The 144,179-nt window shown below is 42.7% G+C and overlaps 4 protein-coding genes and 1 pseudogene across 5 annotated transcripts; 2 read left to right on the top strand and 3 right to left on the bottom strand.

Annotated features, from left to right (window-relative positions):
* Positions 1-26,522: 26,522 nt before the first annotated feature.
* Positions 26,523-29,720, bottom strand: LOC135508744 (hyaluronidase-like). Its single transcript, XM_064928974.1, has 3 exons — positions 28,791-29,720; positions 28,039-28,128; positions 26,523-26,981 (listed from the first exon to the last, which is right to left on the bottom strand). Exons 1-3 carry the CDS (start codon positions 29,718-29,720, stop codon positions 26,523-26,525), a joined length of 1,479 nt encoding a protein of 492 aa, XP_064785046.1.
* Positions 29,721-55,537: 25,817 nt separating this feature from the next.
* On the top strand, positions 55,538-83,019 carry LOC135509566 (actin nucleation-promoting factor WASL-like). 2 transcript variants are annotated; one of them, XM_064930327.1, is made up of 11 exons: positions 55,538-56,130; positions 61,120-61,254; positions 61,372-61,458; positions 61,555-61,651; positions 67,687-67,710; positions 70,667-70,868; positions 71,230-71,272; positions 79,858-80,011; positions 80,772-81,322; positions 81,397-81,505; positions 81,784-83,019. In XM_064930327.1, the coding sequence occupies exons 1-11, from the start codon at positions 56,026-56,028 to the stop codon at positions 81,840-81,842; spliced, it is 1,566 nt and encodes a 521-aa protein (XP_064786399.1). In that variant the 5' UTR covers positions 55,538-56,025; the 3' UTR covers positions 81,843-83,019. The 2 variants fall into 2 exon arrangements, with proteins under 2 accessions (XP_064786399.1, XP_064786400.1); XM_064930328.1 differs by lacking the exon at positions 67,687-67,710.
* Positions 83,020-89,736: 6,717 nt separating this feature from the next.
* On the bottom strand, positions 89,737-106,379 carry LOC135508858 (leiomodin-2-like). The gene is made up of 3 exons (XM_064929061.1): positions 105,954-106,379; positions 103,799-105,151; positions 89,737-89,823 (listed from the first exon to the last, which is right to left on the bottom strand). Exons 1-3 carry the CDS (start codon positions 106,227-106,229, stop codon positions 89,737-89,739), a joined length of 1,716 nt encoding a protein of 571 aa, XP_064785133.1. The 5' UTR covers positions 106,230-106,379.
* Positions 106,380-112,096: 5,717 nt separating this feature from the next.
* Positions 112,097-126,387, bottom strand: LOC135508857 (ankyrin repeat and SOCS box protein 15-like; annotated as a pseudogene).
* A 6,107-nt stretch (positions 126,388-132,494) lies between these two features.
* Positions 132,495-140,892, top strand: iqub (IQ motif and ubiquitin domain containing). Its single transcript, XM_064929060.1, has 12 exons — positions 132,495-132,840; positions 132,980-133,114; positions 133,191-133,358; positions 133,506-133,681; positions 134,105-134,260; positions 134,339-134,549; positions 135,178-135,353; positions 135,512-135,682; positions 135,851-136,027; positions 139,578-139,826; positions 139,928-140,113; positions 140,325-140,892. Exons 1-12 carry the CDS (start codon positions 132,495-132,497, stop codon positions 140,538-140,540), a joined length of 2,367 nt encoding a protein of 788 aa, XP_064785132.1. The 3' UTR covers positions 140,541-140,892.
* Positions 140,893-144,179: the final 3,287 nt, after the last annotated feature.

Genomic DNA, 144,179 nt, shown 5'->3' with positions numbered 1-144,179 from the left:
AGAGTGTTCAAAGCTGTCACCAAGGCAAAGGGTAGCTACTTTGAAGAATCTAAAATATATTTAGATTTGTTTAACACTTTTTGGTTACTACATGATTCCATATGTGTTATTTCATAGTTTTGATGTCTTCACTATTATTCTACAATGTAGAAAAACACTTGAATGAGTAGGCATGTCCAAATGTTTGACTGCTACTGTATATGGGTATCATATATTTTACTAGTAAAATAGCAAACCTGCAGCAGCCCTCTCTTAGTCTTAGTTGTGGCTGATTAGCTAGCTACTGTAGCTTGTTAGCTACATACAATTTAATCAGACACTAGCCAGTTCATTTCAGCTCTTAGCTAATACCAATCACAAATGTTCTTCCAATTGTCAATATGAGCACTTTATTTTGCACAGTTATTAAAGACAACATTAACATAAAAAAGACATGCGAACAGCTAAATCAAGTAGGCGAGCAAACTAGCTAGCTAGCTACCTTGCCTTATTTTTGGCAAACTGTCTACTTGGCTTGTTATCAATAGGGTATTTCACAGGCTCATTTCACAGGGGGGGGAGGGCAATGCTTTTGTTAGTCAGTCTCACTTAGATACCATATTAAAAACGGCAAAAATTTCTCCCACCCTATGGCTGGATGTGTAGAATTGCAGGAACTTAGCTGTAAAACAGCACATTTTCCTCTCCATCCCATTTAGCAAAATGTCCCTAAAGTTTGAAAAATAACATTTATTCATTCAAAGATGGCATAAAAATTAACTCTACAACGTTAAAAAATTATCTCCACTGTGCGGTGGGGGATGGATGTAGGTACATTAGCCACTGTGGCCCCTCATGATTTTAAGTTTGGCATTGATGTCTTAAAAAATAATCCCTGGCATTTAATCTGGATAAAAATTCCCTATATTAGGTCAGTTAGAATCACCACTATTTTAAGAATGTGAAATTTCAGAATAACAGTAGAGAGAATGATTTATTTCAGCTTTTATTTCTTTCATCACATTTCCAGTGGGTCAGAAGTTTACATTTGGTAGCATTGCCTTTAAATTGTTTAACTTGGGTCAAACATTTCAGGTAGCCTTCCACAAGCAATTTTGGCCCATTCTTCTTCACAGAGCTGGTGTCAGGAAGAATTTGAAGGTTTGTAGGCCACCTTGCTCTCACACACTTTTTCAGTTCTGCCCACAAATGTTCTGTGGGATTAAGGTCAGGGCTTTGTGATGGCCACTCCAATACATTGATTTTTTTTGTCCTTAAGCCATTTTGCCACAAATTTGAACGTATGTTTGGAATCATTGTCCATTTGGAAGACCCATTTGCGACCAAGCTTTAACTTCCTGACTGATGTCTTGAGATGTTGCTTCAATATATACACATAATTTCCCTACCTCATGATGCCATCTATTTTGTGAAGTGCACCAGTCCATCCTGCAGCAAAGCACCCCCTCAACATGATTTTGCCACCCCGTGCTTCATGGTTGGGACGGTGTTCTTCGGCTTGCAAGCCTTCCCCTTTTTCCTCCAAGCATAATGATAGTCATTATGGCCAAAGAGTTATATTTTTCTTTCACCAGACCAGAGGACATTTCTCCAAAAAGTACGATCTTTGTCCCCATGTGCAGTTGCAAACCATAGTCTGGCTTTTTTATGGTTATATCGTAATAGGACTAATTTTACTGTGTATATAGATACTGTTATACCTGTTTCCTCCAGCATCTTCATAAGGTCCATTTGCTGTTGTTCTGGGATTGATTTGCACTTTTCGCACCAAAGTATGTTCATCTCTAGGAGACAGAACACGTCTCCTTCCTGAGCGGTATGTTGGCTGCGTGGTCCCATGGTGTTTATACCTGCATGCTATTGCTTGTACAGATGAACGTGGTACCTTCAGGCGTTTGAAAATTGCTCCCAAGGATTAACCAGACTTTGGGAGGTCTACAATTAATTTGAGGTCTTGGCTGATTTCTTTCGATTTTCCCATGATGTCAAGCATTGAAGCACCTCCAATTTACTCAAATTATGTCAATTAGCCTATCAGAGGCTTCTAAAGCCATTACATAATTTTCAGGAATTTTCCAAGCTGTTTAAAGGCACAGTTAACTTAGTGTATTTCTGACCCACTGGAATTGTGATACAGTGAATTATAAGTGAAATAATCTGTGTGTAAACAATTATTTGAAAAATTCCTTGTGTCATGCACAAGGTAGATGTCCTAACCAACTTGCCAAAACTATAGTTTGTTAACATTTTCATTTGTCGAGTGGTTGAAAAACTAGTTTTAATGAAACCTAAGTGTAGGTAAACTTCCACTTCAACTGTATGTAGGGTAGTAACATCATGAGCTACTACTGTACATGTTTTAACAAAAGATTTCACTATGCAAGTAACCATTTCGGGTGCGTTTGTAAATTCAGTCTGGCCGTCTCTCCGATTTCAGAGTGTCTCAGTGTGCCAGAGCGCAGAATAACTGATGAATTTACAAATGCTCAACACCCCATTAATATGGCCGGTGTCAGTAAACATCTGCAAAAAAATGTCATTCAATTGTTGCCAGAGCACAGTTACAGTCATTAACGCTCTGGATAACATAACAGCCTAACCAGATTTGCTAGGGCGAGTAAAATGGTAAGAGTGGGGTGTTCTCTCATTTGTGTCTGGAAGTAGATAGCAAGTTAGCTTGGGTGTTTGACTGCTGTTGTTATTACAGAAGACTTGGATCAACCCTTAAAGAGATGGGTGGGGCTAAATCTTAAGAGGGTTTGAATTTTTATTTTTTATTTGATGCTGAATGGGTGTAGACAAAGAAGGGCTCTCTGGTAGTAGTACTAAAACATTCAAAGGCCCTTTTCTCAAAAGTGAGTTTACAAGTTTATCAACTTTCAAAGCAGAATTACTTTCCCATTGATCCTCAACTGTAGTGTAGGATATTTTTTTAAATTACTTTTATCCAATGCAAAAAACACAATTTCAAATTATGGTACATGAGACTGATTTGAGCCGGTCAGTCACAATTTGGAATGCAGGTCCATGGTACACATCTTAACTTAGTTTGAGAAAAGCTAATGGATTGATCAAAAGATTGAGTTAAAGAGTTGACAAATCAACAATCTGATTTTATGTGTCAATTTAAACCACTGTAAATCCATTCCATAGTGGCCTATCAACATGAAACTTGTCATCACTATCATGGATGTCCCTGAGATGAACCCTACTGAACTTGGTATTGATATCTCAAAAAACAAGGAAACTATTAACAATTACTTCTTTGCATATGTAAAGCTAATGCTCAAAATCCTTTGCAATCATCTTCTCACTATGTCAGATTCACTCCAGATTGTATATTTAGACCCATTACATCAGTATTTAATGGTTTTAGAAATGGTTTTAGAAGTTGCTGCATTCAAATATGTCCGCACCGTACATACAGATGCAGGTTAGCACATATGCTAAAGCTAAAAATACTTAAACTTCTTCTCATGAACCATAAGTCAAATTGACTCCTGATATAGTATATAGAATACATTAATTAGCCTCTAATAAATTTGAGAATGATTGGCTGCTGCATTCAAAGTCGGCCCCGGTACACCACTAGATGGCACCATAAAACACCAGGGCTATAAGAACTGAACAGATAGAACCGATTGGGCTGTGTAATTTGGTATGTAACCCTTATGTATATGTCCAGCAGGATAACCTGCTGCATTCAAAGATAACCAACCTACAGCTCTAGACTCAACTTTACTTGTGGCATTGAGAGAGAAACATGGTAAGGCTTTCACTGATTGCAAATAAAGGAAGATACAGTGCATTCGGAAAGTATTCAGACCCGTTTTTTTCCACATTTTATTACGTTGCAGCCGTATTCTAAAATGGATTAAATCTGGAGTCATGTGGGACCATCGAAAAAGATGGCAGCACTTTAAAGCACTCCTAATATCCACATGGAAATACTGAAATTTAACAGCATACACTTTCATTTTTGTCTTAATATATTCATTTGAAGTACAGTTTAATATAGCAATAATTTACATTTTGAAACATTCTAAAGTGGCGTTATCGGAATGTTTGGTTGACGCTAAAAACGTCTTCCATCCTAACATGCCGTATTCACAGAAGGCCACATCGACGAGCAAACAAACACGTTAACCCAGAGAAATCGCTAAATCTGAAGAATCTATTTGAGCAAATGGGAAAGATTAACACGATTTTGTTGGATGTTGCATCCGATGTCTCCACGATAACAACAACAACTACCGAGCGAAAGGAAAAGGTTGATGCGACACAAGACAGGATGGACGGGGCAGAGGGACGGATTTCGACATTGGAAGATGCCGTCTCCAGTCTGGAGAAGGGTCATGTGAATAATGAAAAAAAGCTGGACATATTGTGGAATCGTGTTGAGGAACTTTAGAACAGAAGTGGGAAAGATACGGTGGGATTGGTTAATCTGAAAGAAGGGAGTGAATTTGAAATTGAACGAACCCATCGCAGTTTAACCAGAACTGACGGGAATTGGCCCCCGAGAATTGTTCTCATCTGCTTCCTAAGCTCTACAGCCCGGGACAAGGTACTTAGAAAAGGGTGGCGTTGAGCTGTCTTTTATCCTGGACTTGTCCAACGAACTGGCAATGAAGAGGAAGAAGTTTGCAACGGCGAAAAACAACGACACAAGAAGAACTTCAGGCAGACACTGGCATTCCCAGCGACCCTGCTCTCTACTTGGAAGGGAAAGTAAATAATTGTCAAGTACAACCTGGAGGTAGAGCGATTCTTGCTAGAACAAGGTAGATGAAGAAGACGAGACAATGAAAAAATACAAGTTGAATTGTATGCCGTTTACTATACAAATGAAGGCAGCCTATGTGTTTGCGGGACTCTGGGGAGTGTTGCTAATTTAGCCTTCCAAGCTCTGCCTCACAGACCATTAGGAATTTTGATTTGAGACTGCAGGTTGTCTTCTGCAGCATCAAAGACAGTTCTGTGATGATTGACTCATTGAGAAACAAAGTTATGTTCCTATTTGATTTGTTTTGTTTTAGGATTGGTTTTCTACATTTAATTACACTGTTTTATTGTAGAGCTGGAGCATATATTGTGAAATGTTATATAATGATGTTCATTAGAGTTGTCACGTGTGTTAAATGGGACACTTCGCGCTCATAGGCTATAACTACTCCGCACAAATATGGCTAATGGTTATGTAAAAATAGTCTCTTGGAACATAAGTGGTTGTGGTAACCAAGTGAAGAGGAAAAAGATTTGGACATATTTAAAATCAAAACAGGTGGATATTGTTTTCATACAGGAATCACCATTAACAGATACAGAGGCACTGAAATTTAGAGGAGGCTGGGTTGCAGAGGTTTGTCATAGCTTATTTAATTCCAAACAAAATGGGTGATTATTTTGATAAGCAAAATACTTAATTTTGTAATGTTGAAGCAACACTCTGATGAGTTTGGCAGGATTATCTGCATTGATGTTCTTATAAATGGGATTAAGGTACTGTTATGCAACATAAATGCTCCCAGCAAGGAGGACCCTGATTTATTTTCATGAGTTCAACGTTACACTGGAAAATATGGAGGGGCAGATCATCCTTCCTGGAGACTTTAACCAAGTGATGGACAATATTATTGATAGTAGTCAATTTACAGGCAACTCCATCCCAAATGATATACTTCCAATACATATGCTAGCAGAAGATATAGTATGGCATATGGAGATGAATCCATCGTAATGATAGAGAATTTGCTTTTTTTCTCCCACTGTCATTAGAGAGTGAGAGAATAATGTGATTGATTGCAGGATTGGGCCCATTGCCCTCACAGATCAGGCTATATTAGAGTTATATGTTGATATAAACTCTGATAATGTGAGGAAGGGTAGATTTAGGCTCAACACCATGCTATTACAAGATCAGATATTTAGCCAATCACTAGCAGATGATCCTTTTTTAGATCAAATGTGGTTCAACCGAAAAGATTTCCACAGAATGGGAAACCTCTAAAGCATATATTTGAGGGGAAATAATGTCCAAACAGTAGAAACAGAGATATGTGTCTTGGAAAGGGATTTGGCAAGACATTTCACAGATAGCACATTTCAAACTGCCTGCAAATTGAAATTTCAGTTGCACGAAATGTATAACAAAAATGCAGAATATGCACTGTTGAGAATCAGTTTTTATGAGGGAGGTGAGAAGACAGGCAGGCTACTCGCAAGACAGTGAAAAATGTGGAAGAGTTCTAAAGTAATTCCAGCAATTTAAGAAGAGCAATAAGATGGCGACCTCATCCAAAGAGATAAAGTGTGTTTCAATGTTTTTATGAAGATGTATAAACATCCTCCTGTTCAGTGGCCCCATAGATATGAATACTTTTTTTTGTCTGGTATAGTATTACCTAGATTGTCAGATAGCCAGGCAGAGGACCTGGACTGGACTATTACAGAAGAGGAGGTTAGAGCAGCCATTGTATCTATGAAAGCAGGGAAATCACCTGGTCTGGATGGCATTCCTGTATTGATAGTGGTTTACCAGGAGGCATTTAAAAATGGCTCCTTTCTGGACAACTTTAATGAGGCTTTGATATCAATCATTCCTAAAAAGGATAGAGATAGTACATAACCTGGGAATATTAGAGCTATCAGCTTCTTTAGTGTGGATTGTAAGATTCTTACTAAGACCCTTGCGATACGCTTCGAGTAGGCACTACCTAATATCATGCAAACTGACCAAGTAGGATTTATTAAGAACAGCACCTCAACTGATAATATGAGGAGACTCTTACATCTCATGTACAAATTACCTCGACTAACCTGCACCCCCGCAAATTAACTTGGTACCGGTATAACCCTGTATATAGCCTCGCTATTGCTATTTTATTGGGTTACTTTTTATTACATTTTTTCCTTTAGTTTATTTAGTAAATATTTTCTTAACTCTATTTCTTGAACTGCATTGTTGGTTAAGGGCTTCTAAGTAAGCATTTCACGGTAAGGTGAAATGTTGTATTCAGCGCATGTGACAAATAAAGTTTGATTGGATTTTATTTGTAATCTATGCCAAATGTTCTTCAACAAAGTACTGAGTAAAGGGTCTGAATACTTATGTAAATGTGATATTTCAGTTACTATTATTATTTTTCCCGTTTTTTGCTTTGTCATTATGGGTATTGTCTGTAGATTGATGAGGGAAAAAGTGATTTAATACAAGGCTGGAACATAACAAAATGTGAAAAAGACAAGAGGACTGAATACTTTATGAATGCACTGTAGTTCCTACATGATAGAGTGCTACAAGATCGGAATGTTTGGTTTCGTATCAAACTCTCCGTTCATGCTACCGAGGGACCACCCCAGACCCCACCTTCCTCCATCTTATCCACCCCAATTTCCCAGTGCCCCAGCTCACAGACGTCCTTTGCATGCAGTCGGTTTGGAGACAAGCGTCTCCCCAACTAGCGAGAGTCTGGGGGTGGGTGGTGGTTATGAGCATTTCAGAGAAAACCACATTCCCACAGTCAGAGGGGTGGGATGATTATTTTGGCCTGGGGTTGAAATACTCGCTCCAGACTCTAGATTTACTATACCACCACCTTGGATGAAAGGCTGTTTCTTGACATTAGAGCCAATAGCTCACTCTTTCACTCTCCAACTTCCTCTCTCTGTGTCTCTGGTTCCAAAATGTACATGTCCATTGAGCACGCTATTTGAATTGAATTATCATATTTGTGTGAACATGTGGCATGCATTATGATTATGTCCAAGGTTTTACTGTAATGGAATTGGGCTCAAGATACCTTGTCTATCTAATACTATAAAAGGAAAAGGGGCATCTCTCGCAGTGTCTTGGTGTCCAACTAGTTATAGTTAGCATCCTGTATCCGGATACATTACTCCAGTAAATCCTATGTTACCTTTCAACGTACAGCTGGCTGAGGAAAGGTTATGTCGACACTCTAATCAATTGAGTGAATTTCCCAACCAATATGTCACAATAACAGATTCCCTTTCACCTGTCAGGGCCAAGCCTTAAGGAAATATCCAACATGTTGAGGCTGGGAAACAGTGCTCTGAGTGAGGACACCAAGACCCATCCAGATTCCAGGAGACATTTATCATCAACACTGGATGAGGACCCATATACCACAGAGGCTTGGTCAAGGACCAGTACTGAACACAGAACCCAGCACTAACCCAGGTTTTGATTTCTCTCTCTCTCTCTCTCTCTCTCTCTCTCTCTCTCACTCACACTCACACTCACACTCACACTCACACTCACACTCACACTCACACACACTCACACACACTCACTCACACACACACACACACACACACACACACACACACAGCAATTCCATCCACATTTTTTGTAATCTTCCAAATGATCAGAATGTTTCTATTAAAGGAATAAACATTCTTCACAAGGCTCCAAAGACGTATTTGCTACACTAAACATTATTTTGAATGTTGTTTGCATATTAGTGGGTGTTGTCCTGCACCCTGAATTACTATCCTAGGCCTTCACATCATACAGATGGTTTTGAATAGTCTGTAATGCCCAGAAAAAGCCAACAAGAAAATTTGGCAAACTGGTCGGGGTCGCTTCAAATCAGCTGTTTGTATCTGTAAAGTGGTATTTCATCTGCTATTAGAAACTTTGATGACCTCAACCCAATGACAATTCACTCCCGTAAAACTATGAATCACCTGTTTATAATTTAGTTTCTTCTTTCCTTCATTCACAGCTATTGTGAAGAGCACCTGATTGTTTTTTTAACAGGCTTTGTAAATGCATTAAAAAAAATCACCTTTATTTAACCAGGTAGGCCAGTTGAGAACAAGTTCTTATTAAGGCAGGTATTCCCAAACTGGGGGGTACGTGCAATGCCGTCAGGGGGTATGCCAAATAAAAATGGGTACACTTATGGAAATGAGTCACAAACTTAGTGTATTTAATTCTCTGTCCGAAACACACACACACACACACACACATGCTCAGGTGTAGCAGACATGGATGTATGAAACTTACTCCTCAGCATGAAATGTCCCAACTTGTGCCAGTGAATAGCTAGCTTATGGCGTGTGGCGTGTGCGACTGGTAAGACTCTTCAGGAGGGTGGTCTTTTGTGCTGGCATGGCAGAGGTCCTGAGTTCACGCCAGGTATAGGCTGAATCGGGAGGAAGTGGTGCTCACTAAGCAAGCAGCGCGATGTCCTTAAACTTTACATACACATGCTATTCCTTTGAATTCCCCCAAGAATATTGGGTCATATGGTCTTCATGCCCTTTGTGTTGACATTTCTTTCCTGTCTTCCCCCCTGTGGGTCTGTCTTTGCTTGTATTGGATGTGACGTTCATACTCCACCAAAAGTCAAAGAGGAATTCCATAATCTACAGATCCTGTAGCCTTTTCCTGTTACGGGATCTGTCTGCAGCCAAAACACAGCTGCTAGGTGTGTCCTGTCAGCATTAAAGTTGATGTTAAGATGCTTGAGACAGACCGCTTCTAGGTTTATTTTACCTCTACTGGAAGGGAAGTGTTAAATCTGGGAGTTATGGGTTAGGATTTGATCTTAAGACAACAGAGGTGTGCCTGCTTATATTACGCACCCAATCCGAACATTGTAAGTAGATGTAGATTTTCAATGTCAAGGTTAGGGAACATTATGGTTATGTAGTTAGGATGACTTGATTGATTCTAGTATTTTCTAAATATCATCTAAAAGTTTAACAATGACGATATAAGTTAATGCAATTCATGTTGGTTCACCTTTACTAAGGGGTACAGCAGTTTGTAAAGATCAACTTGCCATATTTGTTTTAAAGGATGGCTGTGGTATTGATGTTGTGGTTCCGTGACGCTCAGTTGGTGGAGCATGGCACTTGCAACGCCAGGGTTGTGGGTTTGATTTCCATGGGGGACCAGTACGAAAAGGCATGCATTCACTAATGTTAGTCACTCTGGATAAGAGCGTCTGCTAAGTGACTAGTGACCTTCAACAAGGGGACCATTGTTGTTGTCCTCAAATGAAACTGTTATATTTTCTATTTTTGTCAGTTCCTTTCAGCCAATTTGTATCTTTAATATATAACAGGCAAACAAGTTCCCTACCTTTTCCCTTTTCTACTTGCCTCCTCCATTTTTGGGGTAGTGCTGGTTGTAAATTTGGATTGAGCAGATATTCCCATATATTTACGATAACTGCATATGTGACATAACTCCTCCATTTCTATTCATAATATCATTAACAAATATAATACCATTACAAACAATCCATGAAGAATGTTTTTTTTTATTAATCAGTATATTTGAGTTTAACCATAACATTTGTTGTAATATTTGTTATATATTTTCTGGAGGATAAAACTGAAGCATTTATTTGGGCTGCAATTTCTGAGGCTGGTATCTCTAACGGACTTATCCTCTGCAGAAGAGGTAACTCTGGGTCTCTTTTCCTGTGGCGGTTCTCATGAGAACCAGTTTCGTCACAGCGTTTCATGGTTTTTGCAACTGCACTTGAAGAGACGTTCAAAGTTCTTGAAATGTTCCTTCATGTCTTAAAGTAATGATGGACTGTCATTTCTCTTTGCTTATTTGAGCTGTTCTTGCCATAATATGGACTTGGTCTATTACCAAATCTTCGATATATCACCCCTAACTTGTCACAAACACATTAAGAAGGAAAGGAATTCCACAAATTAACTTTGAACCAGGTACACCTGTCAATTTAAATGCATTCCAGGTGACTACCTCATGAAGCTGGTTGAGAAAATCCCAAGAATGTGCAAAGCTGTCATCAAGGCGAAGGGTGGCTACTTTGAAAAATCTCAAATGAAATATATTTTGATTGGTTTAACACCTTTTTGGTTACTACATGATTACATATGTGTTATTTAATAGTTTTGATGTATTCACTATTATTCTACATTGTAGAAAATAGTAAAAATAAAGAAAACCCCTTGAATGAGTAGGTGTGTCGAAACGTTTGACTGGTACTGTATATAGTTATGTCCTTAAGCTGTTCTTGTCTATTAATGTTCTGTATTATGTCATGTTTCATGTTTTTTGTTGAGCTATCAATGAGTCAATTAATCATATTGTTTATGAAGTCATTTTTACATCAACACCACAGCAGAACTGTCCACCCCAGACCCTGACCATAGCCTCAACATCACAGCAGGACAGACAAATGAAGAACATCAAGCCCAGGGGATCCCACCCCCTCTGAGCACCCACCTGTCAGCCACCCTGATAGCCCTCCTGACAACCCACCCACAACCACTGAGGACATACACAAGCCACAGATTGTACTCCTTGTGGACTCAAACGAGAAATATATACAAACTTTTTCCCAAACACACAGTCTCTAAACGTTGGTGTCCAAACACCCAGCGCGCCCTAGACCTTCTGTCTGAGGACCAACTAGGGTCACCCAGCCACATAACAATACACACAGGCACAAACGACCTGAGAACACAGCAGGAAGGGGTGGCCACAACACTCAAGCGAGTGATTGAAAAATCTTCTTCTACTTACCCCAATGCACAAGTGGTTATCTCCACCCTGCTACCATGAAAATGCTTACACACTGCTATCATACTGTGCCTCACGTAACTGTGCCTCAAAACCAAATGTTTACCTGGCCCCTACTCCACCCTGGACTTGAACAGCCTTTACGACCATGTCCACCTATACAAGGCAGCAGTGCCCATCTTCGCCCGTTCCCTAAAGGACATCACCTTCAACCGCAGCCCCAACACCTAACACAGGAGCATCAGCTCAACAGACACCCCGCCCAGACCAGTGAGACACTCTCCCAGACCTGAAGGAAGGCCTAAAAAGCAGGAACCTGGACTTCACCAAATAAATCAGAAATACAGACATTATCATTCTTCAAGAAACATGGTATAGAGCAGATGGACCCACTAGTTGCCCTATAGGTTACAGAAAGCTGGTAGTCCCATCCACCAAACTACCAGGTATGAAACAGGGAAGGGACCTAGGGGGTGTGCTAATTTGGTATACGTACCTTCTAACTCACTCTATTCAAATTATCAAATCAGGAACATTTTACATTTGGCTAGAAATTCAAAAGGAAATCATCTCAACAGAGATAAAGACAGCTTCTCCATCCTGGAGTGAGAAATCAACAGTTTCCAGGCCCAGGGACATGTACTAGTCTGTGGCAACCTAAATGCCAGAACTGGACAAGAACCTGACTCTTAGCAAACAGGGGGACAAAGATCTACTTGGAGGTGACAGCATTCCCTCCCCCATATTTATTTTTTTAACGAGGCAATTCAGTTAAGAACAAATTCTTATTTTCAATGATGGCCTAGGAACAGTGGGTTAACTGCCTGTTCAGGGTCAGAACGACAGACCACGTATTCTCCCTGCACACCCTAATTGACAAACAAACCGAAACAAAGGCAAAGTCTTCTCATGCTTTGTTGACTTCAAAACATATTTTGACTCAATTTGGCATGAGGGTTTGCTATACAAATTGGTGGAAAGTGGTGTTGGGGGAAAAACACAACATTATAAAATGTACACAAACATTGGCAAAAAAACACAATTCTTTCCACAGCGCCGTGGGGTGAGACAGGGATGCAGCTTAAGCCCCACCCTCTTCAACATACAGTATATATCAAGAATTGGCGAGGGCACTGGAACAGTCTGCAGCACCAAGCTTCACCCTACTAGAATCTGAAGTCATATGTCTACTGTTTGCTGTTGATCTGGTGCTGTAGACTGTTCTGTTTTAAACACCAAATTGAGACTGCATGCAGAATTCTGCAAAAACATCCTCTGTGTACAACACCAAATAATGCATGCAGAGCAGAATTAGGTCGATACCCGCTAATTATCAAAATCCAAAAAGAGACGTTAAATTCTACAACCACCTAAATAAAAGGAAGCGATTCCAAAACCTTCCATAACAAAGCCATCACCTACAGAGAGATGAACCTGGAGAAGAGTCCCCTAAGCAAGCAGGTCCTGGGGCTCTGTTCACAAACACAAACAGACCCTACAGAGCCCCAGGACAGCAACACAAAACAAAAAGATAATTACTTGCTTGACACATTGAAAAAAATGCAAAAAACCCCAGAGCAAACTAGAATGATATTTGGCACTAAACAGAGAGTACATAGTGGCAGAACACCTGACCACTGTGACTGGCCCAAGTTTAAGGAAAGCTTTGACTATGTACAGACAGACTCAGTGAGCCTTACTATTGAGAAACCCGAGAGACCTGGCTCTCAAGAGAAGGTAGGCTATGCGCACACTACCCACAAAATGAGGTGGAAACTGAGCTGCACTTCCTAACTTGTCAAATGTATGACCATAGACACCCATATCTCTCTCAGATAACACAGATAACTCAGATCCATGAAGTATTCAAAAACAAACCCAATTTGATAAACTCCCATATCTATTGGGTGAAATACCACAGTGTGCCATCACAGCAGCAATATTTGTGATCTGTGCCACAAGAAAAGGACAACCAGTGAAGAACAAACACCATTGTAAATACAACCCATATTTATGTTTATTTATTTTCCCTTTTGTACTTTAACAATTTGCACATAATATGACATTTGAAATGTCTTTATTCTTTTGGAACTTTTGTGAGTGTAATGTTTACTGTTAATTTGTATTGTTTATTATCTACTTCACTTGCTTTGGCAACACTAGCAAATGTTTCCCATGCCAATAAAGCCCTTCGATTGAATTGAAAGAGAGCGATTCGAAAACAGCAGGTCCGGGACAAGGTATCACGTCCGGTGAACAGGTCTGGGTTCCATACCTGTAGCACGACCACGTGGACGAGGGACAGACAGGAGTCATCAGGCCTGGTACCCGGGGTCAGGTCGAGAGAGAGAGAATTAGAGGGAGCATACTTAAATTCACACAGGACACCAGATAAAACAGGATAATTACACCAGATATAACAGACTGTCCCTAGTCCCCTGGCACACAGATTATTACAGCATTGTCACGATCCTCATATGGAATGGACCAACGTGCAGCGTCGTGAGGGTACATTCTTCTTGATTTGCAAATGTCGCCAACAAAACAATAATACAACAAAAACGACCGTGAAGCTCCGTAAGGCTATATATGCACAAACAAAGACAACTACCCACAACTACCAAAAGGAAGAAAGGCTGCCTAAGTATGATTCCCAATCAGAGACAACGATAGACAGCTGTCCCTGATTGAGAACCATACCCGGGCAAACATAGAAACAAACAACATAGAATGCCCACCCCAAATCACACCCTGACCTAACCAAATAGAGAAATAAAATGACTCTTTAAGGTCAGGGCGTGACAAGCATAGATGCTGGAGGCTGAGACGGGGGGGGGGGGTATCGCCTCGTCCGACGATACCCCCAGACAGGGCCAACCAGGCAGGATATAACCCTACCCACTTTTCCAAAGCACAGCCCCCACACCACGAGAGGGATATCAACAGACTACCAACTTACTACCTTGAGACATGGCTGGGTATAGCCCACAAAGATCTCCTCCACCACACAGGGACCGAGGGGGCGCAAAACCGGACAGGAAGATACGTCAATGACCCAACCCACTCAAGTGACGCACCCCTCCTAGGGATGGAGGACCACTAGTAAGCCAGTGACTCCCATAATAGGGTCAGAGGCATAGAACCCCATTGGAGAGAGGGTAGCCGGCCAGACAGCGAAAGCAAGGGCGGTTAATGGGGATCCTAATCAAATGCCAAATACCAAGCTTTGGTTGATTTCAAATGGAATCTACAAGTTAATAATAAATAAAGTATGTTGGATTCACGTCTCCATCTCAACCAAAAACAAGTTAAAGGATAGGATTCAATCAAATCAAACTGAATTTAAAGTTCATTTGAAGTTTGATTTGATCCCATTTTTTTATTTAGATTTTAGGTTGAAATGGAGATGTGAATCCATCATATCAATTAATAATTTGAAGACAGTCTGGAATTAAAGCCAGAATCAGAGGCACTTGTGGAGCTGTCCTCTTCAAATGTTGATATTTGGTTGCGTTGACAACCAAACACAATTCAATATCACTTTTGCAATATGGTAAATGGCCTTATAACTTGTCAACAAATCATATGTTGGATTCACATCTCCATCTCAAACAAAAATACAAGTTAATGAATAGGATTAAGCCAGTGGCTCATGGAACTATTCAAGCAGTAGATACATCTCCTTTTGATGTTGATATTTGTCTGCATTTTTTTTTACCTTTATTTAACCAGGCAAGTCAGTTAAGAACACATTCTTATTTTCAATGACGGCCTGGGAACAGTGGGTTAACTGCCTGTTCAGGGGCAGAACGACAGATTTGTACCTTGTCAGCTTGGGGATTTGAGCTTGCAACCTTCCGGTTGCTAGTCCAACACTCTAACCACTAGGCTACCCTGCCGCCCCCCCATTGTCAATCAAACACAATTCAATACTATTGTTTTAACAGTAAATAGCCTAATGTTAAGTCTCTTACAAACAAATGTAACAGTATTTGTTCAACCTTAAAATGAGTAACATCCATGGCCCCATATAAAGTTACTGTAACAATAAATCTATTCTTATTTAATCATAGAAAGCACGCATGTTCAGGGTCGCTGGCCTGTGGAATTCTTCACAATTGCTATAATAATCTGAACATAATCAAAAACAGCATTGATCACTTGCACCATGTACTGTAATCAGTGGCGACCCGTCATTCAGGGCAGAGCCCCACCTGTTTTGAGCCCCACCTGTTTAGCTAAAACAAAAAAGACTTCCGTTCAAAAGTTTGTGGTCACTTAGAAATTACCTTGTTCTGGAAAGAAAAGCATTTTTTTGTCCATTAAAATGAAATAAAATAGATCAGAAATACAGTGTAGACATTGCTAATGTTGTAAATGACTATTGTAGCTGGAAATTGAAGATTTTTTATGGAATATCTACATAGGCGTATAGAGGCCCATTCTCAGCAACCATTGATAAATTAATTAAAAGACTAATTGATCATTAGAAAACCCTTTTGCAATTATGTTAGCACAGCTGAAAATTGCTGTGCTGATTAAAGAATAAAATAAATAAAACTGTCCTTCAGTCTTGCGGAGTATCAGCTTGTGTGGGTTCGATTACAGGCTCAAAATGGCCAGAAACAAAGACTTTCTTCTGAAACTCGTCAATCTATTCTTGTTCTGAGAAATGAAGGCTATTGAATGTGAGAAATTGCCAACAAACTGAAAATCTCGGACAACACTGTGTACTATTCCCTTCACAGAACAGTGCAAACTGGCTCTAACCAGAATAGAAAGGAGTGGGAGGCTCTGGTGCACAACTGAGCAAGAGGACAAGTACATTAGAGTGTCTAGTTTGAGAAACAGACGCCTCACAAGTCCTCAACTGGCAGCTTCATTAGTACGAGCAAAACACCAGTCTCAATGTCAACAGTGAAGAGACGAAGCCGGGATGCTGGCCTTCTAGGCAGAGTTGCAAAGAAAAAGCCATATCTCAGACTGGCCAATAAAAAGAAAAGATTAAGATGGGCAAAAGAACACAGACACTGGATAGAGGAACTCTGCCTAAAAGGCCAGGATCCCAGGGTCTCCTCTCAACTGTTGACATTGAGACTGTCAATCCAGCATGACTCCTGCCATGTTGAAAATACCTGGAAACTCAGAACTGGGAAATCTCAGACTTCAGTGACATAAACATAACTGGGAACTCAGCACTGCATGGTGCTGAACATAAATCTCTGCTGTTGTGACAGCCTTATGTAGGCCCTAACAGTTTGTGGGCACCGTTTGTCACCGTTACAGTGTTTGTTGTGTAGTGGCTTTGCTGCCATGCATCTAATAATTTGGGGAGATCTTGCCCTACCAAGATTTACATGAAAGAAATTGAATGAAATCAAATTATATTTGTTACATGCACCGAAAACAACAGGTTTAAAGACCTTACAGTGAAATGCTTACTTACAAGCCCTTAACCAACAATGCAGTTCAGAAAAATATGTGTTTAAGTGTTTGAGCCAATCAGTTGTGTTGTGACAAGGTAGGGGTGGTATACAGAAGATAGTCCTATTTGGTAAAAGACCAAGTCCATATTATGGTTAAGGCAACAACAGCTCAAATAAGCAAAGAGAAACGACAGTCCATTACTTTAAGACATGAAGGTCAGTCAATCTGGAACATTTCAAGAACTTTAAATGTTTCTTCAAGTGCATTTGCTCCTTGCAGACTGGCGGCTCTGATGGCGCTGGGCAGACGGGTAGCTCAGGCGGCGCTGAGCAGACTGGAGACTCCGGCAGCATTGGAGAGGGGGATAGCTCTGGCAGCGGTGGATGGAGGAGCTCTGGCGCCTCTGGACTGAGGGACGGAAGCTCTGGCAGCGCCGGACAGGCGGGAACACCTGTAGGGAGGAGACAGAGAGACAGCCTGGTGCGTGGGGGTGCCACAGGACCCACCAGGCTGGGGGAGACCTCCAGGAGGCTTGGTGTTAGGAGGAGGCACCTGAAGGACCGGGCTGTGAGGGAAGCACTGGAGCGCAGCCTTGGCACGACTTCCCCAGGCTGGATAACTACTCCAGCCCGGACCCTCCAGAGTGCAGACACAGGTTGAACCGGGCTGTGGGTAAGCACGGGAGATCTAGTGCCTACGACGCGCACCTCTCCCTTAGGCCCCACTCCCACATTTGCCCGGCACAAGCGGAGCGCAGGCATAGGACTCACTGCACCCTCCCAGCGTCCCGGAGCACGCAGAGCCGGCGCAGGATACCCTGGACCAAAACTGTGTACCGGCGACCAGACACGCAGAGTAGGCAACATACGCCCGAGCTCGATGCCCACACTCGCATGACACTTTCGGGGGGCAGCCCTATAGCACACCGGGCTATGGGCACGTACTGGCGACACAGTGCGCTTAACCGCATAACACAGTGCCTGACCAGTAATGCGCAGTAAGCACGAGGAGTGAGCTCAGGTCTGCTACCTGGCTTAGCCCCACACCTCATGCACCCCCCCCCCAAACAAATAACATTTTTGGGGCTGCCTCTCGTACCTGTCGCGCTGCCTCCAGCTCTGCTTTGGGGCAGCGATATTCCCCAGCCTGTGCCCAGGGTCCCTCTCCGTTCAATATCTCCTCCCATGTCCAGGAGTCCTGTGATGCTGGCCGCTGTTGTTGCTGCTGCTGTCGTCGCTGTCTTTTACCACGCCGCTTGGTCCTTGGTTGGTGGGTGTTTCTACTGGTGATGTACGTAATAGGGAATTGATCAAAAATGTACAATCAAAGGGAAAACCATTCACACAATGAATGCTCAAGAATTGGCGGGAGACAGCTAAGGACATTCTGAAGAGCTGAATACATGTATTCTGGAGAGAGACATATTGTAAGGGATTTCCTCCTCTTCTTCCGAAGAGGAGAGGCGAGAAGGATCGGAGGACCAATATGCGGCGTGGTAAGTGTCCATGGTTCTTTTAATATGAAATAGTACACATGAACAACTGAATACAAAAAAAACAATAAACGTGGAATGAACGAAACCCAAAACAGTACCGTGTGGTGAAAAACACAGACACGGAAACAAACACCCACAAACAAACAGTGAAACCCAAGCTACCTAAGTATGATTCTCAATCAGAGACAACTAATGACACCTGCCTCTGATTGAGAACCATACTAGGCCGAACATGCAAATCCCCAAATCATAGAAAAACAAACATAGACTACCCACCCCAACACACGCCCTGACCATACTAAATAAATACAAAACAAAGGAAATAAAGGTCAGAATGTGACACATTTCATCGCCACACACCCCTCCCCTTGTTCTTGTTGCAACATTTTCAACTATATTCAAGGGAAGTTGTCTTGACACACTTTTTTTTTCACTGACCACTGTAACTCAATCAACTAGGCCTATTGCCACACATGCGGCCAAAATGTTAGGCTTCCCAAATAGGCACAGGCCTACACACTTGTGATTTGAATCAATACACAGCTATATATTTTTTATGAAACTAATGATCCTCTGTGGCTAAGTCATGCTTTCTTGTGAAGTATTTTTAATGATTTTATTAAAAAAGGAGAAATTATATAATTTTGTCAAACATCAATTTACTTTAGGGGAAGCAAGCATACAAACAGTGCCAACTTCCTTTCCAATTCGCAAGGGAACCAAACAGCACCCCTCTGTCTTACAATATGTATCTGATCCTGTCTGGCCAGAAATAGTTTGACATGCCATTCTGTTTTTGTATAGACAGCATCAGATGCATGGTCTACACATACTTAGACAGAGGAGCGCTGTTTCGCTCAATCGGATGCTTTATCTGAGATTGTCGGTGTGCTTTTTGGTCAAATAAATGATACATATTTCAATATTTTATTTTGATGGGCAAGCAGTGTACGGTAGGGCGGGCCCATAACGTCAGCCCTGAAGGTTTGATTAGATAAACTAGCAAGTCTGTTTGTTTGGTTACCACCGCAACTACTGTCACTATCTAGTAAACTTGCTAGCTACTTTAGTGGATGTTAAACACATTTCGACAGGCAAATGAACACATTTCTTTATAGCCATGGTGTAAAAGGGATAATCAAGCTCTATATGTTTTCTGGAAAATAACGCAACTCCATAGTCCACATCATTCATTAATTTCCATAGAAAGCATAGCCCTTGTTGATTATCCCTTACTTATACAACGGGTGGTTCTAATCCTGAGTGCTGCAAGAACTGGCAAATCTGGTCCAGTCCATGAGGTGGAAATGCACTGCAGTACTTAATGCAGCTAGTGGCCACTCCAGATACTGACGGTTACTTTTGATTTTGATCCCCCCTTTGTTCAGGGACACATTATTCCATTACTGTTAGTCACATGTCTGTGGAACTTGTTCAGTTTATGTCTCAGTTGTTGAATCTTGTTTTGTTCATACAAATATTTACACTTTAAGTTTGCTGAAAAAAATAAAAGCAGTTGAGAGTGAGAGGACGTTTCTTTTTTTGCTGAGTTCATTTAGCAGATTTTATTGCGCGTGTAACAAAATGCTTGTGTTCCTAGGTCCAACAATTTCAGTAATATCTAACAATTCACAACAATACACCCAAATCTAAAGTAAAAGAGTGGAGTTAAAAATATATAAATATTAGGACGAGCAATGTCGGAGTGGCATTGACTAGGATAGAATACAGTTTAAAGTACATGTGAAGTGAGTAAAGCAGTATGTAAACATTATTCAAGTGACCAGTGATTCCATGTCTAAGGTGATGGGTTAAGTAACCGGGCAGTAGCTGCAAGTGATGGCCTTGAGATAGAAGCTGTTTTTGATGCACCTGTACTGACCTCGCCTTCTGGATGGTAGCGGGGTGAACAGGCCGTGGCTCGGGTGGTTGATGTCCTTGATGATCTTTTCGGCTTTCCTGTGCTGTAGGTGTCCTGCAGGGCAGGCAGTGTGTCACCAGTGACGCGTTAAGGCACCACCCTTTGGAGAGCCCTGCGGTTGTGGACAGTGCAGTTGCCATACCAGGCGGTGATACAGCCCAACAGGATGCTCTCGATTGTGCATCTATAAATGTTTGTGAGGGTCTTAGGGGCCAAGCCAAATTTCTTCAGCCTCCTGAGGTTGAAGAGATGCTGTTGTGCCTTTTTCACCACACCGTCTGTGTGGGTGGACCATTTCAGATCTTCGGTGATGTGTACGCTGAGGAACTTGAAGCTTTTCACCTTTTCCATTGCTGTCCCGTCGATGTGGATAGGGGTGTGCTCTCTCTGCTGTTTCCTGAAGTCCACGATTAGCTCCTTCATTTTGTTGTCGTTGAGGGAGAGGTTATTTTCCTGGCACCACCCTCCCAGGGCCCTCACCTCCTCCCTGTAGGCTGTCTTGTCATTGTTGGTAATCAGGCCTACAACTGTTGTGTCGTCTGCAAACTTGATGATGAGTGAACAGGTGAACAGGGAGTACAGGAGGGGGCTGAGCATGCACTCTTGTGGGGCCTCTGTGTTGAGGCTCAGCCAAGTGGCGATGTTGTTTCCTCCCTTCACCACCTGGGGGTGGCCCGTCTGGAAATCCAGCACCCAGTTGCACAGGGTGGGGTTCAGACCCAGGGCCCCGAGCTTAATGATGAGCTTGGAGAGTAATATCGTGTTGAAGGCTGAGCTATAGTCAATGAACATCATTCTTACATAGGTATTACTCTTGTCCAGATGGGATAGGGCAGTGACATGTATCAGCTGGTATAATTGTAATGGATATATACAAAGCAATGTCAATTGAAAAAAAGGTCAAACAAAACGAAATGCAGCTAATTTGCAGTTTTTCCAGCTTCAGTTTGAGGTGATTGTGTTAGATGTGATGTTGCCTAGCACCTCTGAACAAAAGTGTCCTCACGAGCAAGCACATTTTCTATGCCAGGCGAAATTACACCTCATTGCCTCATTGTTATGGATGCATCCAAATAAATGTCACTAGAAAATAGCTTAAACAAATGCAAATGCTGCTACTGTTGTTATTCTGACTCTACTGTTTGATGTGACTGTAAGTTAGCTGTAGTTGGCTAGCTAGCAAGCTAGCAACCAGTATGACAACGGAACATTTACAACAAACAACTTGGTCCCATCCATAGATACAAAACAAAAAGACTGAACGACTGGGTCTCGTCTCTGGCAACCGAACCGATAGAACGAACGACTCGCCGGCTTGGGTAGCGACCATAGATTTGTGTCAGGACTATATCTTGTGGAATGATGAAATAGTATGAATAAATTCATCACAATAAAGTTCTTAATGACAATATTTCAATCATTATTTGACTATGTTGGTAAACCATTATATAAAAGTATAAAAGTATAAAAGTCATAATGCCCTCGAAGCTGGTGTTTGGAGGATATATTGGCACGGTTTGCCGGATCCCGACTTCATCTCGGGCCTAACATCACTTATAGTGCTGCAGTGAATTAGATTTTCTTCACAGTAGAAACAGAACGGGCAGGACATAAGAGTCCAGTAGTCTAACTCACCTGAGTTAGAATACCTCATGATAAACTGTAGACCATACTATTTACAGAGAGAGTTTTCGTCTGTATTTTTCATAGCTGTCTATTTACCACCCCAAGCTGATGCTGGCACTAAGACCGCACTCAACAAGCTGTATAGGGCAATAAGCAAACATTGAGGAGCGCCCACATTGACCTTACATACATACACCAAGCATAAGCCATGGATTACAGGCAACAACCGCCCTGGGCTAAAGGCTAGATCTGCCACTTTCAAGGAGCAGGACACTAATCTGGATGCTTTTAAGAAATCCCGCCACGCCCTACGACGAACCATCAAACAGGCAAAGCGGCAATACAGGACTAAGATCGAATCTTACTACTGATGCTTGTCGGATGTGGCAGGGCTGAACCATGCGTGAGCGCACCATCTGTTCCGAACATGCCCCAATTCACATTGACGGGGCTGTAGAAGAGTGGGTCGAGATCTTCAAGTTCCTCGGTGTCCACATCACTAAGGACTTGTCATGGTCCAAACACACAGACAAAGTAGTAAAGAGGGCACAGCAATGCTTCTTCCCCAGCAAGAGGCTGAAAAGATTTGGCGTTGCCCTCAAAAAGTTCTACAGTTGCATCATTGAGAGCATCTTGACTGGCTGCATCACTGTTTGGTATGGCAACTGCTCGGCATCTGACCGTAAGGTGCTACAGAGGGTAGTGCGTACGGCCCAGTACATCACTGGGGCCAAACTCCCTGCCATCAAGGACATCTATTCCAGGCGGTGTCAGAGGAATGCCTTAAAAATTGTCAAAGACTCCAGCCACCCAAGTCATGGACTGTTTTCTCTGTTACCGCACTGCAAGTTTTACCAGAATGCCAAGTCTGGGACCAAAAGGCACCTTCAAGCCATAAGACTTGTGAACAGCTAATCAAATGGCTACCCAGACTATTTGCGTTGCCCCCCCTCCCTCTTATACGTTGCTGCTACTCCCTGTTATTATCTATGCATAGTCACTTTAATAACTCTACCTCCATGTATGTATTACCTCAATTAACTTGAGGTAATAGCCCCTCTATTGTTATTTACTGCTGCTCTTTAATTATTTGTTATTTTCTTAAAACTTCAATGTTGGTTAAGGGCTTGTAAGTAAGCATTTCACTGTTGTATTCAAATAAAATGTGATTTGATTTGATTTGATTAGTGTGTATATTAATGGTGACATGTGCAACACCACCCCCCCCCCCCTCCATATTTTATTAAAATAATTCAAATAAGCCAACTAGACTTTGCTTTTAAGTATTAGTTTCTAAGGAATTTCTAAATATAACTGATTACACGGATTTTAACACACGTGTGTCACACCCTAATCTGTTTCACCTGTCTTTGTGTTGTCTCCACCCCCTCCAGGTGTCGCCCATCTTCCCCATTATCCCCTGTGCATTTATGTCTGTGTTATCTGTTGTCAGTTCATCTTGTCTCATCAAGCCTACCAGCGTGTTTTTCGTACTCCTGTGTTCTTGAGCTCCTGTTTTCTAGTTATCCCGGTTTTGGTCATTCTGCCTGCCCTGACCCTGAACCTGCCTGTCGTTCTGTACCTTTTGACACTGCGCTAGATTACTGACCTCTGCCTGACCTGACCCTTAGTCCGCCTGCCACTCTGTACCTTACAGACTCTGCCTTGGATTTACCGACCTCTGCCTGCCCTTGACCTGTCCCCTGTTTTATAATAAACGTCTGTTATTCATACTGTCTGCATCAGGGTCTTATTCTGAGTTGTGACAACTTGTGTGAAACACTATGCCATAATCTTCTACCGGGGTAACTGGCACCTCCGGGAGCAGTTTCCCCGGGACCTTAAAACAATCGCCCCTTTTCTAAAAACAACATATCATTAAATAACTAAAAATGTGTGGACTGTTTATTTCCCCTTATACTTTATTCACCTAAACATGACCTTCATCCACAATTTTTATTTTATCCAAAGTTGCTTTTTTGTGTCAGCAATTAGACATTGTTCTTAGGGGGGCAAGTTACCCCCTAGTACCCTAATGGCTGGGGCCATTTATTTTTATTTTTTGTCATTTACCAAATTGCATTTTAAATTTCCCCTTTTTTTTAAACATAAAACATAAAATACTGCCAAATGAATTCAGAAAGAAATATATATATATTGTGATATTATATTTTGTCAATGTCGCCCAGCCCTAGTTATAACTATATTTGGACAATACCCTAATTAGAGAGCATCATGTAAACATATTGAAATGCCATTTTTAGACTAAGTTTCGAAGTTTGGAATAATAATATGGCACATCAATATTGGCAGAGCATTGCAGTGACGTTTTCAGAGCCACTTCCATTATCATTGAAGTATATTCTTAGAACATCATTGGACATCATGTCATAACGTTACAGAATAACTTCATAAGACTCTCGCAAAATGATTTAGTGTAGAGGTGAATAAACTGTAAGCTATACAAGCAAAGAGAGTCGCACACTCCATATGTATAACCTCCCAGTCATTTAATGTTTCGCCATCACTGTGCCTTCTTCACACTATAACTTCATGACAGTCTAGTGGGAATGTTCCCTTCATTTTGTTTTAGGTATTTAGGATGACTTCTCCATTAACAGTCGCACTATGTGTCATTTAGTTTTTTGACCAAATGTGTATTTTATTTGTCATTCTTCCATTGGGGGGGGGGGGGGGGGTTACAGGTGCAATATTTAAATGTTTATGATTTCATACTCCGTTCATATTTTGTCAATTCATTATTTTACCTAACCTATGGGCTGCCATTCAAAAGAAGAAGAAACATTTTAAAGAAAAAAACATTACAAAAGGTACATAACTACAAAGTATTGATAGTTTTGATAATATTTTAGAGTTTAAGTAATAATACATTCTGTATATACAGGAAAAGAAAACAAAATAAATTATGGCCAATTTCATAGTAAAACATTTCCTTGGTATTAAATACAGTCTGTGAACAAATGTAAAATATATACATTGATGGTTCGGATTATGGGATTCTAAGGTTATGTTTTTCCATATTCTTTTCCAGTTAAAGGGTTATTCAAATTCACTTAGATCTGTAGACCATAATTTTGTATTGGCTAACTCTGAATATGAGCTTTCCAAAAGTTGTTTATATACGAAAGAGATTTGTCCTTTTGGTAGCCCAGATCATTTATATATAAATCCCATCATTGGATGGTTTGGAAGTTGGGTTTCCCGAGATACTCCATAGGCCAGCATAGCTGACCAAAGTTGTAAATATAGAAAGAAAGAGATGCTTGGAAATGTGTATTTCAAATCTTGGACTGTTCTCAAACCATTTTTTATTTATTTTACCTTTATTTTACTAGGCAAGTCAAGAACAAATTCTTATTTTCAATGACGGCCTAGGAACAGTGGGTTAACTGCCTGTTCAGGGGCAGAATGACAGATTTTGTACCTTGTCAGCTCGGGGATTTGAATTTGCAACCATTCGGTTACTAGTCCAATGCTCTAACCACTAGGCTACACTGCCACCCCATTATGTGCCAAATAGAAATTGTATGAGCAACAATAGGACCAAAACGTAGTTTACATTGTTTAAGGGAAATATCAGTAAACCAATTTAGGATGGGACGAAATGTCAGTGCCTGGAAATACAATTAAAAGTTTGATACGTATCGTCCTCCTACGTCTTTCCCTCTTTGTAAATTTGTAAAGGTTTTATTTTTATCCAGGATTGCTTACCTTTCCATATACATTTTGAAACCACAATATGCATTTTATCCCAATAGCCAGAAGGGGGAGACATGGGAAGCATTGACCTACAGATATTCAGTCGTGGCAATATATTCATTTTGACAATAGATATTCTGCCAGTGAAAGCAATTGGGATGTTAATCTATCTACTGGGGTCAGATTGAATTGATTTCAAAACTCTGTTAAAGTTCCTGGCAATTGTTTTATGACAGGCAGGAAATATATCTACTTCCAAATATTTAAAATTCGAATGATTGGGGCAGATTTTTCAGAACCTATTCAATTGAATCCAGACATAATTGCTGAAGTTTGTTTGGGGATGTTTTTGGAACATCATGTCTTAATGTCACACTATAACTTTATGAGACCATTGTAGGAATATTCCCTGCTTGTTGTTTTGAATAACATTTCCATCAAAAACAGCAGAACGCTCCGGTAATGTTTCCACACAACCACTATTTCATCCACATTTTGTAGCGCCAGTAAGTTCTGAGAACATTAACGCAATGTTGTGTTATTATATTCCCTGGCAACCTAATGTGAACCTTAGGGGAATGTTCTGTGGTAGTTTATGCAGATGTTGTGCACAACAATTTAGTGAATGTTAGGAGCACATTCCAATTATATTTCATTTGAAACATTTCTCATAAAAAAATATTTGGTGATTAAAAATGTTTGTGGGATGTTATCATCCTAATGTTAGCTGGAACTTAATAAGAATGTTATTTAATGTCCTGGGAATGTTCCCAGTTTGCTGGGTAGTCCTCTCTCTACAGTATCAAGCACTTGATGATGAGGCAGAGACCAAGGAACATGATGACACACAGACAGGAGAAGTGAAGTGACAGGATGACCAGTATGTCCCCTAGCAGGCTGTTGTCCCTAGGTCGGGGCATGGGAGGGAGCGGTGGCATCTGGGGCATCTCGCAGTAGACCCCCGTCCAGCCTTGGTAGCACTGGCAGGTAAACTTGTGCTTCATGTCCAGGATGTCGTGGTTGTTAAGATGGCCGCTCACGTGGAAGCGGGGTCCCCGGGGGCCCAGGTTGCGGCGGATGTGGAAGAAGCGGGGGTTGAGGTGAAGGTAGGCTCCTGAGTCGAGGCTCTTCCTCACACACTTGCCGTTCTTCTTGCACAGGGCTTTGCTGCACAGCTTGGCGGCTGAGGTGACGTTGATGACATAGTGGCCTAACGGGCCATCAATATACTTCTTCACGGTCAGGCAGTTTCTCTGGAGGTGCACATAGACAGGCAGAGGTACAAACACAATGTGACGCACAGCATAAATACACAGCATAAGTATAGGTGTCTGTGAAAGTATAGCTAAAAATAGGCCTGCAGTTCACTGGGAATAATAGTTACGTTGAATGAACCTTCCTTATGTCACCCTTATGTTCATTTACTTCATGCACTATCCTTTGACTTGCTTCTCTTTTTTTCTTTCCATTTGATTTCCTCTAAAACTGGAATGGAGGGAATCAAGTCTTGAAATGGTCAATCTAATACACAGGATGAGCTTGGTAAAAACATATTGGGTCAATTGCAACCAACATGCAGAACTTAATGTGCAGCTGCAGGTTAGCGCTGGATTTCCTAAAATGCTACTAATGAGAGATTACGTGTTAAAACAAACTTGCTTGCAACCGAAAACCGACAAGAATAAACCAGCAGATCAGTTCATCTCCCATTGTTACTGGGTCAAACAAGTTAGATACCAGACATCTTCATCTAGGTTCTCACTCCTGGCCCCAATGAAATAGCAACCAATCACCGGCTGACTAAATTTTATGACCGCCATAGCCCTAATCAGGAACATTGAAAATAGCACAGCTTGTAATTAATCCAAAATAATTATTGTAAGAATTTAGACCCAGTGAATTGTAAGAAACTCTAGTGAAGTATGGTTCAATTCAGTACAGCACAGTACAGTACAGTAGAATATAGTTCAGTACAGTACGGTACAGTACAGAGTACCATACTGTACTGTACTCCACTGTACTGAACTATACTCTACTTTCCTGTACTGTACTGTACTGTACTTTACTCTACTTAAGTGTGCAGTAGAGTACAGTAAAGTACAATACAGTACAGTACATTATAGACTTCTATGTTTGGATCACATTACAATATCAATTGTGATTTGACATAACTTGATAAGACTATCATTTTATGAACATGATTAGTTGAAATCACGTGTTTCCAGGCAAAAAAAGGTGTTGGTCCTCAGATCCGGGATTAATAAATAAAAACAATCATATTTCACATAGTTTTCTGTGTTATTTCTTTACCTGAGTTCGAGCATATTCTGAGGAGCCCCAAAGTACCACTCCTGACGCCCCTAGAGCTGCACTCTCTCCAATAGTGTGCACCAGGTCACTCTAGGAGAGACATAATAAAAGATGTAACACTGCAAACAGTCTCCCCTTCAGGTCAAAGTGAGGTGAATACTTGACCTGCTCCAGTGATCAATGTTGACTGGTACATGTTTTACACCCTGAAACTCAAAATAGAGATCATGGCCCAATCCAGAAAAAGCCCTATATCACCTCACTATAGGTACTTTAATACACCTGAAAGGTTCAAATACTGTAGGTAAGCAATATCCACCCAGCCAATCAGAGGGCTAGGTAGAAATGCTTAAACTATCCAGTTATTTCAGATCTACTCAAGTGCCTATAGGGGTTAAGGGCTAGGGGATGTTTCTGGATGGAGCCCATGTATTGTAAATACATTAAAGGTCATGTGAGATTTCATAGCTGAGACTTAGCAATCCACTCATCACTCTGTGACAGTTCCAGAAGCGATTAATAGTTTTTTATCCACCTGAACATGGCAGGAGACAAGACAAGTGACTTAACAGAGGTTAGGTAGTTTATCACAATGACTGAAAGGCAATACAAACCTTGCACAAATTATAAAAAGCGCTAACTTGTGTTAAAAAGCGCTAAAAATGTGTTGGAATATTTAGCACTGTTCTAACACTATTATTTTCACTCTTGAACCAACAGCAACATCACCAGTTATAAGTAATCCTTCTCACCTCTGAGAGGACCGTGAAGGTGTAGGCATAGAAGGGTCTAGAGTAGACAAACACAGGCAGGGTGAAGTCGGTGCGTGCGATGGAGGCAATCCTCATGGCCTCTTTGACGCGGTAGTGGACAAACTTGACGGTGTTGGCCGAGGACTTGAGTTCGTAGTCTAGGTACACGGAGGGGTAGAGAGCTGTGCTCTCCCTCCAAAGCCACATCAGATGGTCATTACGGACATGCTCCACGTTGGGGCATTCACCTGTGTAGCGATGCGGATGCGTCTTGTAGCCATAGTTGTAGCAGTCGGGGAACAAGTAGAAGCCCCAGAGGCCGTCAGGTCGTCGACTTTCAGCCAACAGTAGAGTATTGTTCATAAAGGCCTGTCCGGCCCTCTCAAAGGCCTCCTTGGCCTCATTCTCCAACTTGCTCTCAGGCCAATCTGGATGGAGCTTCCGGATCTGCTCCTTGGACTTGTTGCGGTAGATGTCCTTCGAGCCCCAGTTGCGCACCCACTGGGGCCTCCAGTTCTCCCAGTCAATGACACCCAGGCCTCGGAAGTCCTTGTGAGGGATGAGCTTGTCGATGTCGGCCCTGGCCTTGCTCAGGTGCTTGGACAGGCTCTGGTTCTGGGGCAGGCCCCCGTTAATGGGGTTCCCAGAGCTGGCGTAGTAAGGATAATAGCCCAGGTGGCTATGGTAGAAGATGGTGACATTGGGCCCGCTAAGGGTCTCGTTGAGGTTGGCCACGATGTCAAAGACGCTGAGGTCCAGGTCCACCTTGAAGCGAAGGCGGCAGGACTCAGTGGGGGCGTTCCACACTACGATGAAGGGCCGATGAGGGATAAGAGGAGCCTGGGCCTGCTTCATCTGCTCACCACCGGCCCCTTCTCTGACCCCAATCCACAACATTACCACCAGCAGACAGCGGCGAATCAGCGCCATCGCCCTAGACTCTTAGTCGTCCTATCCCAACATGAAAAGGAAAAAGAACAGGATAGAAATCACCACATTGTTTTGCGGGAAAAAAGTAAACACATCATGGGCTTCAGTAGGCAGGGATAATCAAGGCTGGAAAGGACATGTGAGTGAGGGTCAATGAGCTGCACTGCTCTAGATTGCACACACTGTACAATGGTCCTCTATTCTTCTCAGAGAAAGGTGCCATTTGACTGAATGTGCTCCTGTCAAGATCTATCAAGTCTGCCGGGCTTATTTTGTCATATTGCCCTAACAAAGACGTTTTGAATTGGCCTTCGTTAATGTGACCACGATGAAGATATTTACATATCAGAGTGGGCCTTAATTAGAACCGTTGCGTTTGTTGTTTTGACAATGATTCCCATCCATCACCAGGCATGCACACAAACACAGACAGACACAGACACGCACAAACACACACACACACACACACGCTCACTCTTTTCAGGATAACTTTTTCCAGGTTCTTGTGTAAGATGCCCCCACACCTAATTGCAATTAGTGCCTTTATCCGAGTCCAGGGAGAGAAACCATGACCCCACTCTCAGAATACAAGGCCCCTGACGTTGTCTTCAATAGAGACATGGAAAATCGGCCGTAATTTTCATCCACCCCTGATGGGATTGCGATTGCTTCATTTATTTAATAATTCCTTCACTTCTAGGAGAGCATCCTTGTCTGTATACTGTATATGCAATAGGTACATTGTATGGTGTAATGATAATAATCAAGATAGATTTCAGTATCTTTTTGACCAATATCTGATTCTGGGAAGTTTTCTAACCTGTTTAACACAGAAAAAACAATATGGTTGTTTTTGTTTTTGTCGTTCGTATTATGCGGGGCCAACAACTGTGCATTCCGTATAATTCCTGAATATAACATTTACAGTGCCTTGCGAAAGGATTCAGCCCCCTTGAACTTTGCAACCTTTTGCCACATTTCAGGCTTCAAACATAAAGATATAAAACTGTATTTTTTTGTGAAGAATCAACAACAAGTGGAACACAATCATAAAGTGGAACGACATTTATTGGATATTTCAAACTTTTTTAACAAATCAAAAACTGAAAAATTGGCCGTGCAAAATTATTCAGCCCGCTTAAGTTAATACTTTGTAGCGCCACCTTTTGCTGCGATTACAGCTGTAAGTCGCTTGGGGTATGTCTCTATCAGTTTTGCACATCGAGAGACTGAATTTTTTTCCCATTCCTCCTTGCAAAACAGCTCGAGCTCAGTGAGGTTGGATGGAGAGCATTTGTGACAGCAGTTTTCAGTTCTTTCCACAGATTCTCGATTGGATTCAGGTCTGGACTTTGACTTGGCCATTCTAACACCTGGATATGTTTATTTTTGAACCATTCCATTGTAGATTTTGCTTTATGTTTTGGACCATTGTCTTGTTGGAAGACAAATCTCAGTCCCAGTCTCGGGTCTTTTGCAGACTCCATCAGTTTTTCTTCCAGAATGGTCCTGTATTTGGCTCCATCCATCTTCCCATCAATTTTAACCATCTTCCCTGTCCCTGTCCCTGTCCCATTTTGGTTTCATCTGACCAGAGCACCTTCTTCCACATGTTTGGTGTGTCTCCCAGGTGGCTTGTGGCAAACTTTAAACGACACTTTTTATGGATATCTTTAAGAAATGGCTTTCTTCTTGCCACTCTTCCATAAAGGCCAGATTTGTGCAATATACGACTGATTGTTGTCCTATGGACAGTCTCCCACCTCAGCTGTAGATCTCTGCAGTTCATCCAGAGTGATCATGGGCCTCTTGGCTGCATCTCTGATCAGTCTTCTCCTTGTATGAGCTGAAAGTTTAGAGGGACGGCCAGGTCTTGGTAGATTTGCAGTGGTCTGATACTCCTTCCATTTCAAAATTATCGCTTGCACAGTGCTCCTTGGGATGTTTAAAGCTTGGGAAATATTTTTGTATCCAAATCCGGCTTTAAACTTCTTCACAACAGTATCTCGGACCTGCCTGGTGTGTTCCTTGTTCTTCATGATGCTCTCTGCGCTTTTAACGGACCTCTGAGACTATCACAGTGCAGGTGCATTTATACGGAGACTTGATTACACACAGGTGGATTGTATTTATCATCATTAGTCATTTAGGGCAACATTGGATCATTCAGAGATCCTCACTGAACTTCTGGAGAGAGTTTGCTGCACTGAAAGTAAAGGGGCTGAATAATTTTGCACGCCCAATTTTTCAGTTTTTGATTTGTTAAAAAAGTTTGAAATATCCAATAAATGTCGTTCCACTTCATGATTGTGTCCCACTTGTTGTTGATTCTTCAAAAAAAAATACAGTTTTATATCTTTATATTTGAAGCCTGAAATATGGCAAAAGGTCGCAAAGTTCAAGGGGGCCGAATACTTTCGCAAGGCACTGTACATTTGTAGTTATAACTGAAGAGGAAAAGACTTGGTTGCGAGTCCTGTGCTATGCTTTGTCAGTCAAACTGTACCGTAATCCTTGCCCAAGACAAACAGTCCGTGGTGAAGTCTCTCAGGCTTTCCTCGAACCATAAATAGTCCCAGTGCCTCCAGGAACACCACTCGCCCTGGCCACTAAAAAGACCCCCCCCAAAAAAAAAAAAAAAAAAACAATGTCTGAGCTTAAACAGACAAAAGACTCTGCATTTGATGTCATGTTTTTCCTCAAAAAGACACAACTGAACTCAAACCGGAGCCAAGTCTCCTGACTGGGCTGATTGACTCCAGATGAACGTACCAGCGGTGTACTTTAAGAATGGAAGCTAACCCTTCTCTCAAACCTTCAATGAGCTGACAAGTAAATTATCCTAATCACTCAATCAGTCAATGTACAAACGTTATATTATAATAGATCCTTTCTTACTGTGATTACTTAGTAATACTGACAGTTGTGCCTTGTGTCATCGCTTGCTTTCAGTTCTTAGAACTGTTCATAGAACTTTCATACTTTGACATATGAACTGTCATTTTGCTAACCATGCATTGTAATTCATCAAGCATTTTATTTTCCTTCCCATAAAATGCTGGGAGCAGCTAAAATGAAATAAGTCCCTTGCCGATAGTTTGTGGTAGGAAAAATAAATATATCTTTGGCATTATCATCGCCATGTATGTGCAATTGGCATAAATATGTTGGTCATCAATATACACTGAGTGTACAAAACATTAGGAACACCTTTCCATGATATAGACTGACCAGGTGAACCCAGGTGAAAGCTATAATCCCTTATTTATGTCACTTGTTAAATCCACTTCAATCAGTGTAGATCAGTGGTTCCAAACTTTTATAGTCCCGTAACCCTTCAAACATTCAACTGCCAGCTGTGTATCCCCTCTAGCACCAGGGCCAGCACACTCTCAAATGTTGCGGAGAGTCCCTGTAATCCTAGATTCAGATCATTCAGGCGAGAAAAAGCATCACCCAGATAGGCCAGTGTCAATATTTTAACCAGCGCACTTCTGTATGTTGTAAAAGCGTTACATGGTCGCTGCCCATTTCATTGCATAGTGCAGAAAATACACGAGAGTTCAGGGGCCTTTCTTTATTAACAAAGTTAACCATTTTCACTGTAGTGTCCAAAACATCTTTCAAGCTGTCAGGCATTCCTTTGGCAGCAAGAGCCTCTTGGTGGATGCTGTGGTGTACCCAAGTGGTGTCGGGAGCAACTGCTTGCACGTGCGTTACCACTCCATGATGTCTCAATGTCATGGCTTTTGCACCATCAGGACAGATACCAACACATCTTGACCACCAAAGTCCATTTGATGTCACAAAGCTGTCCAGTCCTTAAAAAAAATCCTCTCCTGTTTTTCATAATAGAAGAATCAGACCAAGAATGGACCCAGCGGCTCCGGACCCTTTTCACTCCGCCGTCGAGATCCAGGGAGCGATGCTAGGCAGACACGAGGAGGAATTGTCTGCTGCTCAACATGCCGTTGAGACCCTGGCCGTCCAAGTCTCCGACCTCACAAGACGGGTTCACCAACTCCACCTCGATCCACCGCCCACTTCCAGGGTTTCCGAGTCTCCGGAGCCCAGGATCAACAACCCGCCGTGTTACTCTGGGGAGCCCACTGAGTGCCGCTCATTCCTCACTCAGTGTGATGTGGTGTTCTCTCTCCAGCCCAACACCTACTCCAGGAGCGCAGCCCGCATCGCCTACGTCATTTCTCTCCTTACCGGACGGGCGCGTGAGTGGGGCACGGCAGTCTGGGAGGCGAGGGCTGAGTGTATTAACCAGTATCAGGACTTTAAGGAGGAGATGATACGGGTTTTTGACCGTTCTGTTTTTGGCGAGGAGGCTTCCAGGGCCCTGTCTTCCCTATGTCAGGGGAATAGATCCATAACGGATTATTCTATTGAGTTTCGCACTCTCGCTGCCTCTAGTGACTGGAACGAGCCGGCTTTGCTCGCTCGTTTTCTGGAGGGTCTCCACGTTGAGGTTAAGGATGAGATCCTCTCCCGGGAGGTTCCTTCCAGTCTGGACTCCTTAATAGCTCTCGCTATTCGCATAGAGCGACGGTTTGATCTTCGTCGCCGAGCTCGTGGAAAGGAGCTCACGTTCTCCGTTGCTCCCCTCCCACATCACTGCCACCTGCCGCATCACTGCCACCCTCCCCGCCGGCTCGGATGCTGAGCCTATGCAGCTGGGGGGTATTCGCATCTCGGCCAAGGAGAGGGAACGGAGAATCACCAATCGCCTCTGTCTCTACTGCGGCTCCGCTGGTCATTTTGTCACCTCATGTCCAGTAAAAGGCCAGAGCTCATCAGTAAGAGGAGGGCTACTGGTGAGCGCAACTACTCAGGCCTCTCCTTCTGGATCACGCACTACCTTTCCGGTCCATCTCCGCTGGCCCGGTTCATCTGCTTCCTGCAGTGCCTTGATAGACTCTGGGGCGGAGGGCTGTTTTATGGACGAGACCTGGGCTCGGGAACATGACATTCCTCTCAGACAGTTAGGGAGCCCAGGGCCTTGTTCGCTTTAGATGGTAGTTCTCTCCCCAAGATTCAGCGTGAGACGCTGCCTTTAACCCTCACTGTCTCTGGTAATCATAGCGAAACCATTTCTTTTTTAATTTTTCGTTCACCTTTTACACCTGTTGTTTTGGGTCATCCCTGGCTAGTGCGCCATAACCCTTCTATTAATTGGTCTAGTAATACTATCCTATCCTGGAATGTTTCTTGTCATGTAACCTGTTTAATGTCTGCTATCCCTCCTGTTTCCTCTGTCTCTTCTTCACAGGAGGAGCCTGGCGATTTGACAGGGGTGCCGGAGGAGTATCACGATCTGCGCACGGTGTTCAGTCGTTCCAAGGCCACTTCTCCCCTCCACACCGGTCGTATGACTGTAGTATTGATCTCCTTCCGGGAACTACTCCCCCGGGGTAGATTATACTCTCTGTCGGCTCCCGAACGTAAGGCTCTTGAGGATTATTTGTCGGTTTCGCTCGACGCCGGTACCATAGTCTCCTCCTCCTCCCCCCGCCGGCGCGGGGTTCTTTTTTGTTCAGAAGAAGGACGGGTCCCTGCGCCCATGCGTGGATTATCGAGGGCTGAATGACATAACAGTTAAGAATCGTTATCCGCTTCCTCTTATGTCTTCAGCCTTCGAGATCCTGCAGGGAGCCAAGTTTTTCACCAAATTGGACCTTCGTAACGCCTACCATCTCGTGCGCATCAGGGAGGGGGACGAGTGGAAGACGGCGTTTAACACTCCGTTAGGGCACTTTGAATACCGGGTTCTTCCTTTCGGCCTCGTTAACGCTCCAGCTGTCTTTCAGGCACTAGTTAACGACGTCCTGAGAGACATGCTGAACATTTTTGTTTTCGTTTACATGGATGATATCCTGATTTTTTCACCGTCTCTCTCGATTCATGTTCAGCACGTGCGACGCGTCCCTCCAGCGCCTTTTGGAGAACTGTCTTTATGTGAAGGCTGAGAAGTGCACTTTTCATGCCGCCTCTGTCCCTTTTCTCGGTTCCGTTATTTCCGCTGAGGGCATTAAGATGGATCCCGCTAAGGTCCAGGCTGTCATTGATTGGCCCGTTCCTAAGTCACGCGTCGAGCTGCAGCGCTTTCTGGGCTTCGCTAATTTCTACCGTCGTTTCATCCGTAATTTCGGTCAGGTGGCAGCTCCTCTCACAGCCCTTACTTCTGTTAAGACGTGCTTTAAGTGGTCCGTTTCCGCCCAGGGAGCTTTTGATCTTCTTAAGAATCGTTTTACATCCGCACCTATTCTTGTTACACCTGACATCTCTAGTCAGTTTGTTGTTGAGGTTGACGCGTCAGAGGTGGGCGTGGGAGCCATTCTTTCTCAGCGCTCTCTCTCTGACGGCAAGGTCCATCCTTGCGCGTTTTTCTCTCATCGCTTATCGCCGTCAGAACGTAACTATGATGTTGGTAATCGCGAACTGCTCGCCATCCGCTTAGCCCTAGGCGAATGGCGACAGTGGTTGGAGGGGCGACTGTTCCTTTTGTCGTTTGGACTGACCATAGGAACCTTGAGTACATCCGTTCAGCCAAACGACTTAATGCGCGTCAGGCTCGTTGGGCTCTGTTTTTCGCTCGTTTGAGTTTGTTATTTCTTATCGTCCGGGCTCAAAAAACACCAAGCCTGATGCTTTATCTCGTCTCTTCAGTTCTTCTGAGGTCTCCACCGACCCCGATGGGATTCTCCCTGAGGGGCGTGTTGTCGGGTTGACTGTCTGGGGAATTGAGAGGCAGGTAAAGCAAGCACTCGCTCACACTCAGTCGCCGCGAGCTTGTCCTAGGAACCTTCTGTTCGTTCCGTTCCTACTCGTCCGGCCGTTCTTCAGTGGGCCCACTCTGCCAAGTTAGCCGGCCACCCCGGCCTTCGGGGTACGCTCGCTTCCATTCGCCAGCGTTTCTGGTGGCCCACTCGGGAACGTGACGCGCGTCGATTTGTCGCCGCTTGTTCGGTCTGCGCGCAGACTAAATCTGGGAACTCTCCTCCTGCCGGCCGTCTCAGACCGCTTCCCATTCCCTCTCGACCGTGGTCTCACATCGCTTTAGATTTTATCACCGGACTGCCTTCATCAGCGGGGAAGACAGTTATTCTTACGGTTGTCGATAGATTCTCTAAGGCGGCTCATTTCATTCCTCTCGATAAGCTCCCTTCTGCTAAGGAGACGGCTCAGATCATTATCGAGAATGTTTTCCGAATTCATGGCCTTCCGTCTGACGTCGTTTCCGACAGAGGCCCGCAGTTCACGTCTCAATTTTGGAGGAGTTTTGCCGTTTGATTGGGGCTTCCGTCAGTCTCTCGTCCGGCTTTCATCCCCAGTCTAACGGTCAAGCCGAACGGGCCAATCAGACTGTTGGTCGCATTTTTACGCAGTCTTTCTTTTCGTAACCCTGCGTCTTGGTCAGAACAGCTCCCCTGGGCAGAGTACGCCCACAACTCGCTTCCTCGTCTGCTACCGGTCTATCCCCTTTTCAGTGTAGCCTCGGGTACCAGCCTCCGCTGTTCTCATCTCAGCTCGCCGAGTCCTGCGTCCCTCCGCTCAGGCTTTTGTCCAGCGTTGCGGCGCACCTGGAAGGGGGTCAGGTCGGCACTTTGCCGTAATAGGGCGCAGACTGTGAGGGCCGCTAATAAGCGTAGGACCAAGAGTCCTAGATATTGTTGCGGTCAGAGAGTATGGCTCTCCACTCTGAACCTTCCCCTTAAGACAGCTTCTCGCAAGTTGGCCCCGCGGTTCATTGGTCCGTTCCGTATTTCCCAGGTCATTAATCCTGTCGCAGTGCGACTTCTTCTCCCGCGCTATCTTCGTCGCGTTCACCCGGTCTTCCATGTCTCCTGTGTTAAGCCCGTTCTTCGCGCCCCGCTCGTCCCTCCCCCCCATCCTTGTCGAGGGCGCACCCATCTACAGGGTTCGTAAGATTTTGGACATGCGCCCTCGGGGCCGTGGTCATCAGTACCTAGTGGATTGGGAGGGGTACGGTCCTGAGGAGAGGAGTTGGGTTCCCTCTCGGGACGTGCTGGACCGTTCGCTGATCGATGATTTCCTCCGTTGCCGCCAGGTTTCTCCTCGAGTGCGCCAGGAGGCGCTCGGTGAGTGGGGGTACTGTCATGTCTTATGTCTGTTCCTGTCCTTTCTCTTCATTCTCTCTCTCTGCTGGTCTTTTTAGGTTACCTTCTCTGTCTCTCATTCCTCAGCTGTTCTACATCTGCCCTAACTAGCTCATTCTCTCTTTCCCCACCTGTTCTCTCTTCCCCTCTGATTAGGTCTCTATTTCTTTCTCTGTTCCTGCTACTTTCAGTGTCTGATTCTTGTTTGTGTTTTTTGATGCCAGAAGCAAGCTGTCGTCTCGTTTGCTTCCACCTTGTCCTGTCCTGTCGGAGTCTGCATGCATGGCAGGTGCAACCTGCATTATACTACGTTCTTTTGTTCCATTGACTACGTTGGAAGAGGATTTATGCCATTCCTGTTTTTTATTAAAGAACTCTGTTTTCTGTTAAAACCGCGTTTGGGTCTTCACTCAAGTTCATAATACCTGGTTTCCAGTGATTTGCAAAAGAGGATGTCTTCCTTAATTGACTCTCCATAAACGTAACGGACATATACCAGTAGCTGTGCCAGGCCCGCCATGTCTGTGGACTCATCCAGCTGTGACGCATAGAATTCATTGGCTTGTATGCGAAGCAGTAATGATTCAAAACATCTCCTGCCATGTCACTGATGCATCGTGAAACAGTGTTGATGAAGAAATTGTCTGTATAGTTGTTTTTTACCTTTTCCCCCAGCATTGTCTCAGCCATATCCGCAGCAGCAGGAAGAATTAAGTCCTCCACAATAGCATGGGGCTTGCCTGTCCAAGCCAAACGGTAGCTCACCATATAAGACGCTTCTAGCCCCTTCTTATAAATGGTAACTGTTGCTTTTATACATGTCTTACTACTCAAAAGTCGTCTTAATTCTCGCTCAAAAAACTCCTGTGGCTTATTTTTCAAGTTGGGATGTTTTGTTTCTAAATGTCTGCGCAAGAGTGAAGGTTTCAGCGATCATTGTGAGAAAGTACTTTTGCACATATAACATACTGTGGCTGAGGAAAGGTACCAGTCCCAATATAAATAAACCCCAAACCAATGTAGTTCTCATCATATTTGTGCCTCTTCGATGGTCTGTTATTCGGTGATTTCCCGGGTGAGGGGGCAGTAGCTCTTCGACTGCATCAGATTCACAACTGTCAGTGTCCATGTTAGCTGGGCTAACAACAAATGTAGAACTACTGATGCTAGCATTGGATGTGCTTGTCGTTGACAGGTGCAGTTGTAGTAATGCTGGTAGTAGCAGTACTACCAGTAGAGCTGATATGTGTCTCTATGGACGCGGGCCTTTTTAACCATTTATTCATTTTCGAGCAAACGGAACGAGCAGCAGCTATGTTTGTCTACATATGGACAGTTAGTGGAATTCCTGCGAGAGAGTAACGGTTAATGTGATTGGATGTTAATTATTTGACGAGGTTACCTGTATTTAACATTGTGTTGTTATTTTGATAACTCTAGATGGTTTAATTTTATTTTTGGCAGTGAAACGAGGCTACTCAGGCGAGAAAAAACTCAATATGCGACTCAATATGAGGAAGTTGGTGTTCCTAATGTTTTGTACACTCAGAGTATGTTAGTCTATATAACTATGGAGACCCAATTCACATGTGTTTACAGTTTTCTTTAATCGCATTGGTACTATTTTCACAATTATGTGGTACATTTTCTAATCTCGGTACAAAACTCCAAACTGGTCGTGGTCCTGTGTGGCTCAGTTCGTTAGAGCATGGTACTAGCAACACCTGAGTTGTGTGGTTGATTCCCACTGAGGTTACATACAGTATGAAAATATGTGGACTCACTGTGGTCACTTTGGATAAAAGCGCCTGCTATGTAAATGGCATATACTACTACTACTACTGTTTGGCCAATTGTCACGTTCTGACCTTTATTTCCTTTGTTTTGTATTTATTTAGTATGGTCAGGGCGTGAGTTGGGTGGGCAGTCTGTTTGTTTTTCTATGTTTTGGGGTATTTCTATGTTTCGGCCTAGTATGGTTCTCAATCAGAGGCAGGTGTCATTAGTTGTCTCTGATTGAGAATCATACTTAGGTAGCTTGGGTTTCCTCCTCTACTTCACCACAGTAAAACCCCGACAATCACCCACCACAACAGGACCAAGCGGCGTGGTAAACAGCAGCTGCAGCAAGAGCAGGAGAAGGAACAGAGGCAGCAGCAGCAGGAACAGCAACAGCGAGGTCAGGATTTCGGGACATGGGAGCAGAGTCTGGACTACACAATTTGGGAGGAGATAGACAGGTGGGAGGTCGACCCAGGGAGAGTGCCGGAGCCCGCATGGGATTCGATGGAGCAGTTCAAGGAAGGTTACAGGAGAAGGAGGTTGGCGAAGCCAGCACGGCAGTGCAACAGCTACGAGAGGCAGCCCCAAAAAATGTTTTTGGGGGGAGGCACACGAGGTGTGGAGCTAAGCCAGGTAGCAGACCTGAGCTCACTCCTCGTGCTTATTATAAGCAGCGCGTTACTGGTCAGGCACCGTGTTATGCGGTTAAGCGCACGGTGTCGCCAGTACGTGTCCATAGCCCGGTGCGCTATAGGGCAGCCCCCCGAGAGTGTCATGTGAGTGCGGGCATCGAGCCAGGGCGTATGGTGCCTGCTCAGCGGGTCTGGTGCCGGTACGCAGTTTTGGTCCAGGGTATCCTGCGCCGGCTCTGCGTGCTGTGTCTCCGGGGCGCTGGGAGGGTGCAGTGCGTCCTCTGCCTGCGCTCCACTCGTGCCGGGCAAATGTGGGAGTGGAGCCAAAGGGAGAGGTGCGCGTAGTAAGCACGAGATCTCCCGTGCTTACCCACAGCCCGGTTCAACCTGTGCCTGCACTCTGGAGGGTCCGGGCTAGAGTGGTTGTCCAGCCTGGGAAAGTGGTGCCAAGGTTGCGCACCAGAGCTCCAGTGCTCCCCCACAGCCCGGTCCTTCAGGTGCCTCCTCCTAACACCAAGCCTCCTGAAGGTCTCCCCAGCCTGGTGGTTCCTGTGGCAGCCCCACGCACCAGGCTGTCTCTCTGTCTCCTCCCTACAGGTGGTCCTGCCTGCCCGGCGCTGCTGCCGGAGCCTCCCCGCCTGTTTGTTTTGTATTTATTTAGTATGGTCAGGGCGTGAGTTGGGTGGGCAGTCTATGTTTGTTTTTCTATGTTTTGGGGTATTTCTATGTTTCGGCCTAGTATGGTTCTCAATCAGAGGCAGGTGTCATTAGTTGTCTCTGATTGAGAATCATACTTAGGTAGCTTGGGTTTCACTGTGTGTTTGTGGGTGATTGTTCCTGTCTCTGTGTTTTGCACCAGATAGGGCTGTTTTTGGTTTTCCACGTTTATTGTTTTGTAGTGTTCATGTTTATCTGTTTTTATTAAACATGAATCAATATAACCACGCTGCGCTTTGGTCCTCCTCTACTTCACCACAGGAAAACCCTGACACCAATGCTGTTTTAATAAAGCAGTTAAAAAAACATCAACAAAAAGACCCCAGCAACTTCATTTTGGATACATGTTTAGAGGATGCATTTGTTACACATTTTTTGTCAATCTGTTTTGTTTGTTTTCCTGTGAAGTAAAATCATAATAGTACATATCATAATTTATATATTCACACTACACAAACATACATTTGAATTATGGCGTTCTCAAGATCTGTATTAGACAAACCAGTTGTAAATCCATAGGTTTACCCAACGGTTAAGTGATTATCAATTAAGAGCAGTCAGATTAAGTAATAGTTAAATGGATTTTAAACGTGAAACATGTATTTCTAGATGAAACACTAACTTTGGTGATAAAGTGACTATCATTTTGTGAGTTGTCAACTGAAAATGTGTTTGTTTTTGAAACAACTCTTTTTGATGATCTCTTTTGAGTTTTGTACTAATCATTGTGAAAATGTACCACATGCATGTGAAAATTGCCCCAAAGCCATTGAAAAAAACTGCAATTCACAGGCTGTTCATGTAATTTGGAAAGTATGAGACCAACCTTGGAACTAAATGGCCCATCTTTATGTACCATGGATCTTTTTGTGAATGTCTGAGTGAATGTGCTTTTGAGGGTGCCGAGATGGCGTTAGGTTAAATGTTGAAAAGAATGAGTGTGGAAATAAAAGTAAACTTGTGGAGACACTAATCTGCATAGCAGTGCTGAGTCAGACTCTTTCTCTACATCCTTTGGGTCCACCGCAAGTCAGCACCCAGCGAGATGTGTTTATTGATGCTAACCCTGTGATCTGCATATCATATGGAAGGTCTTTCACTTTTCAAACGTGTGTATGCATGTATAGCTGTGTCTGTGTCTGTATCTAATCTTGTGTCTGACAACTGTGATGAAACAGATTGGTCTTTGATGAAAGCAGGCTATTATTGGCCTGTCAAACTGTAGACTTGATGCACTTGTCACTTTTCCAGTTGTTATTAACACTGGAAGAAACTGGGCTCCAATAACACCCTCCCTAAATAATTTACACATGCACGCACACATGCATACGCGCTCGCACACACACACACACACACAATCACACACACACGCACACACACCACCACACATGAATGAATGGGCTGTTCTGAAGCCTTGATCATGTTTACATTTAGCTGTCTTCAAATCTTGCGGTCTTTCTCTGAACCCTTCAGTTTGGTGAATATCATTTCCATATGTGATGGTGGTTTTATTAATATTCCCAGCCAGTTCATTTACTGTGGCACCATACTTTTGGTTCAACACGTCATCTCTGAGTTTCAATCTTAATGACCCTGCAAGTCTTAAAAATGATCACTATCAGATACTACTGAGTAAAATATTTCTCTCCTCAGTTAAATTAATGGCTTGTGAAAGGAATTGCTATGGAAGTTAAACAGTTTAATGATAGAAATACATTTGATCTGAGCCTTTAGAACTAATACTATGAGGAAGATTTATGATCTAAAAAAGGGCTGCCCAACCCTCTTCCTGGAGAGCTGCCGTCCTGTAGGTTTTCGCTCCGACCCTAATCTAGTGCACCTGATTCTAATAATTAGCTGGTTGATCAGCTGAACCAGGTTAGTTACAACTGGGGTTGGATTGAAAACCTACTGGACTGTAGCTCTCCAGGAACAAGGTTTGGGAGCCCTGATCTAAAGTCTCACATACCTCTTTCAAAGCTCCTACTGATCTAGCCTAGTCCCATTGATCCTGAGGAACCAGTCCAGGTCTTCTTGAAATGATAACGGTTCAACAATGCTTTCTTCTCTCCTATATGCCCCTCTAACTGGGTTTTTTGGGGACCTGCAGTGCCCTTCGCTTTGGATCTCCCCTGGGACCCTTGGTGTCTGTGGGTCCAGCGATGCACCTCTTTTGTTGGCTTGGCTCCTCCTCGCTGATCTGACTAACTCAGGCAGTGGAGATGGGTGCACCGCTCTTGCCAGAGAGGGAACCAGTCCCTGCTAGTCACTCTCACTCTACTATCTCTTCTCAACTGGAGGATTTCCACAGAAGAGTGTTATCTTTAAAACATGAAAACAGATCACATGTATAATGGACTTTATTAAGTAGACCATGGCCTAAGTTCAATAGAAACCTGTCACATTGAAACAAAACAATTTTTTCCACTGCCAAATACAATCACAGAAGGTTTCTGGCTACTGTTCAGTGGTGTAAAGTACCTAATTAAAAATACTAATAAGTACGAGTTAAGTAGTTTTTTGGGGTATCTGTACTTTACTTTAGAACTTATATTTTAGACAACTTTTACTTCACTACATTCCTAAAGAAAAGAATGTACTTTTTACTCCATACACTTTCCCTGACACACAAAAGTAACATTTTGAAATGCTTAGCTGGACAGAAATATTGGCCAATTCACACCCTTTTCCCTGGTATCCCTACTGCCTCTAATCTGGCAAACTAATTTAACACAAATGCTTCCTCCTAAATTATGTCTGAGTGTTGGAGTGTGCCCCTGGCTATCCAAAATAAAATGAAACCAAGATAACGGTGCTGTTTGCCTAATATAAATAATTTGAAATTATTTATACGTTTACTTTGGATACTTAATTATATTTGAGCAATAACATTTACTTTTGATACTTAATTAAATATATGTAAAACAAAATACTTTTAGACTTGTACTCAAGTTGTATTTTAATGGGTGACTCACTTTTACTTGAGTAATTTTCTATTGAGGTATCTTTACCTTGAGGTATCTCAAGTATGACAATTGGGTACTTTTTCCACCACTGGTACAGTTAAAACTCACAACTACGTCTACGAGGTGGCTAAGGTGCATATGGATAAGATGTAACATGGAGTTCCAAATCGGTCTTATGGAGCAAAAATTGAAATTGTGTTTTTTACATTGGATAAAAGTAGAGACTCAGAGCTAGAAAATGGTATATCATACACTACAGTTGAGGAACAATGGGAAAGTAATTTTGCTTTGAAAGTTAAACTTGTAAACTTACTTTTGACAAAATGACCTTTCAATGTTTTGGTACTACTATTGGAGAGCCCTCTTTGTCTACACCCATTCAGCATCGTTCACACCCTCCTAAGCTTTAGCCCCACCCATCTCTTTAAGGGTTGATCGGAATGTACTAACAGCAGTAGTCAAGCTGACTTGCTAGCTACTTCCAGACATCTAAGTGAGAGAGAACAGCTCACTGAACATCACTCGCCCTAGCAGATCTGGTTAGGCTGTTATGTTATCCGGAGCGTTGGTGACTGCAACTGTGCTGTCAGATTGTCCGTTCGTAAATTCAGAGCATTCCGCGTTCATAGCACACTGCGGTCGATGAGTTTACTGACACCGGCCATATTCAACGGGTATTGAGCGTTCTTAAATTCTTCAGTTATTCTGCGCACTCTGGCACACTCACACAAGAGTGCTCTGAAATCGGAGTAGATGGCCAGACTGAATTTACGAACGCACACGAAATGGTTACTTGCATGGTGGAGTATTTTATTAAGACATGTAGCTAGCTAGGTAAACAATTAACCATAATCACAACTCATGACATTACTACCCTGCACGAATCTGCAGGTACAGTGCCCTCCATTAATATTGGCACCCTTGGTAAATATGAGCAAAACTGTCTGTGAAAAAAAGTATTTATTGTTTATCTTCTTGTTCTTTCTTTCAAAATATTCACAAAACGAACCTTTAATTAAAGTAAAATAATTGAAAGATAAAATGTATTCTTATCATAAAACAAATAATTTTCTCAAATATATGTGTGCCACAATTATTGGCACCTCTTCAGTCAATACTTAGTGCAACCTCTCTTTGCCAAGATAACAGCTCGGAGTCTTCTCCTATAATGTGTAATGAGAACACATGGCAAGGGATCTGAGACCATTCCTCCATACAGAGTCTCTCCAGATCCTTCAGATTCCAAGGTCCACGCTTGTGGACTCTCCTCTTAAGCTCATTCCACAGTTTGAGCTTCCTAGCAGAGGCAGTCAGGTTTTGATTTAGTATCTGCTGGTACTTGATGGAGTCCATTATACAATGTATCATAACAAGTTGTCCAGGGCCTTTGGAAGGAAAACAGCCCCACAACATCAAAGATTCACCATCATACTTCACAGTAGGGACGAGGTACTTTTCTGCATGGCTATCTTTCTGTCTACACCAAACCGACATCTGGTGTTTGTTTCCAAAAAGCTCTATTTTGGTCTTGTCTGACCATAAAACCCGGTCCCATTGAATGTTCCAGTAACGTTCCAGTAACTATAGATGCTTGAGTTTGTTGTTTGATGACAGCAAAGGCTTTTTTTATGGCAACCCTCCCAAACAACTTGTGGTTATGTAGGTGGTGTCTGATTGTAGTTTTGGAGACTTTCTGACACCAAGACCCAACTAATGTCTGCAATTCTCCAGCTGTGATCCGTGGAGATTTTTTGGCCACTCAAACCATCCTCCTCACTGTGCGTGGGGTCAATATAGACACACGTCCCTTTCCAGGCCGATTGTTAACATCTCCAGTTGCTTTAAACTTCTTAATTATTGCCCTGATAGTGGAAATGGGCATTTTCAACCATTGACCTATTTTCTCATAGCCATTTCCTGATTTGTGCAGCTCAGCAACCTTTTGTCGCAGATCATTACTGTATTCTCGGGTCTTTCCCATAGTGATGGATGTCTATGGGAACTTGACCTGTGTGTGTCACACCATATTTATACCCCAGTGAAACAGGAACTCATGGCTTACCACTTAAGTGTTCCTAATCACTCAGGTGAACTTAAAAACGTAAAATATGAATGGGAATGTACTTCAGTTAGATTTTACTCATAAGAATATCTAGGGGTGCCAAAAATTGTGGCACACGTTTAGAATAAAAATATTTATGTATATTATTTCACATTTACTTTTTTTCAAACATTTTACTCAAATTAAATGTTCAATTTTTGTGAATATTTTGAATAAAAGACCAAGAGGATAAGCAGCAAATACATTTTTTTTCACAGCCTGTTTTGCTCATACTTACCAAGGGAGCCAATATTAGTGAAGGGCACTGTAACCAACCAGGTTCAATGTTAGCTAGCTAACATTAGGCTAAAGCTAGCTAAGCAAATAGCTCTGAGATACAAATAATGTCATACATGTAATGTTAGCGAGCGAGCCAGCTAACGTTAGCTAGCTAGCTAGGTAAACAATTAACCATAATCAAAACTCATGATGTTACTACCCTGCATAAATCTTCCGGTAGCTTACCAACCAGGTTCAATGTTAGCAAGCTAATATTAGGCTATAACTAGCGGAGCAAATAGCTCTGATATATGAATAATTTGATGTGCATAACGTTAGCTAGCGAGCTAGCCAGCTAATGTTAGCTAGCTAACTTGGTAAACAATGAACCATAAACACAACTCATGACATTACTATCCTGCATGAATCTGCAATTAGCTAACCAACCAGGTACAATGTTAGCTAGCTATCATTAGGCTATAGCTAACCAAGTAAATGGCTCTTTCTGTCACAATAAGAAACATGTCACATCTGATAATGTAGCAATCCAGACTCTTACCCGTATTCATCATTCATCATGGTTGGACCGTCTCCTGTTGGATGCCATGGTTGCCCATAATTTGAAGATATAATCCGGAAGCTATCGTATTCAAATTCTACTGATTTCAAAACTCAGTCCTCCAAAAAGTAGAGAGCAGCACTTATGCAGTTTTAATACACAATACATAAAAAAGCTGCATTAGACAGGATTACCTAGACATACTGACCTGCTCAAATAGACAGAAGCATGCTATATGGCAGACCAATCCAAGCTCATCTCTCGGCATGTCCAGCCCACTCATTATCTCAGCCAATCATAGCTAGGTTGCTGACTTTTTCTTTGGCTAAACCATCTAGGCTCGTAATTTAACAATTGTATTCATATTTACAGATGGCATACAAGTTTGTTATTAAGGCACATAAAAGTTCACACGTTCGAGAAGGCATTTTGATTAACAAAAAAAAAAACATATACTTTGAAATGGCTCTCCTGTGAAGTAGTGACCCGCGACATACGCCTAGTTCCCTGAAATGGGTCACATTTAGCAAAAATCAAATCCAATTTTATTTGTCACATACACATGGTTAGCAGATGTTAATGCGAGTGTAGCGAAATGCTTGTGCTTCTAGTTCCGACAATGCAGTAATAACCAACAAGTAATCTAACCTAACAATTCCACAACTACTACCTTATACACACAAGTGTAAAGGGATAAAGAATATGTACATAAAGATATATGAATGAGTGATGGTACAGAATGGCATAGGCGAGATGCAGTAGATGGTATCGAGTACAGTATATACACTGCTCAAAAAAATAAAGGGAACACTAAAATAACACATCCATGATCTGAATGAATGAAATATTCTTATTAAATACTTTTTTCTTTACATAGTTGAATGTGCTGACAACAAAATCACACAAAAATTATCAATGGAAAACAAGTTTGTGAGTGCTTTTGGTGACAAGCAAAATTTCATCAGCCTCCTGAGATTGAAGAGGCGCTGCTGCACCTTCTTCACAATGCTGTCTGTGTGTGTGGACCAATTCAGTTTGTCCGTGATGTGTACGCTGAGGAACTTAAAACGTATTACCCTCTCCACTACTGTCCCGTTGATGTGGATAGGGGGGTGCTCCCTCTGCTGTTTCCTGAAGTCCACGATCATCTCCTTTGTTTTGTTGATGTTGAAGGGGTGAAGGAGAGTTCGCAGTGAAGGAGAGTTCGCAGGTTTTGGTCGCGGGCCATGTCAGTGGCACTGTATTGTCCTCAAAGTGAGCAAAGAAGTTATTTAGTCTGTCTGGTCCGCGACGGGGCTGGTTTTCAGACATACTGGTCCGCGACGGGGCTGGTTATCTTTTTGTAATCCGTGATTGACTGTAGACCCTGCCACATACCTCGTGTCTGAGCCGTTGAATTGCAACTCTACTTTGTCTCTACACTGATGCTTAGCTTGTTTGATTGCCTTGCGGAGGGAATACCTACACGGAGTCTGACCAGAAGACCGCTTCGTTTGCCCCTTTTACGGCAATGTTTTTTAGGTTCGCCGGCTGGGATCCGATCCATTGTCCTGGGTGATGGGCAAAACACAGGATCCGCTTCGGGAAAGTCATCTTCCTGGTCGTAATGATGGTGAGTTGACGTTGCTCTTATATTCAGTAGTTCTTCTCGACTGTATGTATTGAAACCTAAGATTACCTGGGGTACCAATGTAAGAAATAACATGTAAAAAAACAAAATACTGCATAGTTTCCTAGGAACGAGAAGCGAGGCGGCCATCTCTGTCGGCGCCGGAAGTGTCTGTACCATCTTGGTACAGTCAAAGTTCATCTTTATTTTAACCGGTGTGAAAACATCCCTCACAGCACTTGCATGTACTTTTAGTAATGTGATATCATTATTTCGGCACTCAAGAAATCTACAGCATCTACAATCTGTTTACAAGAGTTATAAGCATGTCGAAGGTTGCAAAGCTACTGTACCAGAAAGTTACCGGAATGTTCTATAATTGTGGTAATTAACAGGTAATCTATGGTAACTTTGGTAATTTATACTTGAATAACCAAAAAAATATGCATTAATATATTGTCTTCATTGTTTATATCTGTGTCCATATTGTCCATGAGTTTCTAATAGGACGTGGCTGGGGATGCCAGCCTTATGGTTCAGGAGAAAATAGCCTAATTAATGAAGAAACTAATCAACAATGGCTTTAGTTTCAATTCACTTTTCAACTCTTCCAACTATTTACTTTTTCCACACCTACCACTAGTTTGGCTGCAAAACCTTTACAACAAAGACATATTGACATAGTAAAATAAATCAAAGTGTGTAAAAAATATATATAAAGGATATTACATGCAGAACCCTTCTTATTAAACACCAATAGTATTCATTAAGTTGATGGTTTATAATTTAGTATAATGTTTTACAGCTTCGTCATTCTGTTTTCTATTTTAAAATAATCTTATTTGATTATTTAATGTATTTCACACAACGGGCCAGAGATAATTACAGACACCTGTGATCATCTGAAGTACCAATATTCTGGTAGTTTACTGGTAAACGTTGAACATTTCCAGTAATATAGCAAATAGAGAGCTCAGCTGTTATTGACATTGTGTGGACACTGGCAGACATTGAGAATGGAAGAATATTGTCTAGCAAGGTGTTCTTTTCCCATAATCTTGCTTCAGGTCATAATTGAATTGAATGACTGATTATTTGAACTTTGTAGAGCACAGCAGTTGGAGTCCAAAAGTCAGTCTATAGATGATCAGTAGTTCACTAATCCCTCAATGAGAACTTAAACGACTATGGCTGTGTCTATAAATGACTACATTCAGCTTTCTGTTTCAAGCAGTCATGGACATTGTGATCTATTGACCTGCACTGATAAGAGTAGGAAGGGCTCATGCCCCCAAGAGTTCTAATGCACTTATTTCCTAACAATTAATTAACAGACTGAAGAAAGGTCCCGAGAGATCAAATTAATATTGGTACCTGCCCAACGTCTTTGCCACAGAGGGGACAGACAACTTACAGATTGCAAATGAAATTGACATCATGGGAGCAGATATATTCAGGAAGTCTAGATACCAATTTTATAAAAAGAAGAAGAAAGAAACACCATAGGCAAGTTAATTACATCAAGGCCTTCTGTGGCAGACAACATTAGATTGCACAATTAAGTGCTTTGAAACACCAAAACTAGTGCCAACTGAGCTTTCACCAACTTGAAGGAGAAGAAACATGAACTTTGCTGGAGTATTGAAACACATCATCATGAGATGTTGTAACATCACTTAATCAAGTATTGTGCAACACCTTGCCAGGAAATGGGAGCAGTGGCAGAAATGGTTGAAAATCCAATTTTGGCATTTTCGAGGCTTGTTTAGTATAGAAATAACTACCTTCTCTTTTGGCGTCGTGTCCTCTCTCTAAAGCTTCTACACACCATTATGAGGTTTTGAATCCTGTCTTCTGCAGAATTAGATCCCTTTGTCTGAACTCCGATCTTCAGTGGGGAGAGGGGTGACATGTCTAAGCCGGGTGCATTACCGCTAGACCACAGGCTCTGCACAACTTGCATTTTTTTAACCTTTATGTAACTAGGCGAGTCAGTTAAGAACAAATCCGTATTTACAATGACAGCCTACGAACAGTGGGTTAACTGCCTTGTTTAGGGGCAGAACAACAGATTTTTACCTTGTCAGCTCAGGGATTCGATATAGCAACCTTTCGGCTATTCACTCACTTCACCCCAGAATAATTTCTTACATTGTGCCTGTGTGGTTGAGTGGGTAAAATGTCAACGAAATGTACCATCTGTACCCCCATTCTCATCGATGGGACTGTAGTGGAGCCATGTTGTAGTGTGACTTCTGATGAATCTTTCTCTAAATGACCCCGTGGTGGGGTCAATTCATCACTTCATGAAATTATTGAATTTTTTCCCCCACCTTTATGAATAGGAATTCAATCAATTTCATGAATTAACTGTTGGAATTGAATAGATCCCAGCCATAATGCAGTGTCTACCTCCATCTAGTGGTGGATAATTTGGTGTCTCACTGTAAGTGAAAGAGGTTCAGTGAAATAAGTCATTGAAAAATTGACCATACCATCTTAAACAAAATACCTTGTTCTAATCAGCTTGTTAGTCTGTGTGGTGACATGGGGCATGTCCGTGGTTGTCAATGTCATTGATTTAACCAAGTAGGAGTACTGATATAAACCCGGGTCCCGCCTCTCAGTCCAAAACTCCAACTCTGAGATGGTTTATGAACATAGGCCCAGGCCTCATTGACCACATAAGATGAAAGTAATTACTTTTTTTTTTTTACTCTGGAATTGCAGTGTTCAACACAGTAAATGTAGTCCATTTGCATTGTTCGGACGAGAAACAAAACAAATATCAGTTCTTTCAGTTTGGAGTCATGATTGCAAGGTGTCCCAATATCTTTTCCAACTGTCCCGATATCTGGTTTTAATGCCCATTCTAGAATGCACTAGCCAATCAGAAACATGTCATCAACAACGCGGTGGTATAAAAGGGTTATAAAAGAGTTTGTGAAGGCTTTTAAGCCTTTAAATGTAATGTTATAAATCCATTGTTATATCCAATGTCTACTCTAGATAATGATGATTTGGTTAAAACCTATGACTGAAGTGTTCCAGACCTTGTAGAGGAAACACTGACATTTTTACACAGGGAATCTGGAACTGGTCTGTGAGAGGGAAAACTATGTTAATGTCTCAAATGTCATTTTGTGTTAAGAATATTGTAAATATGTTGAAAATGTCAGAAAACATAGAGTTTTAGTTATATAGTAAGCACAATCAAACTGCCTTACTGTGTTTGTGAACTGTACTTAAAAGAATAGCCTCTTTGAACTTTTTACAGTATGATGAGTCCATGACAGAGAATGGCCTCATTGTGCCCACCGTATTGTTCTGATGTCGGCTTCATGAATGCAGCACAGAATCTACTTATGATGAGAATGAATGAATAATCACCAGCCCACATGTTACAGTCACCACCTGGAATGACATGACCCATCTGAGGGAGAGAAGAATACAGTGACGAATCAATCTTGGTACTGCACAGAAGAGGCCGAGGGAAAGGGAGGGGGAGTGGTGGATGTCTCAATACTAGGGTATTTCCTTTCTTAATTTCCTCTGTTCAGCCCATTCTCTTGTCTTGTCTTAATGACATTTTCTCTGTCTGTCTCTCTTACATAATCCCCTAGTTTTAGTCTGTGAGTGTTGAACCACAGGCAAAACAACACTAGTGGATAATTGTGTGCCCTCCACCACTATTTCTGTCAGCCTTGTATGTGTGCAGGTCAAGTCGTGTGTGCGTGCGTGCGTGTATGCGAGATAACGAAAGATGGTGAAGAGGTCAAAAGGTGTGTGTCCGTGTGTGTGTATGCATGAGATGTGTGTGAGTGAGAAAGAGAGAGAGAGAATATTGTGGCTACCACGTGGTCAGACTTATGACACAGCAAGTCTCTCCACACTAATGTTAGTTAGTGTCATATCCTTTGGGCTCCCGAGTGGTGCAGCGGTCTAAGGCGCAGCATCTCAGTGCTAGAGGTGTCACTACAGATCCTGGTTCAATTCCAGGCTGTATCACAACCGGTGTTGGCCTAGCGTTGTCCGGGTTAGGGTTTGGCCAGAGGAGGCCGTCATTGTAACGAATAATTTGTTCTTACTTGCTTAGTTAAATAAAGGTTAAATATAAAATGAAGAAAAAAAAGATCCAACATGGTTCAAACACAGTTGTGAAGAGGGCATGACAACACCTCTTCCCCCTTAGGAGGCTGGAAAGATTTGGCATGGACCCTCAGATCCAGAAAAAGTTGTACAGCTACACCATTGAGAGCTGCTTGGTACTGCAAGGCACCTGAATGCAAGAAGCTACAGCGGGTGGTGAGTATGGCCCAGTACATCACTGTGGCTGAGCTCCATGCCATCTAGGACCTCTACACCAGGCGGTGTCAGAGGAAGGCAATAAAAATTGTCACGCACACTACCTACACTCCAGCGGAGGCTGCTGGGGGGAGAACAGCTCATAATAATGGCTGGAATGTAATCAAAACATGGTTTTCATGGGTTTGATTTCACTCCATTCCAGCCATTATTATGAGCCGTTCTCCCCTCAGCAGCCTCCACCCCACACTCACACATACCCTCACACTCTTCACATATGCTGCAGTTACTCTGTTTATTATATATCCTGATTGCCTAGTCAATTTTACCCCTACCCACGTGTAAATATTACCTCAATTCCCGCAACTACAGTTGAAGTCGGAGGTTTACATACAATTAGGTTGGAGTCATTAAAACTTGTTTTTCAACCACTCCACAAATTTCTTGTTAACAAACTATAGTTTTGGCATCTGCTTTGTGCATGAAAAAAGAATAAAGGTGAAAAAATGTTTTTTTAAATGACGCAAGTAATTTTTCCAACAATTGTTTACAGACAGATTATTTCACTTATAATTCACTGTAACACAATTCTAGTGGGTCAGAAGTTTACATATACTAAGTTGACCGTGCCTTTAAACAGCTTGGAAAATTCCAGAAAATGCCGTCATGGCTTTGGAAGCTTCTGATAGGCTAATTGACATCATTTGAGTCAATTGGAGGTGTACCTGTGAATGGATTTCAAGGCCTACCTACATACTCAGTGCCTCTTTGCTTGACATCATGGGAAAATCAAAAGAAATCAGCCAAGACCTCAGAAAAACAATTGTAGACCTCCACAAGTCTGGTTCGTCCTTGGGAGCAGTTTCCAAACACCTGAAGGTACCACGTTCATCTGTACAAACAATAGTATGCAAGTATAAACACCATGGGACCATGCAGCCGTCATACCGCTCAGGAAGTAGATGCGTTCTGTCTTCTAGAGATGAATATGCTTTCGTGTAAAGTGCAAATCAATCTCATTACAACAGCAAAGGACATTGTGAAGATGCTGGAGGAAACAGGTACAAAAGTATCTATAGCCACAGTAGAATAAGTCCTATATCGACATAACCTGAAAGGCCGCTCCGCAAGGAAGAACCCACTGCTCCAAAACCACCATTTAAAATCCAGACTACAGTTGGGTACAAAGATCGTACTTTTTGGAGAAATGTCCTCTGGTATGATGAAACAAAACTAGAACTTTTTGGCCTTAATGACCATCGTTATGTTTGGAGGAAAAAGGGGGATGATTGCAAGCCAAAGAACACCATCCCAACCGTGTAGCACGTGGGTGGCAGCATCATTTTGTGGGGGTGCTTTGCTACAGGAGGGACTGGTGCACTTCACAAAATAGATGGTTTCATGAGGGAGGAAAATCATGTGGATATATTGAAGCAACATCTCAAGACATCAGTCAGGAAGTTAAAGCTCGGTCGCAAGTTGGTCTTCCAAATGGTAAATGACCCAAAGCATACTTCCAAAGTTGTGACAAAATGGCTTAAGAATAGTAAAGTCAAAGTATTGCAGCGGCCATCACAAAGCCCTGACCTCAATCACATAGTAAATGTGTGGGCAGAACAAGGAGGCCTACAAACCTGACTCAGTTACACCAGCTCTGTCAGGAAGAATGGGGCAAAATTCACCCAACTTATTGTGGAAGGCTACCCAAAATGTTTGACCCAAGTAAAAAAAAAAATTTAAGGCAGTGCTACCAAATACTAATTGAGTGTATGTAAACTTCTGACCCACCAGGAATGTGTTGCAAGAAATAAAAGCTTAAATAAATCATTCTCTCTACTATTATTCTGACATTTCACATTCTTAAAATAAAGTGGTGATCCTAACTTAATTTTTACTTGGATTAAATGTCAGGATTTGGGAAAAACTGAGGTTTTCCCCAAAACTTCCGACTTCAACTGTACCTCGTACCCCCACACATTGGCTCTGTACCTGTTCTCCTTTATAGAGCTTCATTACTGTTTTTTATTTTTATTGTGTTACTTTTTTTTTCTTATTTGCAAATTTGTCTTACTTTTTAACTCTGCATTGTTGGGAAAGGGCTCGTAAGGAAGCATTTCACTATAAAGTCTACATCTTGTACTTGGCGCATGTGACATTTCGACTTATACCTTTTTAACAACACAAACAAACACACGAGGGGCTGCTAGCCTAACAGATTAATGATTTGCTAATACCTCATTGACAGGGTTTAAGCAAGGGCCAGGTGGCACCTGGTAGACAGCCCCCTCAGTTAAAGTCTGTCCATCTGTCTATCTCTTTTCCTCCCCTTTTTATATGTTGGATGGAAGACATGGAGGGCAATTTGATGCAAATCTACACCCCAGGGGGTATTGAGGCTCAGTTGTTGGGGTGACTGAAGAACTGTGCAGTGTGGTAGTATAAGGCTAGAGGACATTAAACCTGAAAACATGAGTCATGTTAGTCATGCCCCCATGTTCAAATTATGATATAGCTTTTGGACTTGTTTTAAAACTCCAAAATATCCATATTGATAACAATTGAACTCACTGACCTCAGTGTGTTTGAGAGAGGGGGGGAGGGGTGAGAGGGAGCGCAATTATAAGAAATATAAAGTATTTGTGCCCACAATGTAATAAAGTAGGCTATATTGTACATATGTAACATTGTATCCCTCTTCTTAAAAATATGACAACAGTAGTAGCTCCTCCCTCATAAGTAACCAACACCAGTCCCTGCCCAGCTCCACGCGCAACCTCTCAGTATACTGCATTCATGTTACAAAATCCACTGGGAAATAGGGCTAGACCATTTCATAGTTCGGGATATTTTGGCATCCTCGTTATATTCTAACATCAGAACATTTAAAGACGACAGGCAACATCTTTTTTAATGGAAATGAATTTCGTTCGGAAAGCCCTACCCTTCAATTGAATAGTATTTGTATATTTCTCCATGACCCCTATCTTCATTAGAATGGTTGTTCCTTTACACTGCCATGTTGGATGGATGTATCGATGTTGCAGCTGGAGTTCCGAATGAAAGTTTAGAATTTGCATTCTGCAAAGATTGGGGTTCCCACCGTTTAGTCATGGAGGTTGTTATCCAACAACCAGGATCCTGAAATATTTCATTTTGCAGACCTCTACCTTAGAAACAACGTCATGAGATGATCCGGTTGCAGGCCATGGCGACCAAAGGCTGCACCAATTTGATGTAATGTTCAACAGTAAAACAGTTAATTTTGTTTATTGAGAAGTTATTTACGAACATGAATAGCCATTCTCAGCAGCGGCGGGTTGGAAATATTGGCTCCATACTCCTCACCCCGCAAGAGAACGAATGCCTATTCAACTACCTGGGCAGGAAATGCAATGTAAGTTGTCTTGTTTACGACCATGCCACGCTCTCAAGTTCAAGTGCAATTTGTCTACCTGCACCGTTGCAAAATAACGTGTTAGGCTAAATGTTAGTTATGTAGGCTAACGTTAGGAAATAACCTGGCTGTAGGCCGATAAGACGCATGACAGCTCAGCATCTTTTTCCATGGCTTTGCTGGAACGATGTTTGGATAAGCAGAACTGTTTGCCTGTCAGATGGATATGCTGTCAAGAAATTGGCTTGGAAATATAACGTGTGCCTCTGGAGTATTAGTGGTTTTCGCCTGGCTTGGCTGTAAACAGTAATCATTAATAAACATGACCGATAGTGTTGACCTAAGTTAAGGTTGAACGCTACGATGTGTGACATAAAATGGACAACTTAACGTTACTCAACCAACTGATGCACTGCAGTCTGTCTGGCATGTTTGCACGTCAGTATTTGTTTTTATTTGATAACGATCGCTGTCAAATCTGTGTTTGCAAAATGGAATATGTTCAGAACATGCATATAATCCTTGCTTTGTCCCATTGTTTACACGAGCCATTGTTTACACCGATAACACAGGCTCGTTGCGGGAAGAAGCAACTATTTCCCCAATGCTAAAGGCTAAGAAGGTAGTTGTGCCCTTTACAAAAAAAAGATTGCTGTGGGATTGCAGTATAACTGCAGTCGGAGGGCAGTATTCTGCAAATACTGCATCCAAAAATATTTGACTGTAGTTACTGCACTTTTACCACAATTGTTTTTGTAAGGGTGAAAGTCAAATCAGTTTATTATTGAGAAGCTGCATTAGATTACAATAGGTGTCAAATGGCAGCCCAGTGGAACGACTACTATAGCCTACAGTACACTGTCTAAATACATAACATATCGCCATTTACCGTACGTCAAAGCTGAGTTTCTAGTAAGACAGCCATAGCTTGATGTGTGTTCTATTTTATCTCTTAACATTTTTCCTACCATGGAGATTGAGAACATACTGATCTGGGTTGACTTATGCCCCTATCTGTGTTCTGTGCACATATCGGTATACAGTACACTTTCAGACTGCAAACCTTCTCAATTAAACTACAAAGTAGCCTATTCCTACCTGGCAGGATGATATCGTGATTATTTGCATCAATCCAGTGGCCATTTGTTTTGCAAATTCTGCAATCACATAAGCGCTATAGAAACATCGCTAACCAAACAATGGTCTCTGACTGGTTTGCACTTGAATTGAAGTGGTCTCCTGATGTGGTTTAACAGTGTTTCCCCTAGAGTCATTTAGCAGCTGCGGGCCACTGCTGCTAAATCATTGCCGCCACAAGCAATAAAAAACAAACATATACTGCCGTTCAAAAGTTTGGGGTCACTTAGTAATGTCCTTATTCCATGAAAACATACATGAAATTAGTTGCAAAATGAATAGGAAATATAGTCAAGATGTTGACAAAGTAATAAATAATGACTTTTAATTGAAATAATAATAGTCCTTAAAATTTGAGCTTTTGTCAAAGTATCCTCCATTTGCAGCAGTTACGACCTTTGGCATTTTAGTTGTCAATTAGTTGGGGTAATCTGAAGAGATTTCACCCCATGAAGCACCTCCCACAAGTTAAATTGGCTTGATGGGCACTTCTTATGTACCATACGGTCAAGCTGTGTTCTTTTGCCCATCTTAATCTTTTATTTTTATTGGCCAGTCTGAGATATGGCTTTTTCTTTGCAACTCTGCCTAGAAGGCCAGCATCCCGGGGTCGCCTCTTCACTGTTGACGTTGAGACTGTTGTTTTGTGGGTACTATTTGATGAAGCTGCCACTTGAGGACTTGTGAGGCATCTGTTTCTCAAACTAGACACTCTAATGTACTTGTCCTCTTGCTCAGTTGTGCACCAGGGCCTCCCACTCCTCTCTATTCTGGTTAAAGCCAGTTTGCACTGTTCTGTGAAGGGAATAGTAGACAGCGTTGTACAAGATCTTCAGTTTCTTGGCAATTTCTCGCATGGAATTGCCTTCATTTCTCAGAACAAGACTAGACTGACGAGTTTCAGAAGAAAGGTCTTTGTTTCTATCTGTAATCGAACCCACAAATGCTGATGCTCCAAATACTCAACTAGTCTGAAGGCCAGTTTTATTGCTTCTTTAATCAGGACACAGTTTTCAGCTGTGCTAACATAATTGCAAAAGTGTTTTCTAATGATCAATTAGCCCTTTAAAATGAAAAACTTGGATTAGCTAGCACCGTGCCATTGGAACACAGGAGTAATGGTTGCTGATAATGGGACTCTACGCCTATGTAGATATTCCATTAAAAATCTGCTGTTTCCAGCTACAATAGTAATTTACAACAGTAACAATGTCTACACTGTATTTCTGATCAAATTGGTGTTATTTTAATGAATAAAAAAATGTGCTTTTCTTTCAAAACAAAAACAAGGACATTTCTACATTATCCCAAATGTTTGTGTGTATTAGTACCAGTCAAAAATGTGGACACCTACTCATTCCAGGGAATGCATTTCATTTAACAGGTGTGCCTTGGTAAAAGTACATTTGTGGAATTTCTTTCCTTAATGCATTTGAGCCAATCAGTTGTGTTTTGACAACGTAGGAGTGGTATACAGAAGATAGCCCTATTTGGTAAAATACCAAGGCCATGTTATGGCAAGAAGAGCTTAAATGAGCAAAGAGAAAAGGCAGTCCATCATTACTTTAAGACATGAAGGTCAGTCAATTTGGAAAATGTCTACAACTTTGAAAGTTCCTTCAGGTGCAGTCGCCAAAAAACATGAAACTGTCTCTCATGAGGACCCCACAGGAAAGGAAGACCCAGAGTTACCTCCGCTGCAGAGGATAAGTTCATTAGAGTTTCTGGCTCAGAAATTGCAGCCCAAATAAATGCTTCACAGAGTTCAAGTAACAGACACATCTCAACTTCATCTGTTCAGAGGAGACTGTGTGAATCATGCTTTCATGGTTGAATTGCTGCAAAGAAACCACTCCTAAAGGACACCAATAATAAGAAGAGTCTTGCTTGGACAAAGAAACACGAGCAATGCTCATTAGACCTGTGGAAATCTGTCCTTTGTTCTGATGAGTCCACATTTGAGATTTTTGGTTCCAACTGCCGTGTCTTTGTGAGACGATGAACGGATGATCTCCACATGTGTAGTTCCCACCGTTGAGTATGGAGGAGGAGCTGTGATTGTGTTTTAGTGCTTTGCTGGTGACACTGTCTGATTTATTTAGAATTCAAGCACACTTAACCAGCATGGCTACCACAGCATTCTGCAGCGATACGCCATCCCATCTGGTTTGCGCTTAGTGGGACTATCGTTTGTTTTTCAACAGGACAATGACCCAACACATGTCCAGGCTGTGTAAGGTCTATTTGACAAAGGAGGAGAGTGATGGAGTGCTGCATCAGATGACCTGGCCTCCACAATCACCCGACATCAACCCAGTTGAGATGTTTGGGATGTGTTGGATCGCAGATTGAAGGAAAAGCAGCCGAAAAGTGCTCAGCATTAGGGGAACTCCTTCAAGACTGTTTGAAAAGCATTCCAGGTGAAGCTGGTTGATGGAATGCCAAAAGTGTGCAAATCTATCAAAAATGCACAGGGTGGCTGCTTTGAAGAATCTCATTAAATCAAAATATATTTTATATTTTAAACACTTTTTTTGATTTCTACATGATTCCATATGTGCTATTTCGTAGTTTTGATGTCTTTGCTTTTATTCTACAATGTAGAAAATAATGAAAATCCCTGGAGAGTGTGTGTGTGTATACTAGAGGTCGATTGATTACGATTTTTCAACACCGATACCTATTTATTGGAGGACCAAAGATAGCCGATACAGATTAATCGAACGATTTTGATATATATTTGTAATAATGACAATTACAACAATACTGAATGAACACTTTTATTTTAACTTAATACATAAATTAAATCAATTTAGCCTCAAATAAATATTGAAACATGTTCAATTTGGTTTAAATAATGCAAAACCACAATGTTAGAGAAGAAAGTAAAAGTGCAATATGTGCCATGTAAAAAAGCCAACGTTTAAGTTCCTTGCTCAGAACATGAGAACACATGAAAGCTGGTGGTTCCTTTTAACATGAGTCTTCAATATTCCCAGTTAAGAAGTTTTAGGTTGTAGTTATTATAGGACTATTTCTCTCTACCATTTGTATTTCATATACTTTTGACAATTGGATGTTCTTATAGGCACTATATTATTGCCAGCCTAATCTAAGCATTTTTTGTGGACTTAGAACATCTCTCTCTTTTTTTGAGAGTGGAAACCTGAGAACTGGAAAAACCAAGGGGGAAAACATAATTTTTTGGGGAAAAAATAAACGGAATCAGGCAAAAAAAATAAAACTACATTTTTGGGGTGTCCTAACTAATCAAATCCAATGTACTATGGTCTGGCTAGTGGCCTATGGTCTGGCCAGTGACCTTTCCTGTGTTATGATGAGGTGTGAGTTTGAGGAGAAAAGTGCTTCCTCATGTTCTTTCTCTCCTACCCGCAATAATAAATCACTGAAGAGGAAGCGAGCTAAAATGGTATTTCCTCTTCCTCATCTTGTTTTGTGATTGGCACAGGTCGCTCTGTGTCCTTGAAGCAAACAAAGCTTTAGATTGTGTGGCCATTGGCTATGTCTGTCATCATTCCCTATCAGATCTTCTCAGGCTGTATTATCTGCAAATGTTGTACTATGCTCTCGGGGCAAGTAATCAGTGTTTCCTGTTCGTGTATGTGGTCCTCTTCCTCTATATGGCCATCATTTACACATTTCCTCCTAGAGGCATTCCACTAGTTAAGGTAGTTTTGTGAAGACCGAAGATAATGTGCAATCCAATGCTGCACTTCTTAATCACATTTTATTATCAAAACATTTGACAAGCTCTTTGTCTCTGTATGTGTCACTATAGTGTTTTTACTTTGCTGTAACGCTCCCACACTCCCACCGTGAATTCGTCCTTAGACCCTGTGCTCAGCGGTGGTCCAGGTGTATGGGGCAGACAGGAGCTCATCCTGGATGAAGAGGTGCTGCGGAGTGGCCTGTCTGATCAAGGATAACCCTCTGAGGTCCTACTTCATCAGGGTCTTTGACATCAAGGTGAGTGAAGTAGATGAAGGACGGTTGAAGCTAGCCTAACACTGAGTCCCTTTCCTGAGGAATTCCCTCTGCTGCCAAAAGGCAGTTCACTAATTAATGTTATTTCTCTCTTTTCAGGAAGGGAAAACCATGTTTGAACAGGAGCTCTACAATAACTTCTCAATCAACAGCTCTAGGTCGTATTTCATTTCATTCGCAGGAGATGTAAGTATGATATCTCGCCACTTGAAAGCTTTTGGACCCCACAAGGACAGTGTCTTAAAAAAAAGACTGATCTCTCTTTACTCTCTTTATCTCCAGACCTGCCAGGTAGGCCTGAACTTCGCTAGCGAGGAAGAGGCCAAGCGATTTAGAGCCGCACTTAACGAGCTACTCGGCAGACGACAACGTAAAACGGGTAACTACAGTGGCTCCGTGTGCTCAGTCTACTCTACATCTGCTTTCTCACCACCTCAACCTTTCACCTTTTGGACAGAGGAAGGGGAAGAAGCTTCAATTTCTCTTCCTGCGCTACTACTAACAAGACCACAGGGCCTGATCCCAAGCCGATCCCTCTATTACCTGAGACCCATCTTGTAACTCAGATTTGCGAGGTGGTTCATTTGGGGTCAACAACGGTCTAGGAATTGTTATGGAATTGAGCCCTGTGTCAAATTTTTCCTACTGGTCGCTGTTGGAAACTCAGTGATATACAGTGTCTTCGGAAAGTATTCAGACTCCTTGACTTATTCCACATGTTACCTTACAGCCATAGTCTAACAAACCGAAATACCTTATTTACATAAGTATTTAGACCCTATGCTATGAGACTCGAAATTTAGCTCAGGTGCATTATTTTCCATTGATCATCCTTGAGATGTTTCGACAACTTGATTGGAGTCCACCTGTGGCAAATTCAATTGATTTGGAAAGGCACGCACCTGTCTATATAAAGGTCCCACAGTTGACAGTGCATGTCATAGCAAAAACCAAGCCATGACGTCGATGGTTTTGACCGTAGAGACAGGATTGTGTTGAGGCACATATCTGGGGAAGGGTACCAAAAAATGTCTGCAGCATTGAAGGTCCCCAAGAACACAGTTGCCTCCATTCTTAAATGGAAGAATTTTGTAACCACCAAGACTATTCCTAGAGCTTGCCGTCCGGCCAAACTGAGCAATCTGGGGGGAAGGGCCTTGGTCAGGGAGATGTACAAGAAGACGACGGTCACTCTGACAGATCTCTAGAGTTCCCCTGTGAAGATGGGAGAATCTTCCAGAAGGACAACCACTGAGGCCAGTGTAGCACTCCACCAATGAGGCCTTTATGGTAGTGGCCAGATGGAAACCACTCCTCAGTAAAAGGCACACGACAGCCTGCTTGGAGTTTGTCAAAAGGCACCTAAAGACTCTCAGACCATGAGAAATAATATTCTCTGGTATGATGAAACCAATATTGAACTCTTTGGCCTGAATGCGAACAGTCACATCTGGAGGAAACCTGGCACCATCCCTATGATGAATCATGGTAGTGGCAGCATGCTGTGGGGATGTTTTTCAGCGGCAGGGACTGGGAGATTAGTCAGGATCAAGGCAAAGATGAACCGTGCAAAGTACAGCGAGATCCTTGATGAAAACCTGCTCAGGATCTCAGACTGTGGTGAAGGTTCACCTTCCAACAGGACAACGACCCTAAGCACACAGCAAAGACAAAGCAGGAGTGGCTTCGGGACAAGTCTGTGAATGTCCTTGAGTGGCCCATCCAGAGCCCGGACTTGAACCCGATCGAACGTCTCTGTAGAGACCTGATTTACATTTACATTTAAGTCATTTAGCAGACGCTCTTATCCAGAGCGACTTACATATTGGTGAATTCACCTTCTGACATCCAGTGGAACAGCCACTTTACAATAGTGCATCTAAATCATTAAGGGGGGGTGGGGGGTGAGAAGGATTACTTATCCTATCCTAGGTATTCCTTGAAGAGGTGGGGTTTCAGGTGTCTCCGGAAGGTGGTGATTGACTCCGCTGTCCTGGCGTCGTGAGGGAGTTTGTTCCACCATTGGGGGGCCAGAGCAGCGAACAGTTTTGACTGGGCTGAGCGGGAACTGTACTTCCTCAATGGTAGGGAGGCGAGCAGGCCAGAGGTGGATGAACGCAGTGCCCTTGCTTGGGTGTAGGGCCTGATCAGAGCCTGGAGGTACTGCGGTGCCGTTCCCCTCACAGCTCCGTAGGCAAGCACCATGGTCTTGTAGCGGATGCGAGCTTCAACTGGAAGCCAGTGGAGAGAGCGGAGGAGCGGGGTGACGTGAGAGAACTTGGGAAGGTTGAACACCAGACGGGCTGCGGCGTTCTGGATGAGTTGTAGGGGTTTAATGGCACAGGCAGGGAGCCCAGCCAACAGCGAGTTGCAGTAATCCAGACGGGAGATGACAAGTGCCTGGATTAGGACCTGCGCCGCTTCCTGTGTGAGGCAGGGTCGTACTCTGCGGATGTTGTAGAGCATGAACCTACAGGAACGGGCCACCGCCATGATGTTGGTTGAGAACGACAGGGTGTTGTCCAGGATCACGCCAAGGTTCTTAGCGCTCTGGGAGGAGGACACAATGGAGTTGTCAACCGTGATGGCGAGATCATGGAACGGGCAGTCCTTCCCCGGGAGGAAGAGCAGCTCCGTCTTGCCGAGGTTCAGCTTGAGGTGGTGATCCGTCATCCACACTGATATGTCTGCCAGACATGCAGAGATGCGATTCGCCACCTGGTCATCAGAAGGGGGAAAGGAGAAGATTAATTGTGTGTCGTCTGCATAGCAATGATAGGAGAGACCATGTGAGGTTATGACAGAGCCAAGTGACTTGGTGTATAGCGAGAATAGGAGAGGGCCTAGAACAGAGCCCTGGGGGACACCAGTGGTGAGAGCGCGTGGCGAGGAGACAGATTCTCGCTACGCCACCTGGTAGGAGCGACCTGTCAGGTAGGACGCAATCCAAGCGTGGGCCGCGCCGGAGATGCCCAACTCGGAGAGGGTGGAGAGGAGGATCTGATGGTTCACAGTATCGAAGGCAGCCGATAGGTCTAGAAGGATGAGAGCAGAGGAGAGAGAGTTAGCTTTAGCAGTGCGGAGCGCCTCCGTGATGCAGAGAAGAGCAGTCTCAGTTGAATGACTAGTCTTGAAACCTGACTGATTTGGATCAAGAAGGTCATTCTGAGAGAGATAGCGGGAGAGCTGGCCAAGGACGGCACGTTCAAGAGTTTTGGAGAGAAAAGAAAGAAGGGATACTGGTCTGTAGTTGTTGACATCGGAGGGATCGAGTGTAGGTTTTTTCAGAAGGGGTGCAACTCTCGCTCTCTTGAAGACGGAAGGGACGTAGCCAGCGGTCAGGGATGAGTTGATGAGCGAGGTGAGGTAAGGGAGAAGGTCCCCGGAAATGGTCTGGAGAAGAGAGGAGGGGATAGGGTCGAGCGGGCAGGTTGTTGGGCGGCCGGCCGTCACAAGAAGCGAGATTTCATCTGGAGAGAGAGGGGAGAAAGAGGTCAGAGCACAGGGTAGGGCAGTGTGAGCAGAACCAGCGGTGTCGTTTGACTTAGCAAACGAGGATCGGATGTCGTCGACCTTCTTTTCAAAATGGTTGACGAAGTCATCTGCAGAGACGGAGGAGGGGGGGAGGGGGAGGAGGATTCAGGAGGGAGGAGAAGGTGGCAAAGAGCTTCCTAGGGTTAGAGGCAGATGCTTGGAATTTAGAGTGGTAGAAAGTGGCTTTAGCAGCAGAGACAGAGGAGGAAAATGTAGAGAGGAGGGAGTGAAAGGATGCCAGGTCCGCAGGGAGGCGAGTTTTCCTCCATTTCCGCTCGGCTGCCCGGAGCTCTGTTCTGTGAGCTCGCAATGAGTCATCGAGCCACGGAGCGGGAGGGGAGGACCGAGCCGGCCTGGAGGATAGGGGACATAGAGAGTCAAAGGATGCAGAAAGGGAAGAGAGGAGGGTTGAGGAGGCAGAATCAGGAGAAAGGTTGGAGAAGGTATGAGCAGAGGGAAGAGATGATAGGATGGAAGAGGAAAGAGTAGCGGGGGAGAGAGAGCGAAGGTTGGGACGGCACGATACCATCCGAGTAGGGGCAGTGTGGGAAGTGTTGGATGAGAGCGAGAGGGAAAAGGATACAAGGTAGTGGTCGGAGACTTGGAGGGGAGTTGCAATGAGGTTAGTGGAAGAACAGCATCTAGTAAAGATGAGGTCGAGCGTATTGCCTGCCTTGTGAGTAGGGGGGAAGGTGAGAGGGTGAGGTCAAAAGAGGAGAGGAGTGGAAAGAAGGAGGCAGAGAGGAATGAGTCAAAGGTAGACGTGGGGAGGTTAAAGTCGCCCAGGACTGTGAGAGGTGAGCCGTCCTCAGGAAAGGAGCTTATCAAGGCATCAAGCTCATTGATGAACTCTCCGAGGGAACCTGGAGGGCGATAAATGATAAGGATGTTAAGCTTGAAAGGGCTGGTAACTGTGACAGCATGGAATTCAAAGGAGGCGATAGATAGATGGGTAAGGGGAGAGAGAGAGAATGACCACTTGGGAGAGATGAGGATCCCGGTGCCACCACCCCGCTGACCAGAAGCTCTCGGGGTGTGCGAGAACACGTGGGCGGGCGAAGAGAGAGCAGTAGGAGTAGCAGTGTTATCTGTGGTGATCCATGTTTCCGTCAGTGCCAGGAAGTCGAGGGACTGGAGGGAGGCATAGGCTGAGATGAACTCTGCCTTGTTGGCCGCAGATCGGCAGTTCGAGGCTACCGGAGACCAGGAACTCCACGTGGGTCGTGCGCGCTGGGACCACCAGATTAGGGTGGCCGCGGCCACGCGGTGTGGAGCGTTTGTATGGTCTGTGCAGAGAGGAGAGAACAGGGATAGATAGACACATAGTTAACAGGGTACAGAAGAGGCTACGCTAATGCAAAGGAGATTGGAATGACAAGTGGACTACACGTCTCGAATGTTCAGAAAGTTAAGCTTACGTAGCAAGAATCTTATTGACTAAAATGATTGAAATGATACAGTACTGCTGGAGTAGGCTAGCTGGTAGTGGCTGCGATGTTGACACTACACTAATCAAGTCGTTCCGTCGAGTGTAATAGTTTCTACAGTGCTGCTATTCGGGGCTAGCTGGCTAGCTAGCAGGTTGATTGCGTTACGTTACTTTAAAAGAACGACAATAGCTGGCTAGCTAACCTAGAAAATCGCTCTAGGCTACACAATTGTCTTAGATACAAAGACGGCTATGTAGCTAGCTAGCTACGATCAAACAAAACAAACCGTTGTACTGTAATAGTTACTACAGTGCTGCTATTCGGGGGCTAGCTGGCTAGCTACGTTAGAAGAACGACAATAGCTGGCCAGCTAACCTAGAAAATCGCTCTAGACTACACAATTGTCTTAGATACAAAGACGGCTATGTAGCTGGCTAGCTACGATCAAACAAATCAAACCGTTGTACTGTAATGAAGTGAAATGAAAATGTGATACTACCTGTGGAGCGATGCGGAATGTTGACCGGGTAGTTGGAGTTCAATTCGGTAGAGGTTGGCTAGCTGTTGGCTAGCTAGCTGAGCAGCAACGCTCCCCATCCAGCCTGACTCCCCATCCAGCCTGACCGAGCTTGACAGAATCTGCAGAAGAATGGGAGAAACTCCCCAAATACAGATGTGGCAAGCTTTTAGCGCCATACGCGAGAACTCGAGACTGTATTCGCTGCCAAAGATGCTTCAACAAAGTACTGCGTAAAGAGTCTGAATACTTATGTAAATGTTTTTATTTTTAATAAATTAGCAAACACTTAAAAAAAAAACTCCCATTGTGTGTAGATTGAGGGGGGGTATAAGGACGTAATCAATTTTTGGATAAGGCTGTAACTTAACAAAATGTGGAAAAAGTCAAGGGGTCTAAATACTTTCCGAAGGCACGGTTTCTGTCTGTACAGTAAAAACAGAAGAGGGTCTTTCTGCGCTAAAGGCTGCAGTGGTGTTCCTCTCTGGCTTCTCTACATGTCTCTGTTTCTCTCTCCATGCCGGCCTTTGAAGTTTGCTGCTCTTGCTGTGAGGAGTGTGCTTTCAGATGTGGGGCAGGGAAGGGGTCTACTGTAATGGTATGGTAGGGACACTAGCTTTCATTCTGCACCAGTACTTCTTGTCTTTTTTTTGTGCATATTTTCTGAACTAGTGAAAATGCATCCTTCTCCTCCTTTGGCTCCCAGGATCTGAATGAAACTGGTATTTTCTCCAACCTGCGGTGGCTACCTTTCCGTGGCGTTCCATGGCATTTCCTTTTGTCCATCTGAATCTCGTAAACTCACTCTGAACACTTTCCAGACACTTTGCTTGTCCTTCAACACTTCCATCTACACTCTGTCGCTCTGATAGCTGTGCCAAAGCCCACTTGAATTGGCTGCGAAATTATAATTGTTCCCATTTTGTTTTGCAGAGAAAAGATGTGACCCTACAAATGGTATGTTGTCCATTCTTTGATTAGTAACAATTTGTATAGTCCAAATTTGACCTTCAACATGTTTTATTAAAACATAATCTTTGGTTATTTTACAATTTAAAAGTGTAGTTCTCCTATAATCAGTCAAGCGAAATCAAATGTATTGGTGTAGATGCATGTGTATACACACATCGCTGTGAGTTTAATTTAACATACTCTTTGAAGAGGTAGGGTTTCAGATGTTTTCGGGAAGATGGACAGGGACTCTGCTGTCCTAGCGTCAGGGGGAAGCTGGTTCCGCCATTGGGGTGCCAGAACAGAGAAGAGCTTTGACTGGGCTGATCGGGGGAGGGCCAAGAGGCCGATGGTGGCAGAATGGAGTGCTCGGGTTGGGTTGTAGGGTTTGAGCAGAGCCTGAAGGTAGGGAAGAGCAGTTCCCTTTACTGCTCCGTAGGCAAGCACTCTGGTTTTGTGGTGTCTCCGAGCTTCGACTGGAAGCCAGTGGATTGTGCAGAGGAGCGCGGTGACGTGTTCAACATTCCCAGGTTCTCCCAAAGCGGGCTGCGGCGTTCTGGATAAGGTGCAGGGGTATGATGGCACAAGCAGGGAGCCCAGCCAGTGTTTCAGTAGTCTAGACGGGAGATGACGAGTGCCTGGATTAGGACCTGCGCCGCTTTCTGTGTGAGGAAGGGTCATACTCTAAAGATGTTGCAGAGCATGAACCTGCAGGAGTGAGTCACCGCTGTTATGTTTTCAGAGAATGACCGGGTGTTGTCCAGGGTCAATCCATGGATCTTTGCACTCTGGGATGGGAACACCGTGGAGTTGTCAACCATGATGGAGAAGTCTTGAGGTCTTTGGCTTCCCTCCCCCAATTTGTTTTCCTTGTCATAATTCACTGTCATGCTGACAGTGTGTGCTTTAATATTTGTGATATTTAATCATTACATTTATGAGGATTCTGAACCCTAATATGGACTGGACAACCATTGACATTATCTGTCAATCATTGACTTTCATACAGCCAAAGACATGGTACCACTACAGGGATTTGTTGCACATTTTCCATTGAAAGCTTCCGGTGATGTACAATAATGAGGGTAAACATGTCTCATGGCGAAGGAGCTTTCAAAGTCCTCGTCGATAGCTGAGACTTCTAACATTTGTAGGAAATCCAGGGATTTGGTTGGGATTAGCTGTAGATTACTGATTTATGTCTGACCCATCTGCATATTGTGGAGATTAACATGGACTCGAGGAGCGTAATCAAATGCCGGGACAGGGGGAGGCTTGACCACACCATGTATTGAGAGTTTGTGTGACTAACTGGGGTTAAACCCGAATCATGTGCATGCCATAAGACTGTTATCCCGCTGAATTGAAGCCTAACCTAGGTCTCATGTAAGGTTATTCCTCATGCAAGAGTAGTTCACAGAACTACTGTAGCTCTGTTTGTTGGCCATTGCAGTTTCAATCAGAAGTCATTATTATTATAATGTTCCTAGACAACATCGTGTACGTTTTATAGCAGCCATGTTGGTGCCTCCTGGGTAATTCTTACCATTAACAGTCCAAAGAATTAGCAGAATGTTAAACCAAACAACAGATGATCAACAAGAGTATATGTGAATTGTCCAAGCATCAACATGGCTTCCAGCTCTAAAGTTGTCCAAAGCTCTTTTTTTCCCCTTTTCTTTAATATGACTGGGTTTGACTCAACTGATGTCACATAAGGAACAAACACACACAATGGGAGGACAAGCACTGTCTTTGAGCCAGTTTGATTCTGTCACCGTTTCTTTAGTTGTGCTGTGCTATTCCTTTGTGTAGCCACAGGCAGTCTGAGAGCCTCGCCAGTCGGTTGGTCTACCCAACACTATCATATGGATGGCACAAGGATGTATTGCACAACCTCTTTATCAAGCCTGTCTTTAACAGAGTCATTGGACAGTGAGTTGAATTTGGGAGACTGGTTGGGTCTGCTTGGGTGTCCAGTGCTGCTCGTGGATGGGCTTTATATGCTGTTGTCCTGCCCCTGTCCTTTTGAGGAGGAGAGAGCGGAGGAGGATGAAGAGGAAAAGGAGGGGGGTGTGGTGCTAGAGGAACTGAGGATTAAGAGCTGGTTTAAAGAGGTATTTAATGGTAGAGTTGTCGTCATGCAGAGTTCATGTCCGTCCCGCCCTTGTCCTTTTGAGGAAGAGGATGATGAAGAGGCAAATGAGGCGTGTGTGGTGCTAGAGCCGCCGAGGATTAAGAGCTGGCTGAGCGCGGTGTTTAACGGTAGGGTTGTCGTCAGTCAGAGTTCATGTCCATGATCCCATTTAAATTCTAGTGAATTAAGAAATTAATGCACATGACTTACATAATTGCATCAATGTTTTTCATAAATGTAAAAACTTTGAATTATAACTTTAATGGAATTTGTACTGACTTTGTTTGGCACATGCTGGTTTTCGGCTTCTACAGATGATATTCACTAAGGCCCTGGCATTTGTATAGACAATTGGTGCCCTCTTGTTTGTTGTCTGTACACTATTTTGAAATAGTGCTAAATACATCGAAAGACTGTTTTATTGTGTGTGGTCCTGCATTGTTTGCTGTCTTGCTCAGTCTTGAACTTTTTCCCTTGTTTCTATATATTTATATTTAAAAACATTTTAAAGATTGCAATATTGATGGACTTCAGAGACTATCATAGTCACAACACAGGCCAAGTTATACAGTTGTCTTTTTACTACCAGTCAAGTATGCAAACTAAATGTTACTTTTTTTTAAATTATTAATATTTAAAATGATCGTGTATGATCTGTCTGGCCTGTGTAATATAACTTGTCCAGTATGCTAAGAAGGACGACCTTTTGGATTGACTCCACCTCATTTCGGGAGAGAAACACTGCTTCTGAGCTTCCCAGCAGTGGTTCTGAGCTAGTTTTAGAAGCTTCTCATTTTCTTCCTCCATCTCTTCCTCCTTCTATAGGCCCGGCTCTCCCTATGGCCACAGTGGACATCAAGAACCCAGAGATTAACAATGTGCGCTTCCACAACTCTCAGCAGCAGCTTCCCCAGCCACACCACATCAACAACATGCTGCACAGCAGCCTCAGCAAGAAGGAGAAGAAAGTCAAGTGCAAGAGGAAGAAGCTCACCAAGGCAGACATAGGCACCCCCAGCAACTTCCAGTGAGTGGACCACACTTCCGTCGAGATTACACTTCAGACGGGTCTGTGTAGAGAGATGTAGTGCAGCGGGAGTTTTTCTGAATGTATGCTCTCTGAAGTTGTGTATCGTATTGAGCTTGTCACTCATGTTTGAGGGTGTTCTTTGTGTCTTGAGAACCTTTTCAATGGCTCAGTTGTGTTTGTCTGCATTCATAATTGCCCCTCTCTGTGTGTTTGTGTGTGTGTGCGCACAAGTGAGTGGACTTACATGAGTGTCTGCTTGCACGTGATTGTTGCAATGCACACCCACACACGTTTGTGAATCGGCTTGCTTGTGGGTACACGTGTATGTATGTTCTCATCCCCGTCTGTCTCTCTTCAGGCACATCGGCCATGTGGGCTGGGACCCAAACACAGGCTTCGATGTGAGTACCACACACACACACACCGGATCCTTCACGGGCACACAATGGTGACCTGTGTGGTCGACTCATGATTGACCCACACAATGGCCTCATTTGTATACAGCACATATTTATCATGCATTCAATGCCGTCATACAAGCCTCTCCTGCAACCCAGAATATTCCGGAAAATTGTTGGTCACTGTTTTGGGCAGCTATGCTTCAGTAGCGCAAGTCATAAGTCAGTTGATCCTCATAGAATGCCTGTGTTCCGCAGTTCATCAATCATCACCATCACATATGTTTGGGAGTGTTGCCCAAATCTCAATGTTTCTGCTCGGTCACCAAAAAAGTGTTTTTACCAATATTAGACCTAACAATTAGGCATCTGACAATCTTTGTCATGCCGTTCAGACAACTGTCAAAGAAGTTGGCTTAAGCACATATACCTCGATTCCGACCCGAGGTAAGCGCAAATGAATGGAACATTAGTTGATTTTCATTCATTTTCTCTCTATGCGTCTTCCTACCTTGAACAAAACTCTATACAGTCTAAACCCTGTCTAAGCCGGTGGGGGGGGTTCTACTAAGCTACCATATGGAATTGTTTTAAGGAGGTCATACAGTGCCTTGTAAAAGTATTCAACCCCCTTGGCGGTTTTCCTATTTTTCGCATTACAACCTGGAATTGAAATATATTTTTATTTGGATTGCATGTAATGGACATACACAAAATATTCTAAATTAAGTGAAGTGAAATGGAAAAAATGACTTGTTTCAAAAAATGTGAAAAAATAAAAAACAGAAAAGGGGTGCGCGCATATGTATTCACCCCCTTTGCTATGAAGCCCCTAAATACAGTCTGATGCAACCAATTACCCTCAGAAGTCACATAATTAGTCAGATTGCACACAGATGGACTTTATTTAAGTGTCACATGGTTCTATCCTGTTCTGAAAGGCCCCAGAGTCTGCAACAATACTAAGCAAGGGACACCACCAAGCAAGCAGCACCATGAAGACCATGGAGCTCTACAAACAGGTCAGGGACAAAGTTGTGGAGAAGTACAGATCAGGGTTGGGTAATACAAAAAAAATATCCAAAACTTTGAACATCCCACAGAGCCATTAAATCCATTATTAAAACATGGAAAGAATCTGGCACCGCAACAAACCTGCCAAGAGCGGGCCGCCCACCAAAACTCAAACCAGGCAAGGAGGGCATTTATCAGAGAGGCAACAAAGAGACCAAAGATAATCCCGAAGGAGCTGCAAAACTACACAGTAGAGATTGGAGTATCTGTCCATGGGACCACTTTAAGCCATACACTCCCAGGGCTGGGCTTCACGGAAGATTGTCCAGAAAAAAAGCCATTGATTAAAGAAAAAAGTAAGGAAACACATTTGGTGTTCACCAAAAGGCATGTGGGAGACTCCCCAAACATATGGAAGAAGGTACTCTGGTCAGATGAGACTAAAATTTAGCTTTTTGGCCATCAAGGAAAATGCTATGTCTGGCGCAAACCCAACACCTCACATCACCCAGAGAATACCATCCCCACAGTCAATCATGGTGATGGCAGCATCATGCTGTGGGGATGATTTTCATCGGCAGGGACTGGGAAACTGGTCAGAATTAAAGGAATGATGGATGGTGCAAAATACAGGGAAATTCTTGAGGGAAACCTGTTTCAGTCTTCCAGAGATTTGAGACTGGGATAGAGGTTCACCTTCCAGCAGGACAATGACCCTAAGCATACTGCTAAAGCAACACTTGAGTGGTTTAGGGGGAAACATTTAAATGTCTTGGAATGGCCTAGTCAAAGCCCATACCTCAATAATGCAATAACTGCAGTTATTCTGCAATCACTGTGTCCAAAATACCAGTTGACTGCAGTTACTTTTACTGCAGTTTCAAAAACTTGTTTTGTAAGGGTTGTCAAGGGCTGTTGGTCAAGAGATTTGTTTTTAGTCGTGGCACACGAGACATCTCCCTGACACCTCGTCTGTCACAGTGGACTAATACATTGCGGAGGCCGCAGGGATGGCACAGTCCATCACTCTAAGATGGGCACCGTCAATGTAAAGGTTCACTCTGTTGATCTACGTGCCTGGGTGGAATTAATATTTTTTGAGCAGTGGACACCATTTGGTAACTTCCCAATCACAAGGGGGCGATGGCAAAGTTTTAGATTTTTGTAACTCTTGCTAGTAGTGGCTAGCTAGCTTTAGCCTGGCTCAAAACATATAAGCTATCTATCATTTTTAGCTTCCCAAAGCTCCATGCGAAATAATAAGATTTATAATTAAAAAAATATATCCTGGGAAATATTTTTGGGACTTGCCGGTGTAACCTAAAACATTATGCCAGTTTGATATCCTGCTTGTGTAGTCATTCGATATCAAAAAAAAAAAAAATTGTCACAGAGAAAAAAACAGCTGGCTAGAGCAGGTTCTACTATTTCACAATTGCTTGGAATCACTAGTTATTTCTTCAAAATACCTTTTTGGGTTAATTCTTGTTGTTTGGTTTACTGTTTGAAAAGTCGCTGAGATTAACGATGCAAAGTCGTCTACTTTGATATATAGCCTATAAATCAAATCAAGGAACCAAGCGATGACACCACAGACAGAAGGGGTAAACCACACACGTGACTTGGTGACACTGGGCAAACAGCTGATCTCAATACATTTTTCTGTTCCCAAAACTAGAATCCGTTATACAAAAATAGTGCACTTAGTTTCATAAAGTTGATCAGTTCCCCTGTGAAGAAAGTTCCCCGTTGTTTAGAAAGAGTGCAAGGTCGAATTCAGTTTGCACTCCTCCTGCGCTTCACAGAGGAGGCTTTCCCTAACGGAAATATGCAAATACATGCTTGCTCGTGCTTGGCTTTGCCCACCTCTGCTTTTTCTGCCCATTATGCTTCATTTGCTTCCACTGTAAAAGACACAGATGAACTATCTGGGTTTAGTTATAAATATCTTTGACTCTGCCCCCATGGCTGCGGAAGGAATCATACAATGTATCCCAATTTTCAGATGGTGTAGAATACTGGAGAAGCCATCCCTTTTTTGATGAAAAACTATTTTGACGTACATTCCGTCTCCGTAGTGTGTGTGAATTTACTTTTAGGTGCTCCACGAGGGTATTTGCTTGGCACGCCAAGCAATTTGGTAAAATTGAGAAAATAAGTGCAATTGCATTTGTTTTGAAATTGCATTGGTTTTCCATAAATGGCTACTTCATTCGACCTGACACCGTTTAAGAGTAGGCTAGTGGTTAGAGCATTGTACTAATAACTGGAAGGTTGCAAGTTCAACCCCCCGAGCTGACAAGGTACAAATCTGTCGTTCTGCCCCTGAACAGGCAGTTAACCCACTTTTTCTAGGCCGTCATTGAAAATAAGAATTTGTTCTTAACTGACTTGCCTCGTTAAATAAAGGTAAAATAAAATACCAGTGTATATAGTAAAATACAATATACTGCCCAGCTGTAGCTTAGAGGCACAAGGCACGTCTCTTTCCAGAATGCGCTCTCTCCCGCCAATTCTTGTGCACTTGTTTCATAACGTTATTGTGTGAATTGTTTTCCCTTAGACTAACAATCAATCAATTCCCCCATTACATATCACTAGTAGTACATTTACTGTTAATTCCCATTTCTAATCTACAATAATTGTTTAGTTACGGTAATTTCTGATGATGCATTCAATATATTATTAGTCATTTACTGTTCTCGTTGTCGGAGTGGATAACCTTTTGTTACACTTGTGAGAAACACGTTTTGGTTTATTTCATTCCAGTGATGAGCCTTGTCAATTTATTCATTGTGGTTTGTTTCGAACACTCCTGTCAACGCTGAACACCTGTTTTACGCATAGATGTAGACCTAGGCTACCTGTGCCATGTAACTTCTCAAAGTAATGTAATAAAGCATGTTCGATGACCCCAGACGTGGGACAAGTACTGGATTGAGCAGAGCTTGTTTGACTGGTATGTTCTGGCGTCAGAGAATAGGACACCAAATCTCAACACAGATATGGCAAATAATGATCTTTATTTACTACACAATTTAATAAGACCGCATGCAGAAAATGCTAGGCAACCTACTAAATTCTTGTAGTCTCTCTAAGGGACAGATCACAATTTACTGATGGGGGAGGCTTTTTATTTTGGGGGTTTACATTTGCTATTTTGCATGTTTTACTATATAATTTCTTCCATTCTAGCTACATTTCCTCATCTATCTCCATGCGCCAAATACAGTGAGCTATAAAAGTATTGGGACAGTGACAATTTTTGTTGTTTTTTGGCTCTGTACTCATAGCACTTTGAAATTATACAATGACTGAGGTTAACGCGCAGACTGTCAGCTTTAACTTGATGGTATTTTAATCCATATCGGGTAAACCGTAGAAATCCATATTTCTAAAACGTAGAAATTACAGCACTTTTTGTATTAGTCCCCCCATTTTAGGAGAGCAAAAGTATTGGGACAAATTCACTTGTGTTAAAGTAGTCCAAGGTTAAGTATTTAGTCCCATATTCCTAGTACGCAATGACTACATCAAGCTTGTGACTACAGATTTGTTGGATGAATTTGCTGTTTGTTTCAGAGTATTTTGTACCCAATAGAAATTAATGGTAGATAATATATTGTGTCAACTTTTGGAGTCACATTTATTGTAAATTTTAAAAATGATGTGAATGCTACCATGATTACGGATAATCCTCAATGAATCGTGAATAATGATGAATGAGAACGTTAGAGGCATAAATACCCCCCCCCCCCCAAAAAAAAAAAAAAATAATAATATGCTAATATGCTAACCTCCCCTGTTGTTGTAATGGTGAGTAGTTAGCATGTCTTGGGGGTATGATATTTGGGGAAAGTGGAAAAAATAAGACGCACAATCTAAGTGACATAATAAATAAAATCCGCATCATAATCTATCAGTTTTGTTTTGCAAGGCCTATGTCTCAATCTACCACATCCACTTATGTTGGTTGGTCTTCCGCATCTGCGGTGGAAGGTGGCCGAGCTACAGCTGTGTTTGTCAGACCATGAGACATCCCGAAAACTGTTCTTCTCATGTAAAGGTTTTTAGCATCCGAACTGTTTCTCTTACAAACTAATATGACTCACAAACACAATGATCACGGGACTTGTCTGAAGGTAACCCGTACAAATTAATGGAAGTACGGAGGTAGTTTTGCGCCAACAAAAATATGGGGTTAAATGTGTCCAAAAAAACTAAATATTTCCTTAGCTTTCTTATCTCCTAGATAAAGAACAGACTCTTCAAAACCTTATTCCTTATTACATTTTTTACTGTCTTTTAGAGGTTAATATTAGTATCATAGTGGACAGCTAGGGCTATGCATGCAGTGCCCTGATGCATTTAGTGCTCAAATCTCCAGGAGCTGAACCTGAGGTGAACAACTATTGTTTTATGAAAGTAGACAAAAAACCAATAGGAAAAAATGTGTCTATAAAGTTTTGCATATGCTACATGTTTTTAAGGACGTGTGAATGTGGCTCATTTGGATAATACCTCTTGTTTATTGATGGCGCTGGCTTTGCCATGTCGGTTCTGAATGCATATGAATGTCCGGTAAATTTCTCAAATGTCAGGTAAATTAAAATTTTCCTGGTCACGTTGTCCCGTGCCAAATTTTCCTAAACTAAACCCTGAAATGTGCATGTTGTTTTTATGCAGCTTTTTGAATATTCACATGAAAATCTGTTGCCAATTGGATGGAAACCTATAAGACACCCTGAAGAATGGCAAGTGTACCAGTTCCAGTGTCACTTTGATTATGTCTGCACATCATGGTTCACCAGCAGCCCCAAACATCTAAAGAATAAGCTACAGACTGGGGTTTAATATTTTCCCGGTATTTTACAAATGTTCCATCCCAAGAATAATCACTTTGCTCAAACCAAACCAGAAGAGTCATTCTAAAGCATATGAATGTCTGGATTTGATTAGAGCTTCGATCTGCATGAAAATGCAATCATGATGCTACCTGAGCCTGATGAGCCATATATTGAATACATTTTATGAGCCCAAGCCCAATTGATTGTGTCGTTATCCAATACGTAGCCTAGGATACAGGCTACCGCACAACAGAAAAACATAAAAGCCCATAGGTGTATCTATGTTAAAAAAAAACAAGGTGTCGATTTATAATTTATAGATTTATAAATTTAGATGTGCATTCAGTCCTTTTATATTACTGTAGCATATGCAATCCAAGCTGTGCAGAGGCAGTTTAACAAATGGAAAGAGACTGTTACAAAACAGCAAAAAGTTTAATGACATTCAGAGATTGCCAAGCCTTTGATACTGGGTAGGGAAGGATCTGTTTTCTGTTTGTCTATTTATTGTGGTGTTAACGCAATCCATGCCAGTATGTTTTTTGTTTATTGGTTGTGTGGTGCATTGACACACAAACCTGTTGGTGGAAAATTATTTTGAGGGTAATTATGTTACATTTTTTACAGGACAAGGGGAAATATTTTGTATGTTTAAAAAAAAAAAAAATCTGTCCATAACCCTATCGGAAGTGCTACAATGACCCGAAGAAGATAACGATAGTGATAACGTGGTAAAAAGTGACACTTCACACACTCGTGAGATATACGGTTAAGGAGAACTGAACATCCAAGGTTCTACAACTACTTCACTGTAAACTGGGCCTAGCCCAATGAAACGCAATTGTACAAACATGCAAATTCACTGCACCCCAAGGGGCATAATAGCCTACACACTGTTCAGAGACCCATACCTGATAGTGAAGTCATAGAACATACCCGTTCTGTTTGCTCCACACAACCCACGCTGTGGATGCTGACTGATTTTAAAATATATACATATTTCTAAAAACATTTAAGACTAGGCCAATGAAAGAGGGCATAGACTACATTGAACATTTTAAATGTAACATTTAAAAACATCTCTCCTAGTTTACGGGGCCCCCTCATGGGTCTGGGCATGTGCATCACCGTTGGGGCGGTTGGAGGCAGACTGGCAGGCTAATCCACGGTGCACTGAATAGGCTACAATCTGGACAGGAACAACAACTCGGCTATATTCTGATTCAGGTTGATCGGCGTAGGTTTTGGTGTGATTAATTACGTAGGTTAGAGGAGCGCGCTACACTTGCAGCACGCTGTTTGAAAACACTGGGGAGATGGCTCGCACTCCTAGCAACCCCACTATCTTGTCTGGTTTCCCAAATTCCCACTTACTACCGTTTTTCGTCCTCGGCTGCCCTACCCAGCAGCAAACGACAACCTTCCCCCGTTCTGGTGAGTACAATGTGGATTCTTGCAAAGGCTACAAGCCCAACATTCATCTCAGCACAGCTCCCCTGCCAAGACCTGCCTGTCTGGCAAGCAGGTGCGAGCAATTAGTTTGCACTCAGAACAGCTTCAGTTCATCTGAGTGTGGACTCTTCAAGGTGTCGAAAGCATTCCACAGGGATGCTGGCCCATGTTGACTCCAAAGCTTTGCACAGTTGGGTCAAGTTGGCCGGATGTCCTTTCTTCATACATCCGGGAAACTGTTGAGCTTGAAAAAACCCAGCAGCGTTGCAGTTCTAGACACAAACCGGTATGCCCGTTCAAAAGCGCTTAAATCTTTTTTTGTCTTGCCCATTAAATCTCTGAATGGCACACGTACACAGTGTCTCAATGATCTCGAGGCTTACAAATCCTTCTTTAATATGTCTCCTGCCCTTCCTCTACACTCATTTGAAGTGGATTTAACTGGTCATCTTTCACCTGGTCAGTCTGTCATTGAAACAGCAGTTTGTACACTCAGTGTATAATATAAAAATTCCATTTAGCAGACACTGAATGCACAGCCAGGTCTGTAATGATTGGCGCCCTTTTCATAAAGATGATGAGCAAAAAATACTATAAAATGAATAATACAAATACTGAGCTATATTGTATGCTCAAAAAAATTGAAAATTATATTTTATACTAATACAATTACTTAGATATTTTGTTTAACAAGTAATACAAAACAGATATTGGTCAAATTTATTGGGGCTCTAGCACCCGCCCCTTGAGAGGATAATGACACAGCCTTTTTCAAGAAGGTTTTATGAAATTGGAGAACACGTTGGGAGGGTTATACCATTCCTCCCATACAGAATTTTTCCAAATCCTTGATATCCTTCGTCTGCTCTTGTGGCCTAACTCCTTAAATTCAAACCACAGGTTTTCAATGGGTTTCAAGTCCAGAGACTGAGATGGCCATTGCAAAATGTTGATTTTGTGTTCAATGTACCATTTCTTTGTGGAGTTTGTTGTGTGCTTGGGGTTATTGTTGTGTGCACCACCAGGTGCAATTCCCCTTTTAATCCACCAGGAGGCAGGATGGCACTTAGATTGACAAAGTCATTTGATTATTGTGTGCTCAAAATGAAATTTTCTGAGTTAAATGATATTGCCTTTGCATTTTTTAAAATTTTAGTCCATGGTTGTAAAGCGTCATTGTAGCCCTTTTGAAAAACACCACAGATACTAGCCTGTGTCTGTTTTTTGGATTGTCCTGACCAGGTCTTTCTCTCTGTCCCCCTTTCTCTGTCCAAGTTGAATAACCTGGACCCAGAGCTGAAGAACCTGTTTGACATGTGTGGCATCTCAGAGGCGCAACTCAAAGACAAGGAGACCTCCAAGGTCATCTACGACTTCATCGAAAAGAAAGGAGGGGTGGAGGCCGTCAAGAACGAGCTCCGTAGGCAAGGTGAGCTCACCTGAACCGTCCTCTGAGTTCCGTGTATCTCGAAGTATTAAGGATTCCACCCACTGTGGATGTGATGAACTTCCTTGTTGAGAATGCACTCCACTGGTAATGAGATGGGGCTTAATTATGTGTTATTTTTCCAGGGCCGTGCAGGTGGTGTGGTGGGTAACTGACTGTGTGTTTCCATAGAGTTGTGGTTAGTGTGTTTCTGCCTCAGGTGTTGACTGTGAGCTTTGACATGCTTGACCGGATAAAGCTAACTAGCTTGTGGTTTGTCTGAATTTTTAATTAACAGAGTTGAAAGGCTATAATGTAAAATGTTGCCAGAAGTGAATTTCTGAGCTCTTGAACGTTGAACGTACCAGAAGTCTAACTAATTTAAAAAAATCTTAATGGGGATCCAGGTATTCTACTGCTCGACTCAGAAAATCAAGCATGGATTGGAGAGTTGTTTTAATTTATAGCACTGTTTGATTTTGGATGTTAAATGCCACCGCTGTGCTGGGAGTTCTTTTGGCTGTGCATTGGAGTGCTTTGAAACAGAGTATCTGGATGACAGGGTTTGAATGACACATTAACTCTTGGGGGTAACCTATAATTGGAAACAACATTCATTTTCAGTGCTTATTAAGTGAAAGAACTGTGATTTGTATTGGGTCCGTGCAGTACTCTTGTGCACCCCAGTAATTTGAACCCTGCTGGATGGAATATTGCGACTCCTTAACGGACTTCTTTCTCTTTCCCTCTCTGTCCCACGCAGCCCCACCACCCCCTCCCTCTCGGGGAGGCCCACCTCCCCCTACCCCGCCCCACAGCTCGGGCCCAGCTCCCCCACCACCACCATTGCGAGGTGGCCGGGGTGCCCCGCCACCTCCACCCTCTCGGGCCCCCACCTCGGCCCCTCCCCCACCCCCGCCCTCCAGGCCTGGTGCCCTAGGAACCCCCCCTCCACCCCCGCCCCCCACCAGAGGAGGCCACCACCAGCCACCACCACCTCCTCCACCCTTGCATGCCAACACAGCACCCCAGGCCCCACCACCACCTCCCCCACCAGCACCACCACCCTCCAGTTGTGGAGCCCCTCCACCACCTCCTCCACCACCCCCACCTGGACCCCCGCCCCCTCCAGAGTTGGACTGTGGTGTGCCGTTGTCCCGCTCACCCCAGGGGGGTAAGTCGGCCCTGCTGGAGCAGATCCGTGGGGGCACCCAGCTGAAGAAGGTGGAGGCACCGGTCTCCAAACCACCGGCCACCACTGTGGGGCGCGACGCGCTGCTCGACCAGATACGGCAGGGCATCCAGCTCAAAACTGTAAGTGTACTATTTTTGCCTGTGTATGTTTCTGTGCATTTCCATGTTTGTAACTGTGTGTGTGTGTGTGTCAGGTACCAGACGGCCCAGACTCTGGCTCCCCTACACCAGCACCCTCGGCAGGCATAGTGGGGGCACTTATGGAAGTCATGCAGAAGAGGAGCAAAGCCATCCACTCTTCAGGTAGGTGCCCACTGTCAGTGTGATGGAAGTGATTCAGTTAATAGCACTCGCTTGAGGAATAACGTTGCCTGAGATCTGAGGACATACATTAGCTCCCTGAGTTAATGCCTAGGCTTTAATTTAACGTCCGAATAAAGTCTTGTGCCGAGCAGGCATTGGTGAGCAGTTGTCAAGACGCTGAATTCAAGTACTCATCTGAATTGTGTTATTGCCAGTTTCCCTCAAAATAAAGATGTACATCTATGCTTTGTTTACAAGTTTGTTTTGTCATTTCCTAGATGAAGATGATGATGATGACGAAGAGGATTTTGAAGATGATGACGAATGGGATGACTAGTTAAGTCTTTCCTCCCCCTCCACCTGAGCACAAATGACACTAAACTGATCCTAAAATCTTCCAAAACCTGACTAAAATTGTAATGTAAATGTTCTATGAATTTGGTGTATATTTATTTTTGCCTTTTTATTAATCTGTGCAATACCTTGTTCATTTAATCTGTAAAGTTTTTTTTCCACATACCCTCTGTAGAGTCTCTGTGAACACTTTCCTGGAACTCTGTCAAAGAACGCTCACATCGCCGTTAAAAGCATGACATCAATTATATAGTCTGTTATAAGGGCTCCCGAGTGGCGCAGCGGTCTAAGGAATTGCATCTCAGTGCTTGAGGCGTCACTACAGTCCCTGGTTCGATTCCAGGCTGTATCACAACCGGCCGTGATTGGGAGTCCCAAAGGGCGGCACACAATTGGCCCAGCGTCGTTAGGGTTTGGCCGGGATAGGCCGCCATTTTACATGAGAATTTGTTCTTAACTGACTTGCCTAGTTAAATAAATAGAAAAGTCATAACTGTTAATGGTAATAAGCTGAGATGCTTAGGCTGACTACCGCTGTATATGACCCTACAATGTATTATTACCACCAACGACACCTGGGGTCTGTTCAGGATGGTGCAATGTCACAGAACTTCCAGATATAAACACATTTTGTAATATTGATATGATTGTCTGTCCTCAAGAATAGTCTTATACATTTATCAGCTCTTTACATTACATTTGTCTCCAACGTTCTGAACATTTAGCCCGAAGGAGTAACACTGTACATTGCTGCTATGTCATGCTTATGACAGCCTAAAGACGCTCTATAACAGCAGGTTCAAGCAGTACGGTATCTGCTGGATTAACCATGTGCAATTTTATTTGGGATATATTTCATTGGTGCGTTACTATTAAATGTTACTGTATGTTCCCGTTGGTAAAGAAAGGGAGATAAGAAACAAACGGACGGGATCCTCATGTCGTTATTGTTGGTTGACGCAAGATAACACTATTTTCCTACCCTACTTTTTTGTACCTTTTTTGATTTTCTTAAGAGATCCTAGTTTAGCAAAGTTATTTTATGGAGTCCACTTATTAGAATTGTAAGCCACAATTGACTCAAATGTTTTCAATGCTAGTATGTTCACAGCTGGTGTCTTTGCACAATTTCAAAATTGAATTTATTATAAGAGTAACAATGCGGTGTCATAGTTGTGTTCCAACGATGTGCTTATTCACTGACGGTGAAGACAAAGATTCCCATGGGTAGGATCAGTGTATGCTTTTTGCCAGTCATTGACTCATGGAAGCTCTTAAAGCAGCTTCTGCGTCAAGAAACTTTTTATTGTAATCCACTCATGATTGACACTACGAAGGTGTCCCGCGTTAAATGATAACTAATACAGAATCACACAAAATAGGCTCATATGAATCATTTAGGTTTTGTGCTGCGCTCGTTTCTTTTCTGTTACCTGTTACGATTCCCAAACGTATCATTCTCTCCTTCCTGCTGAAATGAAAATGTTGTTGTTTTTTCAGGTCAGTTTTCATATGTACCGGCCAATCTATAAATGTCTTCCCAAATTTTTTTTTTTTAACAAACCATTACTTTTATGGGATGAATCTCTAAATACCTCCATACAAAAGTTGATACTGAACCAAAATTGGCATTTGCATGAAGTGTCTACAAGGTTTTGGTTTGACTCTCCTGAAAAGTTTTGAGATGGTAATGAAGCTCATCCTCCACCAAGGTGATTGCTGCGTTTTTAGAAACCTTCAAATGGGTTGGGAAAAGCGATGGAAATAAATTGTATACTTAGTTTTTCTCATGCTTGTGCAAGCAATTTTTGGATCTGTGTTGAAACGAATATTTTGTTAACAGCCATTTTCTAAAATGGATATAAAAAAAATAATAATTCCTTCATCAATCAACACACAATACCCCATAATGACAAAGCAAAAAACTGGTTTTTATTAAAAACTTTAATATAATTTACATAAGTATTCAGACCCTTTACTCAGTACTTTGCTGAAGCACCTTTGGCAGGGATTACAGCCTTGAGTCTTCTTGGGTATGATGATACAAGCTTGGCACACTGTATTTGGGGAGTTTCTCCCATTCTTCTCTGCATGTCCTCTCAGGTTGGATGGGGAGTGTCGCTGCACAGCTATTTTCAGGTCTCTCCAGAGATGTTTGATTGTGTTCAAGTCCAGGCTCTGGCTGGGCCACTCAAGGAGATTCAGAGACTTGTTCCGAAGCCACACTTGCGTTGTCTTGGCTGTGTGCTTAGGGCCGTTGTCCTGTTGGATGTGAACCTTTGCCCTTGTCTAAGGTGCTGAGCACTCTGGAGCAGGTTTTCATCAAGATTCTTTCTGTACTTTGCTACGTTCATCTTTCCCTCGATCCTGACTTGACTTCCATTCCTTGCTGCTGAAGATCATCCCCACAGCATGATGCTGCCACCACCATGCTTCACCGTAGGGATGGTGCCAGGTTTCCTCCAAACGTGAAGCTTGGCATTCAAGCAAAAGAGTTCACTCTTGGTTTCATCTGAGAATCCTTTAGGTGCTTTTTGGCAAACTTCAAGCAAGCTGTCATGTGCCTTTTACTGAGGCCTGATTGGTGGAGTGCTGCAAAGATGGGTGTCCTTCTGGAAAGTTTGCCCATCTCCACAGAGGAACTCTGGAGCTTTGTCAGAGTGACCATCGGGTTCTTGTTCACCTCCCTGACCAAGGCCCACCTCCCTGACAAAGGCCCGGAATATTGAGTACAATAATTTCTCATGTCTCCATAAAACTCCTCTGTGCTTCAATATTAATCATAAGTTTTTTCCCAACACTCAAACCACACAGACATAAAGCCAAGTCTTGCCTTTTGATATCCAGCTGAGTGTGAACAATGTTGCCCATGAGATGTTGTGCAGGTGTTTGACTGTGTCCTTAGCCTTCCTGGTGCTGGTGAAGATCTCCTCCACCTCTCAAAACTTGGCACATGTTTCTGCCAGGAACTGCTCCTTGATGTTATCATTGAGGTGAGCAAAAGGTAACCTCCTTGATGGGAATGGCCCCCTTGTAGAACACATCCAGAGGGGACAAGGATACACTAGGCTTCTCTTAATGACCTCAACACAGTCACCTTGAGAAACATTATACAAACATATAAATGGCCTGTTCGCTTATCTTAGTCCCATCTTGCCAACTCTTTTGATCATTGTCAAACATGTTTGGCATAACATGGACTATAGGAGGTGGCAAAACGGCAGATCTGGGACCAGGCTACCAGACACACATTTATATCCTTCAAATATCACAGACAACATGTCTCTGAAATATCAATTTACATTCAACATCCAAACCAGTTACCTCTGAGCTGGGAGCTGCTGATGGGTGAGCTGGCAGTAAGGGCCAGCCTGCATGCCTATGCTCAGAGCTCATCCCTGGCTAGCTCTGGTAGTGATGCCCCCATTCAAACGACTTACATGTAGTTGCGATTTTAGCACGGAAATCTTGGTGGGGGGGAAAAAAAAAATGTTTTAGATGCATGCCAGCAAATCCACAACACTAAACAATATTTTAATTGTACTATAATGGTGCAATTAAGGGGCTACATAAAGCTGTCCCAACAGAAGTCCCAACACCTTACCTCTGCTACACCTGGTTATCAACGGAGCCTTATCTGGCAGCAAAACAGTTCATACAGCCTTATTTACTGCCTTTAAAAAATATATCTGACATGGCGGGGACGATGAGCGGGAAAGGAGGCAATCAGTCATTTCGATTAATACATTAATGAGTGAGCTAGGACGGACATAGTTATATTGACTATTTGTTCAGCACTTTTGAAATGTACAGCAACAGAATTCAGAAAATGGGCCATTCTTACAGCGTTCTCACTGTACTCCAGAACAGTGCTAACTGGCTCTAACCAGAATAGAAAGAGTGGGAGAGTTCCTGTCCAGTGTCTGTGTTCTTTTGCACATCTTAATCTTTTATTTTTATTGGCCAGTCTGAGATATGGCTTTTTCATTGCAACTCTGCCTAGAAGGCCAGCATCCTGGAGTCGCCTCTTCAGTGTTGATGTTGAGACTGGTGTTTTGCGGGAACCATTCAATAAAGCTGCTCGTTGAGGACTTGTAAGGTATGTTTCTCAAACTAGACACTCTAATGTACTTGTCCTCTTGCTCAGTTGTGCACCGGGGCCTCCCACTCTTTCTATTCTGGTTAGAGCCAGTTAGCGCTGTTCTGTGAAGGGAGTAGTACACAGTGTTGTACAAGATCTTCAGTTTCTTGGCAATTTCTCGCATGGAATTGCCTTCATTTCTCAGAACAAGAATAGACTGATGAGTTTCAGAAGAAAGGCGTTTGTTTCGGGCCATTTTGAGCCTGTAATCGAACCCACAAATGCTGATGCTCCAGATACTCAACTTGTCTAATTGTTTTATTGCTTCTTTAATCAGAACAGCAGTTTTCAGCTGTGCTAACATAATTGCAAAAGGGTTTTCTAATGTTCAGTTAGCTAATCCAAGTTTATCATTTAAAAAAGGCTAACACAACGTGCCATTGGAACACAGGAGTGATGGTTGCTGATAATGGGCCTATGTAGATATTCCATAAATCTGCCGTTTCCAGCTACAAAGGTCATTTACAACAATATTTCTGATAAATTTGATGTTATTTTATTGGACAAAATGTGCTTTTCTTTCAAAAACAAGGACATTTCTAAGTGACCCCAAACTTTTGAAAGGTTGTGTGTGTGTGTGTAATATATATATATATATATAAACAAAGTTTCCATGTTCGAATCTCATCATGGCCAACTTTGCACCTACTTACTACTCTCTAGCTACTTTGTATCTACTTAGCATGTATGCTAACCCATCTTAGCGTGTATGCTAACTCTAACCTTAACCCCTAGCCTTGCTAACGTTAGCCAAAACAAAATGGAATTTGTAACATATTGTACATTTTGCAAATATTTTAACATATTGTATGAATTGCAATTTGTAACATCATACAAATTGTAATTCGTAACATATTTGAAATGCATGATAGACATCAACAAATGAATGCATGCCATATGAAACGACATACAGTATCATACTAAATGGTGTGTCTCGGGTTTACGTACAGAATAATATGAAATGTTTTGAGACCAGGTTGAAAAGGAGCATAGGTGGTTCAAAGTGTGTGTGTGTGTGTGTGTGTGTGTGTGTCTCAGTCACCAGATCTAAACCTAATTGAACTCTTATGGGAAATTCTGGAGCGGCCCCTGGGACAGCATTTTCAACCACCAACAAAACATAAAATGAGGGAATTCAGACACTTGTAAAATCTCTGCCAAGGCTTATTGATGCTGTTCTGGCAGCTTGCACTGACCAGCTGTCAACCGCCTTCACTAACACAGTACCTTCATGTTTCAAGCGGACCACCATAGTCCCTGTGCCCATGAATGCCAAGGTAACCTGTCTGAAATACTTTCGCCCTGTAACACTCACATCTGTATTCATGAAATGCTTTGAAAGACTGGTCATGACTTACATCAACACCATCATCCCAGATACCCTGGACCAAGTCCAATTTGCACACCGCCCCAACAGATCAACAGATGATGCAATCTCTACTGCACTCCACACTGCCCTTTCGCATCTGGACAAAAGGAACACCTACGTGAGGATGTTGTTCCTTGACTCCAGCTCGGTGTTCAACACCATAGTGCCCTTCAAGCTCATCACTAAACTAAGGATCCTGGGATTGAACACCTTCCTCTGCAACTGGATCCTGGACTTCATGACTGGCCGACCCCCCCCAAGTGGTGAGGGTAGGCAACAAAACATATTCTACGCTGAACCTCAACCCGGGAGCACCTCAAGGGTGCTTAGTCCCCTCCTGTACTCCCTGACATCCGACTACAAGGGGCTACAGAGGGTACATCACTGGGGCCGAGCCCCCTGCCATCCAGGACCTCTATACCTAGCGGTGTCAGAGGAAGGCCCTAAAAATGGTAAAATACTCCAGCCATCCAAGTCATTGACTTCTCTCTGCTACCACACGGCAAGGAGTACCGATGCACCAAGTCCCGAACCAACAGGACCCTGAACCCAAGCCGTAAGACTGCTAAATAGTTAGTCTTGGTTGCTATTGGTTAACAATTTATCTGCATTTACCCTTTTTTTACTCTCTCTTGACTCATCACATATGTTACTGTTTATCTATCCTGTTGCCTAGTCACTTTGTCCCTACCTACTGTATATATACAGTATCTATCTCTTACCTCATACCCCTGCACATGACTCGGTACTGGTACCCCGTGTATATCGCCAAGTTGTTACTCATTGTGTATTTATTCCTCTTATTTTTTTGTTTTTATTAATTATCTATTTTTCTTCTGTGTTATTGGGAAGGTCCGAAAGTAAGTATTTCACTGTTCGTCGACACATGTTTAAAAAGCATGTGACATTCTTTTATTTGACTTTACTTCTAGGTAACTTAAGGTTATTTTTGCGTAACCCCGGTACTTTGATATTATCTGACATCTCACAGTGGGATTCACCAGAATCTCCTAAGTAGCTTGAATAACCAATCACGCTGAACTTCCTCACACTCTTGCGAGTAGGGTAATGTGGTGAGATGTCTTACTCCTAATATCAGAGAACCAGGGTTATGCAAGTGACCTTTTTTTAAAGTTTTCTTTTGTTATATTTTTGTTGTTGACATCTCACAGTGGGATAGGGCCAACTCCCGTATTGCACATACTCTCCGAAGCACGGTAGTCCCAACGTATCAACCCTCAGAGACCCCAACACTGAGGACAGTATGCTCCATTGAAGGTGCAGTGATGTGTTGTGTCGGTAGAAACTCATAAAAGTATGAGGGGATGACCAACAAGCCTCATTGCAAATATCCAGTTTTCCCACCGTGATATTGTCCAAGCCTATATGACAGACCAAGTTAGTAGCTAGATAGACCCTAACATTGGTGAAAGCCTTCCCTCTCTCCAAAAGGTCCTGCGGAAACCTTAGGGGAGGAAAAGTGAAAGCAACACTCTTGGCCAATAGTCTGCCAGCTCATCCACCCCCAGTGGTGTGTCTCCTGCTAGCGCAAAGAACAATGGGCAGTGCATGTTTTCTTGCGATGCGAAGTGATCTGTTCCACCACTACAATCTAGTCTTAATGGCCATATACTCATCTCAACCCAGGAAACAGCCAGAAGAGGACTGGCCTCCCCTCCAGAGCTTGGTTCCTCTCTAGGTTTCTTCCTTGGTTCTTTCTTTTCTAGGGAGTTTTTCCTAGCCACTTGTGCTTCTACATCTGCTTTGCTTGCTGTGTGGAGTTTTTGGCTGTTTCTGTATAGCACGTTGTGATATCTGCTGATGTAAAAAAGGGCTTTATAAATGCATTTGATTGCTTGATTGACTTGGGGAAAGAGTCTCCTGTCCCATTGATGGGGATTCTCTCTAGACAATAAGGCTGCTCCTACGTTCAGTACATCTGGGACATGAGTCACACGTAGGGACAGTAGGTGTGCTCTGTTACACACACTGTCAAGATATTCTGTGGAAGTGACACTCTGGCAGTTGATGTACACCACCACATTTGTATTGTCTGTCCTTATCAAGACGTGACTATTCCGAAGGAAGGATAGAAAGTGTTTCAGTGAAAGAAGCACTGTCAGCAATTCAAGGTAATTTGTGAGCAATGCAGAGTTGTGTGGTCCGTATTCCGTTTTATTGCATTTCATTAATGAACTGTGCCCCAGCCCATGATTGACACATCTCTCGTCACCACTTTCCTCATTGCCACAACCTTTTTAAGGGAGTACCAGTAACGAATATCAAGGGAGATTGAGATCTGGCGATTCAGGTGATGCCGTGTACACAGACGTTGGGCAAACACCCAGCACTGGAAGTCTCTCATCCTCAGTAGGCCGAGAGGTACTTCCTGAGGTGGTGGACGCCATCAAACCCAGCACTCGGAGGCACGTCTTGAGCGTGATTGATTGCCATCTGTGGTGCAGGGAGAGTCACTGTCGGAGATTGTGGCCTGATAAGAGAGAGTACCCCATTATTGCCTAGGTATTCTATTGTGTTGGCACCAAACAGCCTTTTCTGATCTTGAAACCTAGCTCGGGTTACAAAGGAAGTTGTGTCTTGTACCTCTTGTTCCTGGAATGGGGAGCAAAGTAGGTAATCGTCTATGAAGGCTGAATGTTTGGGGAGCCAAATTGTATTTTTGTTCTGTGTCCTTGGCATGACTTCTGGATACAGGCTTTTTTATTGGAAAGGACAGGGTTGACCCACTGGAATATGGGGACAGTGCTTGGTAGTGAAAATGTGTCTTCCTGCCCCAGCTGCTTGAACAAGACCTGGAGGGAGAGCTGTGGCATGGAGGGCAATCGCATAGAATGGATTCCCTCCATCTTCCTTGAGTGAACCCATGAAAATGGGCTGCTGCACAAAGGGAAAGATCTTAATAGCACAGATATGCCTTTCCCTGGGGAGGGGAGTGGGGCCGTGTTCCATCCGAGAGGTGGCAGGCCAGAACATGCGGTGAACTGTTGCCTGCAAGGGAATCAAATGGTTGGGACCTCAATGTGGCTGCAGCAAATGACCGTTTTCCCAACAGTTGGCCCCAGTTTGGGGACCCGAACTGTGGGGTCAATGCCCGTGCCGTCACTGGGGGCTTTCCAGCATACAGTCCTGGTGTCAGCAAAATTGCCCTCTCTCTGACACGAAGCCTTGGCTTGTGAAGGTGTAGGCCGGTTAGCCACAATTCCCAGGTCTACAAGGTAGACAGAAATGGAAGTCTCTGCCCTCTTTCGAAGCTCTTACTTCTGCCGCATGGCGGCAACAGCCGACCCAGACATTTCCTTCAGCTCGACAGGAGCATCAAGGAAATCTGATTTCTCTTTGTCCAACAGGTTGAGCCACAAAGCTCTCTCCCCTACCACTGCAAGGTCTCATCCCAAAAGTCTGGATTAGGCTTGCCGATAGCTAGGAGATTATGCATCTCTAGCATCAAATCAGCCTGGTAAACCAGTAGTAGGGATGTAACGTTCAATGCCCGTACAGAACGTACAGCACACACCTTTTTGGTAGACGTGGATAAGCATTCCGTCTTACCAGGGACAGAAGTGCATTTCATTGACGAGGCACTGGGGTTGAGGTGGTTGGCCAGTGACCACTGATGGCTTGTCAAGGCCCAGCTCCACAATGTCCTCCAGGGCCAAGCACTGTAAAAGTGGGTGAAGGTTATTGGGATAGCCCTCCATGATGTCCCATGAGAGCTGGGTCTACGAAGCTGTCTCCCGGCTCGAGTTAAGAGTGGGAGACTAACTATATTGGGTTGATCTGTAGCACTCCAGTGGAGAGTGTTAGCAGCAACAACCCCACAATAGTAATTTTAACAGTAATTTAAATATCTTAATTTCAATAAAAAACCTTGAACCCACCTGTCCCTTGAATGTGTGTTTTACACTCTAGCTGTACTTTCAGAAAAATATCATAAAATAGAAACTTTGAGCATTTCATCCTGAAGGCATGCGTATTTAACAGTAGAATAGCCGGGCCTCAAGGAGTACCAGTAGCCACCAGTCTAATAAATCCATTCAACTAGAAAGGCCTGGTCTCATTGGACCCCCCTTAGTGCCAATGTCATTTAGTTTTGTTTATGAAGGTGTTAAAACATTAGAATATGAAATGAAAATATTTATAAGAGTATAACGACTATACAGTTGAATTTGGAAGTTTGCATACACCTTAGCCAAATATATTAACTCGGTATTTCACAATTCCTGAATTTTTATTTGTATTCTCTGTTTTAGGTCAGTTAGGATTACCACTTTATTTTAAGAATGTGAAATGTCAGAATAATAGTGATTTATTTCCAGCTTTTAGCTTTTATTTCTTTCATCACATTCCCAGTGGGTCAGAAGTTTACACTCAATTAGTATTTGGTAGCATTGCCTTTAAATTGTTTAACTTGGGTCAAACGTTTCGGGTAGCCTTCCACAAGTTTCCCACAATAAATTGGGTGGATTTTGGCCCATTCCTCCTGACAGAGCTGGTGTAACTGAGTCAGGTTTGTAGGGCTCCTTGCCCGCTCACGCTTTTTCAGTTCTGCCTCCAAATTCTCTATGGGATTGAGGTCAGGGCTTTGTGATGGCCACTCCAATACCATGACTTTGTTGTCCTTAAGCCAGTTTGCCACAATTTTGGAAATATGCTTGGGGTCATTGTCCATTTGGAGACCCATTTGTGACCAAGCTTTATCTTCCTGACTGATGTCTTGATGTTGCTTCAATATATCCACATAATTTTCCACCCTCATGATGCCATCTATTTTGTGAAGTGCACCAGCGCCCACAAGTGCAAAGCACCCCCACAATATGATGCTGTCAAACCCCGTGCTTCACAGTTGGGATGGTGTTTTTCAGCTTGCAATCATCCCCCTTTTTCCTCCAAACATAACGATGGTCATTATGGCCAAACAGTTCTATTTTTGTTTCATTCCAGATGATATTTCCCCAAAAAGTATGATCTTTGTCCCCATGTGCAGTTGCAAACCGTAGTCTGGCCTTTTTAATGGCGGTTTGAAGCCGTGGCTTCTTCCTTGCGTAGCTGCCTTTCAGGCTATGTTGATATAGGACTCGTTTTACTGTGGATATAGATTATTTTGTACCTGTTTCCTCCAGCATCTTCACAATGTCCTTTGCTGTTGTTCTGGGATTGATTTGCACTTTTCGCACCAAAGTACGTTCATCTCTAGGAGACGGAAGGCGTCTTCTTCCTGAGTGGTATGACGGCTGCGTGGTTCCATGGTGTTTATACTTGCGTACTAATGTTTTGTACAGATGAACGTGGTGCCTTTGGAAATTGCTCCCAAGGATGAACCAGACTTGTGGACTTCTACAAAAAAAAATCTGAGGTCTTGGCTCATTTCTTTTGATTTTCCCATGATGGCAAGAAAAGAAGCACTGAGTTCGAAGGTAGGCCTTGAAATACACTGCTCACAAAAATAAAGGGAACACTTAAACACAATGTAACTCCAAGTCAATCACACTTCTGTGAAATCCAACTGTTCACTTAGGAAGCAACACTGATTGACAATAAATTTCACATGCTGTTGTGCAAATGGAATAGACAACAGTTGGAAATTATAGGCAATTAGCAAGACACCCCCAATAAAGGAGTGGTTCTGCAGGTGGTGACCACAGACCACTTCTCAGTTCCTATGCTTCCTGGCTGATGTTTTGGTCACTTTTGAATGCTGGCGGTGCTTTCCCTCTAGTGGTAGCATGAGACAGCCACTTGTGTGGGTTGTAGACTAAGGTAGTGCAGCTCATCCAGGATGGTACATCAATGCGAGCTGTGGCAAGAAGGTTTGCTGTGTCTGTCAGCGTAGTGTCCAGAGCATGGAGGCGCTACCAGGAGACAGGCCAGTACATCAGTAGACGTGGAGGAGGCCGTAGCAGGGCAGCAACCCAGCAGCAGGAACGCTACCTCCGCCTTTGTGCAAGGAGGAGCAGGAGGAGCACTGCCAGAGCCCTGCAAAATGACCTCCAGTAGGCCACAAATGTGCATGTGTCTGCTCAAACGGTCAGAAACAGACTCCATGAGGGTGGTATGAGGGCCCGACGTCCACATGCGGGGGTTGTGCTTACAGCCCAACACCGTGCAGGACGTTTGGCATTTGCCAGAGAACACCAAGATTGGCAAATTCGCCACTGGCGAACCTGACTCATAGCCCTGTGCTCTTCACAGATGAAAGCAGGTTCACACTGAGCACACGTGACAGAGTCTGGAGATGCAGTGGAGAACGTTCTGCTGCCTGCAACATCCTCCAGCATGACCGGTTTGGCGGTGGGTCAGTCATGGTGTGGGGTGGCATTTCTTTGGGGGCCGCACAGCCCTCCATGTGCTCGCCAGAGGTAGCCTGACTGCCATTAGGTACCGAGATGAGATCCTCAGACCCCTTGTGAGACCATATGCTGGTGCGTTTGGCCCTGGGTTCCAATTGAGCACATCTGGGACATCATGTCTCGCTCCATCCACCAATACCACGTTGCACCACAGACTGTCCAGGAGTTGGCGGATGCTTTAGTCCAGGTCTGGGAGGATATCCCTCAGGAGACCATCCGCCACCTTATCAGGAGCATGCCCAGGCGTTGTAGAGAGGTCATACAGGCACGTGGAGGCCACACACACTACAGAGCCTCATTTTTGACTTGTTTTAAGGACATTACATCAAAGTTGGATCAGCCTGTAGTGTGGTTTTCCACTTTAATTTTGTGTGACTCCAAATCCAGACCTCCATGGGTTGATACATTTGATTTTCATAAATTTGTGTGATTTTGTTGTCAGCACATTCAACTATGTAAAGAAAAAAGTATTTAATAAGAATATTTAATTCATTCACATCTAGCATGTGTTATTTTAGTGTTCCCTTTATTTTTTGAGCAGTGTACATCCACAGGTACACCTCCAATTGACTCAAATGATGTCAATTAGCCTATCAGAAGCTTCTAAAGCCATAATTTTCTGGAATTTTCCAAGCAGTTTAAGGGCACAGTCAACTTTGGCACAGTCAACAAGTGTATGTAAACTTCTAACCCACTGGAATTGTGATACAATGAGTTAAGTGAAATAATCTGTCTGTAAACAATTGTTGGAAAAATGACTTGTCATGCAAAGTATATGTCCTAACCGACTTGCCAAAACTATAGTTTGTTGACATGAAATTTGTGGAGTGGTTGAAACACTTAGGTTGGAGTCATTAAAACTTGTTTATGTAAACGTCCGACTTTAACTGTAGATGGTGGACTATCTATTCCTATTATTAACGGAATGGCTGTCTCTTACCAACTGAATACTGTTGTGAGTGGAGATTGGCCATTTTTAAATGTTGTATATTGAAATCCAATAAGCATATTTTTCAATTATCTTGTTGATTGATGACCAACCAAGAGCATTGTGCATGAATACAACAGAATAACCATATTTCCACCTTAAAACAATTGCCTAGATAAATAAAGGTTAAATTATCTTTTTTTAACCTGTTTAAACAATTGTCTTGCTGTATACATTGTTGTATCATCTGCAAATATAGTATCTTGAGTTTCTATTAACTTGGTATATATTAAGTAAATAAGTGGCCCAAGGTAGCTGCCCTGCTGTATTCCACAGTTTAAAGCATGAGTGGAAGAAAATTACCCATTGATATAGGTGGACTGTTTCTTGTCAGTTAGATATGACTGTACCCAATTCAATGCTGCCTCCTTAAACCCATAATGCAATAGTTTTGTCCAAATTATTTCATGATCCAGTAAATCAAATGTTGCACTAAAATCAAAAAATAGTACACCCATTATCCATAGTACTGAGCAACTGGTCAGTCATGTCAACCAGTGTAGTGGAATGGTTTATGTGATAAGCATGCTGATTGGTTGTGATCAGATCATTATTTTCCATTATTATTATTTTCCATTATTTTAGCATGCTTCCATATATTTGGAAATGTCCCTTTTTTCCAGTGAACAATTTTTAAAAATCTTATCAAACTATTTGTCACATGCGCCGAATACAACATGCACCGAATACAACAGTGAAATGCTTACTGACAAGCCCTGAACCAACAGTGCAGTTCAAGAAGAGTTAAGAAAATATTTACCAAACTAAAGTAAAAATGTATCAAAAGTAATAAGAATATTAACGAGGCTATATACAGGGATTACCGGTACCAAGTAAATGTGTGGGGGTACAGGTTAGTCGAGGTAATTTGTACATGCCTGTCACCTCCCTGACCAAGTCCCTTCTCCCCCGATTGTTCAGTTTGGCTGGGCGGCCAACTCTAGGAAGAGTCTTGGTGGTTCCAAACTTCTTTCATTTCAGAATGATGGTGGCCACTGTGTTTTTGAGAACTCCAATGTTGTAGAAATGTTCTGGTGTCCTTCCTCAGATCTGTGCCTCGACACAATCCTGTCTCGGTGCTCTACGGACAATTCCTTCGACCTCATGGCTTGGTTTTTGCTCTGACATGCACTTTAAACTGTGGGACCTTTATATAGACAGGTTTGTGCCTTTCCAAATCATGTCCAATCAGTTCAATTTACCAGAGGTACACTCCAATCAAGTTTTAAAAACATCTCAAGGATTATCCATGGGAACAGGATGCACCTGGGCTCAATTTCAAGTCTCATAGCAAAGGGTCTGAATAATTATGTAAATATGGTATGTTTTTTTATTTTTTATACATTTGCAAAAATTTCTAAAAACATGTTTTCGCTTTGTCATTATTGGGTATTATGTGTAGATTGATGGAAAAAAATGTAACTGTGGAAAAAGTCAAGGGATATGAATATTTTCAGAAGGCAATGTATCTCATTAATTTAGTTATATTTGAATTATTATGATCCTTCCAATTTATATTAAAATTACCCAAGATAAATACATCTATTTTACTATTTGTGGCCTGGTAAAACCCTGTGCATAAGTCATACAGATAGGACACCTTAGAGCTAGGTGGTCTATACACACATCCTACCAATATGGCTGCCTGGTGAGGCAGATGTATTTGAGCCCATAGAGGCACTATCTGACATACATTAAGGTCATCCCTCCTCTTAAAAGGTATATGATTCTGAATGTACAGTGCTACACCCGCACCATTCCTATTCCTTTCTTTTCTCAGTAAACTATATCCATGAATGTTAATTTGCCCATCATTTACAGATGCATCAAAATGTGTTTCGGTCAAAGCTAAAATATGAATATTATATACAGTGGGGCAAAAAAGTATTAAGTCAGCCACCAATTGTGCAAGTTCTCCCACTTAAAAAGATGAGAGGCCTGTAATTTTCATCATAGGTACACTTTAACTATGACAGACAAAATGAGAAAAAAAATCCAGAAAATCACATTGTAGGATTTTTAATGAATTTATTTGCAAATGATGGTGGAAAATAAGTATTTTACAGGCCTCTCATCTTTTTAAGTGGGAGAACTTGCACAATTTGTGGCTGACTAACTACTTTTTTGCCCCACTGTACAAGGTAAATATAGAACTGAAAAATCTAATTTTTATTGAAAATAAAATGTATTATGACAATAGTTGTTCAACCCTTTGCAGATGCCTTCCCTAAACTGAATTACTTTGCTTGAGTGAAGTTGTACAGAGTGACAATACCTTATTTTAAGCATTTGTTCCAATTCTTCCTGTGGTGCATCTGACATGTCACTGTCATAACCTGTCAGTAACACTATAACGCTATTGCTCACTTTGTCTTTCCCTCCATTCCCAGCCCTATGAATCTTGTTTAAATAACATTTTCCACAGTAAAATTTACATTTTTATGTCATTTCATTGAAAAGGCTTTTGAATATATGACACACTACAATTATAAGGATTCTCTCTCCGAGACTATACAAAGGGACCTCCTCTTGTGGGAAAATGTGTTAGCCTTGAACAGCTGCAAAATGAACTTTAATGAATTGGGAACAATTCCAAGAGACACATGAAGCTGCAAGGTGGGATTAAAGGTGATTTAGTTACAGATAGCATTAATGTGTTCTAATTTTGTTCCAAGTCATTTTAATCCTGGCTAGGATGGGAGAAGGCTTATCTTTTGGATCTTCCCTAAGCCTACATTTAGCCAGTTTGTAGTGAAGATTTCTGTCATGACTCAATGGGTATAAATCATTCATTGAAATGACTATTGAACAGCAGTAATATTATCGATTGTGCCTTTAATCTATAAATTGCCACCCGTTCAAAATATGCAATCAAGTCCAGTGTTGTATTTTTCACTACCTGATAGGAAAATATTTACATAACACTAACAAAATCATATGTAAAATATGTCAACAGTTTTTCAAGCAGAAAGTTTCATGGTAATACATAAACAAATTATATTTTAATGTACTTGTATTTATATATGTAGCATTTGTGGTACAAATGTTTCATGTTTTTTTTAATGAATACAGAATGAAGTGGGTGCAGTATTTGTGGAGAACAGATCGGGTTGATCGGGTTGGATATTCTTTTCTCCCACCACAACGTTAACATAGATCCGGCTGGAGAGTCTGCAAGGAGAAAGAGTGTGTCAGTCAGTGTCAACACATGTCCTACTGACACAAACCATCAGACCATCTATGCAATAAGTAGATGGGTATTTCAGGACCAATGAACCTCGAGAGAGAGCAGGACAGTTGGCGTGGTGAGAGAAATAGCTTGGTAACATTAAGTTGTTTGTAAGCAGTGGTGATTTTGATGGGGGTTTCGAATTGAGTTCCAACTACCTTATCAGTTATTCATAACAAACAAATAACAAACCCTATTTGTATTAGTATCATTACCTGAACTATAATATTAACGCAACATGTAAAGTGTTGATCCCATGTTTCCTGAGCTGAAATAAAATTAACCCAGAAATTTTCCAATACACACAAAAGGGGTATTTCTCTCAAATGTAGTGCACAAAGTTGTTTATATCTCTGTAAGTGAGCATTTCTCATTTGCCAAGATAATCCATCCACCTAAAAGGTGTGAGATATCTAGTAGCTGATTAAATAGCGTGATCATTTGGTGTACATTGTGCTGTGGACAATAAAATGCCACTCTAAAATGTGCAGTTTTGTCACACAACATAATGCCACAGAAGTCTCAGGTTTTGAGGGAGCGTGCAATTGCTGACTGCAGGAATGTCCACCAGAGCTGTTGCCAGATAATTTAATGTTCATTTCTCTACCAAAAGCAGCCTCCCCTCCCAATGTCGTTTTAGAGAATTTGGCAGTACGTCCAACTGGCCTCACAACCACAGACTGTGTAACCACTCCAGCCCAGGACCTCCACATCCGGCTTCTTCACCTGCAGAATCGTCTGAGACCAGCGACCTGGACAGCTGATGAAATTGTGGGTTTGACAACTGAATAATTTCTGCACAGACTGTGTGCTCGTTGTCCTGACCAGGGTGTTGACCTGACTACAGTTCGGTATTGTAACCGACTTCAGTGGGAAAATACTCACCTTCGATGGCCACTGGCACCTTGGAGAAGTGTGCTCTTCACATATGTATCCTGGTTTCAACTGTACCGGGCAGACAGCGTGTATGGCATTGTGTGGGCGAGCGCTTTGCTGATGTCAACGTTGTGAACAGAGAGCCCCATGTTGGTAGTGGGGTTATGGTATGGGCAAACATAAGCTACAGACAACAAACACAATTGCATTTTAGCGATGGCAATTTGAAGCCAATTGTCGTGCCATTTATCTGTTGTCATCTCCTCATGTTTGTTTCAGCATAATAATGCATGGCCCTATGTCGCAAGGATCTGTACACAATTCCTGGAAGTTGAAAATGTCCCAGGTCTTCCATGGCCTGCGTACTCAACAGACATCACCCATCGAGAATGTTTGGGATGTTCTGGATCGACGTGTATGCAGGCGTGTTCCAGTTCCCGCAGATATCCAGCAACTTTGCACAGCCAGAGGAGTGGCAGCCTGATCAACTCTATGCGAAGGACATGTGTCCTGCTGCTTGAGGCAAATGGTGGTCACACCAGATATTGACTGCTTTTATGATCCATGGCTCTGCCTTTTTTAACGATTTCTGTGACCTACAGATGCATATCTGTATTCCCAGTCATGTGAAATCCATAGATTAGGGCCTAATTTCTTTATTTCAATTGACTGATTTCCTTATATGAACTGTAACAGTAACCGTAAAGTTGCGAAATTCTTGCATGTTGCATTTATATTTTTGCTCAGTGTGTGTGTGTGTGTGTGTGTGTACAGTTGAAGTCGGAAGTTTACATACACTTAGGTTGGGGTCATTAAAACTTGTTTTTCAACCACTCCACAAATGTATTGTTAGACAAACTATAGTTTTGGCAAGTCGGTAAGGACATCTACTTTGTGCATGACACAAGTCATTTTTTCCAACAATTGTTTACAGACAGATTATTTCACTTATAATTCACTGTATCACAATTCCAGTGGGTCAGAAGTTTACATACACTAAATTGACTGTGCCTTTAAACGGCTTAGAAATGTCGTCATGACTTTAAAAGCTTCTGATGGGCTAATTGACATCATTTGAGTCAATTGGAGGTGTACCTGTGGATGTATTTGAAGTCCTACCTTCAAACTCGGTGCCTCTTTGCTTGACATCATGGGAAATCAAAAGAATTCAGCCAAAACCTCAGAAAAACAATTGTAGACCTCCCCAAGTCTGGTTCATCATTGGGAGCAATTTCCAAACGCCTGAAGGTAGCACGTTCATCTGTATAAACAATAGTACGCAATAGTACCGTTCAGGAAGGAGACGCATTCTGTCTCCTAAAGATGAACGTACTTTGGTGCGAAAAGTGCAAATCAATCCCAGAACAACAGCAAAGGACCTTGTGAAGATGCTGGAGGAAACAGGTACAAAAGTATCTATATCCATTTCATGAATCCAACCTAAGGGTATGTAAACTTCTGACTTCAACTGTATACTTCAACTCAGCAAAAAAAGAAATGTCCCTTTTTCAGGACCCTGTCTTTCAAAGATAATTCGTAAAAATCCAAATAACTTTACAGGTCTTCATTGTAAAGAGTTTAAACACTTTTCCATGCTTTTTCAATGACCTATAAACAAGTAATGAACATGCACCTGTGGAATTGTCGTTAAGACACTAACAGCTTAGACGGTAGGCAATTAAGGTCACAGTTATGAAAAATTAGGACACTAAATAGGCCTTTCTGCTGACTCTGAAAAACAGCAAAAGAAAGATGCCCAGGGTCACGTGCCTTAAGCATGCTGCAAGGAGGCATGAGACTGAAGTTGTGGCCAGGGCAATAAATTGCAATGTCAGTACTGTGAGACGCCTAAGTCCTCACAGTGGCAGACCACGTGTAACAACACCTGCACTGGATCGGTAAAATCTGAACATCACACCTGTGGGACAGCTACAGGATGACAACAACTGCCCGAGTGCTCATACTGTCCGCGAGAGGCTGGACTGAGGGCTTGTAGGCCTGTTGTAAGGCAGGTCCTCACCAGACATCACCGGCAACAACATCGCCTATGGGCACAAACCCACCATCGCTGGACCATACAGGACTGGCAAAAAGTGCTCTTCACTGACGAGTCGCGGTTTTGTCTCACCAGGGGTGATGGTTGGATTTGCGTTTATCTTCGAAGGAATGAGCGTTACACCGAGGTCTGTACTCTGGAGCGGGATCGATTTGGAGGTGGAGGGTCCGTCATGGTCTGGGGCGGTGTGTCACAGCATCATCGGACTGAGCTTGTTGTCATTGCTCGGGCCATTCCCCCCAGAAATGTCTGGGAACTTGCAGGTGCCTTGGTGGAAGAGTGGGGTAACATCTCACAGCAAGAACAGGCAAATCTGGTGCAGTCCATGAGGAGGAGATGCACTGCAGTACTTAATGCAGCTAGTGGCCACACCAGATACTGACTGTTACTTTTGATTTTGACCCCCCCTTTGTTCAGGGACACATTATTCCATTTCTGGTAGTCACATGTCTGTGGAACTTGTTCAGTTTATGTCTCAGTTGACAAATTTTGTTATTTTTATACAAATATTTACACATGTTAAATTTGCTGAAAATTAACGATGTTGACAGTAAGAGGATTTAAATTTTTTTGCTGAGTTTATATGCTGTATGTATGTGTGTATGTATATACTGTGCATATACAGTACCAGTCAAAACTTTGGACACGTGTACTCATTCAAGGGTTTTTCTTTATTTGTACCATTCAGTTCATTGTATAATAATAGTAAAGACATCAAAACTATGAAATAACATGTGTGGAATCATGTAATAACCAAAAAAAGTGTTCAAAATACATTTGAGATTCTTCAAAAGTAGCCACACTTTGCCTTGACAGCTTTAAACACTCTTTGCATTCTCTCAACCAGCTTCATGAGGTTGTCACCTGGAATGCATTTCAAATAACAGGTGTGCCTTAAAAGTTAATTTTTGGAATTTATTTCCTTCTTCATGCATTTAAGCCAATCAGTTGTGTTGTGACAAGGTAGGGGTGGTATACAGAAGATAGCCCTATTTGTTAAATGACCAAGTACATATTATAGCAAGAACAGCTCAAATAACAAAGAAACTACAGTCCATCATTACTTTAAGACATGAAGGTCAGTCAATCCTGCAATTTCAAGAACTTTGAACATTTCTTCAAGTGCAGTAGCAAAAACCATTAAGCGCTATGATAAAACTGGCTCTCATGAGGACCGCCACAGGAAAGGAATACCCAGAGTTACCTTTGCTGCAGAAGATACGTTCATTAGAGTTACCAGACTCAGAAATTCTTGCCCAAATAAATGCATCACAGATTTCAAGTAACAGACACATCTCACCATCAACTGTTCAGAGGAGACTGCGTGAATCAAGCCTTCATGGTCGAATTGCTGCAAAGAATCCACTACTAAAGGACACCAATAAGAAGAAGAGACTTGCTTGGGCCAAGAAAGATGAGCAATGGACATTAGACTGGTGGAAATCTGTCCTTTGGTCTGATGTGTCCAAATTTGACATTTTTGGTTCCAACTGTCATGTCTGTGAGATGCAGACTAGGTGAACGAATGATATCTTCCGTGAAACATGGAGGAGGAGGTCTGATGGTGTGGGGGTGCTTTGCTGGAGACACGGTCTGTGATTTGTCTGTGATTTATTTAGAATTCAAGGCACTCTTAACCGGCATGGCTACCACAGCATTCTGCAGCGATACGCCATCCCATCTGATTTGGGCTTAGGGGGACTATCATTTTGTTTTTCAACAGAACAATGACCCAACACACCTCCAGGCTGTGTAAGGGCTATTTGACCAAGAAGGAGAATGATTGAGTGCTGCATCAGATGACCTGACCTCCACAATCACCCGACCTCAACCGAAATTGAGATGATTTGGGATGAGTTGGATGGCAGAGTGAAGGATAAACAGCCAACAAGTGCTCAGCATATGTGGGAACTCTTTCAAGACTGTTGGAAAAGCATTCCAGGTGAAGCTGGTTGACAGACTGCCAAGAGTGTGCAAAGCTGTCATCAAGGCAAAGGGTGGCTACTTTGAATAATCTAAAATCTATAATATATTTTGATTTGTTTAACACGTTTTTGGTTACTACATGATGCCATATGTGTTATTTCATAGTTTTGATGTCTTCACTATTATTCTACAATGTAGAAAATTGTAAGAAAAACCATTGATTAGGTGTCTAAACATTTGACTGGTATTGTATGTAGGTATACCATCCATTCACAAAAATACTTTGCTCCAAGCAAAACAGCAATTCTACACATTTTTCTAAGGGGTAAAGAGAAAAATGTACGATTGTATAGCTAATGTCATGCTATTCTACATATTTTGCCATGAGGCTGAGAGAAAATGTTGCTGTTATAATGCTAATTTCTTGCAATTCTACACATTTTGATATGGAGCAGAGAGACACATTTTCAGTTTTATAGCTAATCTCATGCTATTCTATGAATTTTGCTATTTGGCTGAGAGAAGATTTTGCAGTTTTAAAGCTCTTTTCCTGTAATTCTAAACATACCTTTCTTTACTCTAAGGGATCATGGACTTTATCACTTTTTTATTCTGGTCAGATAATTTATCTATTTTCTCTTCTTGTCAACCATATTGTTCAACTGACAGCCTCATGGTGATCCATGCTGTAGATTGTTTGGTCTGTTGGCACACTGTCATCCTGTGCGCATCAGTGCTCCAAGCCATTAGTCTTATCGAGTTCAGCTATTTATAACTGTATTAAGTGGGAGGAATTCACAGGGTTATGAAGGCTGTCATCTAATGATAGCACTGTTTCCACAAAGGCTGTGTAATGACTTTTGGAAGAGTGTTTCAGTTTTATTTGTAGCATCATGTGAGTACAACTGAGTTTTGCTCATGTCTGCTGAAAGTCATTTTTTGAACAATGATCCAGATTTATGTGCTCATAAAAATAATTCTGTCACTGGTTCATGATTGGATGTTTGTGCGTCTGTCTTACTTACACTTTTGAGTGATCTAATGCTGCTACCACGAATGGCCGCCATCAGATCATCACGGGTAGAGCTCAGAGATGCTGGTGGCCGAGGTGGGTTGTCTTTCTTCTTTCGTGAAGAAGGCTTCAAGGCATTCTTCAGCTCCTTGGAAATGTCAGAGCTGCACTTCTTGTTGGCCCCATTTTTGCCCCTCTTGGATTTGGGTTTCTTTTGGCCTGATTGACCCTTTGTACTCCCTTCATGTTGTTTGATCATCTCTGCAATCTTCCTGGTTGGTGCATTCCTCTCAGACTGAAGGCCAGAGAGTGGGGGAGGTGGAGGAGGGATGTTATTTGGGGTCTGGTTATTCCTCACATGTCTTGGAGAGAACCAGGGTGGTTTGTTTGAAGGAGGCGGTCCAGAAACTAGGCCTATTGTCCCGGCATCGGCCTTGGGCTGGACTGTTGCTTCTGGATGGCCTTTCTCCCTCTGTTGTTGCAGCCGTCTCTGCCTCTGTCGGTCCTGGTTGCGGGTCAGAATACTGGTGGCGGTCATCCTGGGGCCTGGCAGATCAAACTGGTAGCCCAGCTTGAGGAGGGTGCTGTTGTCCCTCAGGAGGCAAACCATCTCCATCTCAACCTGCCCCCCGCAGATGTGCCTCTGGTTGTGGAAGCGCAGCTCCACCAGAGTACTGTTTTGTTGGAGCGATGCTAACAGCGCCAAGATTCCCCGGCCAGACACAAAGTTGGACTCAATGTTGAGGTTGGTGATGGAGCAGTTTTCTCTGAGCATCTTGGAGACGGCGAAGGCAACCCGGTCATTGGCTCGGGTGTTAGAAAGGCTTAAAACACGTACATGTGTGTTGGCACTCAGTGCTTCGGAGATACGCAGCAAGGTCTCCTGAGAGATGTCTTCGATGTTGTTGAAGTTGAGCTCGCTCATCGTTGGATCATCGCGAAGAATCCGTTCAAGTGCCTCGTCAATCACGATAGGGTTCCCACAAGGTCTCTCTGGAGTCACATTTAGGTTTTGGTCAGTCATTGTTGTTCTCAAGTCTCCCCTTTCAGAACAATTCCCTAGGTTTCTTGATAGGTGGTCAACAGCGTTCTGCCCATTTCTACCAGAAGTTGTTAAAGGTTCCTGTTTGCATTTGTCCTTCTTTTCCTCTTCATTTTCAGACTGAATTGAATCATTCTCATCCTCACCTGCCTCGTCTTCGCTCCCTTCCCTTCTATTTTGGCGTTCCTCTTCCTCATCACTGTCCTCAGACTCTGTGCTGCTACTGTCACTCTCTGTCACACATTCCTCTTCGCTCTTATCAGTCTGTCCTTCCTCCATTCTATCCTGTATTTTTGAACAGGGTGGAAAATTAGGTTGAGACCTAACATTCTCCAGTTACTGTCTCTTAATGAGGAATACCTCCAGAACTCTCTGAGCATACATAATCATTATAGCTGGTATTTCAGAGACAATGTATTTTTTGATTGTTTTCCACTAACTTATCAAAATAACACAGTTGGCAATGAACACAATCTTCATATTGTTTGAACTCTTATACAACGATAAATGTTTGGCACACTTCATTTGCATATATACTTCAACCTTTCCCTTAACCTCTGGCATTTCTTATAATCTTCAATCATTCTTATTTAAAATATTGAATCTCAAATTATTGTGATTTCTATCATTGGCAAAAATTAAAACATCTTCATCTGTCTTTATCTTTTATTTTCAGATAGGCTGGAAGCAAAAGGTAATTTATCTGTAAAATTATACTGTAATACAGAATATAAGTAATCGGCCATTTCAATCAGCGAGACACTGAATTCCAAAGATGTCCCTGCTATTTCACAATTAGAAATGAAATAAATAAACCTTTTCAAGTTACACCTAAAATATTTAAGTTTGATTGAAATAAATGGTATTTTTTCATCACCGAAATATGAAAAATGTTGTTAAGGAGTCAGACATATCAACCTAACTTCAGATTGTTTTGTTCTGCCAATATTTTTTGAGATGCCTGAAATTGATCTTGTTGCATCTGGAAGCCCTCTGAAGTTAAGGCATCTATATAATAATATATATATATATATATGTATATTTGTTTTCTCTGGTTTAATCCTTGAAATACCATCCCCTTTCTTACATGTTCAGGGGATGATTCAGATCTGTCATCCTCTAGCAGTTTGCGTGTCTCGTCCTCCCAGTATTTCAGCAGTGCCTCTCTGGAGAAGGTGCCTGTGGGGGTCTTGGCGGTCTGGTCTTTCTGCCTCAGCCCGATAGGTACGTTGTCATCCGGGTCTATATCCGCCAGCTCCCTCTCCAGCTCCTGAAGCTCCTCAAATGACAAGCCAGCCAACACCTCATCTTCATCCACTGATTCATACTTCTTCAGCTCCTTTCGGTACCCAAAGGTACTCATGATGGACTTGTCAGAAACGCTTGGATCTTAGTGAGGATCTTTTTCAACTGAATCTCCGCACACTCTCTTAAAGCTACTGGGTAATGGTAAAGGCATGTGGCCAGGGATGCTGTGGATGTAGGGAGTCTGAGAGGAAGACTGATGGTCGAAAGAGAGACTCTGTTTGTCTAATCTTCCCAGCTGCCATAAGACCCTTAAAGGGAGGGAAATGTGTAAAGTGTCTGCCAATGATGTTCTTTTTTTAGGGTGTGGGGATCAACAAGATAGGTTTACAGGAGCAATGTGAGGCCACTTAGTGGCTCTGAAGAGACCTATCACTATAGCTCGTACCCAGGGAGAAAAAAATAGACCAACAAAGCCTGAGGGAGACATCAAAGATTAACGTGAATGGTGTTACATAATGTGTCAGAACATGCAGTACAGGTTGTTGGGTAAAAAAACTTGTTTCCCAGAGGAGGAAGAAGATGATGAATAAAAACAAAGGAAAAGTGGGTATCTGCTTAGAGGGAGTAGACAAAACTACAATAATGGAAGAAGAACAAAAGAAAGTGATAAAAAAAACTATTTAAAAAAATTGACACTGAATAAAGAAGGACAAATTGTCAATCCATTGCAATATAGTGGCTCTCTAAGCAGCTGATGGGTCAATTCTTAAATTGCGGTTGTATTTGCATTCCTCACTTTTGCAACCGTGAAAAACAGTTTATCAATTTTTAAACATAATGCAAGTCCTTTACACCGCAAAACTGTATTGTTCATACATTGTTTAATGTACTTAGGGCAAGCAAATTGGCTTGTCCAAGTAGCATTGTAGTGACATGTTTTGTGAATTTATAGTTATCTATCTATTCTTTTCAATGTCACTAGAAAGTAAACAAACGTGTTAAATATTTTGTATAGCGCAATAAAAACAAAGATTCGTCTGAGCATGCCTGGCAGGATTGGTCCAACAAAGCTAAAGACCCCAGATAGGAGAGTATAATAAAGCTGCAAAAGCATGTTGACGACATCGTACTTAGCCAGTGGGAATTCGCTGGAGTACCCCCACCCAGGTTGTTGCGGTGCTGGCACCACTGGCTGTGGGGGGGGGGTTACACACTCGGACAATCAGAGAGGGGGCAAATTATTGTGGCCCTGGCAGCACAGATTAATCAAATGGACTGACTGCACAGAGGTACCTGGGAAGAAGTGTCACAACGGGGGACCAGCGTGTGTGTCTGTTGGGGGGAAGGAGGGTATCTGAGTTCCATCAGCTAGGACTAGACATTGTTTAATCAAATCTTACCATTCCACCTTAATTTGGCATGCCTTCTCAAATAGCTACAATGGTATACACATTTCACACATCAGGTCAACTCTCGAGTTGGGCTCGGGGATGGAACAATTGTTGAAGGTGTGTGTGTGTATGTGCTCGCAGGGGGGTTATAGGTGTGTGTGGGGGGGTTATAGTTTGGTTATAGGTTGGTCCATGGGTGGAAGGGGAGAGAAGGGTAGAGGTGTTTGTGTGAGTGGGTGGGTGGGTGGGTTATTAAAATACTTATTTTTATATACATATATATATATATAGTACACCCGAGGTAAAAGTGCTAGAAATGCTGTTGGCTTCTAATCTGGTCTTGTTCTGCAGGTGGCACCTTGTGCTCTTTTCAAGGGGTGAGGCCAATATCTTAAAGGCCCTAGGATCCATGTGTACAGGGGTGGTCTGCCAGTCACCTAGAGGACAACCCAACTTGGGATGGGGGGAGGTTTTAGCAGGTGAAAAATTTGAGGACAATTGGAGGTTTACTCAGTCATAGTTACAGTATGCTTAACTGTGCATGGTACGCTATATGGGCGTTCAGTCATCTTGGTACTTTTTAATGGATAGTTTACAAACATATTATAGTAAGTATAATTGAAACGTGTATCTCATTATGGTAAGTGGTGAAATAAGTATAGCTAGTTATAATTGTAATGGCGAAGCAGATGATAAGAAAAGACGATTGGTCTTTACCTGGCTAATAGAGAAAGAATATAATATCTATTGTTTACAGGAAAATCATTCTACATCTTTAGATTAAGTTGTGTGTAAAAGGGACTGGGAGAGGGGGATGATATTCTTCTCTCATGGTCAAAGAAACTCAAAAGGGGTGATGATATTAATTGAAAAAGAATGTCTAAATGTGCTAAATGTCCAAACAGCTCAGCAAGGAAGCTGGATCTTTTTAAATATGCTAATGGCTGTTAATAACAGATTTGGCTCATTAATCAATACAGTCCAAATAATGATGATCCACACTTCTTTGGAATATATATCATATTTTATCTTGCTTACAGGCAATACACAACTCTAATATTAAGTACCTCAATATTCTGTAAAGGAAATCACACTACAAACTATCCCCCTCATGCACTTAAATCACAAATATTATGGACATATTAGAACTAGTGGTTATATGGAGGCTCAAATATCCTAACCTAGTGAGATATACAGTATATGGAGGAGGCTCAATCAAGCTAGTCGTCTTGAATACTTTCTTATGTAATTCTCGCTGCTACCAAAAGTTCAAAAAGTGTTCAAAGGGGACAGAATGTGGTCAGACCATCAAATAATTGGCATACACATTACTCTTATAGAATTTCCACATGGCTGAGGATATTGGAAATGTAATCAAAGCCTACTGGATTACAACTTGTTTTTAACCAAAACACAATCATTTATAACTGACTTTTTCCTACATAACAGATCCTCTTTCCAATGTGCCTTCAGAGGCCATGCGATTCAGTACTCATCTTTAAAACAAAAAAACATTTTGGTCAAGAGTTCATGTTAACAAAGGAAATAGAAGAACTAACCGTTCAGGTGGATAGCAATAAAAACTGGACCATAGAAGCACAGAATATGTTTGAGGAAAAACAAAAATAACTTTTTTTGTTTCTTATTCAAGAAAGATCAAGTGTAATATAAAGCCAACTGGATGAAATATGGGGGAAAATGCACCAAATTATTTTTGAATCTTCAACATAGTCATCCATGATTCACCAAACAATATATTTAAAGAGGAAGCAAAATAAACTCCATAACCAAAAGTATGTGGACACCTGCTCATCGAACATCTCATTTTTATTTTTATTTTTTTTAAAATTTAACCTTTATTTTACTAGGCAAGTCAGTTAAGAACAAATTCTTAAAATCATGGGCATTAAATTCCAAAATCATGGGCATTAAAATGGAGTTAGTCCCTTTTTTGCTGCTATAATACCAAACACTCTTCTGGGAAGGCTTTCCAATAGATGTTGGAACATTGTTGCGGAGACTTGCTTCCATTCAGTCATGAGCATTAGTGAGGTCGGACACCGATGTTGAGAAATTAGGCCTGGCTCGAAGTCGGTGTTCTAATTCATCCCAAAGGTGTTTGATGGAGTTGAGCTCAGGGCTCTGTGCAGGCCAGTCAAGTTCTTCCTCACCGATCTCGACAAACCATTTCTGTATGGACTTCGCTTTGTGCACAGGGGCATTGTCTTACTGAAGCAGGAAAAGGCCTTCCCTAAATAGTTTCCACAAAGTATGAAGCACAGAATGGTCTATAATGTTATTGTATACAGTCATGCTAAGATTTTCCAGCACTGGAACTAAGGGGCCTGAACCATGAAAAACAGCCCAAGACCATTATTCTTCCTCCCCCAAACTTTACAATTGGCACTATGCATTCGGGCAGATAGCATTCTCCAGGCATTAGCCAAACCCGGATTTGTCTGTCAGACTTCCAGATGGTGAAGAAAGATTCATCACTCCAGAGAATGCTTTCCCACAGTAGCAGAGTCCAACAGCAGCAAGCTTTACACTACTCCAGTCCACGATTTGCATTGCGCATGGTGATCTTAGGCTTGTATGCGGCTGCTCGGCCATGGAAACCCATTTCATGAAGCTCCCGACGAACAGTTCTAGTGCTGACGTTGCTTCCAGAGGCAGTTTGGAACTCGGTAGTGAGTGTTGCAACCGAGGACAGACTATTTTTACACACTACGCGCTTCAGCAGCTGGCGGTCCCATTCTGTGAGCTTGTGTGGCCTACCACTTCATCCGTTGTTGCTCCTAGATGTTTCCACTTCATAATAACAGTACTTACAGTTGACCGGGGCAGCTCTAGTGGGGCAGAAATTTGATGAACTGACTTGTTGGACAGGTGGCATCCTATGACAGTGACTTCAAAAGCCATAGTCAATTGATTGATAATATAATATTAGCTGAATGGTGGTATTAAAATATATACTTTAACTAATGTACAATGTACCATGTCCGTAAAATGTATATAGTATGTATAAGCTGGAAATAGAAGTCTTGTTGTCAATTAGTTTACTCCGATTGGGGGGGGGGGGGGGGTAGGGTTAGGGGAAAATAATAAAGAAGGAAAAAAATATACTGATCAAAAATATAAATGCAACATGCACATTTTTTTACGATTTTACTGAGATACAGTTCATATAAGAAAATCCGGTGACTGAAATAAATGCATTAGGCGCTAATCTACGGATTTCACATGACTGGGCAGTGGGGGAGTCAGCCCCAGCCAATCTGAATTAGTTTTTTCACACAAATGGGATTTATTACAGACAGAAATACTCCTCAATTTCATCAGCTGTCCAGGTGGCTGGTCTCAGACAATCCCTCAGGTGAAGAACTCGGATGTGGAGGTCCCGGGCTGGCTGGTTACACGTGATCTGCGGTTGTGAGGCTGGTTGGACATACTGCCAAATTCTCTAAAATGACCTAGAGAAATTAAGATTAAATTCTCTGGCAACGGTTCTGGTGAACATTGCTACAGTCAGCATGCCAATTGTATTCTCCCTCAAACTTGAGACATCTGTGGCATTGTGTTGTGTGACAAAACTGCACATTTTAGAGATGCACTTGGGTAATTATCATGCTGTTTAATCAGCTTCTTGATACATTTGAATCAAATGTAAAAGGACATTAAGCAGTAAATATTGTAATATGATATAATACCCTACAAACAGTGATCTAATATCTATGGCAGTTACTACCCAAACAAGACCTGGCAATGTCCAATTTTGAGTAGATTGACCATGAACAGTTCAAGGTCCCATATTCCCCCAGGACATTTCCATGGGTTCCGCAAAATAGTGAGCATAGGTGTATAGCATAAATGCTCACGTTGCACTCTAGTGGAAGATTACAACATATTGGGTGGACAGTGAAACATCTAAGAAACTCTCTCTCTATTTTCAATCCATATAAAATAATTTCTGGTGTTAACATGGTATAATTCTTTCACATGGAAGTCAGAGGTCTGCCGGTCAGGTTTGAGTGCATGTTTGTTGTTTGCACCCCAGGCAATATATGGTTATAATTAGAGTTGACCTGCTTGCACTATCTGTCACTTAAGGAATGCAGGTCATCTGTCACTTAAGGAATGCAGGTCATTCCACTTCACTTCTGAAGTGTTGTGATGTTCCATGCAGCAATCAACTGGAGTCAGTAATCAGCATTAACCTCAATGTTTTGATAATCAAAATATTTAATTAGATAGCCAACATCTAGACAGGTGTTAGTTTCAGTACTAACAATATAATACAAGTTGTTTTAAAAACAACAGCAACATGGGATGAGCCTTCTTGCCATGCATTGAATTCACTGTAAAAGCGAAGACGAACAGTAAATGAAATGATACTTTTAAGACGAGTTTATGAATACAGATGATTGTTTTCATAGTTAAGTGGTCTAGTCTCTTTCTAAATAAAATAAACATACATATTCTCCTTCTGGATCCAATTAAATGCCATCATTTACTATAAGAACCATCATCCCTCCTTCATTTGTGAACTATTTCATTTCATATCACCCTAACCATGAAACACAACAGACATTCACTTGTCCATACATATCATTTTGCCATGCAAATCATGTTCTTTGTAGAATAGATATTCCTTCAGTCTATTCCTTCAGTTCCTAGAGTTTCCAAGATGGCGCTGCAGTTGGATGTGTTTCTGTCTTTGTCTTATCCCGTGTAAATTATCCTGTGTAAATAGCCAGTCTTTTTCGGATATATCTTAATCTCACTTTCTATCTACAAACTAAATATACTTTCCTGCAACCCGTCTCACCCAATGTGGTACGGATCTGCTATTTTTATTCCTTATAACGGGAACTTCCATCAGGAGCTAGCCAGATAACTGGCTATTAGTCTTTGTTAGCCACGGCTAGTGGTCCTCGCTTTTTCCCCCGTCATCAGCCAGCCTTAGCTCGGACAATCACCTGCTAGTCTGCACAGCGCGATATCAACTCAGAGCATATCGTACTGCTTCTCTCTACCATATCTCCGGATTCCTGCCATTCTGGATCATTACATCGTATCATTACTCCGGATCATCGCAGCTAGCTATCTGCAAACGAGTGGCTACTGTTAGCTAATGCCTCTGTCCCGAAGCAAGCACCAGCTAGCCTCGAGCTAGGCCCATATACCAGCTAATTCTAGGGCTACAATACCTCCTTGGCCAATTGGCCTGGATCCTTTATTGTCGACACAGAGCCCCATCGATCCATCACGACTGGACTGCCGACATGATCGCCCGATGTGGTCACAACAGGCTATTTTGTTACGATGTCGGCGAAGAACCAGCTACTAGCCCCGACCCGCTAGCTTTCAGAACGCTAGCGTAGTAGTGATTAGAAAACAGCATCCTGACTCACCTACTGCTGTTTTTTGACCCCATGGTCACTCGGCTACACAGCTGATGCCCCTGGACTGTTTCAATAACACGGTGCCTCATTTTGTTTACCTGTCGGCACAAGCCTTGAACTCAGGTCCTGTATGTACCTAACAGACCCGCTCTGCCCGCTCTGCCCATTCATCGCCATTTACCCGTTGCTGACTTAGCTCTCCTCCTCCTCCTCAACACCTGTGATTGCTTTATGCCTCTCTTTATTGTCAATATGCCTTGTCTACTGCTGTCTTGGCTAGTTTTTACTGTTTTACTGTAGAGCCTTCAGTCCCGCTCAAAATGCTAGAGCTCTTTCGTCCCACCCCACACACATGCGGAGACCTCACCTGGCTTAACTTGTCCCTCCAGAGACGAAACCTCTCTCATCGTCACTCAATGCCTAGGTTTACCTCCGCTCTACTCACATCCTACCATATCCTTGTCTGTACATTATGCCTTGAATCTATTCTATCATGCCCAGAAATCTGCTCCTTTTATTCTCTGTCCCCAATGCACAAGACAACCACTCCTCCTCTGTTCCTCTGGTGATGTAACCCTGGCCTTGTATCCCTTAGTTCCACTCCTATTCCCCTGGCGCTATCATTTGTTGACTTCTGTAACCGCAAAAGCCTTGGTTTCATGCATGTTAACATTGGATGTCTTCGCCCTAAATGTGTTTTATTCACTGCTTTAGCACACTCTGCCAAGCCTGATGTCCTAGCCGTGTCTGAATCCTGGCTTAGGAAGGCCACCAAAAATGCAGAAATGTTCATCCCCAACTGCAATATTTTCGGGCAAGATAAAACTGTCAAAGGGGGTGGAGTTGCAATGTCATGCTATCCAGGTATGTACCCAAACAGTTCGAGCTTCTACTTTTAAAAATCCACTTCTCCAGAAATAAGTCTCTCACTGTTGCTGCTTGTTATAGACCCACCTCAGCCCCCAGCTGTGCCCTGGACACCATACGTGAATTAAATGCCCCTCGTTTATCTTTGGAGTTTCTACTGTTAGGTGACCTAAACTGGGATATGCTTAACACCCCGGCCATCCTATAATCTAAGATAGATGCCCTCAATCTCACACAAATTATCATGGAACCCACTAGGTACAACCTTAAATCCGTAAACACGGGCACCCTCATAGATATCATCCTGACCAACCTGCCCTCTAAATACATCTCTGCTGTCTTCAACCAGGACCTCAGTGATCACTGCCTCGTTGCCTGCATCCGTAAGGGGTCCACGGTCAAACCACCCCTCATCTCTGTCAAACGCACCCTAAAACACTTCAGCGAGCAGGCCTTTCAAATCGACCTGGCCCGGGTATACTGGAAGGATATTGATCTCATTCCGTCAGTATAGGATGCCTGGTTATTCTTTAAAAATGCTTTCCTCACCATCTTAAATAAGCATGCCCCATTCAAAAAATGTTGAACGAAGAACGAATATAGGCTTTGGTTCACTCCAGACCTGACTGCCCTTGACCAGCACAAAAAAAATCATGTTGCGGACTGCATTAGCATCAAATAGCCCCCATGATATGCAACTTTTCAGGAAAGTTAGGAACCAATATACATAGGCAGTTAAGAAAGCAAAGGCTAGCTTTTTCAAACAAAAATGTGCATCCTGTAGCACAAACTCCAAAAAGTTCTGGGACACTGTAAAGTCCATAGAGAATAAGAGCACCTCCTCCCAGCTGCCCACTCACTGCACGGCGGCTAGAAAACACTGTCACCACTGATAAATCTACGATAATCAAACATTTCAATAAGCATTTTCTACGGCTGGCCTTGCTTTCCACCTGGCTACCCCTAACCCAGTCAACAGCTCTGCACCCCCCACAGCAACTTGCCCAAGCCTCCCCATTTCTCATTCACCCAAATCCAGATAGCTGATGTTCTGAAAGAGCTACAAAATCTGGACCCTAACAGCCGGGCTAGACAATCTGGACCCTCTCTTTCTAAAATGATCTGCTGCAATTGCTGCAACCATTATTACTAACCTGTTCAACCTCTCTTTCGTATCATCTGCGATCCCTAAAGTTTGGAAAACTGCCACGGTCATCCCCCTCTCCAAAGTGGGTGACACTCTAGACCCAAACTGTTACAGACCTATATCTATCCTACTCTTCCTTTCTAAAGTCTCTGGAAGCAAAGTTAACAAACAGATCACCGACCATTTCGAATCCCACTGTACCTTCTCCGCTATGCAATCTGGTTTCCGAGCTTGTCATGGGTGCAACTCAGCCACGCTCAAGGTCCTAAACGATATCATAAACACCATCTATAAAAGATAATACTGTGCAGCCGTATTCATTGACCTGGCCAAGATTTTCGTCTCTGTCAATCACCACCACCACATTCTTATCGGCAGACTCAACAGCCCTTTTGAGTCAAATGACTGCCTTGCCTGGTTCACCAACTACTTCTCAGTTAGAGTTCAGCGTGTCAAATCAGAGGGCCTGTTGTCTGTTCTGACTGTTCTGACTTAGAATATGTGGACAACTGCAAATACCGAGGTGTCTGGTTAGACTGTAAACTCTCATTCAAGACTCACATTAAGCATCAATCCAAAAAATCTAGAATCGGCTTCCTATTTCGCAACAAAGAATCCTATTTTGCAACAAAGCAACAAAGCATCCTTCATGCTGCCAAACACACCCTCGTAAAACTGACTATCCTACCGATCCTTGACTTCAGGAATGTCATTTACAAAATAGCCTCCAACACTCTACTCAGCAAATTGGATTTAGTCTATCACAGTGCCATTCGTTTTGTCACCAAAGCCCCTGCGACCAAAGCCACTGCGACCTGTATGCTCTCGTTGGCTGGCCCTCACTTCATATTCATTGCCAAACCCACTGGCTCCAAGTCATCTCTAAGTCTTTGCTAGGTAAAGCCCCGCCTTTTCTCAGCTCAGTGGTCACCATAGCAGCACCCACCCGTAGCACGCGCTCTTGCAGGTATATTTCACTGGTCACCCCCAAAGCCAACTCCTCCTTTGGCCGCATTTCCTTCCAGTTCTCTGCTGCCAATGGCTGGAGAATTATATCTCCCTCATTAACTTTAAGCATCAGCTGTCAGAGCAGCTTACCGATCATTGCACCTGTACATAGCCCACCCAACTACCTCACCCCCATGTTGTTATTCATTTCTTTTGCTATTTTTCACCCCAGTATCTCTACTTGCACATTCATCTTCTGCACATCTATCACTCCAGTGTTAATTGCTAAATTGTAATTATTTTGCCACTATGGCCTATCTGACCTCCTTAATCTACATTTGCACACACTGTATGTAGACTTTTCCATTGTGTTATTGACCCTACATTTGTTTATCCCATGTGTAACTCTGTGTTGTTTGTGTCGCACTGCTTTGCTTTATCTTGGCCAGGTCGCAGTTGTAAATGAGAACTTCTTGTCAACTGGCATACCTGGTTAAATAAAGGTGAAATTAAAAAATGGAATTTAAAAAAAAGTCTGGGTGGGAATGGGGCGGAGTCCCTGATGTTTGGATCCTCCAGTCTCTTTGGAGTCATCTGTTTCCTGATCACCAGTCTGCACAGATGTGTCAGTGAACGGGGTTTCGCTTGGTCAGAGAAGAATGACAGAAGATAGGTTTCAGGTTTCGGAGCAAAGGTAGTTTGAGGTTTTTGTGGGCCATGTCCCCTACTCATGGTCATTGCATTGCCTACACATTTATCTTGCTTTTTCCTTTGAATTTTATCAAACTACTCACCTAATATGCAGCTGATCTAAGCCGCGCTTTGCGCTTATCCAGGATCTGTCTCAGCTTTGGACAGAGAGGCATGTGACTGACGTAGTCCAGAAGGATCATGTCAAGTTCTGACCTTAGTTCCTTTTTTATGTCTTTATTTTAGTTGGTCAGGGCATGAGTTGGGGAGAGGCATTCTATGTTGTTTTCTTCTGTTGTTATATCTCTATGTGTTTGGCCTAGTATGGTTCTCAATCAGAGGCAGGCGTCAGTCGTTGTCTCTGATTGGGAGCCATATTTAGGTAGCCTGTTTTCTATTGTGTTTTGTGGGTGGTTGTATCCTGTGTTAGTGGTTTCACCATACGGGACTGTTTCGGTTGTTTGTTTGTACTTTTGTTATTTTGTTCAGTTGATTTATTAAATATATCATTATGGACACTTACCACGCTGCACATTGGTCTGATCCTTGCTACTCCTCCTCTGAAGAAGAGGAATTCCGTTACAGATCCACACTGCTCTCCCAGCCAAGTGCAACAGCCAAGAAACTGATGAAATTACAGAACTGGGTGACAGGGATGACAAAGGAGATTTGTTAGGGCATTTATTACAATCGTTAATATGTGGATTTTATGAGAGTTTATGGATTTAAAGTGATAACTCACAGAAACTTTTTCTTGATAATTGGAATCAGTCTGGTCACTCAAGTCATCCCAGGTGCTGTCATGGGTACAGCAGAAACTTTTATCTCCGTCATAGCCGTTGTTCAGCAGCAGACGCATCATCATCCCGTCCCATACTCTGCAATACTGCAGAGCCTGTGGGAAACACTGTCACTCACCACGGAAAAGTAACAATTGATGTCTGCATGTCTGTCCAAAAGCAGCTTTGCAATCTCGTACTGCCCATCTCTCACCGCCACCACGAGGCAGAATAGAGCGGCCAGGTCAGGTTTGTCTCCTGTGTTCAGCAGCATTTCAGTGCAGGTCACGTCTCCATTAGAGACAGTAAAGTACAATGCACTTTTTCTCATGTCTCTGTAGTCTTCAGAGATGTGAAAGTCTAGGAGAGCGTTGACATCAAAGCCCTTTTCCACAAGTAGCTCCAGGCATTGTGCATGGACTCCGTCGGCTGCAGAGTGAACGGGACTCTTGCCTGAAAGTTTGATTGCCCTTCTAGTGGTTATCAGAATAAAAATTCTCAGTGACCTGATAGAGAAAAGTTAACTCTGATCAGTGAAGTAGTTGTCCTTCGAACTACATTCGGTTCTTCTTTATTTTAAAGATAAATAATGGACTCCAGCAGAGGAGGCTGGTAGGGGGAGCCATAGGAGGAAAGGCTTATAGTTATGGCTGGAATGGAATAAACATGGTTTCCATATGTTTGATGTGTTTGATACTGTTCCATTTATACCATTCCAGCCATTACAATGAGCCTGTCCTCTTATAGCTCCTCCCACCATCCTCCTTAGAGTACTCACAGGTTGTACTCACAGGAAATGGCCCTCATATGCTGTTCGATGAATGGGTAGCTCTGAGCACAGGCTAGGTACATTGGGGTTGGCTCCATGTCGCAGAAGGAAATCTATACAGTCTGGATTCCCAGATTGTAAAGCATCATACAGCACACTGTCCCCATTGGGCGCCTGTGCATTCACATTACCACCTAGTTGTAGGGAGAGAAAATCCAGCTTCTGCTTATTGTCATTTCTCAGACAATTTTTATGTATTTTTATTTTACCTTTATTTAACCAGGTAGGCCAGTTGAGAACAAGTTCGACCTGGCCAAGATAAAGCAAAGCAGTGCTACACAAACAACACAGAGTTAGGCATGGGATAAACAAACGTACAGTCAATAACAGAATAGAAAAATCTATATACAGTGTGTGTAAATGTATTGAGATTAGGAAGGTACGGTAATAAATAGGCCATAGTGGCGAGAGTTAGCAATTAAACACTGGAGTAATAAATGTGCAGAAGATGAATGTGCAAGTAGAGATACTGGGGTGCAAAGGAGCAAAAAATAAATAACAATATGGGAATGAGGTAGTTGGGTGTGCTATTTACAGATGGGCTATGAACAGGTGCAATGATCAGTAAGCTGCTCTGATCAGTAAGCTGATGCTTAAAGTTAGTGAGGGAGATATAAGACTCCAGCTTCAGTGATTTTTGCAATTCATTCCAGTCATTGGCAGTCAGCAGAGAACTGTAAGGAAAGGCAGCCAAACGAGGAGTTGGCTTTGGGGATAACCAGTGAAACATACCTGCTGGAGCGCGTGCTACGGTTGGGTGCTGCTATGGTGGACAGTGAGCTGAGATAAGGCGAGGCTTTACCTAGCAAAGACTTATAGATGACCTGGAGCCAGTGGGTTTGGCAATAATATGAAGCGAGGGCCAGCCAACAAAAGCATACAGGTTGCAGTACTGGGTAGCATATGGCGCTTTGGTGACAAAACGGATGGCACTGTGATAGACTACACCCAATTTGCTGAGTCGAGTGTTGGGGGCTATTTTGTAAATGACATCGCTGAAGTCAAGGATCGGTAGGATAGGTAGGATAGATACAGTGGGAGAACCTCAATTCCATTTCCTTAAGTTGTCGGGTCCTCTCTCCTCGCCTCCTCAAAACCCATTGGATGAAAAGGTCAGGTGTTCCTCCCGTCTGTCCAATTGGTGTTGAGAAGGCGACGAGAGAGGACATGAGAAATCAAGGAAATTCAATTGAGATTCTCACGATGTCCCAAATCACACCTTACCCTATAGTCATTTGGTGGCGTTCACGCAGTTAGCCCAATTCTGATATTCTTTCCACTAACTGGTCTTTTAACCAATCACATCAGATCTTTTCATATGAGATCTTTTTTAAGCATATCTGAATGATCAAAATACCAATTAGTGAAAAAAAGATCAGAATTGGGCCACTTATCTAAATGCAGCCCAAGTGTCTGATGGGTTTGGGCAGAGCCATATATTAAGAGAATTCGGCCAGGTTTTTAGAGCGCACGCCATGTTAGCGCCTTTATTCTCAAAATGTTGATGACATAACAATACGAGAGTGCCTCCAACAATTCCCTATGAAATGACCCGCTGTAAACAAGCAAAACAGAGCAGCGGATTTCAGATGTATTTTTAGTTATTAGCATTTGGGATAATGTGTATAATAATAATAATAATGTGTATCCAAGTCGGTCCTGTGTTATGGTGTTAATAAATTGCATATCTGCTTTCACTGGACATCTTCATAGGTTTTGAAAATTATCAGAAATAAACGGCACAAAGCGGATGCATCAATTATCACCTAGCAACGACGATGGAGGAGAACGTGGCGCTCTCGTAACATTCAGACAGAACCCGCATTGGCCCAACTCTCTATATAGATATGACTCTGGGTTTGGGTTGTTTTATGCAAAATGCTGAAAGTTATATATAGCTCTAGCCTATCAGAGGGCAAACTGGAGCTATCGTGCTTTTCCATACTCACCATTGTGAAAAAAGGATCTCAAGAACCTCTGAGTGGGCGTGCTGTGCTGCAATGGCCATTGGAGTCACGCCGTCTTGATCTATCTCAGAGACCTGGCCACCATGTTCCAACAACAGCTCCATGATATGAGAGTAGCCTACCTTTGCCGCCTCGTGCAGGGCAGTCGACTGCTTCAGACAGACCTGCTCCACACAGGCTCCTCTCGGGATCAGGGCAGAAGCCATTGCATACGACCCAAATCTAACAGCTGACTGGGAGAAATCACAACAACTGTTGAATATCGGGGGAACAATATGGTAGGAGTCATTTCAACAACAATACTTGTTGTGACAACAAGGATGCCAAGGACACAGACTTTATACCTTTCACTATTACCTAGCAGTAGAGGGGATTCTTTCTTGCTGTTGGTGTTATGCGGAGACGCTCCATGTTCAAGTAGCATCTTCACATTGTCCACCAGACCAGCCATAGCTGCTAGAGTTAGCAGTGTTTCTCCCTCCATTGTCTTCTCCTCCAGGGACAACCTAAAAGACACTGTTGGACACAACCCAAGAGATCAGGAACCAGTTCTAGCACGTCCAACAAAACAAAACAAGTCATGTCGCACATGAATCAGTAAATATCCACATTCATGCCAGTAGATTTATAGGATATGCAGTACGTGTCCAGATATGCAGCCCATGATGTAATTGCTCTGTAATAGCCTACCACACAACACTATCTAAACCCACTGGCTCCATGTCATCTACAAGACCCTGCTAGGTAAAGTCCCCCCTTATCTCAGCTCGCTGGAAACCACCTGTAGCACGCGCTCCAGCAGGTATATCTCTCTGGTCACCCCCAAAACCAATTATTTCTTTGGCCGCCTCTCCTTCCAGTTGTCTGCTGCCAATGACTGGAACGAACTACAAAAATCTCTAAAACTGGAAACACTTATCTCCCTCAATAGCTTTAAGCACCAGCTGTCAGAACAGCTCACAGATTAGGTCAGTTCCAAGATGGCATAGCAGTTCAGATATCTTTTGTCCTCGTCTTGCCGTGTCCCGTATATATATATATATATATTTACAACTTTTTTTCGCATACCTTTTTATATATATATTTTTTTTATTTTCCATAAACTCATCTTCAAAACACTCTCCTGCAACCCGCCTCACCAATTTATATTTATATAAAAAAAAGTATTATTTACCTCAAATCTGTAATCCTTCATAGAAGCTAACCAGAAGCGAGCCAGAAGCTAATCAGAAGCTAGTTAGCTTCTTTACTGGCTAATCGTTAGTATTCAGCTAACCACGGTTTGTAATCATCAGCTATCCTTTAGCTCGAAAATCTATCGGCAGTTTTGTAAGGCGCGGCTCGGACTGGAACATACCGGACCTATTTTTCTCTCCATGTCCCTGGATTTCAACCGCTAACTCTGGACATTCATACCTGGATCTCGCAGCTAGCTAGCTGCTATCCGTGTGACTATCGGCTTTCGTCGATTCCGGAGCAAACATCAATTATTCCGGAGCTAGCCAGCTGAAGAGTTCCATCAATCACTCCTGGGCTACAATCACCTATCCGGACCCGTTTTACTGCCAACGCGGGCCTCTATACCTATATCTATTGTTATTTTTTGTGTGTGATTTGGATTCATCCCCTCTACCACACGGAACCCCACTGTATTCACATCCTACCATACCTTTGTCTGTACATTATACCGTGAAGCTATTTTATCGCCCCCAGAAACCTCCTTTTACTCTCTATTCCAGACGTTCTAGACGACCAATTCTTATTGCTTTTAGCCGTACCCTTATCCTACTCCTCCTCTGTTCCTCTGGCGATGTAGAGGTGAATCCAAGCCCTGCAGTGCCTAGCTCCACTCCTATTCCCCAGGCGCTCTCTTTTGATGACTTCTGTAACCGTAATAGCCTTGGTTTCATGCATGTTAACATTAGAAGCCTTCTCCCTAAGTTTGTTCTATTCACTACTTTAGCACACTCTGCCAACCTGGATGTTCTAGCTGTGTCTGAATCCTGGCTTAGGAAGACCAGCAAAAACTCTGAAATTTTCATCCCAAACTACAACATTTTCAGACAAGATAGAACTGCCAAAGTGGGCGGTGTTGCAATCTACTGCAAAGATAGCATGCAGAGTTCTATCCTACTATCCAGGTCTGTACCCAAACAATTTGAACTTCTACTTTTAATAATCGACCTCTCTAAAAACAAGTCTCTCACCGTTGCCGCCTGCTATAGACCACCCTCTGCCCCCAGCTGTGCTTTGGACACCATATGTGAACTGATTGCCCCCCATCTATCTTCAGAGCTCGTGCTGCTAGGCAACCTAAACTGGAACATGCTTAACACCCCAGCCATCCTACAATCTAAGCTTAATGCCCTCAGTCTCACACAAATGATCAATGAACCTACCAGGTACCTCCCCAAAGCCTTAAACACGGGCACCCTCATAGATATCATCCTAACCAACTTGCCCTCTAAATACACCTCTGCTGTCTTCAACCAAGATCTCAGCAATCACTGCCTCATTGCCTGCATCCGTAATGGGTCAGCGGTCAAACGACCTCCACTCATCACTGTCAAACGCTCCCTGAAACACTTCAGCGAGCAGGCCTTTCTAATCGACCTGGCCGGATTATCCTGGAAGGATATTGATCTCATCCCGTCAGTAAAGGTTGCCTGGGTATGTTTTTTAAATGCCTTCCAAACCATCTTAAATAAGCATGCCCCATTCAAGAAATTTAGAACCAGGAACAGATATAGCCCTTGGTTCTCCTCAGACCTGACTGCCCTTAACCAACACAAAAACATCCTATGGCGTTCTGCATTAGCATCAAACAGCCCCCGTGATATGCAGCTGTTCAGGGAAGCTTGAAACCATTATACACAGGCAGTTAGAAAAGCCAAGGCTAGCTATTTCAAGCACAAATTTGCTTCCTGCAACACTAACTCAAAAAAGTTCTGGGACATTGTAAAGTCCATGGAGAATAAGAACACCTCCTCCCATCTGCCCACTGCACTGAAGATAGGAAACACTGTCACCACTGATAAATCCACCATAATTGAGAATTTCAATAAGCTTTTTTCTACGGCTGGCCATGCTTTCCACCTGGCTACCCCTACCCCGGTTAACAGCACTGCACCCCCCACAGCAACTCGCCCAAGCCTTCCCCATTTCTCCTTCACCCAAATCCAGTAAGCTGGTGTTCTGAAAGAGCTGCAAAATCCCGACCCCTACAAATCAGCCGGACTAGACAATCTGGACCCTTTCTTTCTAAAATTATCTGCCGAAATTGTTGCCACCTCTATTACAAGCCTGTTCAACTTCTCTTTCGTGTCGTATAAGATTCCCAAAGATTGGAAAGCAGCTGCGGTCATCCCCCTCTTCAAAGGGGGGGACACTCTTGACCCAAACTGCTACAGACCTATATCTATCCTACCCTGCCTTTCTAAGGTCTTCGAAAGCCAAGTCAACAAACAGAATACCGACCATTTCGATTCTCACCATACCTTCTCTGCTATGCAGTCTGGTTTCAGAGCTGGTCATGGGTGCACCTCAGCCACGCTCAAGGTCCTAAATGATATCTTAACCGCCATTGATAAGAAACATTACTGTGCAGCCGTATTCATTGATCTGGCCAAGGCTTTCGACTCTGTCAATCACCACATCCTCATCGGCAGACTCGACAGCCTTGGTTTCTCAAATGATTGCCTCGCCTGGTTCACCAACTACTTCTCTGATAGAGTTCAGTGTGTCAAATCGGAGGGTCTGCTGTCCGGACCTCTGGCAGTCTCTATGGGGGTGCCACAGGGTTCAATTCTTGGACCAACTCTCTTCTCTGTATACATCAATGATGTTGCTCTTGCTGCTGGTGAGTCTCTGATCCACCTCTACGCAGACGACACCATTCTGTATACTTCTGGCCCATTCTTTGGACACTGTGTTAACAACCCTCCAGGCAAGCGTCAATGCCATACAACTCTCATTCCGTGGCCTCCAATTGCTCTTAAATACAAGTAAAACTAAATGCATGCTCTTCAACCGATCGCTGCCTGCACCTGCCCGCCTGTCCAACATCACTACTCTGGACGGCTCTGACCTTGAATACGTGGACAACTACAAATACCTAGGAGTCTGGTTAGACTGTAAACTCTCCTTCCAGACCCACATCAAACATCTCCAATGAAGATCTGTGAAGTTATTTTGTTTTTTATGAATTATCTTTGAAAGAAACCGTCCTGAGAAAGAAATGTTTCTTTTCTTGCTGAGTTATTGATAAATATCACTTTACAATTTAAAGTTGGGACAAGTGGGCTTGATGCATTTTCATTGCAATTATTTTTTTTTGCATACAGCTCATCTGCAGCCATGGTTTGCTTTGTGTGGGCTGTGCATTCATTTAGTGGGCCAACGTAATATAATTTAGCAAAAAATGCCTACCCAACCTGGTTCATAATTGAAATAAAACAGTATGACTTTACATGGCACCCAGCGTCATAACACAGTCATAACCGTGTCATATGTCATAATAGCTGACATAATATGGTCATAGCACTGTCAAAGCACATATATTTAGACCTGTCGTGACAGATATTGCATTATTTTATGTCTGGTTGTGACACCCTACATTAGAGTGTCAAAATCCACAAAGCCTACCAAACAAGGCACAACATTCCATTACACCATAGCCTACATGTGAATAGTATGTTTTTGTTATATATCATTTTCTGAAATGTACCATATTAAATTATCATTGTAATTGTGCACACATTGTTGTCAGACATGCGCCTAACCCAAAGCTTGGTTTCTGATGACTGGGATGAATGCAGGAGCAAGACACACTCTTTTTAACTGAATTTTTTAAATTATTTTTAAATTTTATTTAACCTTTATTTAACTAGGCAAGTCAGTTAAGAACAAATTCTTATTGACAATGACGATCTGCCCTGTCCAAACCTTAACCCAGACGATGCTGGGCCAATTGTGCGCTGCCCTTTGGGACTCCCAATCACAGCCGGTTGTGATACAGCCTGGAATCGAACCAGGGTCTGTTGTGACACCTCTGGCACTGAGATGCAGTGCCTTAGACCAAGAGCATGTAGGTGATAGGCTTATATGATTTTGATGGAAATAATACTTTTTGACTGTGTCATAAAGTGCATTTTCTACAAGTTATTTAAAATATGATGTAAAAAAACATGACTGTAATGAATTAATTTACACAACAAAAAATGACTTAGGAAACAAACTTTCAAACAAAAGGAAACTTCTTGGCAGGGAAAAAACCCACATCTGAATAAATGTGGGTTTTGACACTCTTAAGTAGGTGACATAATCAGCCATAAAAGAACGCAATATATCTCACAACAGGTGTAAACATAATGGTCATGACAGTGTTATAACCATACTATGACAGTTTATAACAATTTATGTCAGATGTTATAACATATTATGACATGGTTATGACCATGTCATAACGTGTTATGATGCTGGGTGTCAAGTAAAGTGTTACCCATAAAACCCTGCATGTGAAAACGACAATCTCAGTAATCAGACAGTCACAATGCATTTACCTCGATCAATAGCCTTTAGGATCTTCAGATGTTCATCACTGAGAATATTGAAACAGAGAAGATCATGTTTAGACAGTGTTCCAAAATAATTGAAGTAAGCATAATGTGAATAATTGTTCATGTCATTTTGATCTAAAAAATGACAGCATATAGCAAAATGCAAAAGTAGCCTAGGACATGGAGTATTTTCAGAAGTGTATTCGTATCATGCATTACCTCTCTAAAAATGCTAATGATATTTGGGGCACGACTCCTGAATGCTCATCTGAATGTCGTAATCAAGCAGTCGATCTTCGTCCAGGTCATCAGGATCCATAGCTTCAAATGAAATAGCGATGTTACCATATGGCCTACTATCACCGTGCTCCCGACATTTAGGTGTGCAAAGGTAATTGACTCCAGAAACATCTAAACACAATGTTGTGTTTTATTAGATATATTGTCCTTTTCACCTGTCAGGCAGATTTCAGTTCTCACCTGTGAAATCTAGTTCTGTTGAAATCACAGGTCCCACCCGGTCCAGACAGAGGGATTGTAGTGTAATTTGTGCCATGCCTGAACTGAATCCCCTCTCTACCAAACACACACACACACACACATACACACACACATACACACGCACACTGCTTACTCTCCAGGGCACTGTAGAGCAGGGCGAAGTAGTCCCTGCACTGGGGGTTCATCCGCATGTTCATCCACACACGCCTAATGCTATTTTTAGGTGTCATCTGCTTCCGTTGAAGTCGTTTGTTTAGCATGCAGGCCATACCACAACATCCAAATGTTGTGTCTTATGTTCACTCATTTTCCATCATGTCAACTGTAATAATTACAGAGATATTTATACGACTAGTGCAGAAGGAGACAGCAATGTTAAAATAACAGATGGCAAATATTAGCCTTGTCAGAAGAGAATTGTTCAGGGAAGATCCATTTTCTCTGGCAGACCATCAAAGGGGCTTGAAGAACTCCCTGCTGGGTAGTATTAACATGTGATTAAAATGTAGAAAGACATCCAGTGTTGTTGATTTTCCGAGATGCAAAGATGATTCAAGACTATTGTGCTGAAACTGAATAGGATCTCTCAGAAGCAGCATCAGAACTGCTAGAGCTCCAGCATCAATTCCCTTTCAAAGGCTTTATCAAACATCCATGCTTTACTTATTGCTTTTTTGACTAATATGTTGCTCAAAAAGAGACAGGGGAAGACATTATCCAATCATTCAAAAAAAAGAAAGACTTTACAACGTGTAAAAACATGTGAAACAGAAATGTAATAATATACTCAACAATTCAAACATACTGTGTACAAGCTGCATAGTCAATAAGGTTGCATGGTTGGTATTTCACAGTCATCTCTTCTCCCTACATGGCAAACACTTTGGCCATTCAGATCATTCATCAAGTAGCTCTTCAGTCTGGGAGGGAAAAGGTCACAGCTCATGAACATGGGCAGGGCCGGATTAAGAAATCATAGGCAACGGGGCTTTGGTCTTGAAATCAAGCAAACAACAGCCCAGGCCAATGAAGCGACACACATATTGCACAATATTAGGAGGATATATAATGTATATACAATAGCAGTCAAAAATTTGGACACACCTTCTCATTCCAGGGTTTTTCTTTATTTTTACTATTTTCAACACTGTAGAATAATAGTGAAGACATCAAAAGTATGAAATAACACATATGGAATCATGTAGTAACCCCAAAAAGTGTTAAACAAATCAAAATCTATTTTATATTTGAGATTCTTCAAAGTAGCCACCCTTTGCCTTGATGACAACTGTTCAGGAGTTTTATGGCTTGGAGGTAGAAGCTGTTAAGAAGCCTTTTGGAACTAGACTTGCTGCTCCGGTACCGCTTGCCGTGCGGTAGCAGACAGAACAGTCTATGGCTAGGGTGGCTGGAGTCTTGGACAATTTTTAGGGCCTTCCTCTGACACCGCCTGGTGTAGAGGTCCTGGATGACAGGAAGCTTGGCCCCAGTGATGTACTGGGCCGTACGCACTACCCTCTGAAGTGCCTTGAGGTCGGAGGCCGAGCAGTTTCCATACCAGACAGTGACGCACCCAGTCAGGATGCTCTCGATGGTACAGCTGTAGAACGTTTTGAGGATCTGAGGATCAATGCCAAATCTTTTCAGTCTACTGAGGGGAAATAGGCTTTGTCGTGCCCTCTTCCCGACTGTCTTGGTGTGTTTGGACCTTGATAGTTTGTTGGTGATGTGGACACCAAGGAACTTGAAGCTCTCAACCTGCTCCACTACAGCCCTGTCGATGAGAATGGGGGCATGCTCAGTCCTCCTTTTCCTGTAGTCAACAATCATCTCCTTTGTCTTGCTCACGTTGAGGGAGAGGTTGTTATACTGGCACGGCACGGCCAGGTCTCTGACCTCCTGTCTCCATTCATTGAAAGCGGGCTCCTGAATCCTCCTGTGGTTGGCTGGTGCAGTAAAAACATACTACATATATACTGTATATATTTCCTTATTTTTTTATACATTTTTTTTTGCTACCTCTTGGGCCGCCCAGGGGCTTCAGCCCCAGTAAGCCCCTGCATTAATCCGACCCTGATCATGGGGTCATTCAGTCTTTTCAAGGTCAGCTGCTTTCTGATCTCCAGTCAGCACGGGTGCTTGATTGATCGGGTTTCCCTAGGCGAAAGGGAATAAACAGAAAAGTAAACATTTTGAATGTGATATACTCCATGTAAATGGTGCGTTTGGAATAGTAAAAGCATTGTATTTGAACATATAGTCTTGCCAGTATATAACCTTACCCAGAACGTCACATATGTCAGGCCATTCTTTCTGCTTCTCCAGGGTTTCCTTATATGACATGTAAAAACAAAGTCACACCAGCTGAGAGAATACAGTACATGAGTCAAGTTTACAAGCAAGACCTCTGTAAATTCACAGAACCTATGACTAGATGGATACGTTAACATTCCGAGCTGATTTTAACTCACTGGTTACATACCATAGTGGAGAACAATGTCTAGCATGTGGACATGGAAACACCCAACAGGGTCGCACCCTGGTGATCTTTCTAGTTAACCCGACCTCAGTGCCTTAGCAACACCATCATGACCTCAGAGCAGCCCACCTTGGCTGCTTCCTGCATGAAGGTCCACTTCTTCTGACAGATCCGCTCCACCCAGGCTCTGCTCGCAATCAAAGAATAGGCCATTTCATATGAACCGGCCCTAACAGTTTCAGCAAGGAAAATTAAGCTATGCAGCTCCATGGTTTTAAAAACTCCTTAAAACACAACAATGGTGAATACAACTCAAAGATTGTGTTTCTATGAACTTCTGGATTCATCACAAATCATTGTGAAGACATGTATCTCTAACTGAATATTTGTCTGTTATTACTTGACCAAATGAAATGCAGGTCTACACCTATTTGTTTTAAGGTGATTTGTTAACAGTGTCATGATCAATGTGATTAAACAACACAATTGTTTACAGTTTAAGTGTGTCATTTTCCTCAGATTGCAGTACACTAATTTTACCCAGCAATAGTGGGTAGTCATTTCTGCTGTTGGTGTTGTGTGGAGAAGCTCCCACGCTCCAGCAGTCTCCACATTCTCCACCAGATCGGCTTTAGCTGCCAGAGTCAGTGGCGTCTCTCCCCCCATTGCTGTTCTCTCCTCCAGCGTTAGCCCATGTGAAGCTACTAGAACAATTCAAAAGGTCATGGCAGAAATTCCTGGGCTTAATGCCTGACCAACCATTATGATGCAAGGGTGCCATCCTGACTGGCAAATGTCTATTGCCATCTAGATTGGTTGAGCCAGACAGGGGAGGGGCTCAATCTGGTGGAATCCAGGCTACCAAATTGGGTAGGTATTTTAATGTATGGAACAAACTGCAGGGCTTTGTTGACGTAAACAAAGTATAGTACCTTGTTGGTACTATAAAATGTTTTGTAAATCAATTGGAACTACTTGGTGCCAGTGTATAACTATGAGTCAATTATCATGGGCTGTTTATCATAAATATGGCACACTTACATATGTCATCATTGTGTGTTTTAAGCCTGCTCTCAGTTATGTTTGGCTTGAATCCCACCATTCATGTCATCAGAGATCAAGCTCATAGATACAATGGATTATTCTCTTTTGTGGCATGTGTGTGAGTCCGTGCAGACAACAGGCCTCTAAAGTTCAGTATCTTATAAATTGCTATTAGCTTCTTGTGTCTGTAACCACATAGCAGTGGGTACTTGGTTCTGAAGTGTGGATTATCCCAGTAGTAGAGGCAGCCGGCCACAACAGAGCTGTTAGATTACCATGGCTTTTGAGGAGCCATCATTGGTATTTGGTGTTTTATTAGGATCCCCATTAGATGTTGCGAAAACATCAGCTACTGTTCCTGGGGTATACACAAAACTCGAAACATGACATTACAGAACACAGCTCAATGACAGACAGAACTACATACATCTTTTAAATCGTGCCACGTACTCCAGACTTAGATCACCCATCAGAACCATTCAAACTCCAAGCTTTATAACAGTATTCTACAATAACAATTACCTTAGCAGAGCTGTCAAATCTGACCAGACCAGTTCAGAGTTTCTACTGTTTATATTAACAATATTGACTTGTCTGTAAAAAATTGTAACCTGCACTTGTATGCCAATGATACTGTTGTGTATGTTATTGCCCCCACAGTTGACCAGGCTCTTTCTGAACTAGAGTCTGCCTTCATTGTTTTACAAAAAAACTTAGTTGACTTTAAATTAATACCGAATGCAGGTAAAACTAAGTATATGTTCTCTAGACTGCATTAAAATAAGTCTGATGATTTAAGCATATGCACCATATTGATCGTGTCCGTGCTTACACATATCTGGGCATCTGGATAGATGAAAAGCTGTCTTTTAAAAAGCATATTGATGAGTTAGTGAAGAAACTGAGAATAACAATGGGCTTCTTTTATAGGAACAGGTGCTGTCTCTCGTTCAATAGTAGAAAGCAGATTATTCAGTTGACGTTCCTATTGGTCCTAGACTATGGAGACGTCATGCGTATGAACACAGCTGCCACTTCATTAAAGCCATTAGATGCAGTTTATCACAGCGCACTGCACTTTATTATGGGCCGACAATTTTTTAAACTCACCACTGCATTCTCAACCAAAAAGTTGGTTGGACCTCTTTGATGTCACATAGATTGATACTTTGCTATGTTTTCATTTAGAAAGCCATTTTACCATTAGTCTCACTGTACATAACATCATTGTTAAACTTTAGACATACGAGTTACCAAACCTGGTCTCATGTATAGTTAACTCTGGAAATTCTTTTGGTCTGTACTGAATTACAGAAATCAGCGTTTAGTTTTCTTGTACCTTATTTGTGGAACAATCTGCAAAATGTTCTTAAATGTGATGTTCCGGTGCCTCTAGGGCAATTCAGAAAGATGATTGAGGTCCTTATTAATGATGAACGTGTTTGTCTTTATTGACTGTGTTTTTCTTTCTGCTTGCATTTTGTATTTATATTCTGATGTGTATTTTCTGTAAATTTAAGGCTCATCTATAAAAGAGACATTGGTCTCAGTATGACACCCTGATAAAATAAAGATAAAATACTCATTCTGGATTTTGAAGTGTAGGCCAATGGAACCCTATCCGGCTGCGCGCGTGTGCCATCCTGCGCCATCGTGCATAAATGTATCTTGTCCCCCCACATCCAAACGCGATCACGACACGCAGGTTAAAATATTTTAAAAACTCTGAACCAATTATATTCATTTGGGGACAGGTCGAAAAGATTTAAAAACATTAAACATTTACGGCATTTAAGCTAGTTAGCTTGCACTTACTAGCTAATTTGTCCTATTTATCTAGCTTGCTGTTGCTAGCTAATTTGTCCTGGGATACAAACATTGAATTGTTATTTTACTTGACATGCACAAGGTCCTCCCTCTCCTCCGCCAATTAATCCACACATAAAACGGTCAACCGAATCGTTTCTAGTCATCTCTCTTCCGTCCAGGCTTTTTCTTCTCTTGACTTTATATTACGATTGGCAACTTCCATAAATTAGGTGCATTACCACCACTGAGCTCGTTCGTTCGTCTTTCAGTCACACTTTAAACCAATGAGAAGACGTGACGCGAGCGTTGCTTGGAGGATAGTGGTTCAATTGGTTTGTTTTTTGCAACTAATTTGCCAATCTCATCATGTTGTGTGTCATACCCCCATTGTAATTGGTCCCTGAACTAGGAGGCCATTTTGAAATATATAAAAGCCTCAATTTATCTCTCTGAAAACTTTAATAAAGGCCAAATAATTTATTCGGGTGCCAATTTTTTTAAATAGACATCACATGTGTGGTCAACTCTATAAATGATTGCAAAGATAAACATTGTGTAGTGCTACCTGATAACTACCGCACTAATACCAATTATAAGATATATTGCTACCATTCATTTCAAATGAATTAACGTTCAAAGATTGTAATGCTGATTTCGCAAGGGATGGACCCCACTTGGACTCTGGTAACCTTTGTGGGCAGAGACATTTCATTGGTTACATTTTAGCAGAGATCACATGGACGTTACCATGGCAGCGACCAAGCACTTGCTGCACAAACAGCAGTCGGTTGCGGTTGAAAATACACAGGGAAATAAAATCTAGCGTGCTTCTATCCAGCTTGCTTATCGACTTTTTGAGAGTAACTGGCAACAAAAATAAAGTAAATTCAAAATCCACTCACTTTTACTGACGCTTAAAAACATTTTTTTCCCCTACTGCTGTCAGCGGCTAACTAGCTACGTGTCATGTCCGAAGAAGACGAAGAAACGTCGGGGCTCAACGGGATTGATGATGAACAAAATGTGAAAAAAGAGGGGATAGGTCCTGAAGCACAATTAGATGAATCTCAGGTTGAAAGCAACACCACTGAACACCCGCTTCCAGATGTACAAGATTGCGATGCTGGAGTAAAAACTGAAACTGGCGAGCTGGTGGGGGAAACGGTACACAAGTCAACTTTTTTGACATCAGGTGAAGAGGACACAGTGGAGGCGACAGCTCAAGCGGACCTTCCTGATGAAAGCATGCAAGATGGAGAATCACCAAAGAAAACAACCTTTTCTAATGAAGTTGGGAACTCAACAGCCACTGGTAAGAAAGAGGATTTACAAAGTATCACAATAATTATAGACCACAATAGTTTCATGATAGGAAGGGCATTTGTAGGAAGGGCATTTGTCTGCTTTATCATATTATGTGTTGGACATGTTGTTTATCTTCTCTATTGTAGTGAAGATCATGCTGATGCCGGAGGGACACATGATGACGATGGCCTTTGCAATTGGGCTGACCGTCAAGGAGTTGAAGTATCACTTCGCAACTGAGCTGAAAGTGCCATCAGAACTCATACAGATTTCTCAGAGCGGTAAGCCTTTCAACTAACTGCTAAGGCCTTGACTTTCTTTGTTTATGCGTTATGATTTAGGTCTTTCTCCATCCAGGTAGGATGGTAGAGGACCATAGGACCCTGATAGAGCTGGGAGTGCAGCCTCATGGCACCATCCAGTTGGAGATGACCTCGTCTGACCCTGAAAACCATCCCATCCGTCCTGTCAAGCCCCAGCAGGACTACAACATGCCTGACGTAATCACTGTCCGTGTCCAGACAGGTATTTTTTTACTAGTCTTTCTCTACCAGTCTTCTGGGAGACAATACCATACTTTTGCAGGGCCAGCATTCATGGATGATAGTCATATGTGTTGCATCCTTTATCTGTATATTTCAGTCTCCCCCCCTTGCTCTCATGCTCTCCCAGAGACAGAGACATTCCAGGATGTGGTGGTGGAGATTGAGAGGGTCACCCATAGGAAGGCTTTCCTGGGAGGCTACAGACACAAGGCCACAGAGACCGAGTACCACCATGCAGCTGTACAGACCATAGCTAAGAGGAAACCCATTAAGGGGGAAGGGACCTTCAGCCGCGATACACAGGTACATACACACACACTATTGGTGAGCGATTAACTGACATTTGTTATATTTAATTTTTTTAAACAACTAATTGACTGATGGCGGTTCAATTATTTGAATTCCATTTAGTTCAGTTTGTTTCTGTTTGCTCAATGCACAGTTTCCTTAGATATACACTACATAACCAAAAAACATTTCTGTATGGACGTCGCTTTGTGCAAGGGGGCATTGTCATGCTGAAACAGGAAAGAGCCTTCCCCAAACTGTTGCCACAAAGTTGGAAGCACAGAATCGTCTGGAATGTCATTGTATGCTGTAGCATTAAGATTTCAACCCACATAGTGCATTTAATGTGTAAAAAGTTTGAAACCAAAATCAAAACAGTATTATTTTTTGCACCTGGAGCTGCATAAGGTATGCGAACAACCAAATGTTCTCCTTCAGACAGTGACGGTGAAGAGCCAGTCCCAGCAGTGCACCAACAGCACATCCACCCAGATGACCAAGATCGGCTGCTACGTGTCCAACATGGAGGACAAGCTCATCTCCCCTGGCTCCTACATCACTGCCGCCCAGTACCATAGCAAGAGACTGAGAGCTGTACGTCCTCTGAACTATACATAGACAGACAGAGCTGCCTTTGTATCTCTGTGCTCACACCTTTACCCCCACCTATAGGTGATTACTCTGCAGATGTACATGCGGCGCTGGCAGGCCAAGCGGATGACGGACCAGCTGAGGCAGGACAGGGAGCTGCGTCTGGCCTGGATGGAGAGAGAGGGGAGGAGGAAGAGGGAGGAGAAAGAGGAGCAGATCAAGGCTGAGTACCACAGGAGGATGAACCCCCAGTGCAGGGATGACTTTGCCCTGCTCTACAGTGCCCTGGAGAGTAAGCAGGGACCACCCTCTGCTGCTCATATATATGTGTGTGTGTGTGTGTGACAGGAGGTTGGTGGCACCTTATTGGGGAGGACAGGCTTGTGTTAATGACTGGAGCAGAATAGGTGAAATGGCATCAAACACATGGTTTCCATATCATTCCATTCGCTCCGTTTCAGCCATTATTATGAGCTGTCCTCACCTCAGCACCCTCCACTGGTTTGTGTGTGCATGAGTGGACTTGTTTAACTATTCTTGTGGGGACCAGAAGTCCCGACAAGAATCGTAAACAAACAAACATTTTACCAACTGGGGACATTTTGTTAGTCCTCACGAGGTCAAATGCTATTTCTAGGGGGTTTAGGGTTAAGGTTAGAATTCAAATTATGTTAAGGGTTAGGTTTTGGGGTTGGGGCCGGATGTGATACAGCCTGGAATCGAACCAGGGACTGTAGGGACGCCTCTTGCACTGAGATGCAGTGCCTTAGACAACTGTGCCAATCGGGTTAAGGTTAGGGTAAGTGAACGGGTTAGAGAAAATAGGTTTTTGAATGGGACTGAATTGTGTGTCTCCACGAGGTTAGCTGTACAAGACTGTGTGTGTGTGTGTTTAAATCCTCTGTATGTGTTTGTAACAGAGTGGAGGAAAGAGGAGGTAGAGCACATCGATGCCACTCTGGATGGTGCTGAGAGGAAGGCTGCTCTGTGTGCGCTACTGGAGCAGGAGAGCCAGCTCATTGCCTCCATCGGACGCCATCGCATCGCCGCCGGAGAGAGGAATTACGACAAGGCCGTGCAGTCCTTCCTTGAGAAGGTCAAAGGTCCCCTCTATTCTCTCCCACTGCTCTGGGATATGTGCAGTGTCCCATAAATTCTCTCCCAAAGTTTTCCATAGCATTGTATAGACAATGCAGGCTCTCAGTTTCAATTAAAACATTTGACCAAACAATATATTATTTTTGTATTTGCCAGTGTGCTGCCCCTAAGAGGTGGCGTGCATTCGATGGGAAGATAACCCAGGTGGACACCCAGTACACCATCAGAGCCAGGGAGCTGAGAGATCTGTACTCCAGCATCAACCTGCACTACCTCAACCAGGAGGAGAGGCTTGACGTGCTGCTCACACTCAAACACACCGTCAAGGTGGGAACACTTACCCTCAACCCATACTGACTGAAAAGATATATTAATCTTGAGTTGTTTTTAGATATGAAATATACATACTGATTGATTGTGAATTGACAATTGGCCATTGTTTTCTATGAGGATTCTTTAATTTGTGAATCATAAAAATGCTTCATAATTGTACAGGAGCACGACTGCAAGCTGACCCAGAACATTGTGGAGTTGATTGACAGGGAGGCGGACCTCCTGATGAGGGGGGTAAAGGAGACCAATCTGGAGGGGCTGAGGAAGAGAATCTCCACCCTCTTCCTCCAATACATCAAAACCCCCACCTTTAACCCTGAGGTGGCCAAACTGCTCAAGGTACATTACATGGCCAGAAGTATGTGGACACCTGTTCTACAAACATCTCATTCCAAAATCATGGGCATTAATATGGAGTTGGTCCCCCTTTGATAAACAGCCTCCACTCTTCTGGGAAGGCTTTCCACTAGATGTTGGAATATTGCTGCGGGGACTTGCTTCCATTCAGCCACAAGAGCATTAGTGAGGTTGGGCACTGGTGTTTGGCGATTAGGCCTGGCTCGCAGTCGACGTTCCAATTCATCCTGAAGGTGTTCGATGGGGTTGAGGTCAGGGCTCTGTGCAGGCCAGTCAAGTTCTTCCACACCTATCGACAAACCATTTCTGTATGGACCTCGCTTTGTGCACGGGGGCATTGTCATGCTGAAACAGGAAAGGGCCTTCCCCAAACTGTTGCCACAAAGTTGGAAGTACAGAATCATCTAGAATGTCATTGTATGCTTTAGCGTTAAGATTTCCCTTCACTGAGGGAGCTGTACAGTGGGCACTATGCATTCGGGCAGGTAGCGTTCTTTTGGCATCCTCCAAACCCAGATTCGTCCATCGGACTGCCAGATGGTGAATTCATTCCCCCGGCATGATTCATCACTCCAGACAACACATTTCCACTGCTCCAGAGTCCAATGGCGGCGAGCTGTACACCACTCCAGCCGATGCTTGGTATTGCGAATGGTGATCTTAGGTTTGTATGCGGCTGCTCGGCTATGGAAACCAATTTCATGAAGCTCCCAACTAACAGTTATTGTGATGACGTTGCTTCCAGAGGCAGTTTGGGACTTGGTAGTGAGTGTCAGCACTCGGCGGGTCCTGTTCTGTGAGCTTGTGTGGCCTACCACTTCGCGGCTGAGCCGTTGTTCCTCCTAGATGTTTCCACTTCACAATAACAGCGCTTCCAGGTGGCCGGGGCAGCTCTAGCAGGGCAGAAATTTGACAATCTGGCATGTTGGCAAGGTGGCATCTGATGACCGTGCCATGTTGAAAATCACTGAGCTCTTTAGTAAGTTCTACTGTCAATCAAATCAAATCAAATATACTTATATAGCCCTTCGTACATCAGCTGATATCTCAAAGTGCTGTACAGAAACCCAGCCTAAAACCCCAAACAGCAAGCAATGCAGGTGTAGAAGCACGGTGGCTAGGAAAAACTCCCTAGAAAGGCCAAAACCTAGGAAGAAACCTAGAGAGGAACCAGGCTATGTGGGGTGGCCAGTCCTCTTCTGGCTGTGCCGGGTGGAGATTATAACAGAACATGGCCAAGATGTTCAAATGTTCATAAATGACCAGCATGGTCCAATAATAATAAGGCAGAACAGTTGAAACTGGAGCAGCAGCACGGCCAGGTGGACTGGGGACAGCAAGGAGTCATCATGTCAGGTAGTCCTGAGGCATGGTCCTAGGGCTCAGGTCCTCCGAGAGAGAGAAAGAAAGAGAGAATTAGAGAGAGCACACTTAAATTCACACAGGACACCAAATAGGACAGGAGAAGTACTCCAGATATAACAAACTGACCCTAGCCCCCCGACACAAACTACTGCAGCATAAATACTGGAGGCTGAGACAGGAGGGGTCAGGAGACACTGTGGCCCCATCCGAGGACACCCCCGGACAGGGCCAAACATGAAGGATATAACCCCACCCACTTTGCCAAAGCACAGCCCCCACACCACTAGAGGGATATCTTTAACCACCAACTTACCATCCTGAGACAAGGCCGAGTATTGCCCACAAAGATCTCCAGACAGGAAGATCACATCAGTGACTCAACCCACTCAAGTGACGCACCCCTTCCAGGGACGATATGAAAGAGCCAGTGACTCAACCCCTGCAATAGGGTTAGAGGCAGAGAATCCCAGTGGAAAGAGGGGAACCGGCCAGGCAGAGACAGCAAGGGCGGTTCGTTGCTCCAGAGCCTTTCCGTTCACCTTCCCACTCCTGGGCCAGACTACACTCAATCATATGACCCACTGAAGAGATGAGTCTTCAGTAAAGACTTAAATGTTGAGACTGAGTTTGCATCTCTTACATGGGTAGGCAGACCATTCCATAAAAAATGGAGCTCTATAGGAGAAAGCCCTGCCTCCAGCTGTTTGCTTGGAAATCCTAGGGACAATTAGGAGGCCTGCGTCTTGTGACCGTAGAGTACGTGTAGGTATGTACGGCAGGACCAAATCAGAGAGATAGGTAGGAGCAAGCCCATGTAATGCTTTGTAGATTAGCAGTAAAACCTTGAAATCAGCCCTTGCCTTGACAGGAAGCCAGTGTAGGGAGGCTAGCACTGGAGTAATATGATCAATTGTTTTGGTTCTAGTCAGGATTTTAGCAGCCGTATTTAGCACTAACTGAAGTTTATTTAGTGCTTTATCCAGGTAGCCGGAAAGTAGAGCATTGGAGTAGTCTAACCTAGAAGTGACAAAAGCATGGATTAATTTTTCGGACATGCATCATTTTCGGACAGAAAGTTTCTGATTTTTGCAATGTTACGTAGATGGAAAAAAGCTGTCCTTGAAATGGTCTTGATATGTACTTAAAACGAGAGATCAGGGTCCAGAGTAACGCCGAGGTCCTTCACAGTTTTATTTGAGACGACTGTACAACCATTAAGATTGTCAGATTCAACAGAAGATCTCTTTGTTTCTTGGGACCTAGAACAAGCATCTCTGTTTTGTCCGAGTTTAAAAGTAGAACGTTTGCAGCCATCCACTTCCTTATGTCTGAAACACATGCTTCTAGCGAGGGCAATTTTGGGGCTTCATGTTTCATTGAAATGTACGCTGTATGTCATCCGCATAGCAGTGAAAGTTAACATTATGTTTTCGAATGACATCCCCAAGAGGTAAATATATATAGTGAAAACAATAGTGGTCCTAAAACGGAACCTTGAGGAACACCGAAATTTACAGTTGATTTGTCAGAGGACAAACCATTCACAGAGACAAACTGATATCTTTCCGACAGATAAGATCTAAACCAGGCCAGAACTTGTCCGTGTAGACCAATTTGGGTTTCCAATCTCTCCAAAAGAATGTGGTGATCAATGGTATCAAAAGCAGCACTAAGGTCTAGGAGCACGAGGCCAGATGCAGAGCCTCGGTCTGATGCCATTAAAAGGTCATTTACCACCTTCACAAGTGCAGTCTCAGTGCTATGATGGGGATTGTGCTATCAATGTTTGTCTATGGAGATTGCATGGCTGTGTGCTCGATTTTATACACCTGTCAGCAACGGTGTGGCTGAAATAGCCGAATCCACACATTTGAAGGGGTGTCCATATACTTTTGTAATTCGAGTGTACATATCTGAGACCGTATGGTGTATAGGTGTTATATGGTGTATTTTCTTGTCAATAAAATATAATTATTGAACCTTCCCACTGGGCACAGATGTCAATTCAACATCTATTCCACATTGGTTCAACGTCATTTCATTGAAATGACGTGGAAACAATGGTGATTTAACCAGTGTGCGCCCAGTGAATTCAATTAGGCCAATTAAGAAAACGGTATTATTCTGACCTTCACCCTCCTCTCCATCCCCCTCATTCCTCCTTCAGGTCCCCCAGGACCCAGCCCAGTTGAGGAAGAACATCTACTTCTGCCGCGGCTGCAGCCGCTACCTGCTTTCCACTGACTTTGCACTTACGGCCAATGCTCGCGTGGTAGGCAAGTGTCGCAGTTGTTCGGAGCTGGACAACGAGGCTCGCCGTCGCGAGGACTTCTCCCACTACAAGACCATCCTCAGGAGGCTCCGCAAGACTGAGGCCCAGAGGAACAAAGAGGCCAAGATTACCTACCTGCTGCAGGTGTGTGTGTGTGTGTGTGTGTGTGTGTGTGTGAGTGTGTGAGTGTGTGAGTGTGTGAGTGAGTGAGTGACTGACTGACTGTGGTCGTGTGTATCTTACAGGAGCAGGACCTGCGGTACCTGGTAGATGTAGTGTGGGGGGCCCAGTCGGCCCTCAGCGCGTGGAGCGACATGCATGACTTGGTAATGGTGAGGTGGGATTGCCAGTGGGAGTGGAGTCCCTGGAACTGCATCCTGCTCACCAAGGGAGAAGCTGCAGCTCACATCAAAATGGAGAACACTGAGAAGGTAAACACACACACCCGCACACTTGAGGGTTTAAAATGAATTGCCTAGTTTCTCCGGCAGATTTTTTTAAACATAACCTATATTGAGAGATAGTATTAGAGTACCTGAGAGAGAAAAAATCAGTCTAGGCAATATAATATCATAGATTATGATACCAGTAGCTAGATGGGAGGAAAAGTCTAAAGTATCAACCCCTGTTGACCATGGACAGGCCTATGGAGTGGTGTTCATTCGGAATGTTAAACACAAACACACAGTGGCAAAGAAATACTTCTCCAAGATCCCCATCATGGCCAAATACCTCCAGGAAGTGGACTTGCAATCAGCCACCCACAGCAACCTGTTAGTCGCCAAGCCCATCAACACGGTGACAGCCAGGATCCTGACTACCATCCCACAAGCCGCGGGTGGCAAGGCCACGCAGTGAAGCCCTGTTCCTCCCTCTTTCCATCTCCGTCTGTCCCTTTCCCCTCTTCCTCACTATCTCTCTTGTATGTCAAATAGAAATAGTGTATTTGATGATCATTGAACTGGTTTGGCTTATGCAACTTTGAAATGGATGTCTGATTTCATGATAGAAGTGATGATATTAAATAAAACTGTAAAATACAATCTGAATGGATCTTTGTGTGCATGATCTTGGTAAGAATCTGGTACATACCTCAGTGCTAGATACAACAGTGTTACACTGGAAAACCAAAAGAAAAAAACCATTAAAAGGATCTTGGGTAAGGATTTTTACCAGCAATTCAGAATGTACAAAATCCAATGTGATAGTATACTATACCCACCTTACCAAACTGCTCACTTTCATGTGTGATAAACTTATCTTCTGGTCTGATTTAATAAATCCAGAAATTCATAAAGGAGTATTTATTACATTGTTTTTACATCACCTTGAACATTTAAAACCTTTGTGTTCATGTCTGTCCGTAATAAGTTATTGATGCACATTTCTTATGTTATCCAAATGATTAACAGTCAGGTGGCATAGGGTCATTCTCAGTGCTTTGTACTGTATGGTCAAAGACTACTAGCCTGATCTACGTGTAATTTCGCGAGATCAGGATGGTCATACCAGGCTAAAATACTACAATAGCAAAAAGACAATGTTCTCAGTACATACAGTGAGGTCCAAAATGATTGGCACCCTTGATAAAGATGAGCAAAAAAGACTAAAATAAATAATACAAATACTGAGCTATATTGTATGTTCAAAACAATGGGGAAATTATATTGTTTTATACTAGGGACAGACGTCAGCTCAATTTCTAGTTTTGGTTGAGTTGTAAAATGTGAATTCAACAAAACATTTCACCATCATTGGATTTAGGTAAAAAAAATTGGGTGAAAAAAATACTAAATTCTCTTATGTTGATGACTTTTTGCAAATACAATCAGTTTTCCACATTAATTCAACATATTCACATTGCATTTATTTTATTTTATTTATGACATGGAAACAACGTTGATCCATCCAGTTTTTGCCCAGTGAGATGTGGTGAATATGCTAAACTCTTAATACAAAACTTCAAACTGGTAACACTTGTAACGCAGCAAGTCTTATATTCAAAACCTTTTATTGTACATTCATTTGGTTTGGATACAACTTTCACCACACAACCATTGATCTTAAATATATCATTTTGATGTGAAATACCATGAGAACATTGATTTAATCACCAAAATATAATGACAACCAGTTAATCAAATAGCAAAAAAATGCCAGATACAGGTTTCAAAATGACCCTTTGAATTGAATATGCTACCGTACTGTCAAAATTGTAGGAAAATATATAAAAATGTATAATAATATATAATTCTATTCCATGTGTGATGATTGAAGACTATCACTATCATTGATGCAACAAAAATACATGTATTGTTCAGATATAATTACAACAGGTTTGTAGGCACTAGTTTGCATCAAGCCTGTCTTGAGAATTTGGCCATAGGTTCTCATCGACATCGCAGTAAATGTTTATTGTTCATGCATCTGATAAGAAAAACGAATCTAGTGCCTACTAAATGCAGTGCAGGTCGATCAGGACCTGATGCAGCTGCCGAAGTTGTGTTGTCAGACGGGCCAATTGCAGTGGCGTCGGACGGATCGGTTGTGGCGGCGTCGAACGGGCCAGTTGCAGTCAGACGGACCCGTTGTGGCGACGTCGGGACAGCCCAGTTGCAGCGGCGCCGGATGGACCAGCCCCAGCTTCGTCGGACAGGCCATTCCCCCTATCTCCCTTAATGGTTGATTATTGTTACAATGTCCGCTGGTCACTTGCATTGTGCAGATGATTACAGGTTTCGTCCCGTGTGGAATCATTGTGTGTGTATGTTACGGGTCTCGCCCCGGTGTATTTATTCAAGGTACTCTTCGCTCTTTTGTTTTGGTTTCAACCTTGTGTTTTGTATATGTGTTTGTTTGGTCTTCGTCCCCGGCACGCTGTAATTTGGGTCAATAAAAACCCAGATTACACATTCCTGCACCTGTCTCCCGATCCCTGTATACCAACATGACAGAGGGATACCTAGTCAGTTGTACAACTGAATGCATTCAACTGAAATGTGTCAGCAAATAGACTCTTACAAAATGATCATTTGACTCTACACATTACAGGGATATGCAATTGTATTAATCCTCCCAGCTTGGTTGGCTTTACTGCCACATCTCCATCCAAAAGGTTCATGTCACCTTGAAAGCCTTGTATTTTACACAAGTCAAGATACTCCGTTCTGTACTCCGTTCCGTTCTGTAAATGAAAGGTGATTGGCCATTTAATTACATATGTACAGGACTCACTCAGATAGTTAAGCCTCTTTGTCCTTTTCATGACACAAAGTCACAGACATTTACAGTGCAGATATTTTACCTTAACAGGGTGACACAACTTTAATTTTGTGAGGTGAGGGACATCACCTCCAAAGCCAAATGTATTTTTGAGGTGTGTGGTTATCTTTTCAAGAGGTGAAGAAAGTGTAATTCCCTACTAGACCTGTTCATTGAACTATCCTGGCTGAAAATACTTAATAATACAAAGATAAACTCTGTTTAATATTCTTTTAAATATTTTTTCAACCCTTAATTGAAAAGTTCGTAGGAGTCCAGTGTGGAATGGAATGAAAAATAGAAAGGCCAAGTGGTCATTCCACCTCTTCATTTCTTGCTTATAAACTATGTGAGAAAAGGTTAATTATGTCGGTTTCCAGGGTTACCCTTTAAATCAAGGACTCTAAAAAAGCCAAACACGGATAGAAATGACAACCCTTCCCACACAATAAGACAAACCAAACACTTTACCAAAGCGACTAATTTCCCTATTGTAAACAAGCCCAGTTTAATGGGAGGCTAGATTGGTGTCTAATGCTGTGCGTTATTAGTCTGTCTAATAACCTGGGGGTCAAAGTTTACAATGTCAATTGAGGTTACCATTTAACAACCCACTAAGAAGCTAGCTACAAATAAAGGTCCGGTGTTAAAGAACGAAGTAGGAATGTTCTGAAGGGAAAGAAGGCACATGTTTATCGGGTCTGTTTTTGTGACGATACAGTAGCACGTGGAAAGGCGTGAGAGTTTAAAAGAACACACAATGCTTCCTTGGGCTTTGGCAGAGGTGTCCATCTTCAAAAGATGAAATCTAATGGGTGATAATGTTCAGTAAATAAAGATTTGCTATGCAGACACATGCACACCCACATCATGTCAGAGATGCCTGATAAACATTGAAATGAATCTAGTCGCGCGCATGTTGATTTTGTTCAACCACACCAGAAGCGATCAGGACAGCAGGTTGAAATAACAAAACAAACGCTGAACCAATTACATTACTTTGGGGACAGGTCAAAAATCATTAAATATGTATGGCAATTTATCTAGCTAGCTTGCTGTTGCTAGCTAATTTGTCCTGGGATATAAACATTGCGTTGTTATTTTACCTGAAATGCACAAGGTCCACTACTCCAACAATTCAACTTCAACTCCAACAACAACTCAAACAATATTCCACAGATCAAATGGTACACTGAATTCGTGCTCATCAACTCTCCTCCTTCCTTCAGGCTTATT

The sequence above is a fragment of the Oncorhynchus masou genome, chromosome 22, assembly GCF_036934945.1.
Source record: "Oncorhynchus masou masou isolate Uvic2021 chromosome 22, UVic_Omas_1.1, whole genome shotgun sequence".
NCBI lineage: Eukaryota > Metazoa > Chordata > Actinopteri > Salmoniformes > Salmonidae > Oncorhynchus > Oncorhynchus masou.
Note: the sequence above shows the minus strand (reverse complement) of the source record. Positions and strands in the feature narration are given on the sequence as shown.

Excerpts from the sequence above, each read along its gene's own strand:
- LOC135508858 (XM_064929061.1), bottom strand. The coding sequence starts at position 106,229 with ATGAGTACCTTTGGGTACCGAAAGGAGCTGAAGAAGTATGAATCAGTG. Across the intron at positions 105,152-105,953 it reads CTGAATCATCCCCTGAACAT|GATAGAATGGAGGAAGGACA; the intron begins GTAAGAAAGGGG and ends TCAAAAATACAG. Across the intron at positions 89,824-103,798 it reads AAACATCCAATCATGAACCA|ATGGCAATCAATCACGCTCA; the intron begins GTGACAGAATTA and ends CCTGCACCACAG.
- iqub (XM_064929060.1), top strand. The coding sequence starts at position 132,495 with ATGTCCGAAGAAGACGAAGAAACGTCGGGGCTCAACGGGATTGATGAT. Across the intron at positions 134,261-134,338 it reads ATAGCAAGAGACTGAGAGCT|GTGATTACTCTGCAGATGTA; the intron begins GTACGTCCTCTG and ends CCCCACCTATAG. Across the intron at positions 136,028-139,577 it reads AGGTGGCCAAACTGCTCAAG|GTCCCCCAGGACCCAGCCCA; the intron begins GTACATTACATG and ends TTCCTCCTTCAG.
- LOC135509566 (XM_064930327.1), top strand. The coding sequence starts at position 56,026 with ATGAATAGCCATTCTCAGCAGCGGCGGGTTGGAAATATTGGCTCCATA. Across the intron at positions 61,459-61,554 it reads TCATTTCATTCGCAGGAGAT|ACCTGCCAGGTAGGCCTGAA; the intron begins GTAAGTATGATA and ends CTTTATCTCCAG. Across the intron at positions 71,273-79,857 it reads ACCCAAACACAGGCTTCGAT|TTGAATAACCTGGACCCAGA; the intron begins GTGAGTACCACA and ends TCTCTGTCCAAG.
- LOC135508744 (XM_064928974.1), bottom strand. The coding sequence starts at position 29,720 with ATGGCGCTGATTCGCCGCTGTCTGCTGGTGGTAATGTTGTGGATTGGG. Across the intron at positions 28,129-28,790 it reads CCTTCACGGTCCTCTCAGAG|AGTGACCTGGTGCACACTAT; the intron begins GTGAGAAGGATT and ends TGTCTCTCCTAG. Across the intron at positions 26,982-28,038 it reads CAGAATATGCTCGAACTCAG|AGAAACTGCCTGACCGTGAA; the intron begins GTAAAGAAATAA and ends GTGCACCTCCAG.